The 138,381-nt window shown below is 33.8% G+C and overlaps 24 protein-coding genes across 33 annotated transcripts in view; 15 read left to right on the top strand and 9 right to left on the bottom strand.

The window, feature by feature from the left end:
- The first annotated feature begins 5,214 nt into the window (after positions 1-5,214).
- On the top strand, positions 5,215-11,482 carry LOC7480184 (uncharacterized). 2 transcript variants are annotated; one of them, XM_024605804.2, is made up of 7 exons: positions 5,215-5,541; positions 5,638-5,726; positions 5,856-6,565; positions 9,703-9,835; positions 10,441-10,784; positions 10,855-10,983; positions 11,193-11,482. In XM_024605804.2, exons 1-6 carry the CDS (start codon positions 5,259-5,261, stop codon positions 10,976-10,978), a joined length of 1,683 nt encoding a protein of 560 aa, XP_024461572.2. In that variant the 5' UTR covers positions 5,215-5,258; the 3' UTR covers positions 10,979-10,983; positions 11,193-11,482. The 2 variants fall into 2 exon arrangements, with proteins under 2 accessions (XP_024461572.2, XP_052310580.1); XM_052454620.1 differs by having other exon boundaries at positions 10,447-10,784.
- Positions 11,483-13,132: 1,650 nt separating this feature from the next.
- Positions 13,133-19,846, top strand: LOC7480183 (uncharacterized). Of its 8 annotated transcripts, none has more exons than XM_024605802.2 (8): positions 13,133-14,329; positions 14,505-15,191; positions 15,881-16,126; positions 16,213-16,875; positions 17,563-17,808; positions 17,894-18,556; positions 18,720-18,789; positions 19,200-19,342. In XM_024605802.2, exons 1-7 carry the CDS (start codon positions 13,808-13,810, stop codon positions 18,783-18,785), a joined length of 3,093 nt encoding a protein of 1,030 aa, XP_024461570.2. In that variant the 5' UTR covers positions 13,133-13,807; the 3' UTR covers positions 18,786-18,789; positions 19,200-19,342. The 8 variants fall into 8 exon arrangements, with proteins under 8 accessions (XP_024461570.2, XP_052310577.1, XP_052310575.1 ...); XM_052454617.1 differs by lacking the exon at positions 19,200-19,342 and adding an exon at positions 18,924-19,189; XM_052454615.1 differs by lacking the exon at positions 18,720-18,789 and having other exon boundaries at positions 13,134-14,329; positions 17,563-17,769; positions 19,200-19,846.
- A 2,846-nt stretch (positions 19,847-22,692) lies between these two features.
- LOC7495543 (KH domain-containing protein HEN4) lies at positions 22,693-25,715 on the top strand. Its single transcript, XM_002310825.4, has 4 exons — positions 22,693-23,382; positions 23,577-24,260; positions 24,949-25,194; positions 25,271-25,715. The coding sequence occupies exons 1-4, from the start codon at positions 22,864-22,866 to the stop codon at positions 25,391-25,393; spliced, it is 1,572 nt and encodes a 523-aa protein (XP_002310861.2). The 5' UTR covers positions 22,693-22,863; the 3' UTR covers positions 25,394-25,715.
- A 3,199-nt stretch (positions 25,716-28,914) lies between these two features.
- LOC7495542 (protein WUSCHEL) lies at positions 28,915-30,247 on the bottom strand. The gene is made up of 3 exons (XM_006380740.3): positions 29,902-30,247; positions 29,676-29,779; positions 28,915-29,244 (listed from the first exon to the last, which is right to left on the bottom strand). The coding sequence occupies exons 1-3, from the start codon at positions 30,245-30,247 to the stop codon at positions 28,915-28,917; spliced, it is 780 nt and encodes a 259-aa protein (XP_006380802.1).
- Positions 30,248-37,017: 6,770 nt separating this feature from the next.
- On the bottom strand, positions 37,018-40,847 carry LOC7480182 (RNA demethylase ALKBH9B). Its single transcript, XM_002310269.4, has 6 exons — positions 40,584-40,847; positions 39,705-40,304; positions 38,698-38,783; positions 38,270-38,580; positions 38,025-38,096; positions 37,018-37,931 (listed from the first exon to the last, which is right to left on the bottom strand). The coding sequence occupies exons 1-6, from the start codon at positions 40,750-40,752 to the stop codon at positions 37,634-37,636; spliced, it is 1,536 nt and encodes a 511-aa protein (XP_002310305.3). The 5' UTR covers positions 40,753-40,847; the 3' UTR covers positions 37,018-37,633.
- Positions 40,848-46,657: 5,810 nt separating this feature from the next.
- LOC7480181 (AAA-ATPase At3g50940) lies at positions 46,658-48,834 on the top strand. The gene is made up of 3 exons (XM_002310824.4): positions 46,658-47,667; positions 47,882-48,232; positions 48,414-48,834. The coding sequence occupies exons 1-3, from the start codon at positions 46,747-46,749 to the stop codon at positions 48,486-48,488; spliced, it is 1,347 nt and encodes a 448-aa protein (XP_002310860.3). The 5' UTR covers positions 46,658-46,746; the 3' UTR covers positions 48,489-48,834.
- A 3,078-nt stretch (positions 48,835-51,912) lies between these two features.
- Positions 51,913-52,460, top strand: LOC7480180 (histone H4). The gene has a single exon (XM_002310823.4). It carries the CDS (start codon positions 52,007-52,009, stop codon positions 52,316-52,318), a length of 312 nt encoding a protein of 103 aa, XP_002310859.1. The 5' UTR covers positions 51,913-52,006; the 3' UTR covers positions 52,319-52,460.
- A 3,580-nt stretch (positions 52,461-56,040) lies between these two features.
- LOC7480179 (uncharacterized) lies at positions 56,041-58,804 on the top strand. Of its 2 annotated transcripts, XM_024605654.2 has the most exons (4): positions 56,041-56,204; positions 56,412-56,465; positions 56,773-57,630; positions 58,366-58,804. In XM_024605654.2, exons 3-4 carry the CDS (start codon positions 56,780-56,782, stop codon positions 58,538-58,540), a joined length of 1,026 nt encoding a protein of 341 aa, XP_024461422.1. In that variant the 5' UTR covers positions 56,041-56,204; positions 56,412-56,465; positions 56,773-56,779; the 3' UTR covers positions 58,541-58,804. The 2 variants fall into 2 exon arrangements, with proteins under 2 accessions (XP_024461422.1, XP_002310858.1); XM_002310822.4 differs by lacking the exon at positions 56,412-56,465 and having other exon boundaries at positions 56,042-56,204.
- A 2,143-nt stretch (positions 58,805-60,947) lies between these two features.
- On the top strand, positions 60,948-63,330 carry LOC7480178 (transcription initiation factor TFIID subunit 14b). The gene is made up of 6 exons (XM_052454323.1): positions 60,948-61,156; positions 61,587-61,675; positions 61,765-61,986; positions 62,076-62,263; positions 62,340-62,459; positions 62,943-63,330. Exons 1-6 carry the CDS (start codon positions 61,037-61,039, stop codon positions 63,044-63,046), a joined length of 843 nt encoding a protein of 280 aa, XP_052310283.1. The 5' UTR covers positions 60,948-61,036; the 3' UTR covers positions 63,047-63,330.
- A 3,192-nt stretch (positions 63,331-66,522) lies between these two features.
- On the top strand, positions 66,523-67,645 carry LOC7495541 (protein SMALL AUXIN UP-REGULATED RNA 12). The gene has a single exon (XM_024605659.2). It carries the CDS (start codon positions 67,061-67,063, stop codon positions 67,373-67,375), a length of 315 nt encoding a protein of 104 aa, XP_024461427.1. The 5' UTR covers positions 66,523-67,060; the 3' UTR covers positions 67,376-67,645.
- A 5,011-nt stretch (positions 67,646-72,656) lies between these two features.
- Positions 72,657-75,332, bottom strand: LOC7495540 (peptide methionine sulfoxide reductase A5). The gene is made up of 4 exons (XM_002310268.4): positions 74,934-75,332; positions 74,247-74,359; positions 74,013-74,157; positions 72,657-73,316 (listed from the first exon to the last, which is right to left on the bottom strand). Exons 1-4 carry the CDS (start codon positions 75,234-75,236, stop codon positions 73,119-73,121), a joined length of 759 nt encoding a protein of 252 aa, XP_002310304.2. The 5' UTR covers positions 75,237-75,332; the 3' UTR covers positions 72,657-73,118.
- A 1,609-nt stretch (positions 75,333-76,941) lies between these two features.
- LOC18109327 (60S ribosomal protein L8-1) lies at positions 76,942-79,834 on the bottom strand. The gene is made up of 3 exons (XM_006387542.3): positions 79,675-79,834; positions 78,060-78,527; positions 76,942-77,449 (listed from the first exon to the last, which is right to left on the bottom strand). The coding sequence occupies exons 2-3, from the start codon at positions 78,497-78,499 to the stop codon at positions 77,107-77,109; spliced, it is 783 nt and encodes a 260-aa protein (XP_006387604.1). The 5' UTR covers positions 78,500-78,527; positions 79,675-79,834; the 3' UTR covers positions 76,942-77,106.
- A 3,565-nt stretch (positions 79,835-83,399) lies between these two features.
- On the bottom strand, positions 83,400-85,362 carry LOC18109328 (60S ribosomal protein L8-1). The gene is made up of 2 exons (XM_052454324.1): positions 84,845-85,362; positions 83,400-83,905 (listed from the first exon to the last, which is right to left on the bottom strand). Exons 1-2 carry the CDS (start codon positions 85,282-85,284, stop codon positions 83,563-83,565), a joined length of 783 nt encoding a protein of 260 aa, XP_052310284.1. The 5' UTR covers positions 85,285-85,362; the 3' UTR covers positions 83,400-83,562.
- A 2,999-nt stretch (positions 85,363-88,361) lies between these two features.
- LOC7480177 (aminotransferase ALD1, chloroplastic) lies at positions 88,362-90,050 on the bottom strand. Its single transcript, XM_002310266.3, has one exon. It carries the CDS (start codon positions 90,009-90,011, stop codon positions 88,689-88,691), a length of 1,323 nt encoding a protein of 440 aa, XP_002310302.2. The 5' UTR covers positions 90,012-90,050; the 3' UTR covers positions 88,362-88,688.
- A 7,540-nt stretch (positions 90,051-97,590) lies between these two features.
- Positions 97,591-98,107, top strand: LOC7480176 (histone H4). The gene has a single exon (XM_002310819.4). The coding sequence runs from the start codon at positions 97,652-97,654 to the stop codon at positions 97,961-97,963; it is 312 nt and encodes a 103-aa protein (XP_002310855.1). The 5' UTR covers positions 97,591-97,651; the 3' UTR covers positions 97,964-98,107.
- A 687-nt stretch (positions 98,108-98,794) lies between these two features.
- LOC7480175 (peptidyl-prolyl cis-trans isomerase Pin1) lies at positions 98,795-102,443 on the top strand. The gene is made up of 2 exons (XM_002310818.4): positions 98,795-99,306; positions 102,028-102,443. The coding sequence occupies exons 1-2, from the start codon at positions 99,063-99,065 to the stop codon at positions 102,150-102,152; spliced, it is 369 nt and encodes a 122-aa protein (XP_002310854.3). The 5' UTR covers positions 98,795-99,062; the 3' UTR covers positions 102,153-102,443.
- Positions 102,444-103,317: 874 nt separating this feature from the next.
- Positions 103,318-103,879, top strand: LOC7495538 (histone H4). Its single transcript, XM_002310817.3, has one exon. It carries the CDS (start codon positions 103,425-103,427, stop codon positions 103,734-103,736), a length of 312 nt encoding a protein of 103 aa, XP_002310853.1. The 5' UTR covers positions 103,318-103,424; the 3' UTR covers positions 103,737-103,879.
- A 1,734-nt stretch (positions 103,880-105,613) lies between these two features.
- Positions 105,614-109,008, bottom strand: LOC7495537 (zinc finger CCCH domain-containing protein 6). The gene is made up of 4 exons (XM_002310265.3): positions 108,573-109,008; positions 107,481-107,690; positions 107,175-107,299; positions 105,614-107,095 (listed from the first exon to the last, which is right to left on the bottom strand). The coding sequence occupies exons 1-4, from the start codon at positions 108,630-108,632 to the stop codon at positions 105,817-105,819; spliced, it is 1,674 nt and encodes a 557-aa protein (XP_002310301.1). The 5' UTR covers positions 108,633-109,008; the 3' UTR covers positions 105,614-105,816.
- Positions 109,009-113,746: 4,738 nt separating this feature from the next.
- On the bottom strand, positions 113,747-115,335 carry LOC7480174 (UPF0481 protein At3g47200). Its single transcript, XM_002310263.4, has one exon. It carries the CDS (start codon positions 115,187-115,189, stop codon positions 113,828-113,830), a length of 1,362 nt encoding a protein of 453 aa, XP_002310299.3. The 5' UTR covers positions 115,190-115,335; the 3' UTR covers positions 113,747-113,827.
- Positions 115,336-116,079: 744 nt separating this feature from the next.
- LOC7495535 (GDP-mannose 4,6 dehydratase 1) lies at positions 116,080-117,487 on the top strand. Its single transcript, XM_002310816.4, has one exon. It carries the CDS (start codon positions 116,164-116,166, stop codon positions 117,268-117,270), a length of 1,107 nt encoding a protein of 368 aa, XP_002310852.1. The 5' UTR covers positions 116,080-116,163; the 3' UTR covers positions 117,271-117,487.
- A 1,563-nt stretch (positions 117,488-119,050) lies between these two features.
- LOC7480173 (uncharacterized) lies at positions 119,051-121,238 on the bottom strand. Its single transcript, XM_052454325.1, has 5 exons — positions 120,993-121,238; positions 120,832-120,915; positions 120,648-120,735; positions 119,968-120,056; positions 119,051-119,250 (listed from the first exon to the last, which is right to left on the bottom strand). Exons 1-5 carry the CDS (start codon positions 121,026-121,028, stop codon positions 119,062-119,064), a joined length of 486 nt encoding a protein of 161 aa, XP_052310285.1. The 5' UTR covers positions 121,029-121,238; the 3' UTR covers positions 119,051-119,061.
- Positions 121,239-125,700: 4,462 nt separating this feature from the next.
- Positions 125,701-129,938, top strand: LOC7480172 (uncharacterized). Its single transcript, XM_002310815.4, has 11 exons — positions 125,701-126,002; positions 126,164-127,119; positions 127,188-127,277; positions 127,358-127,822; positions 128,231-128,345; positions 128,423-128,575; positions 128,702-128,955; positions 129,082-129,196; positions 129,298-129,350; positions 129,435-129,512; positions 129,596-129,938. Exons 1-10 carry the CDS (start codon positions 125,807-125,809, stop codon positions 129,495-129,497), a joined length of 2,460 nt encoding a protein of 819 aa, XP_002310851.3. The 5' UTR covers positions 125,701-125,806; the 3' UTR covers positions 129,498-129,512; positions 129,596-129,938.
- Positions 129,939-134,278: 4,340 nt separating this feature from the next.
- On the top strand, positions 134,279-135,300 carry LOC7480170 (histone H1). Its single transcript, XM_002310813.4, has 2 exons — positions 134,279-134,452; positions 134,642-135,300. Exons 1-2 carry the CDS (start codon positions 134,279-134,281, stop codon positions 135,005-135,007), a joined length of 540 nt encoding a protein of 179 aa, XP_002310849.1. The 3' UTR covers positions 135,008-135,300.
- A 1,750-nt stretch (positions 135,301-137,050) lies between these two features.
- The window catches only part of LOC7495534 (histone H3.3), a 1,520-nt gene continuing 189 nt past the window's right edge, over positions 137,051-138,381 (top strand). Inside the window, exons 1-5 of the mRNA XM_002310812.4 lie at positions 137,051-137,196; positions 137,299-137,376; positions 137,865-137,941; positions 138,044-138,134; positions 138,222-138,381. The exon at positions 138,222-138,381 is cut by the window's right edge and continues 189 nt beyond it. Coding sequence (XP_002310848.1) covers positions 137,305-137,376; positions 137,865-137,941; positions 138,044-138,134; positions 138,222-138,381 — 400 coding nt within the window. The 5' untranslated portion in view covers positions 137,051-137,196; positions 137,299-137,304. The remainder of the gene's footprint in view (positions 137,197-137,298; positions 137,377-137,864; positions 137,942-138,043; positions 138,135-138,221) is intronic.

Raw genomic sequence — 138,381 nt, forward strand, 5'->3', positions numbered from 1 at the left:
AGTGAAAATAGAAAGGACAGCTTCAAAACAAGCTCAGAGACATAATGCTTAAAAGTCGTTATTAAATTGCATTTTGAGAGGTTCTGGTGGGCTTAAAGGCAGGCTAACAACATCATCATCCCCACCACATCTTCGTATTGTTGTCCCACTTCCTCTTCGAGAAGAAGTTTTGAGTTCGATTATTCAAAAGTGAGTCAATTCTAATTCATAAGCACGAGCATATTTAAAAAAATTAATGGATTGGTGGTCCAGTTAAAACTGGGTTAGGCTCGAATTAACAAGTCAGACGAGTTCTAAATAGACTCGTAGGACGAATTCTAGTTTTAAAACAATGCCTCGCAAGTCCTTCGAGTGTGATTTTAAAAAGGTAATTTGAATTTCAAGTCGTAAATATTAAACTTGGATTGTCTCCGAAGGTCGATTTGAGATCCGGTTAATTTGATGGTTGGACCGGTTCTAGTAAGGTAAAAGAATGGAGTGAGCAAAAACCCAGCAAACCAGATTGACCCGCCGGGTTGACCTGTGACCTGGGTGACCCGGCAAAATCCGGTTGAGACCCGTTATTTTTTTTTAAATGTGTTTTTTCTTCTATTTAGAGATATTTTTTTTATAATTTTTAGTTGGTTATTAACCATTTTCAAAGTTTACTATATAAATACTAGAAAAATACTTTATTTTTTCAATGTGAGATTTGTAATTCTTTAGTATATACACTTTATGTTTACAAGAAAAAAATTATGTTTTTTAATGTGAAATAAAAAATATTTTTGATTTAAATACTTCAACTTAAAAGGATAATATACAAATACAATATCTTTTTAATGTGGAATAAAAAACATTTTGAAATAATATTTTAAACTTCATTATTTATAACACGTATAACATGTATTCACATGGATTGTTTCTTAATTTTTTTATATGAAATACTAAAATTTCAATTTTTTTTTAATTTTTCTAAATTGATTTGGGTTGACCCGGGTCAACCCGTGTAACCTGAAACCCGACTCCTTAACCATGTCAACCCCGGGTCGGGTATAATAACTATACTTCAAGTAAAATGTGTATTTTAAATATATTTTATTTATTTATTAGTATTTGATTTACCTAAAACAATCAGTCAATGACGAATTTCTTTTGATTAAAAGAAAAATAAACTTATGGTTTTTAAGATAAAAAATATTTTACAACACTATCTCTGTCATAAAATCACATGACTTGTAACTAATTAATTCTTTTTATTTTTTCAAGAAAAACATTTTTCATGAAAAATCTTTCCCGGAAACAAATTCTTTTATAAGAAACAGACAGAAACCTATTATTTCCCTTGGTGGAAAAATATTCTAAGGAGGGTGGTGTTAAATAAACTTTATGAGTTGAAACCCCCACAAAGGCTGAACATTTTTCTTAGCATTATTGACTCTTGAAAAACTTGACAAATATATTATAAAAAAAATATATATATATATATATACGGTTAAAAAAATACTTTTAAAAAAAATACTTTTAAAATGTAAGGAAAAAAAAAAAAAAGTAAAATTAAAAAAAAGGATGGAAAGAGGAAAAAAAAAAAATACTTTTAAAATGTAAGGAAAAAAAAAAAAAAGTAATACTGAAAAAAGGAAAAAAGGATGGAAAGCGGTAAAGAAGAAGATGCTTGTCATATCGAGAAAGTCACTGTCGGAAGCGTGACAAAAGTACAAAAAAAAATGCTAAGTAGTGGGAGAGGTCATGACTAGTGGGTGAACTAATCCTTGTCAATGGACTTTTAATCTTGAAAATCTTGTTTAGATGACGTAATTTTCATAAACCCAAACCCACCTACCTCACCAATGTCACTTCAGTTAGACAAGTGCGTTTAACTGAATTCTCTGACGCGCATAAACTATAGGAGCGAAGAAGAAGGGAAGATTTCCCCCCCTGCACACAATACCAGAATCAAGGTTTCTCTCTCTTTTTTGGTGTGCGTTTGGTATTTTCTTACATAATATAATATCTTTTATATTGAAATTATTTTTTATATTACTATATTAAAACCATAAAAAATACTAAAAAGATATTAATTTAATTTCTTTTCAGATTAAATATCTTTTACTTAAAAATATACTATTTTTTTTTATTTTTTATATTACCATATTAAAACTATAAAAAATACTAAAAAGATATTAATTTAATTTATTTTCAAATTAAATATATATTTTTAAAAAATCCAAAAATAGTTATAAATACAAAATCAAACCTATGCTTTAGTATTTCATTGACTAGGTTTAAAATAAGTCAGGGCCCTTCTCGTAGACTTTTCAAAGATAGTCTAGAGAGTAGTGGAAAACCTTGTTTTTTTTTTTGTGTTTTAAAGATAATTTTAAAAAAAATTATTTTTTGCTTTAAATTAATATTTTTTTTAGTGTTTTTCGATCATTTTAATACAATGATATCAAAAATAATTTTTAAAAAATTAAAAAAATATATTTTAATATATTTTTAAATAAAAAATATTTTAAAAAACAATTGTAATTATTATCTCCAGTACACTCAAGAGGGATTCGGACATAACAAGATCGTGTAAGTATTTGTGCAACGATTTCGTTAACTGGAGTTGGTGTTCGAGGTGGGACACCAACCATATATATGCCCAAGAGAGTTGATGGTTTTCAGGGGATCCCAGTGACTTTGTGGGTTAGTTATTCTGGATAGATAGATGGATGGTTGCAACTGATAAATTTCAGACCATTACTAGATTATTAGCACGTACTAAGTTGTGTACCATATCTAATTTTTTAGTATTAAAAAATATCCGAATGTTTCTCACATGTTTTATAATAAAAAAAATTAATTATGAAGTCAAAAGGTAAATATTGCATGCCATATTCTCTAAATATTTATATTGTGATATATAGGATGCTATTTTTATCTCAAATGTTGAGATGATGAGATATTTGCTTGGCCTGTATTAATTTATCAAATTCTCAATTTACATTATGAGACCGTTATAATTTTATAAAGAATAAATTTAAATAAACTATAAAGATTAATTTCTAATCAACACAATATTGACGAAGAAAATTAAAAAATAAATATTTAATGTGGTTATAATAATTTAATATTACGAAACAAGATTCTCAAATCAATTTAATATTAAAAAAAAGTACATAAAAAATATTAAAAATTTTGAATTGTTGAAAGGGAGAAATTTAAAAAAAATAACAAATACTATTATAGTACATAGTTTTATGTGAATGTGGTTATAATAATTTAGCCGCACCCAGTAATTTCTTGTTAATATTATCTATTACTGACTTAGCACTACAAAACAAAGCAGTTGACCATGCACGCAATCACAGGTTTCATTCATGGTTGTTAAACCTGTTACGGCATGGTAGATTGACTACACATCTAGTTGACTCACCTTCTAATCCAGGCTAGGCCTTAAAAAATATTAATTTTAAATTAATCTAGTTCATCTAACTAGTTAATTCATATTAAAATTTATTGATATTTTTTAAAATTTTAAAACAATGTTGTTTTGACATTAAAAAAAAATTAACCTGTCTAAAATTATGATTCAAATTTTATATAGATAAACCCTAAGCGGAGTTTAATATGTACTATTTCATTAAGGTAAAAGTAAAAAAAAAAAAAAAAAAAAGAGTTGAGACATTTACATATATACTAATACTCTAAAACGCCGTAGCTTTCGTCTCATGTTTTTTTTTTTAATATATATACTTGCCTGTCAAATTTGGGACTTCTTTTTCTGATTTATTGTTCCTGCTTTTGAATTTGTATCCAAGCCCCTTTTTGCTGATTGTTTTCTTGATTTGGGTTTTTGGTTGCCCCTTCAAGCCCTGCGGTCTCTCACTATGTTTTCTGTTTTCCCGCGCTCTCCTGGCTCCAAAAATGGAGGACAGAATGCCCTAACTAAACAGACAAGACAGGCTTTGTTTAGATTCTTGGGGATGTCTGTACGACTTGTCATCTGCCCTGGACGACTCTTCTCGATGGGCATTATAAACTATTATAACCTTTTTTTTTTTTTTTCTTTTAACTTCTCGAGTTTAAATATTTAGACTAACTTTTAATGAAATTTATTAAACAGTGAAGGAAGATGCGTCCATACATTTTCTGCATCTCAAAGTTGATTTTACAGGGAAAGTTAAAATTAATATAATAATATATATTATTAAAAAGCTTATTTATTTAAATTAAAAATATTAAATAATAGAAAATTTTAAAATGTTTTGCAGGGATCCTGCTTGCCACCCCTGGCTCCGTCCCTGTTTATAAACAAAAGGAAAAACCCTTATTTTTTTAGGAAAAACAATTACAGTCGCAAATGTTACTTACAGATTAAAAAATATTTTAAAAAACAACCGCAATCATACTTTTAAACACGTTCATGTGAACTGATGCTTCTTGTTTGGAATCTTCACAGGTAAATAGAGGAAAAACAAAACAAATGAAATATTGTACAAGCTCAAAATCTTCCGCAATTTAAAAAAAAAATATTTTGCTACAACATTTGTGAGCATTACGTCCTATGACATGCATGGTCCTAAGCTTCACAATTTGAATCTTCACATCCAAAAATTTGATCAGAGATTGCTGTCATGGAAAGATCTTCAAAGGTATTTATTGTTGTTTGATAATATGATGCAAGATAGTGTTTTTTAATTAAAAATATAATAATACAATAAAATCATTGAAAAAACATAAAAAAATTAATTTTATAATTTAAAAAATACTTCAAAAAAAAAAACTTAAAATGGAGAATGACACAAGATACAAAGGCGTAATAGGTGAGAAACTTGGGTTTGAAGTTTAAGGATTTACGTGGGCTTTGTTTAATTAATTTCATCTTTGGCCCACTTATTTTAACACGTGTCCATTTTTCTTATAGTTTTGAGCCACGAGTTGGTCCATGGTGGAAAAGGCCGCCAGTCACGCAGCTCCTTAAAAGCCCATGCTTCTAAGAGTACTTTATGTATTGTTGTGGCCGTATATACTTTATGTTATGAACACGTGTTATTATATGGCAGAAATAACAAAAAAAATATAACACAAATTAAAAGTACAAGGCTCAAACTAGTAAAGTAAAAAAAAAGGGGATAAAATGGTACGAAATCAAGAATAGAGGGACCGATATGATCTTATGATCAACCTTCTCCCCTCGTCTCACCTTAAAATTCCAAAACCAACAGCTTCCTGTTCTCCTTTTTAATTCTCGAAGCTGGAAAAAAAAAAAAAAAAAACAGAGACAAAACATGTCAGTCCTGGGCGACGACGGTCTGGGTTATGATCTAGCCCGGAAGCTTGAAACCCTAGGTATGTGGCGCGCTTGGCTCGGCGACTCTCTCTACTCTAATTTCCTTCATTCCCTCTCTTCTCCTGCCTCATGGCAGTCCTTCATGCGAACCGACGACTCCAAATCAAAGTCCCATTTCCAGCTTCAGCTCCGAGCTCGCGCTCTCTTATTCGATAAAGCCAGCGTTTCTCTCTTTCTCAGATCCAACACTGTTGCTGCAGTTTCCAATCTCAATCCAAATTGTCAGTCCAGAATTTTAACTCCCTTTTCTTTTCTTTTAAAAATTTTCGGAGAGTGAGCCGCACTGGTTTGATTGATTTTTGTTTTGTTTTTCATAGATTTGCAATTGCACGGTGATGATGTGTACTTCACTCTAGAGGATGAAGATCAACGACGAGAAGGGGGTGGAGTCGGGGCAACCACTAAGGTTTGTTTTGTTTCGTAATTGAATAATGTCGTCAAATCGAGCTAGTAATAATTTGTTTTTACGAGGAGGAACTCAGGCTCACGCCTTTCGTTTCGTGTTAGTAATTTCGTGTTGTATATTTGCTGTCAGAGGTATAAGAACGAAGAATTGCCAGAAACATGGTATACTCAGTTTATGGAAAAGCGTAAACTTAAAAGGCCATATAGGCTATCATTCGGGGACAGAGAGTCGGACAAACGCTCACCAGAGCAAATGTCTACTTATTTTAGACTTGTTGCTAGGCACAAAAGAAGATGTCAGTATTTGGGCTCTGGAAATTCTAATCTAGAAAGCACTTCAAATATGCGTTCTGGTTCTGTTTTAGATGGGTCTCACTCGGTGGATGATGACTTTGTCTTTTTCCCCGAGACAATGTTTATGTTCAACTGTGTACCCGATAGTGCAATCCCACCAATAATTAGAGCTCGAGACATTCAGAAAATAGAGTTCCGTGGAGCTTTTGATTCATTGCCTCAGACCAGAAATCCTGTAATGATAGAGAGGCTTGGTATTAGTGTGGAACAAGGTGGGAGTTTAAATCGTGGGAAAAATGGGTCTGAAGGTCATAAAAAACTCAGTGAAGAGCAAGCTTTGCAGATGTCTCAAAAGGTAGTAGCCTGCTTGCTAACAAGAGTTGGTTTTGATGGCGCATCAGAAATTCCCATGGAAGTCTTCTCTCAATTGCTCAGGTGTCATATTTCTAAACTAGGCCGTATCTTGAGAGTACTTGCTGATAGCTACAGAAAGCAGTGTTCAGCAGTTGAGCTACTTAAGATGTTTCTCCAAACAGCAGGGTTTAGGTGAGTTTGAAAACCTTGAACCATTTTTCATGGTGTTTTTTTTTTCTTTTTTCTCTCTTCTTCTTTCATTTCATGCCATTTCTCTAAACTCCCAAGAGATATTTTGAACACAAAGCTAAATAATCAAGTATAGTTTCTAGGATGTTAATGTTATCAGATGCAACTTTGTTTAACTTGAGTCTTTCTGCAAAGGATTTAAAATGCTCATTTTACTGCATTCGTTCCCTTAGTTACTCATGCAATTGTGCATTTATTTTATCTAATACTCATGGTATATTGGTATAAACATTTATGAAGCAAGTTTGCTATTTTTAAGAAGGTGATGACACAAGAAGGCCACATCATGTACCTCCTTTAAAGTTCTAACTAGCAGCATGCTGCTGCTTTTTAAAGGCAAGTGTCATGCTGTAGCCCAGTTGGCATGCCATCTTGCTGTTTTTTTTTTTTTTTTTCCTTTGGAAGTCTTCCAAAATTACCAACTTCTTGAATGTGTCTTTTGTTTCCAGCTAACTGAAACAATTGTAAGCTACAACAAAAAGCAACTGCACAAACACATAACAAAGTTGTATCCTGGCTAGAAATTATAAAAACGAAATTAGTGGATTTCTCTCATCTATGCCCATGGCCGGTGCTTTGTGCCAAAGGTGTGCCTAGTTGACAGTGCCTTTCTTATGACTTGTCCGGTGTTTAAGCTCTATAGCCTTATGCCCGATTCTTTTTTTCTTAATCAAAATGCCTAATGCTTAAGGCAAGCTTTTAACAACATTTCCCACACTTTTTTTAATATTCAAGAAGTTACTTTTATGTAACATTAACTCCCATACTTTAAAGAAAACTTCATCTGTGAAAACTTAAAAATGTCATGATATAATGGATTTTTTGAGCTCTGATTATTCACAAATCCCCAATCACTTGTGTATAATAGCTATATGTATAATAGTAAATGGAGAGAAATAAAATTTGTGAAGCCCAAAGGTGTTTCTTGTGAAAATTTCAGTCATTTTAGTATGTTTCCATTTTTGTTTTTTGCCTTCGGAAATGCTTTTCTTCCTGCATTTGTTCCTTACTTTGAATGGTTACTTAGTGAGTATGCAACTGCTATCGACCTTCACAGGCTGGTCATATAGTAATTGCAGAGCAACAAATTGAAAGACCTATTGGGCCCATATCAAGTCGATGTGAGGGTCAAATGCTTAAATATTTTGATCATGCATTATGAAAAATGAATATATTTGATAGGGAACTTCAATGGCTTTGAAAGTTCAAATGACAGATAGAGTTGGTTTGATGACCAACAGCTAATGTTTTGGTCAGACGCTTGGCCTTTTACCATGATACATTTGTTGGCCAATATCCAACATGATCCACCTTTAGCTTGTGTTTGTAGACCAAATTCAAGTTGAAGCAAGCGTTATAGAATGCTCAAATCATGGTTGAACCGTGAATGCTGCACATGGGATTTGAAAGGTTGTTAACTTGCGCACTAAGGAAAATAAAATCAACAGATTGAAGGATGCTGCCCCTACCAGTGAAAGAGTTCTTCTATGAAGGTGATGAGGGAAACCAGCAAGGTCATTCAGAAGCATCCTCAACAAAAAGATGGAAGTTAAGAATTCCATGCAATGGTCAATAAAATGAAGAAGTTTCTTTAGACTAGGTGGAAGTTCGAGAGATACTCTGATGTGTAGTTCTTTATTATGGTTTAGGTTTGGGTTTTTCTGATTTTTCTTTTGTCGGGTGGGGGAGGGTGTTTGGATTATGTTGGGAATTCTTTTCAGAGGAGCCTTTAAGAGGGTGATAGTGGCAATTGAATTTTGATTCACTGTTGAGCCTATGGCATGGACAATCTTTGTCTTGATTTGATTGAAGTGGAGCTGATCCTCAAAATTTTGTTTTCATTAGAGGGTGGTTGGCTCACAAAATCAGAAGGGGCGAGTCTGGAATATTATAATCAGGTTATTATTATGCATGACTCATTTCAGGAATGCTGGTTTTCAAAATTAACTTTCCTTTACCCACAGCTTAATGGGGAGATCTTATTTTTTGAGCTATTGGGAGTTGAAATTTAACATTATGACAGATATTTTCTCTCTATTTAAACTATGAAGGCAAGGGGCCTTCATTGTAATAGTTATATATCTTAAATACCTACAGGGCTTCCAAGAGAGAACAAGTTTGAGTATGATATTCTTCTATGTCAGCCAGACACAAAAGTCTGACATATTTTGGGTTCTCTTAGGTTTCTCATTTCCCGTAGTTATCCCGAGGAAAGCAGCATTCCATGAACCAAATGCACCTTCATTTCATTTTGTTTTGTTGTTTTAGGGAAGAGGGTGGTGGTGGAAGGGGATAAATGAAGCTTTTCTACATGTCTGATTTGATCTGAAAGCTTTGGAAAATAGACATCATGCTTGACTTCCATGCTATTAATTATCAAATGTATGCAATGGAAATCTCTAACCTATCTTGGATCTTTGGAAGCTTCTTTTCTAGTTCCAGTATTTTTATAAAGCTTAGCAATCACATTGCTTACCTTTGCATATCCTTCAAAATTCCTCCTCAATGTTTTATATCAAGGTCTTCTACATAGTGTAGCTTTTTATTAGTTTTGTTGCGTCTTTTACTCAGCCAGAAAACCCAAAACCCTGTTCATCTAATCATCTCTATAAAGTCTTGAATTACTGCTATTAGTCTTGGTGATTTTATATGGATGAGGTATCATTATCATTTAACCCCCTGAATCAATGAGTCTTTCCTCACATTCTTTTAATGTTAGACTGTTCAGCTATTGTCTGGCATATACTGCAATGTGTGGTGTGTTAGTGTTTTGATATTTTTCATTATCGTGGCATAGTAGTGTTTGTATTAACCCTAGGATTTAGGCTTGTTTGCATTTAATTGCATGAAGACTCAGTGGTGATTAATTGTTCTGTTGCCTTATCTAGTAACCCCACCTTGCATTTTCATGGTACTATTGATTTTCTATCAGCCCATTATATGTAATAACTACCCCCTTTCCAACCCAATGATTCTGTCTGTTTTAAGTACTTCTGATTTTCCTTCTTTATAAACTTGGTTTTTTGTACTATTCATTTTCTATTATATCCATTGTCTAACATTTTCCCTTTTGCTGCAAGTAATTTGGTCCACTTGATGAAGATTGTTAAGGAAGGTGCTAGAAATACTGCAGAACCAACCCACCAACAAGCACACGGAATCCAGTCACAATTTCATTCTCAGCACCAGAATCTTCTTCGACTACCTCAGCAAGTATGCAATATACATCAATATCTTTGTATTGTGATGCATTTTCCCAGTTCTGACCTTTCTGCTAATTTATTCCTTTTGGTCTCGGGGTTCTTGGGTTGGAGAAACTGATTCAAATTGTAGCTGGAACTTTTCCTTCTGGCATAAATTTGATCACGTGAAGCTTAGCACATTAAAGGAAACGGCTCTTTTCAATTTCTTTTGGTTTGAAAAAATATCCTTACACCAAGGTTGTCCTCAAAAGAGAAGGGTCCTTGTGAGCTTTCATGCAGACATGTTCGGTTATTTCCTAGTACTTCATGATTGAACTCCAGTTTTTGACTAGCTGGGCTTCCAATTTTTCATATAAGCTCCCGTGGTTCTTAAAGTTCCAACACTTGAATAGCATTCACCTCCTAGCCTCAACTGTATTTTGAGATGGTTATTGGAGAAAGTTGCCATGTAACCCTGCCCATGGGGAATGTGTGGAGAGTATTAGGATGGATACCCTTTACTATCTACAGTACCTGTGGGCTCTAAAAGCTTTTTTGTGTTGACCGTCACATTTCATCATATTTCTGTAACAATGTTATGATAAGTTGATAACTGGGTTTTGATCTATGATGAAGCTACAGATCCCAAGACAAATGCATCCACAGATGCAGCCAATGGTTCATTCCCAAAATTTAACATTTCAGCAGCAGCAGCAGCATTTTGAGAGATTGCGTAGGCGCCACACATCCACTCCTCGCCCTGGTATGGACGTGGACAAGGACAAGCCTTTGGTACAAGTAAAGGTTGAAAACCCACCGGAATTGCCGTTGGATAATAATGCCGTCAATGCTTTCCATTCCAGACAGCCACAGATGCAGATGCGGCATCAACAAATTGCTGCAATGTCAAATCTCCACGCTCAGCCTAACAATCAGCTCAGGCAGTTGGCATCCCTCCAAGTTCCCCAAATGCAAACATCGTAAGGAGAACAAATTTTGCCAGACTTGTTATGCTTGCTGGACTTCTAAGACACTATGATTTGCATGCAGGAACATGGGTATGGTGAGGGCTCCACCGGTGAAGGTTGAAGGTTTTCAGGAATTGATGGGTGGGGATGCGGCATTAAAACATGACACCGAGGAAAATAAGCTAACCTCTCCATCAAGTAAATAACTTATGTAAGTAGTCTACAATATATCCGTGTAGTTCAATTTGTAGGAAATATCAATACATATTCTAATTGAAGCTCTTCGCCAACATTGGGAGAGACATTCATGCCTATACCACTCTTGTACAAGAATGAGTTGGATTCAATTGTCCAATGGACAATGACGCACTGTCCAAGTTACACACGCGATTCATTAATTAAATAAAAAACGTTGTGCAGGTCACATGATAATCTTTGGCTTCTGTGGACTCCCCATATTCCCCTGGCAAGGCAAGGCTACCCTGGCAAAGCAAGACGATTTCTCCAAGCAAATTCTGGAAGAAAGGAAGTGCACGGAAGACAAGTGAAGGAAGATGGTGTCCCCATGTTGACATTAGGATAAATATTTGACAAGTGTCTTCGGAGGTTGTTTCTCATTATTAATCCAAGTGCTAGGTATTTATTTGTCTACCACTGAATATGTAACAAGCATTTGTAATAAAAACGGATAAACCAAACTCTTCATAGTAGTTCTTACCCTTTCTATTATAAAAATAGGATAACATGGACAAAAAAAATAGTGTTTTTATATTTTTTTTCTGCATCATAAAAATGGTCCAACCAAACATTTAAAATAGTTATTTTTTCATGAAATTTGATTTTTAAGAGAATTTGTTTTCCCTAACGAGGCTTGGGTAGAATTTTTTTTCTCTCTCAAGTAGCATATTTTTTGTCAAATCCGAAACTTCTTGATCGGTCTGGCTTGAAACATGAAGGTAGAGCAAAATTGAACCAACTGGTCCAGATATCCATGTTAATAATAAAAAAAAATTGAACAAACTGTCTGCTTGTTTGATTTTTGATTTATTTGGTTTAAAAACCAAATAAATTGAAAAACCAATTTATTTTTTTTCTTTCAACTTTTATTTTTACAAAATAAAAAAACAAAAAAAATTAAATTATAAAATCTCATAAAAATGTTAAAAATTAAATATATAAAACCAAACTGAAATATTTTTACAAGATTCAATTCAGATTAGAATTACGCAAAATTTCTTAAAAAAATTTAGGATTAAGAGAGGCTGAACGAGAGGCTTAACATAAAATTTTTAAAAATTTTCATATGCTTGGAGAAGACCACTTGAGTTGAGTTTTAGAGGGTATTTAATATTGCGATAGTTTTTATGATTTAGAAAAAAATTAATTAAGAAAAATTATTTTTATTTGTAGTTGGTTGGATTAAATTATGTATCTGGTTAAGATTGTAGTTGAAATTGTTATTGAATAAAAAACAATTTTAAATTTTTTTGATTAAAATTGTGGTTGAAAGTGATGTTGTTAGTAAAATATTTTAAAAAACTTGTACTAATTTATTAGTTTGCAATTATATTAATATATATTAGATTATTAATACATCATAACTACAACATTACAATCATATTTTTATTATTTTATTAAACTAGTTGTAATCTTATCACAAACATAATCAATTCAAAAAGTCTCTAGCATTCATGGCTTTGCGAACATGAAATGACATCGGTTATGTAGTATCTTTAATACCATTACAATTTAAGCTTGTATTTTGTAATGATATACAAGCATATTTTACAAAGTTTTCCACCTATTTTTCCACACTCTAAATATACATTCTATCATACAAGCATGATTGAATGCTTCATCTTGATTTTTTGATTGTTCTTACCGATGAAATTCTAGCAAGTTATATCCATTATCTTTATATATGTAACTAAATATTTATATTTATTTGGATATCCATTATTTTTTCTATATTACCGGTTTATATTCTTCGAGTAATCTTTAATATACGAGAGATTGATTATCTAGAACTTAGACAATCTATGCATTTATATCATTTCATCCATTTATATATTTTTTTTGAACTCAAAATAATCAAAACTACATTTTAAACCTCTATCCATTTAATTTATGAAATCAAAATCAGTAAAGTTACCAATCTCCTAAGTAATGCAACCGAGGAAGAAAAGGATTATAACCATGAGTGTTTATAAGAATTATCAATAGCAGATCAACGATTCCTGCAGCAATAAATAGGGATACAGTTTCAAAAGTGAACAAGATCTGATTATATGCTATATATTTTTAAGAATAAGCACGGTTGAAATTAAAGAAATATTAAAAAAAGGAAATTACCTAGATTTTTTTGCTGAAAACACTCGGCCGTACACGAAAAAAGGAATTACAAGACTTAAAAAAAACATATTTGGCGGTGATTTCTGTAAATCTTGGTTGTTGATGGTGGTTTGTGTAATTCCGGTGATGGTTTGTGGGTTTCGCAATGTTTGTGGCTTTAAAAAACGAAATAAATAGAGGTCGTTCAAAAAGAGAAGGAGATCAATGAAGAGGTTAAGAAAAGTGGACGATGAGAATAACTGTTTTAATGGATTCCCACGAGAGCAGGGAAGAGAGGATAGAGAGATATTGTGATCAACAAAAAGAAGAGAAAAAAAAAAAACGTCTTCTATCTTCAAGTACTTTTTACACAGGAATTTTAAAAGCAGATCTAGAAGCATGCTTTTTGATTAAAAACTCGTGGCTGGCTTCAATTACTTTTTGCACAAGAATTTTAAAAGTAGGTGAAGCATGCTTTTGATTAACTTGTGGTTGGACCGCGTTGTGACATGAATCCCACTTTCTTAAACCTGTGTTTTGATATTTTACCAAATTATTGTGGTGATACTGCACCACACTTTCTACTACAAAAACAATCACCCTCGTAGTCACGCCACTTTTGCCACGGAAGGAGGTTCTAATAATTAGTTCCGTGCAACTAATACTCTGAAAAAGATTCCGCTCCTTTTCCTCTTCTCCACTCAATGCAGCAGCAGCAGCAGAAGCATTACCGTCACAAGGGTCCTCCACGACAGCCGTTGATCGAGCTCCAACCGGGTCAGGTTGCATTCCGAGTAGTCTGTCATGTTTCGAAAATCGGTGGTCTCATCAGCCACTCCAGCTCCGTAATATCCCCAATCTGGCTTGAAGCCGGTTGCCTTGTTCACTGCGAGGAGGCGGTGAAGGGATCGGAGCACCGGGTGATAGTGGTGGTGGGGTCCGCGTCCCCAGAGAAGAAAATCGCGGTGGGTGAAGGTGAGACGGTGGAAGTGTCTGGAGCGCAGGAGGCGGTGGTTAGGGTTTTAGAGAGGATGTGGAGGGTGGATGGGAAGAAGGATGGTGGTGAGTACGAGGGTTATTGTGGACTTTTGGCCAATACGTCGCAGATTGGTGCCGTTGTGGGTAGAGAAGGCAGGAATATCAAGAGAATGAAGAGAACTAGTGGGGCCCATATCTGGATTCTCCCGGCTCCACTATGCGGTTTGAAGGAAGATCAATTAATTCAGGTTTAATTCTTCCTTTTCTTTTCCTACAGATTTGTCCTATAATAATTCATGATAAATTTTGTGTTTTTGTAGGAGAGAAATATAATTTTTTACATCATAGTTTAAGAAAAATAAAATCTTTTATATTATCTGAAATGAAATTTGAAAAAATTGGTGTATGAAAAAAAAAAAAAAGATTACAGGCAGTAGCACTGTGGCTGTAAAGAAAGCAGTGATTGCTGTAACTAGCTGCCTTCAAGATTATCCTCCTCCATGCGAGAAGGATGAAGTGGGTTTAGGACTTGGAGCTGTTAGGAGAAGGAGAAGTGGTTCCTCTGGTGATCCAAATGCTGAATTCTCTCCTCATTCGTGTTCCCTGCTACCCACATATTCTGAAAATATTGAAACTGATGGAGACCATAAGAAACCTAATGAACAATCACAAGTTCAATTTAGGATGATCTGCTCCCATGGTGCAGCTGGGATCATCATAGGCAAGGGAGGGTCTGTAGTCAGAGCTCTGCAAAATCAAACTGGTGCTTCTATCATCTTTGCTCCTCCTATAACCAACTCCGATGACCGTCTAGTTACTGTTTCTGCATTGGAGAACCTTGAATCATCCCACTCTCCCGCACAGAATGCACTTCTTCTTGTCTTTGATAGATCTATTGAGCATGACATTGAAAGAGCTCGTTCCTTGGGCTTGATTGAGGAAATTACCGTGACAGCGACCCTCCTGCTGCCATCAAATAGGGTCTCTTGTTTGATTGGAAGAGGAGGTAGGGTAGACTCAGAAATGATAGAAACAACTGGTGCTGATATACAGATAATGCAAGCGGACCAATTCTTTGATTTCGCTTCAAAGAATGATGCAGTAGTGCAGGTGCAATTCTTATCGTCTTACTTTTTTTTTATTTGTTGTCAAGTTATTGTGACATTAAAAGGATTTTAGTATACAACATAAACTGGGTTGAAGTATGTCATTGAGTCTAATAATCATTATTTAATGTGATTTTTGGTGCTGCCGTGATTTGTGCTTGTAATCAGTTATCTGCTCCTCTCCCTCCAAGAACAATCAACACTTCTTCATCACCTGTCGTTGTCATCATCTAGTTTGGTTAGCAAATTTCACCTCTTCTTGTAACATTTTCAAAGCTCTACCAGTTCTCTGCGCATCAGTTGTATTTATATGTTTTTTTTTTCATTTATCTTATTATATAAAATTTTGATGTCTTTGCTGTTTGTTGTGAAGATGTGCAATATTTTAAATGTACCAAGAGTTCTGTCACTTATCGTTTGCCTTTTGTTCTTTGATATTGCCTGATGCTTTCTAAGTAGAGGATTTTTCTTGATCATCCAGGATGAAAACTGGTATTGAACTATAGATAGATACTGGAATGTTTATACCTTGTAATGGAGTGTGATCAGCCAACATGGTAAAGTATTTGGAGCTTCTATTGAAGATTTATGTCTTTTTTTTTTTTTTGAATTCCCAGTCCTGTATCTACCTGGTTAAAATCTTTGGTACCACCTACCTAGCGATTTATTCCCAAACTGTTATATGTTTTGCAGATTACAGGTGAGGAGAAAAATGTACAGAATGCTCTGTTTCAAGTTACCTGTAAACTGAGGGGGAATCTTTTGCCTACCGAGATGCTCAATGGATTGAGGGCAGGGAGCCCCTATAGAAGAGCGGGGGAGATCACTATGTTGCATCAATCAGCTGGCGAATCTCTCGATTCCAATCAGGAAACAAGCTTTGGAAAAAGAGTGGATCAAGTACGTGATACTCCTTCCTCATTCCTGCAGTTGCCACAGGTGAAGATTTTCTCTTCACTTGTTTGCAGTTTTAAATTATCTGAATTGAAATTTGAAAAAATTGGTGTTTGAAAAAAAAAAAAAAGATTACAGGGAGTAGCTCTGTGGCCATAAAGAAAGCAGTGATTGATGTAACTAGCTGCCTTCAAGATTGTCCTCCATACGAGAAGGATGAGGTGGATTTAAGCCTTGGAGCTGGTAGGAGAAGAAGAAGTGGTTCCTCTGGTGAACCAATGTGTTCCCTGCTACCCACATATTCTGAAAATATTGCAACTGATGGAGACCATAAGAAACCTAATGAACAATCACAAGTTCAATTTAGGATGATCTGCTCCCATGGTGCAGCTGGGAGCATCATAGGCACGGGAGGATCCATAGTCAGAGCTCTGCAAAATCAAACTGGTGCTTCTATCAGCTTTGCTCCTCCTATAACCAACTCCGATGACCGTCTAGTTACTGTTTCTGCATTGGAGAACCTTGAATCATCGCACTCTCCTGCACAGAATGCACTTCTTCTTGTCTTTGCTAGATCTATTGAGCATGACATTGAAAGAGCTCGTTCCTTGGGCTTGATTGAGGAAATTACCGTGACAGCAACCCTCCTGCTGCCATCAAATAAGGTCTCTTGTTTGATTGGAAGAGGAGGTAGGGTAGATTCAGAAATGATAGAAACAACTGGTGCTGACATACAGATATTGCAAGGGGACCAAATCTTTGATTTCGCTTCAAAGAATGATGTAGTAGTGCAGGTGCGATTCTGATTGTCTTAATTTTTTTTTTTCTGTTTTCAAGTTATTGTGAAATAAAGAGGATTTTAGTATACGACATAAACTGGGTTGAAGTATGTCATTGAGTCTAATATTTGTTGCTTAATATGATTTTTGGTGCTGCTGTGATTTGTGCTTATAAACAGTTATGTGCTCCTCTCCCTCCAAGAACAATCAACACTTCTTCATTACCTGTCATTGTCATCATCTAGTTTGGTTAGCAAATTTCACCTCTTCTTGTAACATTTTCAAAGCACTACCAGTTCTCTGCGCATCAGTTGTATTTGTATTTTTTTTCCATTTAACATATTATATAAAATTTTGATGTTTTTGCTGTTTGTTGTGTAGACATGCAATATTTTAAATGTACCAAGAGTTCTGTCACTTATCAGTTGCCTTTTGTTCTTTGATATTGCCTGATGCTTTCTAAGTAGAGGATTTTTCTTGATCATCCAGGATAAAAACTGGTATAGAACTATAGATAGATACTGGAATGTTTATACCTTGTAATGGAGTGTGATCAGCCAACATGGTAAAGCATTTGGAGCTTCTATTGAAGATTTATGTCTTGTTCTTTTTTTTTGAGTTCCCAGTCCCGTACCTACCTGGTTAAAATCTTTGGTGCCACCTACCTAGCGATTTATTCCCAAACTTTAATATGTTTTGCAGATTACAGGTGAGGAGAAAAATGTACAGAATGCTCTGTTTCAAGTTACCTGTAAACTGAGGGGGAATCTTTTGCCTACCGAGATGCTCAATGGATTGAGGGCAGGGAGCCCCTATAGAAGAGCGGGGGAGATCACTATGTTGCATCAATCAGCTGGCGAATCTCTCGATTCCAATCAGGAAACAAGCTTTGAAAAAAGATTGGATCAAGTACGCGATACTCCTTCCTCATTGCTGCAGTTGCCACAGGTGAAGATTTTATCTTCACTTGTTTGCAGTTTTAAATTATCTGAATTGAAATTTGAAAAAATTGGTGTTTGAAAAAAAAAAAAAGATTACAGGGAGTAGCTCTGTGGCCATAAAGAAAGCAGTGATTGATGTAACTAGCTGCCTTCAAGATTGTCCTCCATACGAGAAGGATGAGGTGGATTTAAGCCTTGGAGCTGGTAGGAGAAGAAGAAGTGGTTCCTCTGGTGAACCAATGTGTTCCCTGCTACCCACATATTCTGAAAATATTGCAACTGATGGAGACCATAAGAAACCTAATGAACAATCACAAGTTCAATTTAGGATGATCTGCTCCCATGGTGCAGCTGGAAGAATCATAGGCACAGGAGGGTCTGTAGTCAGAGCTCTGCAAAATCAAACTGGTGCTTCTATCATCTTTGCTCGTCCTATAACCAACTCTGATGACCGTCTAGTTACTGTTTCTGCATTGGAGAACCTTGAATCATCGCACTCTCCTGCACAGAATGCACTTCTTCTTGTCTTTGCTAGATCTATTGAGCATGACATTGAAAGAGCTCGTTCCTTGGGCTTGATTGAGGAAATTACCGTGACAGCAACCCTTCTGCTGCCATCAAATAAGGTCTATTGTTTGATTGGAAGAGGAGGTAGGGTAGATTCAGAAATGATAGAAACAACTGGTGCTGATATACAGATAATGCAAGGGGATCAATTCTTTGATTTGGCTTCTAAGAATGATGCAGTAGTGCAGGTGCAATTCTTATCGTCTTACTTTTTTTTATTAGTTTTCAAGTTATTGCGACATTAAAAGGATTTTAGCATACAACATAAACTGGGTTGAAGTATGTCATTGAGTCTAATAATCATTGCTTAATGTGATTTTTGGTGCTGCCGCTATTTGTGCTTGTAATCAGTTATCTGCTCCTCTCCCTCCAAGAACAATCAACACTTCTTCATCACCTGTCGTTGTCATCATCTAGTTTGGTTAGCAAATTTCACCTCTTCTTGTAACATTTTCAGAGCTCTACCAGTTCTCTGCGCATCAGTTGTATTTGGATTTTTTTTTTCCATTTATCTTATTATATAAAATTTTGATGTCTTTGCTGTTTGTTGTGTAGATATGCAATATTTTAAATGTACCAAGAGTTCTGTCACTTATCGGTTGCCTTTTGTTCTTTAAAATTGCCTGATGCTTTCAAAGTCGAGAATTTTTCTTGATTATCCAGGATAAAAACTGGTATAGAACTATAGATACATACTGGTAAAGCATTTGGAGCTTCTATAGAAGATTTATGTCTTTTTGTTTTTGAATTCCCATTCCCCTACCTTCTTTTTAAAAACCTTTGGTGCCACCTGCCTAGCGATTTATTCCCTAACTGTTACATGTTTTGCAGATTACTGGTGAGCACAAAAATGTACAGAATGCTCTGTTTCAAGTTACCTGTAAACTGAGGGAGAATCTTTTGCCCACCAAGATGCTCAATGGATTGAGGGCGGGGAGCCCCTATAGAAGAGCGGGGGAGAGCACTATGTTGCATCAATCAGCTGGATCAGTCAGCCGGCGAATGTCTCGATTCCAATCAGGAAACAGGTTTGGAAGAAAGAGTGGATCAAGTACGTGATCCTCCTTTACCAAACTTGCAGCAAGGGGAAGATTTTCTCTTCCCTTGTTTGCAGTTTTATATGTAGTTCAGCCCAAAAGGTTTGTTGTCATGTGGTCGTGGAAATTGCATAGTGGGCGGACAACATACAGCACAGACAATGAAAGCAGCTCAACCTCCTCTGGCAAGGTTTCAGAACTTGAAAGGGTACCGAGGGAGGTGCTTAATCAGGCACGAGGGAGTTCTGGTGGGGGAGTGTTGGATGGAGACCACTTGTCCTGAATCTCCTGATTATGTTCCAGAAGAAATTTTAACACACTAGGAAATGACATTTTAGCTGTTTAACATAGATATGGTTTGTGTCACACTCCTGCGTGCTTGTCAATTTGAAATAGTACGCTGTAATATTTACCTGTTAATATGGAAGCATTCTTCTTATAGTCAGGGTGCTTTAGGTTGTGAAGATGATGATTTGGATAAAAAATTAAGTAAGAAAATATGACTTAGGATATTTGACTCATCGGTGAGATGGAGAAGGAATCGATCTGTTGTGTGCTCAAGTGAGAGACAAATGAAACCTTTTCCATATTTTGCCATATTTGCTTATCTGTGGAAATAAACTAGGGCAAAGGCCAAGAGCATGAACTCCATCAAAATTATTTAAATGAAATAAAATTATTGCTTTAATTTCTAATGTCAATGAAAGACATGGTTCAAGGCAGGGAGATTTTGGGATGTCTTGACTGGTAAAATTCTTCCTTATTTTGGGGAGAGAGATTCTTCAGATATAAAACCCTTAACATAAATAATTATTTATGTAGAAAAACCTTTACTGGACTTTTTGCAAGGTTATCATTTCACTTTAATTCCATCAGTTCTTCTTTCAAAATAGATTATGATTTTCTTGAAAATTTACATGTCAACTTTAGAATCTATGAGATTAGTTGAGATAAGCGCAAGTTAGCCCGGACATCCATATTAATAATAATAATAAAAAACAGATTATGTTGAAACATATTTCATTTCACTTAGAATCTTGACTTGTTTCGGTAATTCTGTTTAAATTTCACCTGAAATGTTATGGTTTTATTTTAGTTGTTCGGTTCTAGCCAAATAGTGTATTTTTTTTGTTTTATTTTTTTAAAAAGGAAATCTATGTTTTTTCCTCTCTCTATTTTCTTCATTAAATTTTGGACAACTGGAGATGATGACGGGAATAGTTATTGATAAGGTCAGGGTGAGTTGTATTTTTTTGCTTTATCAAAAAGGGTTGATTTCAGGGGAGCTAGTGTTCGGAAAGCTTTGTGATGTTTTTATTTCTCATATCTTATTGAACTCGCTTTTTCCATATATATATATATATATATATATATAGCAATACAATTACTGATACGAAACAATAAAAAGACTAGGAAATACTGGAATATTAATAGGAAGAAAATGCCACGTGTAAGCTTATGTAACTGCCTCGACTAACAAAGAAGACAAAGTCACACGATGTCCTTCTTGCTCCTGCCCTTGCAAATGATCTTCGCATGTGCATGTATATATGTCCTGTCTGCAAAATGGCCATATCAATTCACTGCATTTATTACTTACTCAAGCAATCATGCATTTATTTCATCAAATTATCACGGGGTATAATATTGGTATAAACCTTCCCGGAGCAAGTTTCTTGTTTTCGTTTGTTTGTGTGGTTGTTTCTACGTTTGAAGCAACCACAACAAAATAAATATTTAATTATATTAGAAATGCAATTTATTTTTAGTGGGGCCTAGTACAAATCACGTTTAAAACACAGGTTCTGTCGAAGCAGCTCCAAACTGCTTTTCTTCTTCACTGTTCAGTGTTTTAGTGAATTGTAATGTTCACTTAAAACAATGAACACTGTAAGTGAAATTTAATTCACTCATACTGTTCGCGTAAACTGTTTTTTTTTATAAAAAAACTAGTTTAGAGTGAATTAAATTAACTCGCACTGTCATGTGAACAAATTTTTTTTCTCGAAAAACTAGTGTAGAGTGAATTAAATTCACTCGCACTGTAATATCAATTTTATTCCTGATAATATTTTATCTAGTTTTATTGCAAGCTAAAAAAATTATGAAAATTGTAGTTCTTGTCGGATGAATTTTGTACGTAATGGAATTGTAGATGGTTTAATGAAATAATAAAAAATCTTTTATATAAAGTATTATTTATTTCATGATGTAATAGTAGTAATTAAATCTATAATATTTAAATTTAAAACCATTAATATATATATATATATTTTACTTATTTTATAACCTCAATTTAAAAAATATTATTAACTTAACACATTAAACTACTTTTTGTTCAACCTCAATTTTAACCACAGTTTTAACCAAATGTATATAAATATTAAATCAACCTCAACTAAAAGTATTTTTTTTAAAATAATTTTTTTCAAATCACAACCACAAAAGCTACCACAATACCAAACACATGTATCAAGCATGAATGCCACATCATGTACCTCATGTAAGGTTCTCACCAGCAGCATGCTGCTGATTTCCTTTCTTCTTCTTTTTATTATTTTTTTATTTTTGTATTTGAGGGTTTGATTGCAGTAATTTTTTAAAATATTTTTTTACTTGGAAATGCATCAAAAAAATATTTTTTTATTTTAAAAAAATTATTTTTAACATCAGCACATTAAAATAATCTAAAAGCACTAAATAATATTAATTTAAAACAAAGAAAAAAATAAAAAAAATTGAATTTTTTAAAAATAATTTTTAAAACGCAAAAATAAAAAAAATAAAAAAAATATTAAGATTTTTTAAAATATATCAAAAATAATTTTTTAAAAATAAAAAATATTATTTTAATATATTTTTAAATAAAAAAATATTTTAAAACACCACATTTCATGGTATTTCCGTAACAATGCTAAGATAAGTTGATAACTGGGTTTCAATCTATGATGAAGCTACAGATCCCAAGACAAGTGCATCCACAGATCCAGCCAATGGTTCATTCCCAAAATTTCAAATTTCAGCAGCATTTTAATTTATTATATATTGTTACATTAATAAAATATATTTAACCCTGCCATCTTGCTTTACAGGACTTAAAACTGATAATATAATTACCGTTAAAAAAAATGATCTCTTGAATATGAGTTGGATAATATATATATATATATATATATATATATATATAGGACCAATGACCCGATAATAAACCTGATTACCCGGGTCGTCTCCTAGGCCCGGTTCACTCACTCGTCGCGTTGGGGTGCCCATAAATCTTTTATTCACTCCAACACACACTCACACTCACACGCTCACCCTCATTCCATTTTTTTTCCCCACTCTCTCTTTTCCACTCTCTTCTTTCGTTTTAGTGTCTTCATCCTCTTTTCTAGTGGAAGGAAAGGTAAAAACAGTTGGTACACTCTAAAAAAATTCCCTCCTTTCCATTTCTCCACTCAATGCAGCACCACCAGAAGCATCACCGTCACAAGCGCCCCCCACGACAGCCATTGATCGAGCTCCAACCGGGTCAGGTTGCATTCCGAGTAGTCTGCCATGCTTCGAAAATCGGTGCTCTCATTGGCCACTCCGGATCCGTAATATCCCAAATCCGGCTTGAAACCGGTTGCCTTGTTCACTGCGAGGAGGCCGTGAAGGGTTCGGAGCACCGGGCGATCGTGGTGGCGGGGTCCGCATCCCCAGAGAGGAAAATCGCGGTGGGTGAAGATGAGACGGTGGAAGTGTCTGCAGCGCAGGAAGCGGTGGTTAGGGTTTTGGAGAGGATGTGGGAGGTGGATGCGGTGAAAGATGGCGGTGATTGCGAGGGGTATTGTGGACTTTTGGCCAATACGTCGCAGATTGGTGCCGTTGTGGGTAGAGAAGGCAGGAATATCAAGAGAATGAAGAGAGCTAGTGGGGCCCATATCTGGATTCTCCCGGCCCCACTTTGCGCGTTAAAGGAAGATCAATTAATTCAGGTTTTTTTCTTCCTTTTTTTGGCTACATATTTCTCGTATAATAATTCATGATAGATTTTATGTTTTTGTAGGAGAAAGTAATACAAATTTTGATATAGTTAATAATTTCTTAAATCATAGTTTAAGAAAAATAAAATCTTTTATATCATCTGAAATGAAATTTGAAAAAATTGGTGTATGAAAAAAAAAAAAAGATTACAGGGAGTAGCACTGTGGCTGTAAAGAAAGCTGTGATTGCTATAACTAGCTGCCTTCAAGATTGTCCTCCATATGAGAAGGATGAAGTGGATTTAAGCCTTGAAGCTGTTAGGAGAAGAAGAAGTGGTTCCTCTGGTGATCCACATGCGGAATTCTTCCCTCATTTGTGTTCCCTGCTACCCACATATTCTGAAAATATTGCAACTGATAAAGACCATAAGAAACCTAACGAACAATTACAAGTTCAATTTAGGATGATCTGCCCCCATGGTGCAGCTGGGAGCATCATAGGCAAGGGAGGGTCTGTAGTCAGAGCTCTGCAAAATCAAACTGGTGCTTCTATCATCCTTGCTCCTCCTATAACCAACTCCGACGGTCGTCTAGTTACTGTTTCTGCATTGGAGAATCTTGAATCATCCCACTCTCCTGCACAGAATGCACTTCTTCTTGTCTTTGCTAGATCTATTGAGCATGACATTGAAAGAGCTCGTTCCTTGGGCTTGATTGAGGAAATTACCGTGACGGCAACCCTCCTGCTGCCATCAAATAGGGTCTCTTGTTTGATTGAAAGGGGAGGTAGGATAGATTCAGAAATGATAGAAACAACCGGTGCTGATATACAGATATTGCAAGGAGACCAATTCTTCTATTGCGCGTCAAATAATGATGTAGTATTGCAGGTGCAATTCTGATCGTCTTAATTTTTGTTATCTGTTTTCAAGTTATTGTGAAACAAAGAGGATTATAGTAGACAACATAAACTGGGTTGAAATATGTCATTTAGTCTAATATTTGTTGGTTAATGTGATTTTTGGTGCTGCTGTGATTTGTGCTTATAAACAGTTATGTGCTCCTCTCCCTCCAAGAACAATCAACACTTCATCATCACCTGTCGTTGTCATCATCTAGTTTGGTTAGCAAATTTCACCTCTTCTTGTAACATTTTCAAAGCTCTACCAGTTCTCTGCGCATCAGTTGTATTTGTATGTTTTTTTTTTTTTTCATTTATCTTATTATATAAAATTTTGGTGTCTTTGCTGTTTGTTGTGTAGATATGCAATATTTTAAATTTACCAAGAGTTCTGTCACTTATCGGTTGCCCTTTGTTCTTTGATATTGCCTGATGCTTTCAAAGTTAAGGATTTTTCTTGATCATCCAGGATGATAACTGGTATAGAACTATAGATAGATACTGGAATGTTTATACATTGTAATGGAGTGTGATCAGCCAACATGGTGAAGCATTTGGTGCTTCTATAGAAGATTTATGTCTTCTTTTTTTTAATTCCCATTCCTCTACCTACTTGGCAAAAACCTTTGGTGCCATCTGCCTAGCGATTTATTTCCAAACTGTTATATTTTTTGCAGATTACAGGTGAGTCCAAAAATGTACAGAATGCTCTGTTTCAAGTTACCAGTAAACTGAGGGATAATCTTTTGCCTACCGAGATGCTCAATGGATTGAGGACTGGGAGCCCCTATAGAAGAGCGGGGGAGATCTCTAGACTGCATCAATCAGCTGACGAGTCTCTCGATTCCAATCTAGAAACAAGTTTGAAAAATAGTGTGGATCAAGTTCGTGATCCTCCTTCCTCTTCGCTGCAGTCGCCGCAGGTGAAGATTTTCTCTTCCCTTGTTTGCGGTTTTATATTAAGTTCATCCGAAAAGCTTTTTTGTCATGTGGTCACAGAAATTGCATAGAGAGCGGACAACATACAGCACAGACAATGGTAGCAGCTCAACCACCTCTGGCAAGGTTTCAGAACTAGGAAGGGCCCTGCATTTTCTTTTACCGAGGGAGGGAGGTGCTTAATCAGGCAGGAGGGAGTTCTGGTGGGGGAGTTATGGACGGAGACTACTTGCCCCGAATGTCCTGATTATGTTCCAATTTGAAATACCACGCAGTAAGAGTTCTGGTGAGATTGAGAGGGAGTTTGGGGTGTGCTCAAGTGAGAGACAATGAAACCTTTGGCATGTATTGCATGCATAGATTTCCATTACTTCTGTGCTTTTCTGTGGGAAAAAACTAGGCCAAAAGCTAAGACCATGAGCATCCAAGGATTACTCATTATAGAAAGCGAACTTCGATGAACTCCATCAAAATCATTTAGCTAAAAATCAAATGATTGCTTTAATTTCTAATATCAGGGAAAGACATAGTTTAAGGCAGGGAAATTTTGGGAAGTGCCCATGCCTTGACTGGTAAAATTCTTCCTTGTTTCGGGGAGAGATTATTGACATATAAAACCCTTGAATAATTATTTATATAGAAAAACCTCTCAGTGGATTTTCGAGTTCAAAAGGGTGTGAAGGGTCATCCTCGTTTCATTATCCAAAGGTTATAATGCTAGGATAATATTTGTGAGGAAGACTTGTTGGATAATACGCAAATAATTATCAGAAATGAAAAAAGATTATAATTAAAATGTGTTTTGTTTATAGTCGTATTGATTAAAAAAATAATAATCATCACAAACTCCATCATAAAAAATAAAAAATGTAAACCAAAACCATGTTATAGCTGCATATCAATACATGTTAATGATGGAATTTAAGATTTTTATCGTTAAATTTACCAAGTATTTAGCAAAACAAACCCACGATTAATTAGTCATGATCAGCCAGTCCTACCATATAATTTATACCACCAATGCAGAAAAGAAGTAAATATGCCATGAATTTTTTCTTCTAAAGATGGTGATTATATTTATAGGCAATAAATATAAAGCATAGACAAAATTATCTTTTATTTAATAATTAAATAAGTTTTATAAAAAAAAAATTTATTTTAATATATTTCCAATTAAAATATACTCTTTTTTCTTTCAAATTATTAGGCACCCATGAATCTCGTGAAGAGTTAACATTACACAAGAAGGAAAAGGAAACCTAATTTCTAAACACTCACAAAAAATTTCCTCGTACGCATAATTAGACAGAATCAATGAATACTCGATTGAGCAATGACTCACAATTTGGCTGAGTTATTACAAGATGAAACACTTGACAGATTTATCATTAAGCACTTAATTCACCAACGATTGAAGCAAGAATTTGTGGTCTCTGTAATGGAATCTCTTTTTTCCAGGCTCCAGTGATTTTAGCGATTCTCTCTGCGAGGATCCAGCAACCAGAGAGTTGAAGATTCTACTCGATGATTATTGTAATAACTAAGGATTTGAAATGGATTTAGCAACTGATGATTTTAAGGTTAGTGGTGCTCTAAGGACATTGGAATGGAGGAAAAAGACACAGACCATTATTCTCTTCCAGACCAGTCCAGTCCAGTCATGTGTAAACATTAGGCACGCTGATTGTCGGAGATGCTTGGTGGATAGATCTGCTGGGAGATTCATACAACACGTACTTGAAGGAGTCTTTTTTATTGGTGGGTGTCGTGTGGACCTGATATGGAAAATAAGGTGATTCTCTCCTTCGAGGTCTTATGGATATAATTTTTTTTTAATTTCTTACCTTTTACAAATTATTATTATTATTTAGATTTTTCTATTTTCCTTTTTTTATTGTTTATGCTTTGTGGGTTTGTAGGCCTTTTTTTTTTAAATAAAGTTAAATTGTTGTTGTTTTAGGATATTTTTGTTTAAAATAATGATTAAAAAAACATATAAAAACATATAATTATATAAATTATGATGTTTTGAAATCTCTAATGCTTAGGAGTCATGTCCGAGCACTTAGTCGTGTAAGAAACATATGATTCATCATGTGCAAACCGATACATGTATTTTTTTAAAAGTTCTTTTTATAGAAGATGTATCGTTATAACATATGAATTAAATTTTTTTTATTCTTACACCTCTTACATGGACATTCAATATCGCCTCCACCAATATTTCTCGGATTAGATAGTGTATAATTAATAAAACCCTCAATCTCATTACAATAATCCATTATATGCAACCCTTCGAGTGAATCTTGATACATACATGAATAATCATCCATTACTTATATCAAACTTATATAAAATATTGATGACAACATGTATTAATTAATTATATAAACTAAATAAATTAGCTAACATTGGTTTAGCTCAAAATTATTTAATCTATTTTAATAGTATTCTTAAATCATTATCAACTATCTATATAAATTCAAAATCCTATACATTTACCGAAATTTTCAACTCAACAATAAAATTGACAAAATATAAAACGGACTCATTAAATAAGTTATTAGTTATTTCATTACAAAACACCAAAATCATAAAATCAAAATCAATTTCATCAAATTACAAACAAATATAATTTTTCAAAATCTCAAACAAACCCTAATATTTACAAATCATACATTCATACAATAAATTTCCATGACAAAAAGCTATAAAACAAGTAAACACACAAACAAACTACATATATACTGCAAAAATATACAATAAAAATTAACAATTTAAAATTAAGTTCAAACAAAAAATAGGTAGTTTTGCTTACTTGATGTGGAAAATCCTAATAGAAAATTGAATCAGAACATGAATGTTGACAAATTGAGTGTTTGGGTGGCTGAATTTATGGTCGAGAATTGATTTTGTGATAAAATTAATTTGGGGGGGGGGGGGGGGGCCTTGCCAAGCAATAACTTAGATATTATTGATGGATTTACGGATAATTTTTATTCACGAGTTCATTTTATCGGTATTCTTATTTATATAAATGACACAACAAGGAACTAATTTGGCTTCTTCTTTTTTTAACTCCTTCTTTTCTTATTATGATTTTTTCAGTATATACTAAGAGAATATTTTCATCGATGTTTACCAATGGACACAATAAATGACTAATCTGTCAGTAAAGTTTACCGCAATCTATCGACAAAATTTTTTTGTTGGTATTTCTGTTTATATTTGTTAATTTTATAGTAGTGCAAATTTCCATAACAAAAATATTATTGGACAAATCAATGAAGTAACATAATCACCTACTAATTAAGCATGGCTCACTCAGGATAAAGGTTGGGTTAAGAGTTAAACAAGTTAATTCATTTTTAAAAAAATAATTATGAAAACCACATGTTAAAAAAAAGTCAAATTGGTCAATTTAAATTTTTAATTTAGTTATACCAAATCAAATTTCTCTATTTTTTGGTGAACCTAAACCGACCAAGACTTTAGGTTATCCTGGCGAGATGGTCCGAGTTTAATAAAAGTGTACTTAAATCCTTTGTGTGTGGCAGGTGTTAAGAAGCAAGAAGACACCTTAAGAAGCACATAAAATAGCACTACTTAATTAGTAGGGGTACTCGTACCTTAGAGGAATATCACAAGAATACTAGAATTACTCAAGGTAGCAAACTAATTAAGAGGGATAATATTCACAAACATTAATAATCTTGTGGTTGGCCATTGTAGGAGTAGAGACTAAGGTCCAGGGAAGTACGGGAAGAAGTGTCATTGCCATAATCACCATAGCCACAGCCGCTACTGTAATAAAAGTCTGGGTTGATATTGTTGATGTTGAAAGAGCTACTGATGTCCTCACCAAGCATTGGAAATAGAGGAAGAGTCTCAATCTTTGCAGCTGCTTCTTGTTCTTGACCAAATACAGCATAGGATGAACTGTGAGAGTTAATGTCAACCCCTGATCCATAGTTAATATTGCTCATGGATCCACTACCAGCACCATTGCTACCACCAGCTGGTGCTGAACAGTCCTGATGAAGCAAACAAAAGAGTTTTTTTAGACCTTTTCTGCCCCGTATCCTGTTTACAGGAAAGGAAAATGGCAGGCTTAATTCAAAGAAAAAGAAGCTGTTTTGTTCAAATTTATTATTCCAAGGAAACCAGAAAAGTTTATGCCTTAACTATAGATATTGTCAAGAAACTTTTTAAGGCTGTAAATCTCCATTCTACCTCTGCCTTTGTGATGGGAGTATTAAGGCAAGATCTGAGTGGATGTTGGTAAAAAGGTAAATGAAAATTCACACAGCATTAGTATTCCACATGGGTGTAACTTTTATGTTGATTTCTTTCTACTTTAATGCCTAACAGCAAAAGCATATTAGATTACACCAACTTCAGCATCATCAAGAAGATCTTATCAAAGGCATAAGTCACTAACATTTTCTGGGTCATCATTTCTTACCCAAGAATTCTTCTCCTGCATGGTTACCGATCCATATCCATGGCTATCTGTCTGCCCAACAGTAACCACACCGGTATTTGCAGATGAAGAAGCCGAAGAAAACCCTGCAAAATTGTCAACACAAGACACATAAAATAAACAAAAACTCAAGTCTAGCTAGCCATGATAGCACTGGAAAAGAAGGAAGCAAGTTAGAGAGGGAAATAACAACCAGGATTATTATTACTGTTGGAGTACTTGTAAGAGTAATAATCTTCAGGTTTCCAGGCAGTTCTTTGTTGCATGGGGACTTCATTGGTGAGTCTTTTCTTTTGCCTCTCACGAGCTTTATGGTTCTGAAACCAATAAAATACATTCTTGCCTTCAATCTTGCCGTACTTTCTAAGCCTAGCAGAGATCTGCTGAATCTCAGCTCCATTTGGGGACCTAACACCTTTGATGTAGTACAGTTCCTTCAATATTCTTATCTGGTCAGTAGTGGGATTCCACCTTGTACTGGTTTGCCTGCAAAGAAAGTTCCCTTTGGCGCCACCGTTATTATCCTCATTTGGTTGTTGTTGGTGAGGTTCCATGATGGATTGAGAAGCCAGAACAAAACAAAGGGAAGAGAACAAAATATCTTGAAGAGAGGATTAATTAGTTGTGAGAAATGTAAGAGGTGGGGTAGCTAGGTGTATGGGAGAGATCAGGCTTGTGCATGAAATAGCTAGTTAGAGTCTAGGGGTTATATATATGGCCTTATGGTCTATAAAAAAGGACCAGTCTAAGAGAGGTCTATATAAGAGGCACATGAGATGGAAGGGGAGGATATATATCAGAGAAATATCTGATAGAGAAGGACTGAAGTTGACAGTGAAGCTAGTCTTCATAAGAAGAGAAGGGACAAATGAGAGCTTAGAAAGGGAGGGTATCAGTGGAATAACTTGGATCAAAAGGCTATGATATAATTAAAACTAGTCATTCAGTTTCCTTGAGAGAGACTCTAAAATGTAGAAAATTGAGGCACATATGGAGCTAGCTAGTGATATATTGGAAAGAAAGAAATTAGAAAGTAAGGAAGGAGTGAATGATATATATGCTTCTGAATGAATGAATGTCACAAAACGATGTAGTGTGTTCATGTCTAGCTAGTGACACTATCATGGGCAAAACCAATTTAAATCCTCCTGGGGGTAGAAGCAAAGCAAAAGGAAATAAAAAAATGCATGGCCATACACACACACACACACACACACACATGTAAAAGAAGATCAGAGGTAGTGTTCATCATGTCTTGGCCTAGCTACGAGGATCTATCTTTATATATATATGCCACCCATCCTTGCATTAATTAGTGCTTCTACATGTTTTTGCTTTATTACCTATATATTTATATCTTAAGATTACAATATCCTCTGCAAGAATCCCAGGAATTTAAGTAAGCATCTTAACTGGTTAATTTACGCCATGGGGATCGACTAGCAAGGGGACCGCTGTGTTATATACTAATATTGTTCAAGTAAAAGCAAGCTCTGATTTAGCAAAGTACAGCCTGATCATAGTGATAGTGAATGTCTAGACATGCAATTAATAAAGAGAAGCAGCTTGGAAACTGCAAATACTGAACCTGACTTCTTCAATTCACTGTCCTCGATCGGCAAGATGTTCTAATTAAGGCAATAGTTGGAACATAACCATGACCTTTGTTCGTATAATTTCTTTTTTAGTTGGAAACATGAGGAGTACTAGCTAGAATTTATCAAAAATAAATAAATAAATAAATAAAAACCATGTTGCAGATCATATATCCCCGGCCGATCCTTTCATCTCTTGCTCCCTGATCATATTTTCTTCAAACCCGGCCTCTTCCTAAGTATTTTTGTTAAGCATTATACGGAGGAGGATTTATCAAAAATAAATAAATAAAGTTACTTCTTAATGTTACCATTGTTCTTTTTTAGAAAGGAAGAATTTATCAGATTAAAAGTGTTAAATTGTTAAGTAGTCTAATATATAATTGAGAAAGGTTCAATTCTTTAATGCATGTATCAATGGTTTTTTTTTTTTTTTACATACACAAGTAAAAAATATCTAGATTTATACAATATATATATATATAATTAATTTTATTTTCATAAAGTACCAAAATAAAACCTTAGAAATATATATTTTCTTTGCCTCAAATTAATTTATATATATTTTAAATCGTATTGATTCTGGCATAGAACCACGTTACCAATTTGTTTAGTGAAGCAGCTGGTTAATTTGTTCCCATCCCATTAAGAACTAGCAAATTGAGCCACTTTCATTTATAACAGCTAAACAATTTTCTGAATCATTGTCAACGTCTTTACTCTTGCGTGGCCTAGAAATTGAACGTGGACTAGCTAGCTAGGTCAAGCAAAATAACATCAAATTAATATATAGTAACATGAAGAGTTAAGAAGACAAAGGTAATTAAGCAGTAATGTCGGCAATTGGGTTCAAAAACAATCTCACTATATATCACCATATCTTCATTCCTTCACACCACGAATCACCACGCCTCCCAGAAATAAATGTAGCCAGATCATTAATGCTTTGGTTTCTGCATGTCTCAGGGGTGTTTTTAAGTTAAGGATTGTTTTTTTTTTTTACTTGTAAATATATTAAAATAATATTTGCATGGAAAAAGGATCATCATCAAGATCTAGCTATATCATTCTTTCTTGTGTTTCCTTTTCCAAAAATAACTGAAACCCAGCATCGATATTCATAGTGCATGAGGCAGTGTGTGTCGACATCTCTTTTACTCCTGTGAGAAAGAGGCACATTTTCACCAGGGAAATTATGTTCCAGCCCACGCATACATTACGAAAGGGCGTATTGAAATGATTATTATTCTGCCCGCAGCAAGTACCAAGCAGTCCTGTCGCCTGAGCACATATGTTTGTTTTTACTTCCCAATATCAGATTCATACTGGATCCTCCTTGGGAAAAAGAAAATCACTGCTCATGTTAGTTTTGCATATGCAAGTTCTTTGTGCCCATGGATCGACTTAGAGGCATGGACTCCTTCTGTCTTCAGTGCATGATTTACTACCAGGTTATCAGAACTATCGAGAAATATATGTGCTACAAGAGATTCTAAATCTAACTTCTTCTTTTTTTCTTCCTACCCTTTACCTTTCTCTGAAATCCTCATTGTCTCATATGATACAATCCTGAAAAAGGCATGAGAAGCAGTAAAAGGAAATTAGTGGAAAACTATCGTTTCTTGTTCCTGCCCAGAATTCCGAAATTTGGATAAAGTCTCATCATTACACAGCACATCAAGAACTATTTCAATCACTTCTCCTGTATCTTTAAGTTTTTAGGTATAATTAATATTGTGCAGTAGTATTTAATCTCTTTAAATCATGTTAAATTATAATTATTAAACCCATTCAACTTAATGTAAAACCTGGGTTAAGGGTTGAGCATGGGTTAATAAAAGAAATTAAAAGGATAAAATATGTCATTTAAGAAAAAAATTGAGTTAATACATGTATTTTACCATGTTACAAGTTTACTCGTAAAATTTGCATGTCAACTTTAAATTTTGTTTTTCTTTCCAAACTTGATTAATTGTTTTTTAAATTATTTTTTAATTTATTTAGAAATATATTAAATTAAACATTTTTGCACAGTAAAAACAAGCAAAAACAAAGGTGTCTTATACTCATCGGACATGGAGGTGGATCGTCCAGCTGTGTCATCTGGGTTTAATAATAAAGCCTTGAATTTGTTTGAGTTTGACACTTCATCATAAGATGAAACTATTTGTTTGATTTTGACACTTCATCATGAGATTTTGCTCTCCTTATCATGCATTTATTTTGGATTCTGCAATCTCTGAAATGGGATGTGGGCATTGGTGTTTGTTTCTTGGAGCCAAATAATAGCCAGTGTCGTTCTCTCTTCTTGATGATCAACTTTTTTAGGCTTTGATTTGGCAGGGAAGGCTAAAAAACATCTCTCTCTCTCTCTCTCTCTCTCGTCTAACATCCTGAACTGCTGATGAACTGCTGACCTCATAAGGAATGCATTAGTGATATTGCCCAGCCGCAGGGGTACCCTTCCTTTTCTTCGGGGTAATCATCTCTTTGGCTCTTATTTTCTCCTCCCATATCTCTAAAAGATAACATCACAATATCAGTTCATATCTCTTAACCTCTCTTTCTAGCTGCTAGCAGTCTCTCGCTTCTCTTTCTTTTGCTTTCTGTCTTGTTAATTTCTAAGAAAGGGATTGGCTACCTGCACATATATAGAACAAACCCTAGCCACAACTTTTATTAATTCTTTCACGTTTTTTAAGTTGTATATATTCATTAATTAAAAGATAAATGCTAAGAACAAAAGCAAAAGCATTTCACATTCAAACAAAAACCTTGGATGCGAAAACTTCAGTGAATAATATTGTTTATGCTTGCGCTGTGTAGTTTTGCAGCATCGTAGGATGGTTTATAAACATATAAGTGGACAGCATTAGGAAGTTTTCATGGTTCCAAAGAGATTGGATCTTTTGTAGGACCACAAAGTACTGGTCTTGTTGTTAGGAGCTTGAAGCAGGGCCGGATATTTGAATATATTATTTTGGAACCACTTTCAAGTTTTTGGCCAACTAGCTAGTTTTAACCATGTTATAATTAAACCTGCTTGACTTTACATGCTAATTCTGGTGGGGTGGGTTAACTCCTAATCCTATCATCTTGATTAAAACTCTATTAATAACTCGAATTAACCCGATTAATTACTCAACTCATGACTTGTGTCTAGAATTAGACTAGGTCTAATAACTTTAGTTTCAATGACCGGATGGATTTCACACTTATGAGCCACAAATAATGAAGTGCTCATTTGACAAAGAACATTAAATTTATTATTTTTAGATATTTTAATAGTTTTGATAAATTAATATAAAAAATTTAAAAAAAATCATAAAACAATATTATTTTAATATATTTTTAATTAAAACAAGACTTTAAAAAAATATTTTACATCACAATATCAAACACATACAAATTCAAGAAGTTCCATTGTGATAATCTTGGAATTAATGAAAAAAAAATACAGTTCAATTTGACACTCATAGTTTGAGCTATCTCCCACTTTAACCTAATTTTTTCAAATTTTCCAAAATGGTCACCCCGTTAACTTTGTTTTTATAAGTTGTCTATATATATATCATAGCAACTGCTTTAATACATCCTTTAATTAACATCATCTATTTGGTGTTGAAAAACATCCTTTATTATTGTGAATTATAATAACAAATTAATGTTTTTTCCTTTTTATTGAAAAAACCAATGAACTGGTCTTGAAAAGTAATTAAAGAATCTTTTTCACAATATTCATTTGTCATTTTAGAATTATTTAAGGTAGCTCAATCTTTTTTGTAATTTCTTACAAAGTTAAATTACTTGGAATAATCATGTAGTCTACGAGCGATTCAGTAATTTAATTAAAAAAAATTATTAACGAGTTTATACAAGTGAGTCACCCCATCATTTTTGGAAAGCATATATAATTGCTCACGAAGACTAAAAAATAAGCTTTCTTGGTGTTTTCTAGTTTATCACGGTAGTTATTACATTTATGGATAACACCGGTTCCTAGATTACTTCTGGTTTGGGGTAGTTGCCTTCTCTCTCTCTCTTCGTTTTCATGCTTACCTTATAACATTTCACATTAACCTTTCGGTTTGTTTATCTTTAGGATTTGGTGTCTGTTATTTTAATTGATTTGGTTTTTATTCTTTTTATTTTTAATTATTTTATTGAAGATAGATTTTAAAATTGATTTTTTTACAGTTCCATACTCCTTTATTATATTTACATATCAGATTTTATCCTCATTCTTTTTATTGTTATTTTTTTGCGTTGACAAGTTTTTTAAATTAATATTTTTTTTTATTTCATCATTTAATATTAAATTGAGCTTCTTAATTGACCTCGAGACTGGATTCAAGAGATTGTGAATTTAAGAGCTTAACCTATGTTTAAGAGACACCCAAGTTTTTTTTTTATTTATTTATAACTCATGTTTTTCAGTTTCAACTTTTAGCATTTAATTTGATTGGATATTGAGATCCGTAATTTATTTATTTATTTTTCCTTGGATAGAATTTTTCACTTATTTTAATAATCACCTAGGTTATCGTGGTTTTTTATATTTGTTGTTCTTTGTTAGATTTATCTTCCTTTTAAATAATGTTTTCTAATTAAACTAAATTAATTGCTTAATATTTGTTTGAAAAAATATTGTCTAGTATGTCACCATCTCCATTTTTTTAAAAATTGTTTTTAAAGGTTAGATAAAAAAAATTAGCCCACGACATAGCGTGAAACAAAAATCCATTTGTTTTATCTCTTTTTTTTCTTAAACTCATGTTTTTTTCAACTTCATTATTCAACATTTAATTTATTTAGAGATTGAGCTCTGTAATTTTTTTGGTTTTCTATAGGATTTTTTAGCTAATTTAAAAAATAACATGAGTTATCTCAGGCCTTTTTATTTTTTGTTCTTTTCTAATTTCTTTAATCATATTATTAAATTAACCTGACTTAATGAATTTAGTCAAGTCAATGACTCGAGTCTCATATTTTTTCTTTTTTCTTTAAAAACATTGTCATCACCTGAGCTTCTTTTTTTTTGCGTTAAAACCAATTTGGTTCGGGACGCAGCATAGCACAGGCTGTCAATCTAGGTTTGCTCAAGTCATTTTTGGGTCCTTTTCTTTTTAGTTATTTTTTTTCATTTTAATCCTTCAATATTTGATTAATTAAAATCGAGTTTTTTAATTTATTTTGATTTGAATTCAATGAAATTATCATGAGCTCATGTCTCGGATCACAGATTAAACATGCATGGTTGGCCTGATTAATTTATTTTGTTTTGTCGTCGTCTCACTGCTTTAAAAATAAATTTGTCGTTTAGTTTGTCACCACCTCTATATGTTAAAAGTGTTTTGTACATTATACATCAAATTCTTGACTTCCTAACATCACGGGTAAAACACTAGTTTGGAGCTGGTTTTTGTAGGTTTTCATGGATATTGTAACATATCTGTGGGGGCTGTGGGAGCAGGAAAGTGAAAGAAAAGGATGGAGGATAATAATGGCATTTAATAAGATTTCATTATCAATACAATTAACATTAGGAGTTATAACGTCATAATAATTTCTTGGACGCTCCAAGGTTGAGATTAAGACAGTTGAAATAGAATGAGAAAATAATATAACTAGTCTTCGGCAATTATTATTAAATCCGGTCCAGTCCAACACGGCAGGTTAACCAACCTAGCATGTAACCGGACCAGGTATAAAAAACATTCAACTCAGAATTCACCAAAGCTAATATTAATAAACTCGCAAATCAATAATTTGTTGACAGCAATCAGGTCAAGGAAAAACAATTATAATACAATTCTCAAGACTTCCAGTGTAGAATATGAAAACAATATAATGCCATCTCGCGCTATGATGTGGTGGAGTACTTCTGTCACCAATCAGCTTAACGGCACCTCAACAAAGCAGCAATCCGTCACAATTCACAAACAAGCAGCATCAAGCTAGTTGATCCAATTAATCAAATACCGGGCCATGCTTCGAGATACGGATAATCCGATCAGGGATTTAACCAAAACCAGATCTTCAAAGGATTCCAGCTACACAGTTGCTATAGTAATGTCTAAAACCTTTGGATTCACTAATAGACAACAGACTCAATATTGCTCTCTATTCCACACACCCATGTAAATATTTGCTTTGATCAGAATCAAATGAAGAATGCATTAGGTATTGCTACGTATACATTAATATATTCAGCAGAACTCTCTGACACTGAAATAAACCTCAACCTCCATATCCGCTTTCCACAGAATACTCAAACATGCCAGCAATTAAATCTCGGATGTCCAAATCTGAAAGGTACAATTCAGGCAACAGAAGGGTTGGACCTCATCCATCAGCTCTACCTATATTTTCCTTGATCCTCCGCTGATATGCAGCCGGTCGTCGACTCTGACTTGTGTAATCAGGTTCTGATTGGGAACCATTCTCTGCAAATCTCCTTCCTTCCATCTTACCCTCTTTATCAAATGGCCGCCTTTTCATGTAAGGCTCGGATTTAGGAGAATTTAACCTCCTTGTTTTATCCAGTTCGTGTGGCAACGGCTGAATTCCCTGCAAACCAGGATCTGGAATAAAACCTATAGGTCGTTTTGCTTCATCCATTTTTCTAAATGTGATTGATATCCTATAACAAATACAAGGTGGGAAAGGAGTCAAATTAAATAAACACCATACAATAAGAACAGCTCAAGAAGATTCAAAAAGATTCAATCACTACCTCCTTTTATGAACTGAAGGCACACAATGCTTAGCAACGTCTGCTGCATTTCCATTTAAGACAAGAGCAGATCTGAAAACAAAAATGACTAAGATTTTGGTTCCATGACAACAAAGGTGGAGTATAAACAAATATCAGGACAATAATTACAAGATCATGCACAATATATTAGACGGGAAAAGAAGAAAGAAAAAAAATGATATAAAAGCAAGGAATTGATGTCAAGGATTGCTCGTTAGACATACCCCACAGGAAGAGGGATTGCGATTGGACCATCAAAGTCACCCACACCCACAATCTTTAAGTGTGATCCAAATAGCATATTGCACTCGCTAAGAAAAGAGACAGTACAGAAAGGTCGAACAAAATCATGGTTATCAATGTGAGGAGGTATACAGTCCCCTTCTTCATAAATGTTAACAATACAACTGTCCGGCACACAAGTCGGCGGGATAACATGCCATCTGACCAGCCTTCTGATTATCACTTTAAAAAGGACAGGTATAGGATCTACCATTTCATCCTGGACAATGCCTGGCGGATTTCCATTTTTATCCTGCCACCATAGTGTTAATATTTCAAGTTTTAACGTTTGTGCAGTTTTGAAATTCAAATTTTTGAACTGCCATAATTCAGAACGTTGATGATATGTAGCAAAGGGATCAGAACTTACTGTTACGTGATTGTAACAACAACCAAACTGGAGAGTCACACGCCCTTTGCCCCTCATCCACTTTTGTGGAGCTGAATACGTTTGTTCTGCAAGAAAATTTCAGAAATTCCCTCCCAATTATGAACAATGATATATCAAATAATTGAACATTTTCCAGGAAATGTTTTACCCAGTTCAACTCACAAATGATGCAAAGAGAAAATCTTGGACATAAATCCATACCTCTACTGATGAAAGCACATCTGACAGATCAATATACTGCATGTGAAAAACAGCTAAGGCACTATTCAAAGCTAATGAGTCTACTATGGATGTGCTCAGATCCATAGAATTAGAAGAGGAATATAAAATTCCAAAAAATTACCAATCAACACTCAAGGTGAGTTTTGACATCAGTCTGCAAATCACCATGAGTACTGAGTTGAAAGTGCAAAACCATGTCAACAACAATGTTCGACCAATTTATATCATGCACGGGAAGATAATATAGAATGGTCAAATAGATAATACCGAATAAGTTGACATCTACTTTCATAACTTCAATGTTTTATTCTTCAAGGAACAGGACAGTCAATTGTTATAGGGACCAACAAGTGTCAAATAAATGACGAAAGCTTAGATTTATTGGCATATGAAGCTACGAAGCACAAAAAGAAGATGCTTTAAACAGTCAAAATCTCTCAGTCAATTGTCACCATGGAAAATGTAGGATTTAATGATTGGTGCTAGTGTGCTATATAGTGTTCTTTGACAGTGATGAAAAACATGAACACCAATAGTTTCAACTGTGCTTTTACTAACACAAATTGACATGCATGGAATAAATATGAGTGTGCATACATCCTAGGAACCGCAGCTATTTAGGAACATAAAACCAGTGGCCAGAGCAATTAAGCAAAAAATGTAACATAGCACATAGAAAAGAATTTCCGATTGGCTTAAGTGGAAAACTTATCAACAGATCAAATAGAATAGCCTGGGAAAGATAAAAGCTTTATGAAACCAACCTTTCAATTCTCCCTTTTTCCCTTTCTCTTTAAGAGCATACACATGATCAACAATCCTCTTCTGCTCCGCGGTACTGAAAATGTCCATGTGAAGTTCGAGACCCTGGAGAATATTAGTAAGCTTCCCATTAACCTTCTCATAACACATAAACTCCTTCTTCCTCTTCACATTCATAAACCGATTGTATTCGCTTTGCTCATACGCTAACGTAGTAGGCTTCCCAACAACCTTTGTTATCCTCAAATCACCCGCTGAATCATTCACATTAACTTCCCGTTTATTCAACTCCTGCTGTTCTAGTTCCTTCTCTTCTTTTGCAAGTTCATCATCCTGTGCCATATCCGCCCAAGACATCCCCAAGTGCCTCTCACTATGAAATCCACTAGTGGAAGCCTCCGACATGGGTGGTGTTTCAGACCACCCAGGTGTTCCATCTTTCCAACTAACTATCGAATTCGTGTCATCTTCCTCTTTCAAACTTCCCACGGAATTATTTTCACAATTACCATCAGAACAACAATTCCCGTTGGACAATTCCACTTTATCATTCAATTTCGGAGAATCCCCACTCTTATCTTCGCCTTTGAGCTCTACAATAACTACCAAACATTCCACAACCAAAGACTCCAAATCAGTTAAAAATTCAAACAACAACAAACCTTAACTTGAACAAAAAAAAAATTAATAGCAATACTTACAGTTAACAGTAAACAAAAGAAACCCCTAGTTTTCAAAATATCAACACTGTAAATTAAAAAAAAAAAATTTCTATAATTCAACTAATCAGTTAACAGTATATTTATTATTTTAAAAAAACTGGTGTTAAGATAATAAACAAAAACAAAAAGGTTAATTCGGGAAGAAAAAGTTGTTATAACCTGATAGAGAGCGAATGCGATCGGAGAGAGTTTTGGTGCAGTCACGGCAGAGATCCCGAGAGAGGAAAGGGAGCCAGGTGGAAAGAAATTCCGAAGCGATTTTAAGTTCAGACGGTTGATATTGAACAAGGAAGGGGTCATCGTTATCGGGATTATTGAGTTCGGTCATGCCTGACTGAGTTGATGACTCGGAGAGTAAAAAATATGGAGAGGGAGAGAGGCAGACAGAGAGAGAGAGAGAGAGAGAGAGAGAGAGAGATGACTTGAAACACAAGGATTGTGGGGGAGGTGGTAGTAAAAGGTTGGTCGGTCGGGTGAGTGCTGGGTAGGAATGTTAAATTGGGAGTTTATAAGGGGTAGTTTTGGGATGAGATATATAGTTTCGATTCGTTTCTCCTTTTAATTTAAGAATATCCATATGCTCATATATCCAAAAAAAAAAAAATTATATAAAACCTTCAACGAGGTAGCTTAATGATAAAAATTTGAAATTAAATTGTTTATTCTTCTTGTAATCTCATGTTAAATAGAAACTTATCTGATTATTAATTTTAAAATTTAATGTTGTTAAATATTGATAATTACTAGAAACTTATCTGATTATTAATTTTAGAATTTATGAGAATTAGTCGAGGTGTGCGTAAATTAAATTGAACATTCTACATTTAAGAAAAAAAAAAAGTAAAAAGTACAGTAACACATTATGAAGCAGCCATTGGATGGATGCTCTTTACGTAGATCGGATGGATTATATTTGTCACTTTTTTTTTCTTAGTTCCATTAAGCTTGTTTTTAGTTTTATCCGATCAGAAAACTGGGTTTTAAATATTTTTTAAAAAAAGTTCTCGAATCACTGTATTTTCATTAAAAAAAAAAACCCGGGTTTTTCCACTATCTCTACATTAATTTGTCTGCTTGCAAACACAGATAGGATCAATGGTTTCCCCCATCTAATCTGCCTGTTTTAAAAGGATAATATGTGGTCACTATTTTTTTGACTATGCTTTTCCACTAGTATTTTTAATTGACTGAGATAATTAAAAAAAAAATCAATCTTACTTTTAATTTTTTATCTTAACTAGTCAAAAGGGCCATTTCGGGCGTCAGGGTACTTTCATGAAATGGCATCAAATGATAGGGTCTTCCCACAAAAAGAGACTCGGATGCCTTGCACCAAGCACGCACCAACAGTAGATAAAAGGGATAAACTTTGAAGAACTTTACTAGCTAGCTGTAAAGGCACAAGCATCTGCTCGAAAGAAGTGGGAAGATAAGAGCCTTTCAGAAAAGATTACTGAACTTTACTTTGGAGAGAAGGTTATGCTGCTTTGGCTCAACAAGTTTGCTTATGCTTCCATTTTCATTATGATTGGAGGTTGGATACTTTTCCGGTTTGTAGGGCCTTCTCCTAATCTTTACCTGTAGGAAACCACTCCTCTGTTCCTTCATGTCAAAGGGTTCATAGCCAAGATAGCATTTCATGAATGAAAAGAGACTGCTTTTTTTGCTCGGGTTTATAGAGAATTTGCTGCTATGAATCGAATATGCAATCAGTTATCACATTATCAAAGCATAAATCTACCACGTCCAGTTTCAACGAGGTTGCTTATGCTTCGTCTCGAAGCTTTAAGCAATGTCTCCGTCATCTTGAATGCGTCAAGGTGACACTCTGTTGCTGAGTTATATCCCTTCCCTCGATGAATCCCAAATGAGCAAGCAGAAGGCAGGAGCAATCGCTAACAAGTTACTTCAAAATAATTGCAGTGGACAAGGAAAGAATCCATAAGAACCAATGCTCAAACCAACAAATGAAACTTTATTACTCCAGTTGAGAAAAGAAAACAAGCTTTGAATATGGAATGGAACTCTCTCTCTCCCTCTCTCTCTCTCTCAACACGCACGCATGTACTCACTGCTATCACATATGAAAACAAGCAAGCTTTGAATATATTCTTTGTCCTTCAAATATCACCACCGCTAATTTCTAGTGCCTAATGTACGCCTATACGACTTGCATTTTTCTATAACCAGATGTTGCACAAAACTGAAACAGAACCTCAAACGAAGGGCATTGCAAGCTACAAAACTCTAGATCCTCTAGAAATTCACAGCTATAAGACATTGAATGGCTGAGGAACCATGCCTCTTGGCGTCTTACACCTGCAAAAAGCTTTCCGTATTCAGCCAAACATAACGATAGAGATATTAGGAATGATAAATTAAAACCAAAGTTTTAAGGTTTTGTTCAGAAACAGGATTGTTTCATGAAACTATGAAAGAAAACCCTTCACAACTGCTCTTTGTTATTGCAAAGAAGAGTCTGCTTAGAATTGCAAACAGTGACGAAACCAGAAAAAAGAAAGAGGACAACAAACATGCATTACACACAGAACTATGAATTCAGCAAGTTCTGCCCAAAAGACTAACACTGTAGAGCTGAGAAAATACTTTAGTTGCTCACCTGTTGCACCATGCTCGAGATGCGTAGTTATGATTGTTGCAATTTGTGCACATCCAATCTCCATTTCGCCATGGCTTGGCTCTGCTATGCAAAGCAGAAAGTATTACAATGTAATTGAGAAATTCGTTGATCAATCTCATGGTACAATATGGTGTATGCTATATGTGCATGTACAGATACTTGGAGTTATTATATTTATCCACACTCTGTTAGGTTAGAGAGAGCACTAGATTTAGTCTTCATGCTCAACTTCCAATATTCCAAGTGATTCATCATTTTGCAGCACATTTCCTTCAAGCTCTTACTCAACAGAGTAATTTATTAGTTTTCTATTTAATTTCATTTATACAGATCCAGGGTGCATCTTACAGAATCAAGACCGTGAAGGTGATATATAGATCGGTTCTAGATTCAGTATTTCATGTAAGGTGTGGTCACACACTCAGGAATAAACTTACACTTCAGCGCTTAGAATCAAAAGAGTTCTATCATTGCGCCAAAGGATGGCCCTTTCCCAGTTTATATATTTTCTCATTATTCTGTGTAGTCAGCTAACTGGGTATGTGTAGAAGGATCAGCCCGATCAACATTTACCCTTTTCCGAGGAGTGCAGGCATTGTTAATTGATGTGGAATTTGCACTGGTGCTTGCCAATTTGGAGCTAATTCTGTACTAAAACTGGGATAGGGAGCATAAACTCCCAAACATGTCTGCTTTACTTCCAATCATAATAGACAAACAACAAGCAGCACAGAGTTTCCTGTTGCTATTTGCTACAAAATAATAATAATAATAATAATAATAATTGAAGCTCTGCGGGAAGAGTAATTATGGAAGCCACGATTGCATAGCCAGTCACCATTCTGCCATCCTTTTGGAATTGAAGCAAGAGGAGGTTGATTTGGAGGATTTGCATATGAAAGTCCAGAAATCTGGTTTCCACGTAAAGGCCAAGTAGAATTCTGCTGAACTCCATGATTGATTATCAACAACCCCAGCAGACCAGCTTGAATTCAAGCGTAGCGGTTGCTGAAGAGCACCATTGCCTGCTAATCCAATATTCAACCTTTGGTCAATGTATAAAAAATATGTAGTAAATAAGCAAGAAAAAGAATTTTAATCTCTATTTTTTTAAACTCGTGATTCAAGTTATTAAATTGAGAGCACTATATATAAAAAAATATGAAGCCCAATCTATAAAAAAAAATTAAATATTGAAGGATGACATATAAAAAAAATTAATTACACAAAATGATCCAAACCAAAAAATAATAATTAAAGAATGAGGATAAAAATCAAAATAAAAAGTAAATATGAGGGCAACTTCAAATTTTCAATTGGAGAGTGAAATTAAAAAGAAAAATAACTCTAATAAAAAGACAAAAAATATCAAAAGAATGAAGACTTTATTGGAAAAAATAAAACACAATGAATTTAGATTAAATGGTGAAATTGAAAACAAATGAAATCTTTACAAAAAAACCAGAAAAAAAAATCAAAAGAATTAGAATTGAGTCAGCAAAAATAATACATGACAAATTAGGATTGAAAGATGAAATTAAAAACAAAGAAAACTTTCATAACAAGGGCAAGAACAAAAAAAATAAAAATAAAAAGAACAAGGACTGAAGTTGAATCACCAATAACAAAGAGGACGAAACTATATTTATGGAAGAGAAGAGAGAGAGAGAAAAAGGCTTATTGGCAACAAACTGTCTACCACTACCGACATACGCTGCATCAATATGAAAAAGATATGGAGGTAATTCCAACAACACAACGAAAAGATATTTTTTACCACAGGAGACGCCGCACTTGCAGATTGGAGTTCGCGGACGCCTCCCCCGCACCTACAACTTTTTCTATCGAAATAACATTTGATCTATGTAAAAAGATCAAATTTCCCTCAAAGAAAAGAGTAATAACAACAATAAAAAAAACTTGTAGTGAAAAGACCAAAAAGCCCCTGAACGAATATTTCAAGGGTAAAATTGTTATTTTACCATGTTTTAAAATGAAAAAAAAATCATTTTATGTCAATTTAAAATTTTTTGAATTTGAGGATAATTAAATAGTTTTACTATGCATTAAAAATTATAAAAGGTACATTTACCCATGGTTAAACTTTTTAGTCATGTAAAAAAATTAAAATACCCCTAACATTAATGCTATTGGTTTTTTTAAAGGATAAAATAATAATTATATTATTTAAATAAATGGTAAAATATGTATATATGCATCATAAATCTGCCTTCCCTTTTTTTTTTTCCGGTTTACTTGGTTGGAACTGGTACATGCATAATTTTGGTTTCCTCGAGGAGAAATGAGATTTGTGATACAAGATGGAATTTTTTTTTTTAAAAAAAGGAATTTTTGGATCAACTTTTGTATACCGACAACAAATTATTTCTTAGTCAAATCGTAAACGTGTCGTACACATACAAACTTATAGATTTATAATATTTTTCACGGCCTCCCTACCTCTGGAAATTAGCAAACGTGAGGAGAAGCGTACTTTTATTTGAGCACAGTAAAAAAATAATAATATAAATTCAAAGTGTTTTTCTTATCAAGATAGTCTTCATGATTGTAATAATGGCAACAGAGTCAGGAATTTCAGCTTTTCAATTAATTTTTTATACTAAAATACATGATAATAATATTTTTTTATTTTTTAAAAATTATTTTTAATATCAATATATCAAAAAATTTAAAACATCCAAATCATATTAAATTTTAACAAAAAAAATTTAAAATTTTTTAAAAATAATATTTGCATCACGTTTCCAATCAGTTTCTAAGTGGCACATGAATAAGCGAAGATAAAAACACTTCGCATATAGAAATATATAATTTGAAATTTCATAGTTAATAAATAATCTCTTAATTATTTTTGAAAAACTCATTTAATTTTTGGGATTTTATGAAGCTTTGGAAGTGTAGTATTATAATATCTTGTGGGTAACTTAGTGATTTATTAATCTAAAATTTAGCTCGGACTAATTATTATTTTTTCCCACTAAAATGTTGTTGAAAAAAACTAAAATGATATTTTTAATTTTTTTAAATCATAATTGATTTATAAATCAGTCCATACCTGAACATTGAACTTCGAGTGTTATCTTATTACTAGGAGAGTCGGCGCCCCGTCAAATGCTTCCACACAATTTCGAGCACTTTGCCTCTACACTGACTCTGTTAGACTAATTCTTACAAGCAACCTCTTCTACAAGCTATAGTTAGTAAGTGTTTAATTACTAGTTATTATTTTGGATAAGCCTCCCCTAGATCGATTAATTTATGCACTCCTTTCCAGATTTTCAGTTTAATAAGGAAAGGAATGTAGGAATTAATCAATTTTCTAGCAAGTTGAAGCATCTTTTCGAAACGTAATTTGTACTATCAGAATATCAGTTGCTACTTGATCTACCTTGCAATTCCAAGTAACCTTCTTTGCACTAGCAGCAACCGTATTATCCTTAAACACAGCGCAGAATTTCCCATGATTACACTGGAAGTTCATGGAAAACTGGTTTCTTTTTCTAGACTTAGTCTTTGCATTTACATCCACGTCTTTAGCACTTTCTTTCCTGTTATAAATAGGAATGCACCATCGAAGATCTTAACAACAGATACCAAAAAACAGAGAAGAAGAAGAAGGGCTGGCAAGCAGTAAAAAGAAGAAGATCAAGAAAAGAGCAAATGGGGTCAAGTCTATCCCTGATAGCTTCTGTTGCAATTCTACGTAGCTCCATCAATGATTTCGTTCCGCAAGAAATACGCAGTTGTTTGCAGGAATTAGCAAGTCGTTTTTCCTCAGAACTCACCATGGTTATTAGCGACTCGCATGAAGGATCAAAAAACCATCTCTTTCATGCCTTGATGATATATCTTGGCAGCAATGCTTTCTCTACATCATCTGTGCCACAACGAATCACGGTTGGCAAGAACGAAAACATCAAGGCACTGGCGTATGGCCTCGACAGGAATTGCAAGATTGTCGACACCTTCCATGGTGTGGACATGAAGTGGTCTTACTGCAGTGAATTCAATCCAGCACTCCAGTATGAGTTGAAATGGTATGAACTCCGTTTTCATAAGCGACACGCGAGTATGGTCAGGAACAAGTATCTGCCTTACATTATTGAAATGGCTAAGAAAATTAAGGATCAAAACAGGGTAGTTAAGTTCTACACTACTCGCGGGGGACGCGATGGATGGAGCTGTAAGGGGATCAACTTGGATCACCCTATGACTTTCAATACGCTAGCAATGGATGGAAACCTCAAACAGAAAATTATAGAGGATCTTGATAGATTCATCAAAGGAAAGAACTATTACAGGAAGATTGGTAAGGTATGGAAACGGGGCTATTTATTGTATGGCCCTCCAGGAACTGGGAAATCAAGCTTGATAGCAGCCATGGCCAACCATCTTAATTTTGACATCTACAGCTTGAACTTGTCCGCTGTCAGTTCTGATTCTTCCCTGGAGTTTTTGTTGCTTCACATGTCCAATCGTTCAATTCTCGTGGTTGAAGATATCGACTGCTCGATTGAGCTACAGAATCGTCAAGCCGGGGAGCATCCATCGGATCATGATAAAACTCCTAGAAAGCCTCAGGTAGGATTCTTTTATATTTCCTTTTCCGATTCCACATAACAAGTATTTTCTCAACTACTCAAGTCCAAGATATTGTTATTTATTTAGTCAAATCACATATCAAATCTCTGGAGATCAGTACTGTTAGACTTGTATATATTTAATTTCGCCTGGTTAAGGTTAGATACCCGACGACATGGTACTTCAGAACTGAAGCTATGTTTGATCTTGTCAGGAAAAGGTTGTGACACTCTCTGGACTTCTCAACGCCATTGATGGCCTATTGTCCTGCTGTGGAGATGAAAGGGTTATAGTTTTCACTACTAACTACAAAGATCGAATCGATCCTGCCTTACTAAGAGCAGGCCGAATGGACATGCACATTAATCTTTCATATTGCACATTCTCCACCTTCAAGCAGCTTGCAGCCAATTACTTGGACATATGGAACCACGATCTTTTTCCTCGCATTGAAAAGCTTATTTCAGAAGTTCAAGTTAGCCCAGCTGAAGTTGCTGGTGAACTAATGAAGATTAGAAATCCTAAAACCAGTCTCGAGGGCCTCAGCAGGTTTTTGGAAAGCAAAGTAAGTCCCTGACCTCATCAGTTTATGTTTATTACCGACAAACAAGTTGCATGATGTAGCAATATAATTAAATTTCTGACAAAATCTAGCAGAATCCTTTAAAGGGTACAGAGATTTTGCGCCTCTTATGCAACTTGGATCATTCACCATTATTTTTTGCTTCCTGTATTGTATTTATCAGAGAGAAGCAGCAAAATCCTCAGCTCCTCCTACTTCGGTACCTGAAGGTGTTGAGGATGAACCAGGTGGTGTGTAACCAGCCGTGGTCACCATCAATCACGGCCATGAAGGTGGAGCCCAGCTACGAAGCATACGGCGACGTTGGGGAAAGAATAAACTGGCTAAAAGATTGCAAGATATGTGATCAATAAAATTGGTTAATGAGTATAACCCAGGAGATATGTTCTGTTGTGTTTAAGGAATAAATTTCAGCAAGTCAAATATTTAGGACAATTTGGTTCACTTGAAGGTCATGTGAACATTTTCAATAATCTAGAATTCTTTCTGGTAGGAGTTCCGGACTCCCTCGAATCTGTCTCAGAATCGTTCTTATTGTAATTTTCCAATTTATAATTATAATTATTGAGTAATTTATTCTTCCATTTTTACTTGAGACAGAATACCGACTCCCTGTATGCCAATAGATTTTCTCATGCTTGTGCAGTGCATTTATTTGTTTTTCCAAGTATCATGGAATGTTAACCATATAGCTTAACTAGTTAAATTCTAGATTTATTCCTTAATAATCACTGGTTCAAGTTTTATAAACTCCAGGGCTACTGAAAACTTACATAGTCATTAACATCATGGCCCGTGGAATTAGTTAAGGTATACATAAGCTGACCCAGACACCCACGTTAATAAAAAAAAAATATCATGGAATGTGTTATTTTCATAGTATCGGCTATTAATTTTAATTTGGCATTCCAAAATTTTCAATTGAGTAGTTCTACCAGAGTGCATAAACATGAATGTTCTGGTGAAGCTTTCTTTTTTTAAGGATGATTGACCAAACCTTTGTAAAACTGTGGTCGGAGCTAAACTCGGTTTCAACTACACTGCGTCACGCCACCAAATAGATTTTAATAGCTTACTATAAAGTAATTTTATATGCAGAATATAAACCTAAATTGTATTGTTTATAGCTTTATTTTTGCCATTCAACTTATTTTTAAAAATATTTTTCAAACTGTGTTTAATTTGAAAGAACATCAAATTAATTTTTTAATATAATTTTTGATAATCTTGAAGTCATGATGTTAAAAATAATATATATATATATATATGAAAAAAAAATTAATATATTTTTAATTAAAAAATATTATTGCAAAAATATTTTACAACTTCATCACTAAACATATAGTTATGCAATCGTTGATTGAAAGGTTGCTATTTCATACACATGAGTACATGATTAAGCAACTTAGATGGCATTTATGTAAGTGATCCCGTGAAGGTTGTAATCTCTTCCATGTCTCCAATAAATCATAGTTTTTTAGTTTGGATCGTCGTCAACTCAGGATCTGAGTTAAAAAAAATAAAAATAAGTAAAAGTTTGAGTTGGCTCGACAAATTCTAGTTATAACTTGTTAATTATTTTTTTAATAAAAACAACATAGTTTTGCTTTATAAAAAAATCGAAGTTGATCTGAAATGATTTAATAATTTAGTCAAATATCATTACCTCAACCTTCAATCGATCTAAAAACTATATAGTAAATTGTACCAATTACTCAAATCTTGGAAATTAAACAAGTTTCAAGAATACTCAATATTATCAATTCTAGACAGATATTGGCTAAAATTAACGTTCGGGCTTTAATTTTTTGAGTATATTTCTTTTATAAATAACCAATCACAACACTATAAATATTAAAAATAGAATCATCTAGGTGATGGCTTAGTGGTAAAAGCTTAGGACTAAGAAGTTTGCTTCCTCTATGGTCTCAGGTTCGAGCCCTATGGTTGCTCATATGATGGCTACTGGAGACTTATATGGTCGTTAACTTCAGGGCCCGTGGGATTAGTCGAGATGCGCGCAAGCTGGCCCGGACACCCACGTTAAACTAAAAAAAAAATAACAAACGTTAATTTGTCTGGCAGCATATAAAAAGAAGGAAATTAATTTATAATAAATTGAATTAAATTAAATATTTTTATGTATAGTTATGGTAGGAATGTAGTTTTTATTAACCCGGATATAAATAAATTTTGATATCCATCACCCTAAAAATTTATCATTTCGAGTTTCACCTAAACCCGATCCATACAATAATTATTTATAAAATATCAAATTTGTTAATATCCATTTGAACGGATATCCATCAAGTTGGAGTAAAACTATTATCCTTTCATGCAGCCTCATGTAAATTTAAGAGTTTATTACAACTATCCATCTAGTAGGTGTCTTAATGATAAGAGTTTAGGATCAAGAGATTTACTTTTCCTGTGATCTCAGGTTCGAGTCATGTGGTTACTAATATGATGGTCACTGGAGGCTTATATGGTCATTAACTTTAGAGCATGTGGGATTAGTTGAGGTACACGCAAACTGATCAAGACACCCACGTTAATAAAAAAAAAAGTTCATTACCACTAATTTTTTAGGATAACTTAATTCGTCATGTCTTGAATTTATTTTTTAATGGTCACGAGTTCGAGTCTTTGTAATGCCACTAAAAATTTATATAGTTGTTAACTTCAAAGCTTATAAGATAGCTTTTTAAAATAACTTAATTTTTTTTTTTTAGTGAAGTAAGACTCAACTTTCAACGACTTATAGTTTTTTCAATTAAAATTATGTAATGGAGGATGATAGCTCGATGCATGTTGAACTTCTCTTTTAAAAAAAAAAAAACCTATTTAAAATGCTATTTAGCTAGAATCACTAATTTTTTTGTGTGTAAAATACATTTTTTTAAAAGCACAATACGCTAGCATATAGTAAAATAAAAGGCATCACGAGGCTGAAAAAATGAAAATTAAAATGTAGTTTTTATTTTTATTCCTTTTCCTTTCATTGCATGATTTTAAAACCAGAATTGGTAAAACAAGTTAACCCAAAAACTAAACTGATATGGATTAAAAGAAACAGAGAAAAAGATTGATATAATTTAACTCGGTCAAAAATTTAAATTCACTCACAACTTATTTAAATTTTTATTAAAAACATGTTATTTTTTTTATAAAATAATAGTATTTTAATTTTTGTTTAAATTATATTTTAGATATCTAAATTAACTATCTTAATTCACAACTCAAACCTTATCTTAAACGATCCTCGGTGAGTTTTAAAATTGTTCTTCGTTAAAGAATAGAAACAGCATAATTACTTATTACACTAGTAGATGCTTGAATAAATAATCTAAGGAGGCAAAACTCCACGCTGGCAATCCTATATCCTGTTTATCTCCGTATCCGTCAGATCGATTTAACAAACGGTTATTACAAAAGCACCCGCTTGACGCGGATTAAACCATGGATAGAACATAATCCTACGGATATTACAGCTAGAAGGAAGCCATGCTGGCAATCTCAGGCATCCTTTAAACCTCGTTAAAACATCCGTCAGATGATAACCAACCAACGGTGGATATTAAACCACCAAAAACACAAATCTGCTCTACCGCCAAAACAACCGCCTTTTCTGAAGAGCTCTGCCTCGTATAAATACCCGGCCAAACCTCTCTATGCAAATTAGCATTCAAGCACATAAAAAAAGAGAAGAAGCTCTCCCCTGTTTGATTTTCCGAGAAAACAGGAAAGTTTGCGAAGATGTCGGGAAGAGGAAAGGGCGGAAAGGGGCTGGGAAAGGGAGGTGCAAAGAGGCACAGGAAGGTGTTGAGAGATAACATCCAAGGAATCACAAAGCCAGCAATTAGAAGGCTAGCAAGAAGAGGAGGTGTGAAGAGAATTAGTGGGCTGATTTACGAGGAAACTAGAGGGGTTTTGAAGATCTTCCTTGAGAATGTGATTCGTGATGCTGTTACTTATACAGAGCATGCTAGGAGAAAGACTGTCACTGCCATGGATGTTGTCTATGCTCTTAAGAGGCAAGGTCGTACTTTGTATGGGTTTGGGGGTTAGGATTTATCGGGTCTTCTATTTTGCTTGTATTATTTTCCTTCCTTAGGAATTTAGATCTTCTATGGGCTGGAATTGAAAAACTGGATCTGTAATTGAAACAATTTGTTAATCATGATTCAGCTGTTGCCATTTTAGGCCAAAATTGCTTGCTTCGTTTTAATTCTTTTTGGACTTGATGCTACAAAATGCTCCGAGGGTTTATGAGAAAGAATCAACAATTTCTCGGTCTGACATAAAAGAGTAATTGGTGTGATGTAGTCAAGCTGTTTGATGTTTGGTCCGTGAAGGGTTTTGATTGAAGAAACTGTACTGTCTGTTTATTTTTTCCGTTACCTTGGTGAAGGACCACTGTAATTATCTCATGTTATATTAGAGCAAAAGGGCACTAGTCTTGTCAATTAAGCCTTGTCTCTTATTTTTGCACCAATTTTTCATGAAGATTTGCAGAAGTGATGTGTAATTTTTTTTGCCAGTAGCTTGTTTTGTGGAAGGTCTAGAATCTGTGAAATGGAATGGCATGTAAGGAAAAATATAGCGATGGTGAAATGGAAAATATAGGTAATTGCTTTGATATTAATTAAGAAACAAGCTTGAGGGTAATGGCTCCAACGTGTATAATTAAGAGAAAATCACCACCATTAGTTTTGAAATCCATTGTTTGGATGCCTTCATCAGCTAGTTATTTTTTTTTAAAAAAAAAAACAAATGATTCATAACACATGAAAATTAAAATCCACCAATTGCTGGTTTAATTTCATAAACAGAACAACGGTCTCTTTATCAATATAATTATCCCAAATTTTTGTAGTTTTAATTTTTATAAATATTTCTAGTCAATTTTCACAAAAAATAATTTTCTCTTACTCGTTTGATTTAAATAGGAGATAATAGAATAATAAGAAAATCTATTTGCCTTCTAAACCAAGATATCAACACCTGTGGATTTTATTTTTTTTTTTGTCTGGAAAGTAAATTTATTTTATTTTTATATTTGATAGTATTATGAAAAATAAATTAAAAAATATTTTCTAATATTTTATTATTTCATGAAAAAATAAATTGAAAAGTAATTTTTTTAATTTTTTTCTAAATTTATAAAAAAAAATAGGAACTAATAGATAAAAATGTTGAAGAAAAATAAAATTAAAAAATATATAATTTTATAAATTATTTTAAATAAAATAAGTAACAATAAAATAATAAAACCAAATTTTATATTTAAAAAAATTGAAAGATAATGAAATTGAATAAAAAAATAAATAATAAAAAAATATGAATCAAATATGAAAAATAAAAACTTTAATCAATAAAAAGAATGATAAGATCAAAAGAAAAGGGATTAAAATTGATATAAAATTAAAATAAAAATAAATTCTAAAAACATAATTAAAAAAGATATATAACACAATATATAATAATCAAAAAATTAATGATTAAATTTGATATAATTAACGAATAATAATATATATATATATATATTTTTTTTTTACAAGTTCTGAAAGTTGTATTATATTTAAAATAGATAAACAAACTAAATTTTTTAAAACTAAAAAGTAATTTTTATTAACCAGATTTTTTAAAATAGTAAATAAATATAAAAAAAATTAAAAAATAGTTCCTACTACTTTCCACGAAATAAATATAGTCTTGATCCGGAATCGATATCCGATAAGATCTCACCCGAGACCGATTCCAAAGCCGAGATCCGGAATGGAATGATTGATTTGACTTCGCAACCCCTACCACCTTCTAATTCTGTCTATACTCCGGTGCTGGTGGCTGACAAAAAGAAAGAGATAACACAATTAGTCAATTCTACACCCACTAATAACTATGAGAGAGAAATTACACAACTTTTTTCAACAAAATACTTTGAATATTTTTTTTAAGATGTAATATCCTATAAGCTTTAATTTAAGATGTATATTACATATTTTTTTTATTTAACATTGAACAAGAAAAATAATTATAACATCAGAACAGTTCAGTTTAAGGTCTCTTAAATTATTTTAATCTATAAGTTGAGTTCCGTTTCATTTACATTTTTATTATTTTTTCAAATAAGGCCTAAATAAAAATATAATTTATGTGGTATTTTTTTTAAATGTGGAGTATAATCAAGAATTTAAAATAAATATGTAGCAAATATATAGAATATCATATATATATACATTGTTTTTATGATTTTTCTTACATTATAATACTAGCATTCTTTTTTAATTAATTCTTGCAATGTGAATGCAGCCGGCTAGGTCTCTAGTAATTATAATTTCTTCAATTATGAAGAGTGCTATGTGGATTTTCCAATGTAATTTTTTTGAAATAGCTTATACATTTATCCAAAATTATTGTTCAAAGTTGCGTATAAGGATCTTTATAAAAGTAATTTAAAATGTATAAAGGTTTATATAATATTTAAAGTATTGTTCTAAAATATTAATCGACCTCTATAGCATGAATCACGATGAACAATATAAAAATAAAACGATAATAATTTATAATAACTATGTAAGCATGTCTAGATCCCTTATGTCATCCGTTTGTATAAAAAAAATGAAACAAGAGAAAAAATTTAAATCAAAAAAATTAGATCATATATAATTTTCTATGATATATATATATATATATCTTTTGTTTTTGTTTAAACCAATTAAAAGCTCTTATTATAAGCTTTAATGTAAGAGATACATTTAATATTTTTTCATTAAAAAAGAGAAATTAAAAAAAAAAGTAGGGAAATTGTCTCAATGCTTGACCCATCATCTTCGAAGTTGTTTAAAAGTTTAGTAATAGTATAATAGTTGAATTATGTGTAGTTTATATCTTTATTTATTTTTTCAATCAAGCCTTTTAGCAACAAAATCATGAACTTGACTAGTACAACTTTGTAATATTACTTTAAAATTGAATGTTGATTAATAATGTGGAATATACAAATCCTAAATTGATTTTTTTTCGTCTTATTATAATATATTTTTAATTGATTTTAATAAGTATAATGTAAAACGCGTTTTAAGCTAAAAAGAAATAATTTAGATTTTTAATACTTTAATATACAAATCTTATATTTGAGTCGATAACCTTCTTTCACTGAGAAAGAATTATCGTTATTGTTCAAATACTATCCAAATAGTAATAATAAAAATAATTATATAGTTACCATAATATTTCAACAAAGTTGATTATATAAAATAAAATAATTGGATTATTAAAATCAGATTATGTTGAAAACAAGTAAGATTGAATATAAAATTAAGTGTGTATTTGTTATTATGATGTATAATAATTTTTATTTAAAAAGTTTGTAAGGTTATTTGTAAGATTTTTAATATAATTACATCTAAATCATAAAAAATATAAAAATAATATTAATTTAATATATTTTTATATAAAATTCATAAAAAAAAAAAAACAGAAATCACCGAGCTTTTAATCATCCACTAATAGCAAAAGATAGATTTATGAGGTAGAAGACGACAGAGAAAAGAAAAGTTGAAATGAAAGAAAGAAGGAAAGAAAATAAAAGCACGTCAAAAGACAGCATCGTTTTATTGATTCGGTGAGGACAAAGCAAGGCAGATAAAGTGACTGCATGGAACGCCGTTGGAAAGCAATTTTTAAATTATTTTTTTTATATTTTTAAATAGTTTTGATATTAATTAAAAATTTTAAAAAATTAAAAAATATATTTTAATATATTTATAAATAAAAATTACTTTGAAAAAACCATTATTACACAGACATGAAACAACTTACTTTCCATTTTGCCTTTCTTTCTTGACCTCCTCTTCTTCTTTTATACCTTAAACAAAAACCAAAACTCACTCCTTTATCAATCTAGCTGTACGCAGTCAATCTCTCCACGAAGCAGCACCCCGGAAAAGAGGTCTCATCTTTCTCTTAATTCTTTACTCTTATTTTTCACTCTCTGTCTTTTGTTTCTTCCACATTTTGTATTGTACCCTTTAAAAATCTCTGCTTTGTCTTTTAAAATTGTCTCTTATTTGTCTCATTTGATGCAAGAATACCCTTTTGTGATTTTGTCGTGATTTGAGGTTTGATCTGTGAATTTTTTTGTGGGTTTTTGTATCAGGGTCAGTGAGTGGTAACCCGTGTTCAATTGGGGTTTTGTTAATTAAGGTTCAAGGTACTGTTTTTTTTTTGGAGAATTAGGAGTGATTTTAATGTATGGTGATTTTTTAACAAGAAAAAGGCATGATCTTGCTGCTTAATATCCTTGTTATGAGCTTGAATTTGCATTGTTGTTCACAACGCTTGGTGCTTGATAATTATCTTCAACGTGGTTGGTAGTTGGTACTAGAGTTTGTGGTTTATCATGTGTTGTTATGCACTAAAGCTGACGGGTTTGGTTTGTCGATTGGCATGAGGTTTATACAATCTAAAATTTGAATTTCTGTTTTTCTGGTTTTTTGTTTTTTTTTTTTGCAACTCAGGGAAGGTATGGCAGGAGAGGATGTCGACTTGTCAAGTTTGACGTTGCAAGTTGGAGAAACTCAGGAAACGTGGAAGCAGGAGATGGAAAGGCGACAGTCTCAAGTGGATGTGTTACAAGTGAAGCTTATGGAGGTGAAGGCTTGTGTACAAGGGTCGGAGGAACATGCAAAGGAGATGGAGGTTCTTTGGCGAAGAGTGAAAACAACCTCGACATTGTTGACTTATTTAAAAGCAAAAGCACGAGTCTTTGCTGTTCCTGAGTTAGCTCACACATCATGTGGAATAAAGGAATTAGAAGGAGTGGGGCTTGTTGACAGGAATGGAACTCCATTGTCCAGTTGGTCCCGGGATGTTGATCTTTCTTCATTTGGCCCGGATGAAGAATCATGTATTAGACTTAGAAAGCAACAAGGAAGCTATGATGAACAAGACGAAGCTTATATTGGTGAATTACTCAAGTCTGTGCAGATGGTATCCGATGTGATGGAAGGTCTTGTTAAAAGAGTTATAATGGCAGAATCTGAAACTGCACTGGAGAAAGATAAGGTAACTTTAGGTCAGGAAGAAATTAGAAGGAAAGCAATCCAAATTGACAACATGTCTTTGAAATTAGAGGAGATGGAGCGGTTTGCTCTGGGTACAAATGGTATTTTGAATGATATGCGGAAGAGGGTTGAGGATTTGGTTGAAGAAACATCTAGGCAGAGGCAATGTGCTGCAGAAAATGAGCAAGAGCTTTGCCGAGTGAAAAGGGACTTCGAGTCTCTAAAATCCTATGTTAGCAGTCTCATTAGTGTCAGAGAGACACTTCTTTCATCAGAGAGGCAATTTCAAACTATTGAGAGGCTTTTTGAACGGTCAGTGTACTTAGATATTCCTGAAATAAGATGATAAGCTTCACTACACATTTTCTTTATCAACAAGTGTAGTTCTAGATTTTATGATAACTATAGTGTGAGATTTGAACCTATATTTTACTAATAGTATTAGGTATGGTGACATGGCCAACCTATACTGATATTTACCTGAACGGTTTGCTGATCACGCACATTCATTAATCACTTGTGATCAAATTTCAAAACCTTTTCTGATTATGGTTTTGTAAATTCTTTCTTGGATAACACAAATTGTTGGCTATTGGTGATGATTCTGGTTGTTTAGAATTATAATGATGTCTATGTCAGCTCTTGCTTCATTGATGATGTTATTAGGTTACTGATTTTACAATGTACTTTTCTGGGATATTCAAGTACATTCTGGATTATGATTAGTAGTCAACCTAGTGCTTAATCTATATGGATTTTTTATCACATTTCAAATAGCCAATGACTTGTATGTTTGGTGGTACTATCTGTGTTATCACTTTGCTTCACAGTCCAAGGGTTTCCAGTCTGTAAAAGTCCTCTACTTGAATTGTATGCTTACACTCTCGTATTTGTTGTCTGCACTTGATTCATAGGAAGTTAGCAGGCTAGTTCTCTCCCTCCCTCCCTGCCTCTCTCAACATTAGTTTATCCCTTCTCTTGGTCTCCTTTATAGCTTTTCTGCTGGATTACCATATTTGTCTAGCATCTCATTTTGTTGTGAAGCAGGCTAGTTGCGAAGACAACACAATTGGAGGGTGAGAAAATGCAGAAAGAGACTGAAGTTCAGAAACTTATGGAAGAGAATGTGAGGTTGAGTGCCCTTCTTGATAAGAAAGAGGCTCAACTTCTGGCCATGAATGAACAATGCAAGTTAATGGCCCTGAATGCTTCAAATATTTGATTTGGTGGTGCTATCCTGCTACACCAGATGGCCGGGGGTGAATGGTTGCTTCATTCAAGCTCAATGGTCTCGGAGATTGAAGGGTTCTGTATTACGGAGCATCTCAGATTCCTTTTCCAAAATGTAACATTCTTAAGAGCTCAGTGAACTCTTTTTCTAGTACCATTCTTGTGCTTTGTAAAATCGAAGTGATAAAAATATTGATCATAGTTGTGATTTGTCCTGCTAATCAAAATGTTGACAAGCTTTTCATCTTTTCAGTAACCATCTGGGATTTCGATTTTATTTTACGCCATTCCTACAATCATTTATTGTTTGATTTCTAGTTACAACTAAAATTTTTGTTCCTCAGGTTGTTACACTCTCAATAGAGTTGATACCTCACCAAAGTTTGTCAAGTGATAATGGTTTCAGGTTTCTATCCTATCCTGTTTCCTTTCATTTTCAGATAGCAGGAAGATGCGATGATGTTGCTTTCTACCCAGTTAATTTCTCATGGCTCTTGGTGGTGGTGGTGCCCGTTGCGATGCATGTTTTTGAGTTAATAATAGGAGATTATCATAAGTCAATGGTGTGATCTAGATTACTGCGTGTTTTGATCTCTGATGACTCGGAGAGTGCTGGCTGATCATTAGCCTATACTGCTAGCCATGATAATTATATTATCATAATCATTTCTAACCCTGTTATGATATCTGGAGTCCGTTTGTTTATTTGATTTGACGGCCAAGAAGCTGAGAGGACTAGTCAATCGGTGGAAGGGGCCGTCCTACGTTCGACAATCTTCAAATTATGGAATCGGACCTTCGCTATTAAAATAGGAATCCACAGTTTGCTCTAATCAAAATGTCGATTCTTGGCGTAAGAATCCTTCTGGGATTTAAAAAATATGGAAGTCAAGTTCAAAACGCGTATCTCACGACTCGAGACAGCCTCCTTTGTTCCCAGGTTGACTCGTGCCTGGCTTGAGCACAATAAATAAGGGAGTTAATATAGTGAAAAACTTGGGTGGATTTACTACCCGGTCAAAAAAATTGTTTGGCTTTTAAAAATAAAAATAATAAAAATGAAATCATTTTGAACTAAAAAAAAATGTTTAGTTATCATATTGTTAGCTTTAAATTCTATAGTAATATATAGAAAATAAAATGATTTTCTTTTAAATTAGCACTTTTTTTTATATTAGTGGAACAACACAATCTAAAAAAATTAATGAAATAATATAGTTTGTATATATCAAGATTAAAAAACACAACACTTCAAATAGGCTACACATAAGAAGGGAGAGGAAATAAATAAAAGCTTATTGCTATTCGGAATATGAATTGCACACGAGGAGAGAGAAAAAATAAATAAAAAAAATACTTGAAAAACATCAAATCTTGAATTATAATATCATTATCGGTATCATAAAAAATATCTTGATGAGATAAATCAAGTAATATTATAGAAAGTCAACGATGACTCGAGTAGGCAACACTTACCTTGAAAGTCACGTGAGTTACTTGTCATCTTTAGACGACAAGTGAAGTATATTCGGGTCATCATTGGTGATTATTTTTTATATTACTAGATTTATGTTATAAATATTTTTTTAAAGATCTTAATCAAAGTTTTTGATATGCTTTCATTGTCTTTTTTTTATTTCTCTCTTCTCTCTTTTCATGTGCAGTCATTTGATATTTTTTTAAATATCACAATTCTCAGTAAAGACAAGATATGAGTGTTGCGTTTTTCAATTACGACTTGTATATACTTATTATACTGTATTATTATTTTTTATTTTTTTAGAGTGTTACTTTGCCGGTATTTTTTTAAAAAGACTTGCTAATAAGTAAAAATAGCCAAACAAAATACCATGTTTGAAAAATTATGATAAATCGCCATTGGATGCGGTGTTCTTTTTTCTATGATTATTGGTGGGACCATTGATTATTTTTGGTTTACAGGTAATGGCCATTATTTTCTTAGTGCTAGCCCCATTAGCTTTCTTAGTGATCCCAACGCTAGCGAACGACATGTCAGCATACGTCTGAGGGAAGGGAAAAAAAAGAGTGGAAAAACTATATTTTAGACCCTTCCTTGTAACAAACAATATTTTACTTTAGTGTCTATAGTTTAAAAATTCAACTCTACAGTTTTCAAAAAAATCTGATAAGGCTCCAATTGTTAATTGATCAAAAAATTAATAGGAAATGCCCATTTTTAAGTCTTTATTTTTTTAAAAAAAAATTAAATATTTTTGTAGAATATTGATAAAATGAAAAAAAAAGGGTCTCGTTAAATTCTATTGGCTAGAATCCATATGAAAATTAAATATAGGGCCTCAAGTGTAGAGTTCTTCAATATCCAAGGACTAAAAGATAGTTACTAAAACAATCCACTTCCTTTTCTTTTCGAGAAAAACAAAAACTTCATCCAAAACCCAAAAATATGGTAGTGCGTAATCCTTAAAGCCTAACTCCTGCAAATTTCCATTTACAAAGTGGTAATAAAATGCCCCACACGACAACTCCATTACCCTCGAAAACAGGCATTCAACTAGAAGATGTTGAGTCTGCTGCAAAACCTCAACGCATCAAACCCACTGATTACACCGACAACAACATAAACCAGGTAATAATAACTCACCCATAACATAACAGCTTCTCACTTTCCATTTTTGAAATCCCATTTTTTCAAGGTCATTCCAGGTTTTATAGCTGATCATACCCATAAAAAAAATCCCTTTTCTTTTTATGAAATCCCATGTAAAGAAATGTACTACTTTTATAGTTAATCATATTTGCAAGTGTCGAATCAAAGCAGTGTGCGCGCACAGTTACAGTCAGTAAGATTAACTTTTGATCACGGGCATCGTGATTTGTCAAAAATTGCTGCATTTGTGTAATAGATGTGTGGAGAGTTTAATTTGTTGTTGATGGACCATGCATTGTTGTGAGGATTATAATATCTCTTTATTTATTTATTTTGAATTAATAAGCGTGTTAATTATTATTTTATTTTTAGTTAAACTAGGTGTATTAATTTTGATGTTGTGATTTAGGATGAAAACAAGAGGCTTAAAGATGTTGAAATCAGTGTTCCGGTGGTATATGGAACTATGGCATTTTACCTTGGTAAAAAGGCCAATGAGTAAGTTGCATTCTTATGTTTGCTTAAATGGTTTTTGGATATTTCTTTTGTTTTTATTTTTTTCTTTCTTTATTTTTTTTATGAATTAGGTTACAGTCTCATAAATGGACAGTGTATGTACGCGGAGCGACGAATGAGGATCTTGGTGTAGTGATAAAGCAAGTCGTGTTTCAATTGCATCCTAGTTTTGATAACCCTATAAGAGTTGTTGAATCTCCACCATTTGAGTTATCTGAATGTGGTTGGGGTGAATTTGAAATTTGTATCTCCATACTTTTTCATGACGATGTCTGTGATAAGCATGTGGACTTGTGAGTAGTTTAAGTTTTTAATTTGGTGTTTTTACTTGACCAGGGAGGGAGATTATCTCGCTAATGGTGGGTTAATTTTTATTAATTAGGTTCCACTTATTGAAGTTGTATCCTGATGCTGAAAGTGGTCCACAGTCAACCAAGAAACCTGTTGTTGTGGAAACTTATAATGAGATTGTCTTTCCTGACCCCTCAGAGAACTTTTTGGCTCGCGTGCTGAATCATCCTGCTGTATATGTGCCACGACTTCCTGCTGGATTTAACTTCCCTGCTCCTGGTAAAATTTCATGCTTTGTAAATTTTCTCAGCAGTGATTTCTACATGGTTACATTTTAACATTTGGACTGCTGCAGTTCCAAGCCCAAATATGAATGTGAAAGGGAAAGATGATACCAAAAACCATCCATTGAATCACTGGTTCATAAATTTTTCAGAGGCAGATGAGCTTTTGAAACTTGCATCTGCTCGTCAGCAGATTAGTCTTAGCTAATTAACTTTATCAAATGATTCATAATTGCTTACAGTCATTGTGTGTGGTTTTACCTGTAGTTATGAATGTGCATGCTGTATAATTGAATAATCTGAGATGTTTACTTAAGAATGTTAGCTCTGTATGTACATTTAGGTTGAGGGGGGGGTTAGCCATGACTACCCGTCTCTTTGCTACTTTCTGTTATATGCTCTTTCTTGGTTGGACTTTAAAGGCTATTGGAAAATGCTAGACCCCTCTCCATTCCAAAATGTGTCCTTGAGAAAAAAGGCAATATTGGATCTATATCATTTTCCAAATTTTGTTTATGTATTATTGGTTTACTTTATAAGCTTTTCCTAATTGCATATGCTATTTAGTTGTTGGTGCTTTATCTTGTATGCTTGTTTCTATTGTTTCATAGACAGACTGCTTCAGTGTTTAGAACTTGCTAGGATACCTTTTCTGATGGTATATGAAATATGATAGGTGCAAGATCATATTCTTAAGCTGAGAAGACAATTGAGCATGTTAGATGGACCACCTCAACCATCAAAACTAGCCTACGGTATGATATCTGAATGTACATGATTGCGACACACTAACTTTGGCGTTTCATCATCGAACTTGGATGGTTGAAGACAAATCGCTAGTGGTAATTAGATGTAAAAAACGTGGACTAACCCACATCTAGGGACTCTCTAGTTTTAGTTTTCTAGTTTTCTTTACTAATTTTGGTAAAGACCAAAGTATTATGGGTGAATGTTATTAACAATGCATGCCTTAGTATCTTGATGACCAGAAAAGAGAAATTACTTTGTAATTCTGTTCTGATCTCATGATTTGCAATAGCAAATGGTTAGAAAGTTGCTTGATGTATGCATGTCTTAGAAAAGGATGGTTAAGTAGAAGGTATGTCATACTAGGCTGATTTTACGAGTTGGCAAGGCAAATTCTCAAGCCTTCATAGTTCATAGTGCTCTAGTGTGCTGATGCCTTCACAACAGTTTAATGCTAGATACCTATTATTTAGCTTCTCAAGCCTTCTCGGCTTTCATCTTCTCACAATGGTACTAAGATGGCCACAGTGGTTTACTAATATGGCCTTTTCCATGACAATAGAAGCATTCTCAATTACTGTAATCCATTATAGGTCTAGAATTTGATAAAACAGACTACATAATAATTATAATCAATGTCCTTCAATTGTTCAAGCTAGTCTCTTTGAGTTGTTAGAACATCCTTCAAGGTGCTTTGCCAAAGAACAAAATTGTTTTTCCCATCAAACAATTCTGTCTCAAATTTCTTCGCCAGTTTGTGCCCTCGCCATCTTCAATTGTTTTGCACAAGACTTCCATCAACCTCCTCTGTTACCAATTGTTGTGCAAAACCCAAGCAAACCAAATAATTAAATAAAATAAAAGGGACACAAAATATAATGTGGTTCGGCAAAGCCTGCTCTACAAAACTCCACTATCAAATATGGGGTTTTCAAGAACAAATTAAACACACAACCACCTCACTAGCCAAAACCCAGTTACATCCTAGAAATCGTTCACAACAAAAAAAATACCACATCGCTAATTCTTTTTGGTTGCCACCACAAACCATCAATATGGGAGGCACACAAGCTAGTAACTGCACATTCTATTTATACTAGCAACAAAGTCCTTCATTAGAAAAATAAGTTTTTTTTTTATTTCAAGGAAAAATGCTTCAAGTCCAACTCCAAGGAGGAAAGTCTCTTTTCCTAAACAAAATATATCAACACATTCCATTCTTGTTTAGGACACTACATCATGCAATTACCAATCCAACCTAAACCAACTCATCAAGTTAAGCCCCAACTCAACAAGGCTAACTTGTCAAATGGTTCAATAGGAATTTGTTCTCGGATGATTTTCAGTGGAAAGTTGCAGATGGCTGAAGTTGTCGTAGGCAATTGGGATGGTGTTGCATCACCTTAGTCCTTACTCCTTACTGATTTGTCTGTATTAAGTGTTCTGAAGGCAGGAGTAGCACACTAACATTCGAGGTCAGAAATAAATAAATTCAAAAGACAAGAGTAACATGACCTTCACAAGGTAATCATTGGACAAGGTTGCCATTCACATAAAGAAAAATGTCCTCTTTTGATCACAATGATGGTGTCTGCCTTTGAGTAACTAGGAGGGGCCATTCTCTGATTTGTATTTTTCGTATGCCAACTTATTTTCAGTCACAAAAGGTTGACAGTTTACTCTGTCTAATCCAACATTCTAATATCTTTCATTTTCCTTTTGTATAAAGAAGTTTTGGCAACAGTAGCATCCCTGGTTGATTTCAGAAGATTAATAAGTAGTGCCTCTTAAATTAGTTTTTCGGCATGTGATGTTGGTGATGCACTTAGCACAAGTTTCTGTTTTGGGTATTGCTTGCCGTTGTTGTAATGTAGAAGAAAACAAGAGAGATGCAGTGAAAGCAGATAGAGGTAGGCTTCGCCCTTATGATGATCCTCAGAACGAACATGGGAGAGTAACTGGTGTTCAGTATGTTTAGCATTGTGGCTAAAACGTTATTTGTTTAAATGTTACTTGTTTAAAATTTATTTTTTTTGTTTAAAATTATTTTTGGATTGTTTTGATGTGCTATGTCAAAAACTAACTTTTTTTAATAAAAAAAACTCATTATTTTAATGTTTTATAAATAAAAAACACTTTAAAATACAATTTTAAATAAACACGAAATCTATACCACACTCTTGAATAGACACGTAATCCCAACAAAGTAGTGGTGCTCAAAGTTTGGGAGGAATATAATGCCTGCTTGCACCATTTCATATATGTGGCTGTGTGCTTCTTATTGGGGTTATGAGTTTGGCAGGACACACATGGGCAGTCCTAAAATTGTGAGAAATTTGTGGTACCTGGCAAGAGAAAGAGCCCATCATGCTAAACATGTCTAAAATTTGGCAGATTTTGAAAAGCTGAGAATGACTTTAAATTCTCTTGGAAGGCTCGTCCATGCCATGGAAAGGCACTTCCAGAAAAGAAATAATTTTGCCTTAGCAAAAGGATATGATTAGCTTGCGGGCACTGATGAGACTCTTTTCTCACTGGACTGAGCATGCATTCTGAGGTAATTTGGATGGAAATTTGTGGTTCAAGTAATTATCCGAACCATCCACCAAAAAAGCTTACCTCTTGTTCCTCGTATTGGTTCAGTCACTTTCTCAAATGCTTTTGAGGAAATTAGTAAGGTTTCGAACTTAAAATATCCTTTTCAATATAAATAGAAAAACTCTTCGAAATGGTTTTGGAACTTTGTATATGCATGCATGCAAAAATCTATAGTGGATGACTAGATGTTCGAAACATCATGTTCCATAAATTATAGTTATAAGACCTACACCTGGGAGGTTACCTACCGATCCAGGATTTATCTCGAGTTAGGTTTTGGATTTATCTTGAATTTAGATTTTAAAAAGAAATTGTTTATTTTTATTAAAATAATTTTTTTAAGGTTTTTTTTTAAATATGGTTAACTTAATCTTTAGATAAGATCGACACTTGTTGTTTAAAACATGAGGTTATTCTTGAAGAGGGTGTTTGAGAGTATGGTAACAATTGCTTTTTAAAATATATTTTTTTTAGAAATACATTAAAATAATATTTTTTTTATTTTTAAAAAATTATTTTTTATATCAAAACAATATGAAAAAACAAAAAATAAATTAATTTGAAATAAATAAAAAAATAAAAATAAAATAATTTTTTTCAAAAATGTTTTTAAAACGAAGAAAACAAAAGGGTAGAAGCAAACATATATATATATATAGGCATTGTCTTTACTTTTAACAGAAGGTCATAAAAAAGCCATTGTGGTTTTACTGTTGAACTTGTAGCAACATTTGGGCACCAGGTAAAAGAACATTAATAAACTGGGAAAATTCCATCCCTTTAATTCAATGTGTGGGGCTTTACTTGATCTGCTTGAAGGGATCATGATCCCTTTCAGGAGGGCTCACTGGGTCAGTCGGCGTAATTCAAGCCCAACCAAGTTAAATACTTGACAGTTGACACCATGAAATTCGAAATGGTGGACAAGAATGCATGCCATGCCTTGTAGGATTGCTCAAAAGACATGGTAGATTCGCAGGCTTTAAAGGTTAACTCTTCTGTACATGGCTCAACAAAGAAAATTATCCCCAGGAGGCTAGCATATGTCAAAAAGAAAGAAAGAAAAGGTTTTGCAATCTTCGAATAGCGTCCAAGGAGAGAAGACTTGAAAACCTTGGAGGGGAAGATGGTCCCTTTGATGTCCTTAGAAGAGGCTACAAGGTAGGGTAAACCACAATGGTTTGGATACTGCATGGCCTTTTTATACAGTATTCTGAAACACCTTCGGTCTGTTCTTCGTCCCCACATCACATGACATTGTTACTAAAAAAACAGGAAACAGCCATCTCTGCTTGTAATCTCTCCATAAATACCTCTCCTTCCCTTCAGTCCTTCCCCACCACCCTCCACACTTCTCTTCTCTTTAGCCCCTTCGTCCATCCTCACCGCCTGAATTTCTTCTCATCACCCAAAAAGTTGTAAAGCACAAGCTATCTGAAGTCACCAAATGGCTATAAGAAAATCAAACAAGTCTCCTCAAACATCAGCTCTCAAACAAATTGTCAAAAGATGCTCAAGTTTTGGAAAGAAAAATGGCTATGACCAAGATGGCCTGCCTGATGATGTACCGAAAGGCCATTTTGCAGTTTATGTAGGAGAGAACAGAAGCAGATACATTATCCCAATATCATGGTTGGATCGTCCTGAGTTTCAAAGCTTACTCCAAAGAGCTGAAGAGGAGTTTGGCTTTAAACACGGCATGGGCCTCACTATTCCTTGTGAAGAAGTAGTCTTTCGGTCTCTAACAGAGATGATAAGATAAAAGGAATCAAAATATTTGTGATTATCACAAGGCCTGTTGGGAACATACTCCAGTTAAACATGTTGCCTTTTGGCTTCTGTCAGAGTTATAGTTAACCTCCAGCTGCTATAACCCTGACGAAGAGACATTATTTGACATAGTTAGGTGTCCATATTTGTTTTCATATTGTATGGAGTTTTTCCTTTCAGAACAGTTTGTGTTATGTTATAACTCTGTACTATAATGAATGCCTTCTTGGTGGGGGGGCTAACCCTAGCTACCTTTCACATCTATCTCTCTCCCGTTCTGTTGATTTATCTTCTGCTAGCTCCAAGTTAATTTCAGCTTGATGAATTTTGTTGCTTGATCACATGGAACAATCAAGCTTGCAATTAGAGCAGCTGATCGTGGTATGCCTCAAATCTGCCATAAAAGCATAGTCATTGAGCAAAGGCACGGGATGAGGTTTGAGCTTACTATAGCATGACATGAAAAAACATTTTCTAGAAATTATTATTGTAAAATCTTCTTTGTGTTAGCATCAATCATTGAAGCACTGAAGTTGACTATATATTATAGGGTGGCAAAGTACTGTACAATATTCACTAGCGATAGCCAATAAGAGATGAAAAAACAAAAAGATTGATAGTTTCCTTTGTCACGAGGGCATCGAGCGTGCATAGTGCCTAAGTCTGATCATAAGTATGGTGCCAATGGTGGTGTTGATTGAAAAGCAGCCAGAAAGGCTGCCCTGTGTAGACAATTGGTTGGTTTTCTCCTCTCATCCCACATGGCACTTCTTTATTTGGTGCAGCAGACCTCATTGTTGTAATTGCAACTTCATGTAATAAATCAAGATAATGTGATTAATTTTGTCTATATATATATATCAATGGCCGTCTCTCTTTGATGAATGTGGAGCGAGGTTCTGTTCATTTGGAAATGAGGGCAATCTTTGGGGAGAGATTCAGTATTATTAAATCCGGTCCGCTGGATCCAAAAACTGATTTGGGTTAATTTTAAAAAATATAGATGAAAGTTAAACAAGTATTCTAATAATCTAATAGGTCAATTATCGATTCAGTTAACAAGATCAAAATCTTGTATGATTTTATTTTAAAAAATTTGAATTTTTATCGTTTTAACTCTTTAAAAATAAAAAATAATATTATTTTAATCAATTTAAATCAACTCAAATCATCTCATTTAATTTATAATTTAAATCTTGACCTGAATCAACTTGGGTCTAATATCTTAATTCCGAGCATGGAATTTCTTTTGTTGTTTACATGCATGTGTTTTATCAACCTATGACAAGTAGTTATCAAAATTTTAGGGAAGAAAAAAGTGTACGAGTCAGTGAAAATTAATTTATCACCAGTGACTGCGTATATGATGCAATACTGTACATTATTTCTGCAAGCATATATTATTTACCATCTAATAATAATAATATAAAAAAAAACCCTATTAAAAGATATGGTTTTGCATGTCATAAACACTTGAATTTCCGTAATTCCACACAACTATATCTCCAAAATCAAATAGATTACAAAATGAAAAATAAAATAAAAGAAAGAAGTTGCTCGTTCGAGGTCAAAAAAACAGGAAAGCAAGCTAATAATTGAGGACACCAGCCGATGGATTGTTGTCGTTTTGATGACTTATAGGGGCTTGTTGTTCATATTTGACTTGAATTAGTTTCAATTTAATCAAAATAAAAACATTTTGGAATGAATTGGTTGTGATGTCTATCTTAATGCATAAAATTGATGCACATGCATGTGGGACTCAAGTGTCCTCCTCCTCCTCCTCCTCCTCCTCCTCCAGCTGCTGCTGCTTGTTCCAAGCCATTCCTAATTTCTTGTCTTCTTAAATCACCAGTATTTGATTGCCTAACCCACCTAGAAACTAAAACTTTATCTTGTTTTTGATTGATGGGCACGATCTGAATCAGAGAATCTAGACATTTCTGCTCAAAGTAATTGTTCGTAATAGATGGTCCAAACAATTTCTGTGGTCTAAATAGCTTGGCATGTAAATCACTCGAAAACAACAGCAAAAAATGATTGATATGTTTAAGAATAATTTTGGCTGTCTATGATCAACAGGACTAGGAGAAAAGGATTAATAACAAACTAGGGTACATTTGTTTTGCATAAAATAATTTATGGAAATATTTTACAGAAAAACTGGTTAATAAAAAATATTTTATAGTTAACTTTTAAAATTAATTTATTTATTAAAAAATATTTTAAACTCATAAAATTTTATAAAATATTTTATGAATAGTAATCCACTTACAATATTATCCAACTATTTCATCCCTCATCTTCTCTTTCAAGCACTACCATCTCTTCCTCTAATACCACCATTTTCTTCTTCATCATCACATTCTTTTTCACCACCATTACGACCACCCCATCATCATCATCATCTATCATCTCATTTACCACTAAAAATTATTTTATGTAAAACTAATGGAACATAAAATTATAGATGGCATGAAGTGGCTAATGCAAGTGAAAACGAAGTAAGTAACACTAGAAAAAGCCATAATATTTCACATTATCCTCTTTTGAAGGATGTGATTGGATTGATATAGATAAGAGATAAATTAAAACTATTCATGATAAGTCTCAAAATATTCAAGTAGCTTAGAAACAATGCTTATATATTTGGTAATCGGTTGATCTCTTAGTTTAAGTAATTTAATTTATTCTCCTTAACCAAGGTGTATTGTAGCTTGATATGAAAAGTTTGGGTGATTGGTAGTTAGTAGCTAGTAGCTAGTGGCTAGTGGTGTCTGGTAAGTCAAGGTAACTGGTAGCTATTACCTGTAAAATATCTTTTTTTTTAGATTTGTGAACTCTCAAATGCTTAAGTATTTTTTTAGAAAGAGAAAATGCAATGATATTTTATAGAGATGGACTCTGAAAATATGTATACCAAAAATTTTGACAATGAAGAGATTGTGAACATAGAGTTTGAAGGATTCATTATGTATTTACAACTCATGAATCTTTTTATGGAGAAGAGGGGCTAGAGTGTAATTTCACTCTTATGATATTTTGAATTGTATTCTACCTAAAATAATACATATTGAATTAGTATAAAATATTGGGGTACGAGTGTAGAATCCTAGAAAAATTCTCAAATGAGAATTGGGTTCTGACAAGTTGCATGAGCCCATTAGAGAAGAAAAATAGGTTCATATATGTTATGGAGAGCAAGCCCATATAATCGGGCTCTTCCTCTAAAGTGAGACCATGGAATAGGGCTCCTCACCACAGACACAGACAGAGCCAATTACTCATGTTTAAAAATTTGATGTGTTTTGGAATAAGATTTTTTGGTGATTGAATTGTGGATTGATCAAATATCAATTTAAATAACTCTTTTTTTCAAAGTAAAGGAAACATCTCTTGATAAATGCTTTTAGAATCATTAGTTTTATTTTATATTGCACAAACAAAGATCAAAAGTATATTTGATTGAATCTCATTTATTAATGTTCATTTACATTCTGAGCAAATGACAAGTCGTATTCAATTGTCATGTTGTTATTAATAGCATCAATTCAAAAGTTTCTAGCATTTTCAATTAAAATTAATAATGTCATTTAATTTCGTCTTTGGATATCTTTCAATTACAAGAAGGAATTTTTTTTGACTGAAGTGACAATATCCTCCACTCTATTACCTATCATAAAATAGCTTGTAGAAACCCTTTAGGTATTGGCTAACTCTTTGTATTCTCAAGTTTGAGGGTGTTATTAAACTTTGATTAATTTAATAGGTCGATTTAAAATTGAATTTATTTAAAAATTAATTTAAATTGAGTTTTAAAAAATTAGATTAATTTATCTAATTCATGGCATGAATCTTGAATTAAATTATAAATTAAGCCGGGTTTAATAATTTTAATTTAAATATTGCATGTTGTGTTGAGAGATTTTTATGTACGAGGTAATGAGAGTAGATTTCTTATCTAAGTATAACTTCATTTTGATTTACAAAAACTAGTTGAAGATAACCTAACATATAACCAAAGAAACAGCTTAAGGAGATTTGTGGCTTAGGTCTTGCTTGCTCGAGTAAGACAAGTATACCTTCAAAAAGCAAAATATTAACAAATAAAATCCCAACATGATTGAGAACAGAACAGCTGTTATCTACAGCAGATTCATTCTTAGATGTTGTAGTTATCTTTCAAGGTTGCTCTCTGCCATTAATTGGTTTGACTTGAGTTCATGTAGAGAATCACCATGTTGGAAAGTGGGCAGGCTGACTATAGTTGTAGGACAAGCATGTTTGGTTTATGTACTTAAAGAGTACTGTTCTCGACAATCCTTAGGGCTTCCCACACCACGCAAGTATTCCAACCTAACTCAGCATCCCAACAAATTTCCAAGAAAACTATCATGAGTGTCTCCGAGAACTCGATCTATGATATGGTCTTAGCTTGGTTCTAGTTCTTCGCTTGTTTGGTAACATTTATGCAATGCTGGGTTCACATTTTGTTCATATTTTTTAAGCGTTTTTTGTCTCGCATTTTATTTCTTGCTGGGTTCCTTCCTTAGCCTCCATGTGAGGTGTATTGTAGCTGTACTCTTGACTTCGAGTCGGTTCTTTTATGGCATTTTTGAGCTTAACCTCCTAGACCAACCGACCATCAATAAATTTATTAGATACATTTCTGACTTCCATTATCTGAAAGAATGAATTGTGCTTCTTGTTGTTCCGGGAAGAAAAATGCTGGCTGTTTCGTTGTGATTTCTTGCATCAGTGCAGTAAAGGACACGATGAGATTGGACTTCTGCCTGTCCAGAGAACCTAAATAGGATAGACTGAGACCAGGAAATAGCAACTGATTGAGTGGGTGGCAGCAGATTTAATGGTTCGTAATGAATAGTAACTGAAATTATCCAAGGGACTCGTTTAGCGGGTCAAATCTGGCTCACAAGAGAAAAGAGGAGCTTAGAGCTTTTGGCAGTGGGATTTCCTCCCACACCAGGCACCAGCAGTTTAGTTGCTTTACAGTATGCAACATCAAAGTTGAGCAAAACAAAACTACTGAAAAAAAAGTAATGGAGAAACGAGTGTTCTTTAACGACTAGCTAGATGGGAGTCGGTTTCTTTATTACGGGGATAGGGGTTCAGAGACCAGAGGCCAAAGTTCACGGGGCTAGTACGATATGAATCTGCATGCTAAAAACATTTCCTCCCAAAGAGAAATATGAGTTCTACAACATTCAGCTCATTCTACTATCAGAAAGAATCTAATATGATGGCTCTCTCTATGAAATAAACAAACATGAACGCATCCATTGCTGGAAAAGAGGTAAACAGATCACAGCAAGATCTAAGACTCTGATGACATGATTTGACCAAATGCATATAGCAGTATTTCATATTCTGGCCAAATTCTCGACCTTTTTTTTTTTGTTTTGTTTCTCAACTATCCAAATGTGAAGAATAAATGTGAAACAGTATGACTTCAATCATAGGCAGCATATAAGATAATACCTATTGAACAACAGAATATGCCTAGAGCTATTTGGGAATGGAACATTGATATTGTTTTAGTGAATCAAGAACAGGCCATATGTAGAATTACCCTGTCTATTTGCCTGTGCCATCCACAGCTCTGGATTCTCTATGCCCTGGCATGAACCAACCCCGCAAAAAGAATGCAATAGTGCATTGAGTGCAGGAGCTTGCCAGCTGAAGCATACTAACTTGAAATCTACTCCAAAAGCCAGCTATACATCTCTCAGAACAGGCCAACCTTTTCTAAGAATGTCATTGATCTTTGCATTGATCTGCTTTTGAATGCGTGGAGGGCAGAGCTCTGCTGCATAGCCATTTAATTTTGCTGCCAAACTTGAATTCTCAAGGTCCGCTTCAGGCAAGTTTCCCATCAGCTGACGAATAAATGGATTCTGCTTGAGCTCAAATTTCTGCACATATCCAAACCTTTAAAGTTAATGGATCAACACACTAACTTGGATGGAATGTTTTTCAAAACAACATAAGAATTACAAAACAGAAGTTACAACTAAGAATCAAATATGAGTGTCTTTTCTTTCTGAATATATACTCTTGAATCTTGATTTTACACTGTCAGTTGAGGCTATAGAACATTTTCTCAGTATAGACCAGAAATAGGAGTTTTCTCAAGCTTGTGTCATATCTTCTGCCCCTGAAAACAGACATACTGAAGCCTTCTACTTCTGCATCTAAAGTCCCCAAAAGCATTACAAGTTCTTATGTAAGAGTTATAGGTACCCTGTTGAACTGCATGCTTAAGCACACCATACAAAGGTTATACACTAACCATTAGCAAATGCAAATTTTAGACTGTTGATTAATTGCATCCTTCTATTATGCAGCAGGCAGATATCCCTGCAGTGAGCAACAAATTCATGGCTACAATTGTGGCTCTAGCGCGACAACAACCATGACACAAACCAACACTATATTGTTTATTATGTGCTGCCACTGTCCAAAAATCTTATAGTAAGCTTCAAACTTTCTGCCACAAATCTTTCCAGCATTTTCTAGAACTTCAACTACTACTGTGTATATCTAAACTAACAAATGCTTCAAAACTGTCAGGGAAACCCACACATTTCACCATTAAAATAATACAAAACCTGATGTTCTGGCTCTGCAGGATAAAATGTTCCAAGCTGTTGAATTTGAGTAACCACAACACTGCTCCTCAACTTCAACTGCTCTCTTTCTTTGCTAACACCAGCCAATCTACGCTCTTCAGTTCCATTAGTGAAAATAACAGACCTGCACATTTATATTCACAACAATTAACCAGTAAAACAGTACTAATCACATTAAACAAGAAAATGCTAGTGATAGTCATGACCTTTTACCTATATTGATTACCCACATCAGGACCTTGCCCAAACACTTGCCTTGAATCATGACTAGCCCAAAATACCTCCAAGAGTTGACTGTAACTAATCACCTTCGGGTCATACTCTACCTATATAACACATTAACAAAAACCCACATCAAACAAATCGAGAAAACACAAAATTTCTTACGCAGACTTGTTCCATGCAAACCAAACTAATCACATTCGGACCTATTATGCTATCCAATCATAACAATGCGGTCCACAACACCAAACACCAACCAACTAAATGCTTTATTTTACACAGAATGACTCTATATAACAATTTTTCACTTCACATAAAATTAATCAAATTATAACAAAAAAACGTAGTTCCAAATGGCCCAATAAAGAGATTCGCGAAAAAAACATAGTCAAATTGCATTGTTCTACACAGACCGAGTCTAAAATCTATATAAGCATTTATCAAAAAATTGTACTACACAGAATTAAATCAAGTTCTAACAAAAACCCACGATTCTATTTGCCCAAATGATTACATTTCAACAAGAAATTCTCTCATTATCAATATATATATCAACACATAACAAAACTGCATTAGCCTACACGGGCTGAGTTAATAAAGCATTGTTTTCAAAAGAAATTGACTGACAAAAAAATAAATACAATCAAAAGCAGATTTCCAACGTTTTTTTAAAGAGACCTGTACGGACTCTGCATGATCACCTAAGCTTCTGTAAACGGGGTTCAATTTGGATCCGCCACAATAACCAACAGTGGTCCGTACAACACCATTCAAGCAACCAAACACGGCTTCAGATCTCCAAAAACAACCGAGGGCGAAAACTGCTGTTTTTAATGGGTAATCGGGTGGCGGGTTTCTAATGGCGGTGGAAACATGATCCGGTATTCGAATGGACAGCGATTTATAGGGTAGTGAAATTGTTAGTAATAGAAGGGTTAGGAGATGGAGAAGGGTGGCACTATTGCTCTCTGCGCAAGCCATTTTTGGCGGTTTGTCTCAGGTGGAATTGGAAAGATGGTGTTTTTCGGGTCGGTCAAGACGGGTTATACCTCCGAGTTCTTGAACTTCTGGTTTTGGATGCGTGCACCCTTGTTTTTTGTTAGCTGACCATGTGGGCTCGATTTAATGTTTGGGCTTATTATGGAGCCCATTACATAGTTAAAAAAACTAAGAAGTCTGGGGATTGACAATGCATAATGTATCCTCTCATACGCGTGTAGATGTAGTGTTTATATTGTTTTTTTTTTTATTTTATTCTTATTAGACCAAATTATAAGTTAATTTGTTAGAGAAGGGTGAGATTGAAAAACGAGAGATCAAAATAAAAAAAATAAAAAAAAACACGTGGAGAATGAATATTTTTGTAAAGCTTGGGCAAAATATTTATTGTAATCATAAATATTTTGACTGCAAAAATTAACACACTTAAAGAGAATAACATTAATCTTACACTGTAATCATATTTATTTATAATGAAGTAGAAAGTCAAGTTTATGTCAATAATTATCATTATTTCTATCTTATTTTTTTTTAGTAATTATATAAAACAATCATAAACAAATCTTGACATGGTGTCTTGTGTTCAGATAAAAATTTATAACTTGATAGCACATGTTATCAATTTGAGAAAAACAAATTAAAAATTACCAAGTTAATAAAAGGTTAGGTTGTTGTTCTAAGCTTGTTTGAGAACGTGGATACAGTTGTTTTTTATTCGGAAATGTATTAAAATAATATTTTTTTTATTTTTTTTTAATTATTTTTTATAGCGACACATCAAAATGATTTGAAAATATCAAAAAAAAATATTAATTTAAAGCAAATAAAAAAAATTTAAATTTTTTCAAAAATATTTTTGTAAAGCAAAAACAATCAAATAATGTGAAAAATTATAAAAAGAAGCACATTAAAGAGCGGGAATAATGATAAAAGTGGAGGTAGCATCATTCTATAGTTTAATCAGCACAAAGATTTCGAAAGGATTCCTTTACTGCTAAGAGGGGGAAAATAGCTTAGGCATGACTTTTTTTCCTATGTTGCAGGAGCAACAAGAAGCTACGATCCCATCCACAAACATATTTGGAGATTAATTACACGGTGACCCAGTTCTTACCGATTCAAGATTTTAGAAGGATTGTTGCCTGTTAAACGTCTAGGCGTTCCTTCGGTTACGGCCAAACTTTCTGCAGGATTTCAAGCCTTCAAGCAGAATATTGATGCTAGAATTCATCAACATGCCCATGTTTGCACAAGTCACTTAACAAAATCGTGCAAGTAAACAAATTTGGAAGAAAGGCATGAGAAAGCATATGCTCGAAAGGACCTTAAAACCAAAAAAGGAAGAAGAGGCCTTCTCTTTTTCTTGCCTTCGTTCAAAGAACTTCTCTACATCAGGTATGGCTGTGTTAGGGGTTGAAGACCATCATTACAGTGCTACAGTTACCATGCCACCTCCACCACCACCAACAGATTTCGTTACTATACAGTTTTCCCTCGCAAAGGAAACAATGTCACAGGACAATTGCCACCATCGAACATTTACCCCATCGAGATTGAACATGCACAGACCTCAAGAAAATATTGTAAACAACCTGGTTGAGTTGCAGAGTGAAACTCTAGCCATATATATGAGATAATACAGATTTGGAATGCATTCACGCAAGGCAGAGATAATTGAAAATCCAACTAGAGCACGAATTCAAAATATCTATTATCTTAAAACAGTCAAAAACAAAAGACGTCGGATACTTGAATATCCAAACAAAACTTTCATTAGAAACATCCCAGTAAGTGCTGAAATAATCTAACAGGCAGTGACAATAACCAAAAACAATGACGCCAATGAAAATCATTAAACCTTGTCAGCCTTGGCGGCAGAGGCAGCAGCCTGTCCTCTAAGACGACCAGTTCTCCTAGCAGCAATGAGACCAACCTTTTGACCAGGAGGAGCATCACGCCTGACTGTGCTAGCATGACCTATATGTTGATGGTTACCACCACCATGAGGATGCTCAACAGGATTCATAGCCACACCACGCACCTTAGGCCAGCAGTTCCTCTTCACTCTGAACTTGTGGTAAGCATTACCAGCCTTCAGCATGGGCTTCTCGGTCCTTCCTCCACCGGCAACCTGTCCAATCATTCCACGGCAGCCACTTGGAACGATCTTCTTGGAGCCAGATGGGAGCTTGATCCTGCAAGGAATAATCCCAACATATAATTAGCAAAACTATTTACATACAGAGATGCAAATATGCAAAACAATTCGACTACTGGCATGGTGGCATATATCTGTCACCGATCTTGTCAAATTAACAAGATAATCAAAATCATAAAAATCTACCAGCATGAAAACAAAAACATGTGCTTTGCAAGATTATAATCAAAATCATTAAAATCTACCAGCATGAATTATTTAACTCAGACCACTGCAGAGAAATGAAACATAGGCTATCAAGAAGCAATAAAGCTGAGCCAATTAATCAAAACACAACCATTCCACTCGAACCATACTTCTCAACCCAAGTTATAACTTTTACACAAACTGCTTCTCAATTCATTACAACAAAAATAACAAAAGCCCACTTCAGATCCAAAACATATTTATTATAAAACACTCCCAAGTACCCTTACACAAACAGCTTCTCAATTCATTACAACAAAAAAAACAAAAACCCACTTCAGATCCAAAGCATATTTATTATAAAACATTGTCAAACATCAAACCCAGCAATAAAATCACAATATGAAACAAACCCACGAAATAATTTAAAAAAACAACTAAAGTAAATGGTTGGGTAATACCTGGTGGTATCATTATCAGGATTGTGACTGATAACAATAGCATAATCCCCAGAAGCTCTAGCAAAAACACCACGGTCTCCAACATGATGTTCCACGTTACAAACAACAGCCCCTTCAGGAACAGATCTCAGAGGCAAGACATTCCCAACCATCAAGTTAGCCTTCTTTCCACAGTATACAAACTGTCCAGTATACATACCCTCAGCAGCGACAAAAAGCTCCTTCTGCTTCTTATACCTAAAGGGATGTCTGAAGGTAACTCGGGCTAATGGGGCACCACGACCCGGGTCATGAATGATTTCGGTGACAACACCTTTCAAGTAACCATTTCTTTCACCAAAGTCCAGAGACCTGAACCTTGCCGGACCCTTGCGATGGTGTGTGTGGGATTTGAAAACAGAGCCAGCTCCCTTACGCTGGGCACGAATTACACGACCCATTTGTGCTGGTTGTGTGTGAAGCGAGTAACTGAAAATAAGTGGCAAAGAGTGAATATGAGAAGAATATATAGGATTATTTAATGATCAATAAGTAAAGTAGTCTTTCACTACAAGTCATAAAATGATTTATATATTTATAATATAAGCTTGATACCTCTTCATACCCCATCATTGGAGACTAGTTTAGTTAAAAATAATTCATATTGCCAAATTAAATTCTTTAAGCTTAAGAAATAAATTCATTCTGGTTTTACAATGGAGATTAATTTTAATTAAGATAAAAGATTTAATTTTACAGAATTGAATTTCATCAAATGAGCATGCCAAATTAACGATACAAATTTAATTCCAAATGTGACAAACCCCCTTAATACCTACCTTAGCAATCATGTTTACAATAAAACTTCAGATTTTTACAAGAAAAGAAACCATGTAAACCCACAGATTATGTTTTTTCCTTGACATGCAACAGCCAACAGAAGCAGGAAAAAATTGTCAAAAAAGATGAAACAGAGTAGAGGATCAAGATTCCTGCTTGTTTAATTTAAAATCATATTAAATTTGTAAAATTCTTCACAAATTAGCTGGTTTACAAAGAATGAATCACATAAACATATTGATCAACAAAAAAAATAAGAATAAAGAAGACCATAAATTATCCCAAGTCAAGAATCCCCGCCAACAGTGGATATCAATTATAGTTACTAGGAGCGCCAACCCAACAGAACCATAAAAGTACCATAAAAATGACTAGGACTCCTTCTGGTCCCCATTCAAGTCTCAGTTTTTCTATCTTTTTTGCTCTTCTCTCTCTTCGACATACTGTATTATGTCGACCCAACCAGTTTTAACCATTCTTCGCAGAATCTTTTACCCAATCAGTTCATCCATTTTTTTCAAACAAAACATTAGCTTCGCCAAGAGATGTAAAAAAAGCTAAATTGGGATATTTCAAAATTTCAGCGTAGTTGTTTTATATCTGAAATTTGAATGGATGCAAACATATGCAAATGGAGTTTTGAGTTCAAACTACATTACAGTAGTTTTTACGTAGACAGTAATGGGGATCTAAAATCCTAAAATATCTGGTCTTGGGTTAGCTAGGCATGGTGAAGAGATCTATGGCACTAGAATAAGCACTGTGGGGTTAATTGACAGACAGCGCAGATGCTTACCTGAATGGTGGAGGCAAGAGCAAGTCGCCGAAGGGGAAAGAGCGGGATGGCAGCGACAAGAGCTAAGAAACCCTAAACTCTTAGTGTGTGTCTATATATAGAGAGAGAGAGAGCTGGGTATAAATATAATATTTGCAATGAATATTAATAAAAAGTGATAAAAGAATAAAAGATAAATACAGGAGGATTTAGATGCGTTTAGAAGTGTGTTATTAATTATTTTTTAAAATATTTTTTATTTAAAAATATATTAAAATAATATTTTTTATTTTTTAAATTAGCACATTAAAATAATATAAAATACCATTTAGAACCTAATTCAAAATTACAGCTTTTAAAACTTGAAAAAACTGATTTACATATATTTTAAAAATGTTTAACATGTTTTTTATAATAAAATTATTTTCTTAATCTATATTGTGGATCAATTTATGTATCAAATAAAATTAATATTTTAAAAATTATTTTAAAGACGCACTTTTTATATTGCTCATAAGCATTTAGAAAAATAGATTTATTTTTTAAAACTTGAAAAAATTGATTTACATATATTTTAAAAATGATTTACATATATTTTAAAAATGTTTTTTTAGATGAGATTTTTTCATCCTTTTATTTATTTTATATTATCAAGGCCTAGTCATTTCAAGTATAATTCTCTTTTTAAATGAAATGTTTATATCAATGGGATATTAAATATTTTAAATAAAGTTCTTGAGTTTATATCTTATCATTTCAAAGGGGTTGACAACAATGGGTAGTGTTGGGAGACTAGAATCTTTTATAGATGTAAATGGTAGTGCTATCTGTTCTCCAATTGATCCATGATAGCAAGAGATTTGTTTGCAGCATCTGTGATTCATAACCGTTCTTCAATCAAGTGTGTTTTTTTAAAAAAAAAAATATTTTGACATGTTAATATTAAAAATAAATTATAAAAAATATTATTTTAATATATTATAAATAAAAAAATATTTTAAAAATAATAGTTAACACAATTCTAAATATTATCTGATTTATGGTAGCAAAAAATGTCTGTGCATGTAACTTGAAATAAAAATCTTATTTTAGAAAACCTTGGTTTAAAAGTTTAGAGGTTTTTTTTTTTTTTTCATCACCAAAGCTATGAAGATTTTTTTTCCCGTCTTTTTTTTTCCTGTTAATTATATTATATTTTAAAAAACATAAAAAAAAAACATTGTGCATATATTGTGAAGTGAATATAAACTCATTGCACTATAAACCACACTATAAACATAGAGAATATGCATTGTGGACGTTATCTTTTTTGTGTTAAAAGTTATTTGGTCCATCTTTCCGCTAGACCCACCGATTTTGGGTTTGGCTGGACCGTCAGATATTTTTAATTTTATTTTTGTTTTTTTAGATTTTTTTAATGTTTTCTTATTGAATTTTTTTTCATATGGTAAAGAAAAAAATAAATTGATGAGATATTTTTTTATATTGTAAAAAAATTAAGTAATGATAATTATTTTTTATCTGAGGTTGGGTTAAATTGCTTTATTTTTAGTGTTGGGTATTGCTGCTCCAATGCCTCAATAGCATAGAACTTGTTGCCCAACAAAACCCAATGTCTAGCTGCCAGGAAGACCCAGTAGTGTTGTGTCTTGTTGCCTAGTAGGATCCGGTAAAGTTGGATTAACAGCACCTAATAGCATAGAATTATGCTGCCACAATCTAAAACACTATCTGATTAATGATATAGAGGAATTTGTTTGTGTACATGATTTGAAATAAAAATTTTATTTTAGAAAACCTTAGGTTTAAAAGTTTAGAGGTTTCTTCTTCTTCTTTTTCGTCACCAAAGCTATGAATTTTTATTGGTATTTTTTTTTTAATAACATGTGTTAAATAAGAATTCACGCACTAAATATATAATAATGAGAACATGCAAAATTCGAAGTGAAAAATGCATGCATACTTGGATACACGTCAACATGCCACGTGTCGATTTAGTGGCCACGTTAGCATATTTGAAAGAATTTAATAAAAGTACTCGAATATGAAAAAATCTAAAAGTTCAATCACGCAGCAAGAACATAAAAGTAGGATACTTAAATAGAAAAAATAACATACTAAATATTTAATAATTTAAAATAAATTGATATAAATTTGTTTAGTAAATATACTGAATAAATTTCAAAATAATGTTTTATAAAATACTTTTTAGAACGCAATAAAACCACAATTAAGGATTTGAGTTTGTAAATATTGTTAATTGTTTTTATCAATAATTTAGAAATACCCAATCTCACATCTAAAAAACAATAACGCTAATTTTATATTATAAATAACAAAATAAAAGGTCACAAGCAATTTTTTAACTAATTATATAAAGCAAAACAAAAATTTTGGCATTATATCTTATATTTAGATAAGAATTTGTAACCTGATGGCACAAACATTTTAAAAATACCAAGACTATTGTTTAATTAGTCTTTTACTCTAAAGAAATATAAACACTAATTATGAAAAAAAAATATAAACAAACACATTAAAAACAGTTAAATTGATCCTTAAAAAATATATAGAATGAGAATAGCAAAATATATAGTGGAAGCAACATCATTTTAGGAGTGTTGAGAATGTGATAAATGTTATGTTTTTTAAAGTGATTTTTTTTAGAAATATATTGAAATAATATATTTTATTATTTAAAATTTATTTTTTAACATCAAAAGGATTAAAAAAATACAAAAACAAACTAATTTTAAGTAAAAAAAATAAAAAATAGCAAAATAGTGATTCAACCGTTACACTGTTACATCATATGGTCCCTATATCTTCAGCCAGCACAAAGATTTCAAACGGATTTCCTTACAGGGAACTGTTTTTAAAATGTGTTTAATATCGTTATAAAAATTATTTTTAAAAATATATTTTTTATAAATTTTATTTTTAACAACATTATCAAAACAATTCTAAAAACATAAAAAAAATAAAAATTTTCAAAAATACAATTAAACCGCAAAAACAAACTCTCCCTTACTCTTTCAATGTGTTTAAGATTGTGATAAAAATTATTTTTCAAAATATTTTTTATATAAAAATACATCAAAATAATATTTTTTATTTTAAAAAATTTATTTTAACACTAAACAATCTAAAAATACAGGAAAAGAAATCAAAATAGATACAAGTTAATTTTTTTTTATTAAAGTTATAGTTGGACTGTGAAAACAACCTTTCTTAAATCCAAGCTTGGCTATGTTGGCTCTTATTCTACATCTCTGTTTATTCAACAACACTTTTAAAACTTTTATTTTTAAGATTCATTTTATTTTTTTGAATTGTTTTAACATATCAATGTTAAAAATACCTTTTTTAATAAAAAGAATTTTTTTTAATATTTTTTTAAAATATATTTATAAGTAAATAAAACAATTTAAAAAACAACATTCCAAATTCCCAAATAGACCCAACATCAGGTATGGCTGTGCTGAGGGTTGATAAGAGCAAGTGATTATTGTTTTTTTCTCAGATTCATTTATGCTGGGGGAACTAAAAGAGATAGAAAACCACCATCGCGGGGTTGGGGTTATAGTTACCGTGCGGCAACCACCACCCACGGATATCACCGTACAGTGTTCCCTAGATGACCAGACCTCAAGAAAAAATTCTAATCAGACTGGTTGAGTTGCAGAGTGAAACTCTAGCAATAATTACATACGATAAGATGCAAGGCAGAGAATTTAAAATCCAACTTGAGCATAAATTCAAAATATCTATATCTAAAAAAGTGGGAAACAAATGCCGTCTGAAACTTGAATATCCAAACAAAACTTTCTTTAGAAACATCCCAGGAAGTGCTGAAATAATCTAACAGGCAGTGACAATAACCAAAAACAATGACGCAAATGAAAATCATTAAACCTTGTCAGCCTTGGCGGCAGAGGCAGCAGCCTGTCCTCTAAGACGACCAGTTCTCCTAGCAGCAATGAGACCAACCTTTTGACCAGGAGGAGCATCACGCCTGACTGTGCTAGCATGACCGATATGTTGATGGTTACCACCACCATGAGGATGCTCAACAGGATTCATAGCCACACCACGCACCTTAGGCCAGCAGTTCCTCTTCACTCTGAACTTGTGGTAAGCATTACCAGCCTTCAGCATGGGCTTCTCGGTCCTTCCTCCACCGGCAACCTGTCCAATCATTCCACGGCAGCCACTTGGAACGATCTTCTTGGAGCCAGATGGGAGCTTGATCCTGCAAGGAATAATCCCAACATATAATTAGCAAAACCATCTTACATACAGAGATGCAAATATGCTAAAATATTCAACTACTGGCATGGTGGAATACATCTTTGTCACCAATCTTGTCAAATTAACAAGATAATCAAAATCATACAAATCTACAAGCTCGAAAACAAAAACATGTCCTTTGCAAACAAAGGATAGTCATCATGGCAGAATTATTTAACTCAGACCACTGCAGCGAAATGAAACATAGGCTACCAAGGAGTTCAAAACAGTGAAAAAACTTGACATAAAAGACATTACATGTGCATCATTCCATCGATAAAACAATTAAAAACCAGCAATCAGAATACATTATTTTCAAATCAATTAGATGCTGGATCTAAAAAACAAGTCATAAAATTGCAAGTGTTCATCTTTGTAAGTCTGCAAGTAAAATCATTAAGCTAAATTTAGAGGAAAAAGGTTCACCAGCGTCATGCAAAACCCATTACACTACACATAACCACATATTCAAATCCTTATACACTCTAATCACTACACAGCAATCCACGGACCAATAACAATACAAACATAACCTTTCAAGATGTAGAATACACTAGCAGTATAGCAAAAACAAAAAAAACAATGATACAGTTTCATTTCGAAACCAGACAGAAACTGCATGTTCATAGGAAAAAAAATCAATTCTATTGTCAACAAAATACCTGAGCTAATTAATCAAAACACTAAACCATTCCCACTTTAACCATCTTTCTCAACCCAAGTTATAACCTTTACACAAACAGCTTCTCAGTTCATTACAACAAAAAACACAAAAACCCAATTCAGATCCAAAACATATTTATTATCAAACATCGTCAAACTCAAACCCGGCAATAAAATCAGAAAATGAAACGAACCCACGAAATAATTTAAAAAAACAACTAAAGAGGTTGGGTAATACCTGGTGGTATCATTATCAGGATTGTGACTGATAACAATAGCATAATCCCCGGAAGCTCTAGCAAAAACACCACGGTCTCCAACATGATGTTCCACGTTACAAACAACAGCTCCTTCAGGAACAGATCTCAAAGGCAAGACATTCCCAACCATCAAGTTAGCCTTCTTTCCACAATACACAAACTGTCCAGTATACATACCCTCAGCAGCAACAAAAAGCTCCTTCTGCTTCTTATACCTAAAGGGGTGTCTGAAAGTAACCCGGGCTAATGGAGCACCTCGACCCGGGTCATGAATGATTTCGGTGACAACACCTTTCAAGTAACCATTTCTTTCACCAAAGTCCAGAGACCTGAACCTTGCCGGACCCTTTCGGTGGTGGGTGTGGGATTTGAAAACGGAGCCAGCTCCCTTACGCTGGGCACGAATTACACGACCCATTCGTGGTGGTTGTGTGTGAAGTGAGCGGCTGCCGAAGTGTTAGAGTTAGAGACTCAAGAAATAAGGAATAGGGTTTACCAGAGTATATATAGGAGGATGAGTTAAAGCTTAAAGGGTGGTTGTGTTAGGGTTTAGAAATTGTAGCCATGAATTTGGGTTTGTGGGTATGGAAGAAACGCCCATTTGAGTGGATTGGCCCATGATGAAAATAATTTCTTTTTTATTCATGTATTGAATGGAGTGATAAAATTAATTTCATTAATTTTTAACTAAAGAAAAATTATTTAGTATAACTATACACTCCTTTCCCACGTAATTTTTTTTTTAATAATGGGATCCATATTTAGGAGGGAGGGAAGAGCATGATATATCTAATAATTTCTCTATAAATATAAATAGAAAGGGATAGAGATAAATATAGAATTTGAAAATCTTGAAAAATGTATCATTGGATTTACATGTATTTTAAAACTATTTTATATATTTTACGAAATTTTTACCTATACTTTTCAATGCTCAATGATATTTATAGAAATATATTCATCTCGATGCTAGTAGGGGTGATCATTTTCAGTTCGATTTAATTTTTTTTTTAAATAACCAAATCGAATTTTTTAAAAAACAAAAACCAAAACCGGTTTAAACCGACCGGTTTTGGTTTTTTTAGAACAAAACCAGTTCAAACCGGTTTGACTCGGTTTTTCTGGTTTGGATCGGCTTGGCTCAGTTTTTTCGGTTTGGCTCGGGTTTTTTTCAATTTGGCTCGGTTTTTTTCAGTTTGGGTTCGGTTCGGTTTTTTTTGTTTCAGATTTATAAAACCGAAACCGAACCGGTCAGTTTTTTCAAAATTCTAATCAGTTTAATTGAGTTTTTTTAACAGTTCAATTTTTTCAGTTATTTTTTTTCCAGTTTTCTCGGTTTAATCGATTTTTCAGTTTTTTTACTCATCCCTAAATGCTAGTGTCAAGAAGATAAAGGAGGATCATGTCTTCTGGTGGAGCTATTTTTTTTAAATTACTTTTATTTTTTATTATATATAATTTTTTAAAAAAACTTATCAATTGAGTGCTTTTAATTTTGAAAGCTAACAAATATCTACCTTGCATTCTTGGATAGCTTATATTTCACAGAGAATATTAGAGATTTGATGTGCTATTTTTTTTTATATGTGAGTGTCTCTACAACGTGAAATTTAAAATTTTTATAATCAAATGCATCTATTATATTTCCTCATCAAATATATATTTTTTCATTAAATTGGCATGTGAGATCTAATATATACGATAAGTGTGCATGATTATTTTTTATTTTATTTATAATCGAGTTTTTGTATTTTTATTTTTTAATTTGAGAGTACGTGATTTTATTTTTTATTTGAGGATTTGTATTGTTAAAAATTTACCAATTGAATATTTATAATTATAAAAGTTAACATGTATATACTTTACTGTCTCTACATCCTCTGTAGGTTATACTTGATAAATTTTTTAAAAAATAAAACTATCATTAAATGTCCAGTTGACATTATTGTGGGAGCATAATTGAATTGGTGAGAAAATCAGAGTAAAAAAAGAGGAAAAACAATATGGTCATGATGAAGCTTGGTATGGAATTTTTTTAAAAATAAACTGACTCAGCCTTGGTTGTTTTTGTATTTTAAAAGTATTTTTTAAAAAATTAAAATTTCTTTTTTGTTTCAAATTAATATTTTTTTGTATTTTTAGATCATTTTGATGTGCTGATATTAAAAATAATTTTTAAAAAATAAAAAATTATTATTTTAATATATTTACAAGTGAAAAATACAATCACCTCCCAGAGACACGTGAATGATCTATATCCATGCGTGTAGAGGTGTAAAAACAAGAGAAAAAACATAGCTTTGTTGTGTAATAAATTCTTATTCTATAAAAATAATTAATTATGTTATTTTTTAAAAGTTTAGAGCCGGAGATTTGATTGGATTGCGAGAAAACGAGGAAATTAATTTAATTTGAGCCTTTTTCTTGGACAAGTTGCTTTTATTTTACTTAATTTTAATCTAAATAAATTATTATTTTGCCTTTTTATTTTGACCTGGTTGGATAAGGATAGGAAGTCTACACCTGTTACCTTTTAAAATTAGAAGCATTCAATTGATAAAGTTTTGAAAGTTCAAGCACTCGAGCAGGAAAAAAAAAAAGTATGCACATTCAAATAGAAGAAAATAAAAATACACGTGTTAGAAATAATCTGCAAGTTCATGCACATTGGACACACGTGTTAGAAATAATCTGCAAGCTCACACGCACTGACGATAGCAAAAATAGAAGTAAGAACATGTGAATATAAAAATAAAAAATAAAAAACTCCATACACTAAATATGAAATAATTAATCTTTATTTGAAAAGTCAAATTAAATCAATTACTTTATTATCGATCTTTTTATTAAGTGTTCAATTGACATTATTCTGTGGGCCACTGTAAACTAGGTAGGAAAATTAAAATTAATAATAAAAAAAGAAAAGAAAGGAAAAACCATGTGCTTTGAAATTGTATTTATAAGCAATTAAATCCAAATTGTTATTAATCCAATTTTTTTTTCTCTGGCCCGGTTGCCTTAAAGACAAAAATCAAGTTGTTGTTGGATTACTGTGTTGGTATAAAAACAAAGAAAATAAAAAAAAAATATTTAGTTAAAAAAATAAATAGAAATTATATTTACGGAGTTGACAGAACATATAATCAATGGTCTAAGGCCTTTACTTGATAAAAAAAAAAACCCATAAATAAATAAAAATTATTTTAAAAAATAAAAATTATCCTTACTTAACAAAAGATCTCATATGTAAAGATTGCTCACCACTTCATTTGTTAAATATACATAAAAAAATATTTCTTAAATATTTTAAAAAATCTATTTATAATTTTACCAAGATTCCTATGCATTTTTGTTCGAGATATTAACCAAACGTTAGGCCGAGAATTTTCACAATTCACTAAAATAAAATTAAAAAAGAAGAAGAAGAAGAAGAAGGAAGAAGAACAAGAAGACAGGAGTAGAGCCTCCTAACGAGAGGAAACTGATAGCGGAGTTTTCATTTCATCAAGAACAAGGCAGTTGTACTGCAAAGATACAAAATCACTGCAAATCCTCGAAAACAAAAGATGATTATTCAAGAACGCAACTACATTTGTATCTCTATCCACCTGCGAAGCCATGAAATGAGCTGCCTTATTCCCAGTTCTACAAACAAGGTGAAAAACAAGAACATTAATCAGCTGCCTGCATGATATAAAAGACTATAGATTCTCTATATCCCATGCAAATGGAGGATTTCCGAGCCAATAATATGGTAAACTGAAAAAAAAGTGCTTTGATATTTATAAATAGACGAGGCAGAAACCATCGAGTTTTTCCTTTCTACAAATAAAGGTTTTCCAGCCTCCTCGCGGCTTCCAGGATACTCTCTCTGTGTCCAAAAGCACAAACTCTCATGAACTCTTCACCTGCTGGACCAAAACCAGAACCTGGAACAGTTATTATATGAGTCCTCTCCAGAATCTCGGTAAATACATCCCAAGATTTTGAACCAGGAAAATGTACCCAGAGGTAAGGAGCATTTTTACCACCATATACTTTTAGACCAAGAGAAGCAAAAGTGTTGAGCAGTATTTTTGCGTTCTCCTTGTAGTAGTCAGTAATGGAACACACAGCTGCGAAACCCTCTGGGGAAAGACATGCCAGTCCACCAACCTGAGCTATGCTTGATGCTCCATTGAAGCAGGTGCATACAATGCGATTGAAGTCATTTATTACGGGAAAACCATTTGAGAAGGACAGTTCTTCAGGAACAACTGTCCAGCCAAGACGAATGCCTGTGAACCCTGCGAATTTAGAGAAAGATGAAACTTCAATCGCAACCTCTCTTGCCCCAGGAATTTCAAAGATCGACCGAGGAGAATCATCAGTGATATAGGCTGCGTAGGCAGAGTCAAAAATTATGATCGATCCATTCTCCTTAGCAAACTTCACAAGTTGCTCCAACTGCTGTCGCGTTGCTGCATGTCCGGTGGGATTATTCGGAGAGCAAAAGAAAATTATATCAGTTCGTGAAGTTTTAGCCAAGTCAGGAAAAAAGTTAGTCTGGGGCACACATTTCATGTACTCAATGTTCCCATACATCCGAGATTTATCTTCAAAATCACCAGCTTGACCAATTATGACACTTGAATCTACATAGGCTGGAAAGGATGGATCCTGCACGGCTATTGACACATTGGAACCGAGGAGCAGCTGAAGGCGAGTAATATCACACTGTGCGCCATCTGACACGAAAACTTCTGTTTCCTTTATCCGAACATCTTTGTAAAATGTTTCTGCAATAGCTTTCCTCAAGGCTTTGTTGCCCTGTTCAGCTCCATACCCTCTATAACCTTCTGCCGTTGAAAGTGAAAGTGCATAATTTGCCATGCTTGAAGCTATGATATCCGGTAGGGGCTCTGTGGTATCCCCAATTCCAAGGCTTATCAATTTTGCATCGGGATACTTCTCAATGTGTTGAACCTCACGCTTTGAGATCTCAGGAAACAGATAGCCACTACGTAACTTCTCCATGTTGACATTGCGGGGTACCTTTGTATTGCCAGCAATTCCCTCCTTTTGGGTTTTCAAACTGGCCTGGATAATCCTAGGCCGCATGAAATCTCTACATAACATAGAATTTCCAGTTGAAGAATTGTACATTTTGGATTTGGATTTTTTCCTCAGTACCAACTCTTTCAAAGTTTTCTCTCAGATGCGAAACAAGCAGTAGCATGAATACCACCCCTGCACATCGAGAAATATATAGACGCAAGCTGCTGTCATTCAGCACTCAAAAAAATGCGTCATAATCATGTCACCCTAGACCTCAATTATTTTCAAGGTGGCCAATACAGAAATTTCCACAACAGTTAGCTGGCAAGTGTGTTTTTTTTTTTTTTTTGTGGTTTTAAAAAAATAAATTTTAAAAAAATTCTGTTACATGTGGTAGTTAGATTTAAATATATATTTGATAAAAATTGTGGTTGAAGTTTATGTGTAGTAAAAAACATGTATAAAATATTTCGTGTAATATTTTTCAAAATGCTTTTTACTTGGAAATGCATCAAAATAATATTTTTTTTATTTTTAAAAAATTATTTTTGATATCAGCGCATCAAAATGATTTGAAAACACAAAAAATATATCAATTTGAAGCAAAGAAAAACATAAAAAAAAATTTAATTTTTTCAAAAGCACTTTTAAAACTCAAAAACAAACAGGGTTTTACGAAACTCAGTTAAAAAAACATGTAAAAACTGCTGCACAAAAACTCGTTTCAAACTTAATTTTTTAGTGGCCCCCGCAATATAAAACACAATTTGATTTGTTATCAAATACCTTGCCGTGTTTGTTTCACCGCAAACGCAAAAGCCGATGAAAAACAAACACAACCTTAATCCTTCGAAGCAAAAACATATGAAATCGTTCTGTTAATTCTTTTAAGGAATAATATAAGTCATAACTTAAGAATTTATCTAACAGCTCAACCTTACGGATTGAAATGATCCTTCAATATAATATCATAACCTTGTGACCAAGCGGTTATATCATGTCTATTATATTTGATAAGATTTAATATAGGATAATTTGAATATATATGCAAGTTTCAAACTCAAATATTTTCATTTAACTTTTAAATTAAGTTGTTTATTTGAGATGCTATCTAAGTCTATCTTAAATATTTAAGTTGAAATGATTCTATAACAAACAAATGATGAACTAATCCATGCATTTAATCCATAATTAATCTTATGACTCGTCTAGGTTCCACTTATCCACCCAATTTCCTCCCCGTTTCCTTTTCGCACCTTTCCTTTGTGTCATCATCTTGACTTGTGTAATGCACGGACAATTAACCAAGTTTCAGTGGTATTTCCATCGATCATATAGTCTCTTCAATAAGGACAAGAACAGTACCAGTTCAAACAAGTGTTTTTAATGATCGATATTCAAGTTTTCTACTTTGTGAATCAGGGTGCCCCTTGTGCTTTGCTTCTCAATCAGACTCGGATCCTTTAGACTTGTAACAGAAGATTCAGCCCTTGATCTTCACAATCGTTCGTGGACACAACTTATTACCATTAATTAGGCCAGTGGTATTGAGGTGTCAAAGAGCCACTCAACCTAAAAGGTTAAGCTGGCAAGAGACCTCTAGCAATACTGATGACCGAGTTCAAAATTTCACGTGCATGAAACCAACGAAAGAAGCAGTACGACCACACTCATCCCATAACCTCTTTGACAAGTGAAGAGAGTATTAATTTCCTCTCTCAGGCATTTCGTCAAACAAATTGAAAGTCACGAAGCAACGCAATCGAAACAGGCAAGTGAAATTACTTTTTCCAAAACAATATCTACCCCAAATTAAATTCCAAAATCTTCAGAAGTACTTTCGCAGAATTTATGAGAGAAATTAACATTCATAAATTGAAAACACATATTGACAAATCAATGTTCAAGTACCTTCCAAGCAATTAATCATAATATGCTTAAAATTGACTAAAAGCTTGTCAAAATGTTTTCAAATAGAGCTAAAACTTAGAAAGCACACTCACCCAAAAGAAAATGACAGGAAAGTTGAGCACCCAGAAGCTGCAAAACAAACTTCAGTGAAAATGACTTCTGCTGATATGAAAAATTGAAGAAACTGAGTAACCATTACATGTTCATGTTTATTGGGCAATAAACTAAGTAAACACCTAACACTAACAGATAAAGAACAAAACTTCAACGTCAACAAACAAAATTAGTACTTCAATTTTACAAAATCTAAAGTCTTTCAGTGAGAAGACCTGGAGCTTAAAATATAAATATTATTAGAACATGACAAAATCTATTATATAAAACGTGGAAAAATGTAAAGTCGATGCAGACCCATTACCAGAAGTTCCATGCAGCGACGTGTTTCAGACTCCACTAGCTACTTTACGTGTTTTATAAAAGAAATATATGTTTTTTTAATGTTATTTTATAGTTAAAAAAATATAACAAATCAAAAAGTTTATGGATACATAAATTAAATAAACTAAGAGTTATGTGCGTTAATAAATAAATAAAAAATCATTAATGACATCTAAAAACAAAACTTGAAAAATCAAGAAACAAATGTAAAACAAAATATTTTATCTTGAAAAATAGAGTATTAAATTGATTGAATAAAATAAAAGAAAAAAAATAAATAACATATAAGGCTACACATATTAAAAATATTATCTGAAAATAAATATTTTTTTATTTTAAAAAATATAGTTTATCTATATAAAAGATAAAAACAAAACTATAGATGAACTAGAAAAACTTCTCCGAAAATTAAATAATAACAAAAAAATCAATATTATTTAAAAGAGGCTCTCTGAACAAAATAAAAAAAGATGAGGTTTCGTCAACTTTTTTGGTTTTTAGTTTTTTAACCGGTCACATTACTTTATCTCTTTTCAATTGCATTCTTTAAAGTTATATCTTTATGGTAACCATGCCAGACCCAAGGCGCCTGAGTCCGGCAACCATGCTAACAACAGATGACGCATCGCCTGTTTTGTCCAGATTCAGCCACTGTGGTGGCCGGAAATCGGGGTTTGTGCTCTTTTGACTCAAAAACCTGTTTTGCAACCCGTTTTTTTATCCAAAACATCCTAGAAACCATGACAAACCCATTCATGACCTTAAAAAACCGCCCAAAAACCAAACTCAATCCCAAACAAAAAATCAACTCGAGCTCAGATTTGTTTTTTCATGAACTTTTAAGATACAAAAGCACCTAATATGAACTCCCCGCATCAAATGGAATAATTTGACACAAAAACTTTCATTTTGGTGGTCTAAATCGGTGCCAACAACAAATTTCTTTTTCTACCGCTAGAATCTGGCGACCCCTCTCTCTCCTCTCTCATCTAGAGACCAAAAAATAACAAAAAGAAACCTCTATCAAAATGTAATTGGAACAATTTCAAGGGACCGTTATTATATAATTTGCGTTATTGTTTAAGTTGGAGGATCAAAGTGAACGTTTTTAAAACTTATTGTACGTCATTTATGTTTGTCGCGTTTTTCATTTCAGTTTTTTTTCTTTCAATCTCTTTTTTTTATATAAAAATTTAAAATCATTGCTACTTAAATAGACTTGATTGTCTAACACAAGTTTGATGAACAAACTTAAAAAACAAAATTTTGTACTGATAAATGTACAGTAAAAATTCGACTCGTAGTAGTATATAAGTAAATCTTTTGTAAAGGTTGAAAATTCTAAAACTGAAGAGATATCCATGTCTCGAATCTTGAGCGGGGAGCAGAAACCAGGGAAGTCAAGACACAGAACTTTGAATATGTTCTTGTCGGGCAGGAGCAATTACCAATGTTATCGTCAAACTTGGAACTGAGAGCAGAAATCCAAAACAAAAACGTCATGGAGACGAAGGAAGCTAACCACCCGTGTTTACCATTTCCATGCTCGGGTTTTTTTTTCCCTCATGGCAGCTTGCTAGCTTGAGCTTGCAGATACTTCAGGGATAGCAAATTAACCGAACAAAGCTTTGAACTCAAAAATTTGTTAGCTTGGCTGGAGTTTTAACTTGTTGAAATTGAAACATTATAAAATTCAAGACTTCAAGTGGCATCCAAGCCGTGCAGTTATAAACATTTTTTAGCCAAAGTTTATCTCAGCACTTAGCGATTTGTTTGAAAATATAATAATAATTATGGTTTAAAATGTTTTTTATTTAGAAATATATTAAAATAATATTTTTTTAATTTTAAAAAATTATTTTTAACAAAAATACATCAAAACTATTTAAAAATATAAAATAAATTAATTTTTTTAAAAAATTAAAATTTTAAAATATATAGTTTCTACCCCAACTTAGTTCAAACACGTGATTTAAGTGACATGATGTGATGCTTGATATGCTGACTTCCATGTTAGTATATTTAAACCACATGGTAGCTAATGTACTGTGTTGCTACGATAATATTCCATGGGCATATATATATAAATTCGCGAATTTAATTATTATCGAAATAAAATATATTGTAAAAGTACTTTTATCTAAATGTTTTTATATTCACTGAACTAGTTTACAGGCAAACTGTTAAAAAAGAGAGAGAGAGATTTAGTCCATCGACCTGGTTTTTTTACCATCCAAATTTATCCAGCCTGATCAGATAATTTGGGCTGCCTAACTTATTTTGGTTTTTTACCAACTAAATTGAGAAATACTTGTTTGGTATTAATCTATTATTGTGATATAATTCCTGGCGTATTTAAATTATTTAAGCCGGAAGCACAACAAACGGGTCTTGAACTTCGGATGCCCAGAACCAGGTTCTAATATATATATATATATATACAAGAAATTAAAAGAAAGAAAGAAATATAATATGGGTATCCGAATTTTTGTTCTGTTGCTCAAAATTATCTTAAAATTTCCCTCCTCTACAAGAAATTAAAAGAAAGAATGCTGAGCTCTAAATAGATGATGAGATGATTTGCCAAAGAAGAATGATCAAGGGAATAGAGTATATATCATGAGGTGGAAAAACATCATCTTGGCAGGTATATCTAAAGGTAACGTTTATATATGCATTCTGAAGGATTTTATATTAACGTGCTTGAAGAGAATTGCAGAGATATTTAAAACCTAATCCAGGATCGATCGAGGCCATATGTCTTAGGATTGATCAAGGTTTACCATAATATATATATAATGATTTTTTTTCAAAAACAAAAAAATTCAATAAGTTGATGACTCGATTTTAACCCGATGATGCCGAGACAACTAGATAACCTGGTTAATTTAATTTTTTTTTCAAGTTTTTTTAAATTTAAGTCGATCCAGTTTCTTGACGGGTTAGGTTTTAAATCTTGAATCAACTCGTGTAGGTTAGTATGGTTTTTAAAATAATGGTTAATGGATAGTGCAAAGCTTAATTAGAAAATTATATTCATACAAAATAATAATCATCAAGACATCGTTAGTTACTTAAAAAAAAAAAACATCAATACTAACCAATTCCAAGTAAGAGAGAAGTTAATGGATAATCCCATGGACATTGATAATTATATATAAAACTAAATCACGCGGGGAAAGTTTTGTTCATCAAGATTCATGGCACTGTGGATTGGAGCAATGTAATGACAGAGTTATCCCTGCCATGGAGAGTTACAAAGATTGTAGGGGAAGGGTGGGGTTATCTTTTCATTGGGATGCATTTGATATTAAAGGGATGGTTTAGAAGAAAACAGTCATTGCAAATTTTGGTGGGGCATGGTTAGGTTGCAGGCCTTAGGCTGCAAACACTTAACACTGGGGCTGCTATGCCCTGGATGCTAGGACTAGATCCGCGCGCTTGGCAGGAGACCCTGGTGAGCGAGTCTACAACACCATATGCCTGGGTTTGCGGACCAAGACGCCTAGGGTCTGCAGACCCGCTCCCCTAGGTCCAGACCCATTGGTAACGTATCTGCGTCCGGACCCACGATTAATGGATCTCGAGTTGGGACCCAAGGCTAATGGGTCCAGCGTCGGGACCCAATTTTCTTAGGTCCCGCGTCTAAACCCAATTCTCTTCTATGATATCCCACATCGAAAGCGAGCGTCCAGAGCGAAAGCTTTATGAGTAGAGCCGGTTGTTGACATGTTGTATGCATTGTGGGGCGTTAGGCTCAGAAGTGGGCTCGCATCACCAGGAACAAAACCGTGAGGGCGGTAAGGCCTAAAGTGGACAATATACGGCATGTTAGGCCGGGCTATTACATTTTCGGTCCATCGTTAAAAGCCAATTCTCTTGGGTCCTTCGTCGTGACCCAATTCTCTTAGGTCCGGGTCCTTCGTCGTGACCCAATTCTTTTAGGTCCCGCATCAGAATCTAAGACGAATGAGTCCTGCGTTAAATCCCAATTCTCTTGGATCCTGCGTCAGAACCCCATTCTATTGGGTCCTGCCTTAGGACCCAATTTTCTTGGGTCTTGTGTCAGGACCCAAAGCTAATGGGTCTCGTGGAGGACCCAAGGTTACAGGATCCTAGGTTTCTAAACATTATTATTTGTATTATAAATATTATTATTTTTATTATAATTAAAAGTATTAATGTAAAAAATATTTTTATTTGTGTTATAAATATTTTTATTTCCATTATAATTAAAAGTATTAATATTAAAAATAGTATTATTTGTGTTACAAATATTATTATTTTTATTATAATTAATATTTGTATTATTAAAAATATTATTTTTATTATTAAAAATATTATTATTTTTACTATAGTTAATATTATTAATAAATTTGAAAAAACATTATTATCAATATTGAAAAAAAATCATAGATTTGATTTGAAGGGTAAAATTAAAAATTATTTTTATTATTGTTATTGTTATTATTATCATTAATAAATCTGAAAAAAATACTATTATTACTATTGAAGAAAAAACATAATTTTTTTAAAATATTAAAAAATACAAGAATTTTGACAGACAAGTAAAATATTATTATTTATATCATAAATATTATTGTTAGGTTTAGCGTTGTAACCTTACTTAGTGTTCTTCAATCTTAGATTTTTTTGAAATTTTTTATAAAAATAAAAAGTTAACTCGCAGCAGCATAGCGCGACAATCTAACTAGTAAATACAAATTAATGGTGCAAACCTACAAGAAGGAGTGTCAATCATTTATTGAAAAATAACTATTTTCTAATTAAAGTGGATAATTGTGAAAATCATTAATTGGTCTCCCATCCATCCATTAAAAATTATATTTCAAATGACTCGTTTTCCAGATCATACGCGGTTTTCACATTAAATTGTTCATAGTATCTAGCAGAATGGCCCAATCAAGAAATAAAATCTTTTTAATGGTGTAATTGATATAAAAAGTACTTTTAAGTAGACAACTAAAATTATTCCAATAATTGGGGGATGAATTTAAAGTTTTCCCATAATCTCAGTGCGTGACCTAAAAACCCTCTCATGGGCTCACTCCACGGTCCAATTACAAAACCCATAACATTTTCATGGTCTCGAGATTTAAGCGCCCTTCTTAATTTTTTGACTTGCCAAACGCGGCAAAGGCTAAAAAAAATCCACTTTCACTCCCCAAGAAAACCACGATCCCGCTCTCATCGTCTCCACCAATAACATTCAAGCATTTAAATCCAACAGCCCAAAACCTAAACCCCACGCCTCACACGGATCGTTACTTGATCCAACGGCCACCCTTCCACCTATCTCTCAATAAAACAGGCCACAGATCATTGCTTCCCAGATAAAAAAAATCAAGAAATCTAGAGTGAAAAAAGAAGAGGAAAAAATGTCAGGGAGAGGAAAAGGAGGAAAGGGACTGGGAAAAGGAGGAGCCAAGAGGCATCGTAAGGTTCTTCGAGATAACATTCAGGGCATCACCAAGCCTGCGATTCGTCGACTGGCTAGGCGTGGCGGAGTCAAGCGTATCAGTGGGCTTATCTATGAAGAAACCAGAGGTGTCCTCAAGATCTTCTTGGAGAATGTGATTCGTGATGCAGTCACCTACACAGAGCATGCTCGCCGCAAGACAGTGACTGCAATGGATGTTGTATATGCTTTGAAGAGACAGGGCCGTACTTTATATGGTTTTGGTGGTTGATTCAGTGATTCATGTACTGGGCTGATTGAGTTTTAGGTCTTTTAGAACTGGGTTGTGGATAGCTGTATCTCTTGCTACCCAAGTGTCATGTATCTATGTGTTTCTGTTTTAATGCTTGAATGAATGGCTCTTAATTTGTGTTTCTGTTTCCTTTCTGCTTCTTATGATTCGCTTCAATTCTGTGAGCCCTCAATGTCTCGAAACAAGGTCGCGAGCCGATCTGTTTGGCTTCATGATACATATAGGGAAGGAGATCCTGCCAAGGGAGATTAAGCATATATTGGCCGAATAAATCAGTGTGATTGAGCCAAAAACTTGGCGGAGCTCAAAAGGACAGAGGCAAGTCTGTCCAGTGTTTGCTTAGACCCTGTTTGAATTTGATATTTTTTTGCCCTTTAATTTTTTTTTTTGTGATTTTGGATGTTAATATTAAAAATAAATAAATAAATCTTAAAAAATAAAAAAATATTATTTAAATACATTTAAAAAATAAAAAACAATTTCTATTACACTTGCAAACACCATTTAATTTTTCTTATCGGAGCCGATACCGCATATTTTTCCAATCATGGTCAAGAGAATTCTGTCGACGACAATCAAATACAATCCACGGTCCGACCTAGTCCCAACTCGACATCCAAGAAATAGTATCATCGTAGGCCCAGCCCATGTACCACTAGACGGCCCATTTCCTCATTCACTACACTAATTTTACATTAAAGGAAACTTTTTATTTTTATAATATATTAAGCTAGCTTATCAATTTATTAATTAACAGTATTTTAATAAAGTTAACCTAATTAACGTGTCTCAAAAGACATCCCTTACATCAGGCAAAAGCTAGAAGATAACCTATGACATCAAAGCCACAAGGCACTATAAACCCAAGACGGATATAAAGAGAAAAAACCCTACAAAGAAGAAAAAGCACTGCTCTCACACACACAAAATCAAACTCAAAAGAGCAGCAAAAATAGATTCAGATCGAAAGAGAAAGAAAGATTCGATCTCACAAGAAGATCGAAACCGAGCACAACCATCCAAGCCAAAGCACAAAGAAACCCACAGAGAGAGCGAAAAGCACAAAAAGAGACCTAAAATGGCATCATCTGCATCAGGGACTCAAGTTCGAGCATCACACATCCTAATAAAACACGAGGGTTCAAGAAGGAAGGCATCATGGAAAGACCCAGAAGGTCGTGTGATCAAAAACACGACAAGGGATAGTGCTATTTCTGAACTCAAAGCAATTAGAGAGGATATTGTTTCTGGCAAAGCTAAGTTTGAGGATGTCGCTTCTAGAATCTCTGATTGTAGCTCTGCTAAACGTGGCGGCGATCTCGGTTAGTTCTTTTTCATGGTTTTTTTCTTGTTTTTTTTTGCAAGATATTTTTTTGGGCTGCTTTACTTTTAGTTATTGAGTGAATTGTAATTTGGAGATTTTAGCTCTTAGAGGTGTTGTGGTTAGATTAGGAAGACTAAGGTGAGGTTTAGTCATTGTGATTTGTTGCTGAAACCTGTGTGATGCTTGCAATTAGTGTTGGAACTGAGTGGGGATGTTTCTTTGGCTTTAAGTTTGGAATATCTGTGTGTTGTTTGATGGGATATAAGATTTTTTGTTTCTATTGGGTATGTATGAAATGGGTAGTGGTTATTTTCTTGGTTAGTGCTAGTTGGTGAATTTGATTTTACTCGAAGATTAAGTACGGTGAGGTTATAGGAATTTAGTGTTCCGAGGTGAAAATTATTTGGTGGTGACATTAGTTACCGGGACCATTTTTTGTATTCTGCAGTGAAATTAGTTACTCGGGCCAATTTTGTGCTATGCTGTTATTAAAGTGCTCAACTCCTTGCTTTTGACGGTAGAAATGTTTGATATAGAAAATCAAGTCTCTACACCACTGATGTAATAGGTGGTTATTAATTTATTATGGATATGTTAAATGGCTGATAGTTGAATTTTGTGCTTGTATGTACCTTTGGTAAAGGCTGGATTAAGCAAGATGATCCAACACTTGTTCACTTGTGGAGCTACTATGATTCTTTTTGAGAAATTTGTTAATCGTTTTGCTTTATGACACACTCTTTATTAAAATGAACATAATTTGAAACAAATTGAGTCGATATTCATGCACTTTTGTTCAAAGCATCCATGGGATTGCTTTTGCATCAACATAGTTGAGATAGCTAATGATGAAGTGATCAATTTAATAGATGATAATGAGGGAAGTACTTGATGAAATGTCTGGAAAGAGTACAATGCTTTCATTGTTGACCTTTATACCTCCAAGCTCATGCTTTGTGATTACTTTAAGGTGTCATCAAACCTAGATGCGTTCTGCAGAATAGCATGCGCTTTGTATTTTGATTCTTTCTTTGTGTGATAATGGCTTATGTTGCTTAACATACTGGATAAATTCATGAACTGGTCTCAGGTATCTGAACCTGGAGTTCACCTCTTTGGTGTTTTAATTCAATTACGTTATTGTTTTTATATGATGGTTTTGGAAAAATCAGGGAAAGGATTAAGAGAGAACCTTAAAGCAAAGAATATGTACTAGGTTCTTAATATATTTCTTTCAGGACATTTGATCTACTTTCTACTAAACTAGAACTCCGCTCAATCCCTAAAGAAATCTAAGCCTTAATACCAAATTAGTTCTGCATTTGTTGTGAGATGAGTGACATTAAGCTTGTGCATATGTCACAGAACATGGTAAAATAAAATTTGTTTACACTGACACTTTATAGGAGGCTGCATAAACAATTTCAAAGAAATTGAGCCAAGAAGGCTGTTCTTCTGTTTGACTTACAACATCTATGGAATTGCTGTTGCATTAACACATTTGAGATAACTAGATATGAACTTTTAAATTCAATAAATGAGAACAAGAATTGCTTGGTAATAGAAGTCTTCAAATACTATGATGCGTTTACAATGAGAGCATACCTCTAAGCTTGTTGTTTGTAGTTGCCTTTAAATTTTATTAAATGATGTATTTTTTGGGAACACATGCTCACCTCTTGATATGTCATGTAGCTCACAGTTTTAGATTGATAGATTCCTGGTTTAGCCATGATTAGTTAGGTGTGACCATGTTTTTGTGAGCCACATTTTCTCTCTTTCCTGCCTTCTAGGAGCAGAACCAGAAGTTCATCTCTGTTGTGGTTAATTATGTGTTACCTTGCTCTTAGTACACCGTTGCTGTTGTCAGTATTAATTTGATTAGGTTAGGTTAATAAAATTTGTGTATTTGATAAACTATCTAGTGTACAAGGGTAAATGCCTCCTTTTGCCACTATACTCTTGTTTTTTGTAAGATTTTTGCCTGTGCACAAGTTTATTTGTATGGATTCCATCCTTTTAACTTGTGATTCTGTTAAGGACTGTCTTTTTGTCTAACTCTGTTAGTTTGAGTGCCACATGTTGGTCAATCATTCACTGAACTACGAGAAAATGATGACGTGTGGAATTTTAAAAAACAGGCAAAAAAAAAAAAGCAAAAAGAAAGAAAAGAACAAAAAGAAACATGTTTTCTTAAATTATTAGAACCTAATCCATAAAAAAACAATTCAGTTTCTTCTTTTTAGACCAAAGAACGACCTTTAATTAAGACAGACGAGGAATTCTACTAGATAATCAACCTATTTCTCCTCAATCATCTATTTTCTACCAAGCTCAAAGCTTTAACTCCACCCCGCCCAATTAAGCTTTTGTTCAGGTTTATGGTGGCTAGGTAACCACCAGTGTCCAAATGGATACTAGGTCATCATATCAAATTTGTTGAAACCAGCTTGATGCATTTGCGACCTTAGCAACATGTGCGTGCGTGCATGTCTGATGAGAACAAAGCTAAGAGAGTTTTATACTTTGTTGGGAAGCCGCATAATCTTCAAGATGTGATCTTTGCTATATTATTGCCTCCTGGCCTTTGTAAACATAATTGCTGATATTTTAGTTTCAACTTAGATTCTGCCTGTTTTGGTTATATATAGTTTTATCTGTATCATCTCATCATCAAATGTATTGGTCTAAATAAAACTCCATGTTGATATTTCTACAGGGCCCTTTGGTCGAGGCCAGATGCAGAAGCCTTTTGAAGAGACTACCTTCTCTCTTAAGGTTGGTGAGATAAGTGACATAGTGGATACTGACAGTGGAGTTCACATCATCTTGAGGACTGGCTAATCATGCAGGGAGATCATGGCGTGTATTGAACAAATATTCGATGTACTTTGCGAACATATTCAAGCATTTACAGGATTGGTTTTGCTTTCATTTAATTCCACAATGATCACATAGTGGTCCTACCTGTTTGGTCATTCTTATTGTTTTGAATTGGTTCTTGACTCGTTAAGGCATCATCCCCTGACTCAGTTCAGGCTCGTGTGCTTGGGATTGTATTCCTTCTGAATGACTTCTGGGTGTGCTTTGGGTGAAATTTAACAGACTCTCTAATAATAGCTTCATTGGAATGAATGGATCCCACAAATAATTTTATATTTAACTAGCTGTTAGTTCATGCCCTAAGTAGAGGTTATCAACAAGAAAGACATGGATAAATAGCAGTAAAAGATTGCAGTGGTTACAATAAGTTCTGGTGTTGTTTCTGTCGAAGGACCGCTTGGCCTTCCAATGCTAAATTATCATTTCAACGAGTCATATTCTATTGGTTATACTATGCATGTTAATGATCCTCTCTTGGCCCTCTAGTGCTAAATTATCGTGTTGAGCTTTTTCTTATGTTTATAATGATGTGCTTTTTTTTTTAAATTTTTGCAACGAAACTAAAAAGTTGATAGTGTGCTAATAAGTAATAATAATTTTTTATTGATTCAAATGAAATGTTGAGACAGAAAGCTAAATAAAGATGTATATTAAGGCATTTGATATGGGAAGCTTTTTAATTTTTTAATTTAATTATATAATAATAAAATTGTTTTTTTTATTAAAAAATAAATAATTTAAACTCGTTGAAAAAAATTATAGTATGATTATACTACCACCATACCATGCACTCTTTAAAAAAGCTACAAATAGACAACTAGGAGGCAAAACTCCACGCTGGCAATCCTATATCCTGTTTATCTCCATATCCGTTAGATCGATTCTAACAAACGGTTATTACAAAAGCACCCGCTTGACGCGGATTGAACCATGGATAGAACATAATCCTACGGATATTACATAAAGAAGGCAGCCATGCTGGCAATCTCAGGCATCCTTTAAACCTCGTTAAAACATCCGTCAGATGATAACCAACCAACGGTGGATATTAAACCACCAAAAACTCATATCCGCCAAAACAACTGCCTTTTTCTGAAGAGCTCTGCCTCGTATAAATACCAGGCCAGACCTCTCTATGCAAATCACCTTTCAAGCCCATAAAAAAAGAGAAAAAACTCTCCCCTCTTTGATTTTCCGAGAAAATACTCAAGTTTTGCAGGAAAGTTTGCGAGGATGTCGGGAAGAGGAAAGGGCGGAAAGGGGCTGGGAAAGGGAGGTGCAAAGAGGCACAGGAAGGTGTTGAGAGATAACATCCAAGGAATCACAAAGCCAGCAATTAGAAGGCTAGCAAGAAGAGGAGGCGTGAAGAGAATTAGTGGGCTGATCTACGAGGAAACTAGAGGGGTTTTGAAGATCTTCCTTGAGAACGTGATTCGTGATGCTGTTACTTATACAGAGCATGCTAGGAGAAAGACTGTCACTGCCATGGATGTTGTCTATGCTCTTAAGAGGCAAGGTCGTACTTTGTATGGGTTTGGGGGTTAGGATTTGTCGGGTCTTCTATTTTGGTTGTATTGATTTCATTTGCGTAGGAATTTAGATCTTCTATGGGCTGGAATTGAAAAATAGGATCTGTAATTGAAACAATTTCTCAATCCTGATTCAGCTGTTGCCATTTTAGGCCAAAATTATTTGCTTCATTTTAATTCTTTTTGGACTTGATGCTACAAAAAGCTCCGATAAGTGGTTTCTTTTGAGATTTGAGAAATTGGGCTACAAGGGTTTATGAGAAAGAATCAACAATTCTTTGGCCTGACATAAAAGAGTCATTGGTGTAGTGTAGTCAAGCTGCTCGATCTTTGGTCTGTGAATGGTTTTGATTGAAGAAGGTGCGGTGTGTTTGGGCATGGAGGTATAGGCCCGCACGCCTTTCGTATTTTTGTTTTGGTCTTTTTTGAGAAAAAATAATAGAAATGGGGAAAAGGCAGAGAAGAGACCAGATGCTGACAAATTTCATGTCGATTGTATTTTTATTCATCTGATATCTCATTTTTTTTAGTTGTTTTGGAAAGGGAGAGTAGCCTGATAGATCAAAATCTTTCAGTTTGGAGAAGATTTAGGGGTGTGTTCAGTAACACAACATTTTTCATTTTCAGTTTTTTTTCTAAAAAGAATCAGAAAACAAGTTTATTTTTAATTTTTTAAATATTTTTCCAACCTAAGAAACTGGAAAAGATGTTCATATCACACTGTTTTTTATTTGGAAATAGAAATCATGGTGGTTTTTTTTTATATATAATTTTCCCCCAATCTAATTTGATTTATGGGTTTTTATTGTTTGGTGATTTTGCTAATTAGGTTTTAATTTGTTTAGTTTTGATTTTGAGTTTGAGTTTGATAGCTTGTGATTTTTGTCTTATCTAGGGATTAAAATAAAAGGACTTGCTTTGAGAAAGTGCTCACAAATTTAAAAAATAAATTTAAGAAAAAAATTGCTAGTTGTGGTTTAAAAAATACATGTCTGATTAAAATTGTTATGATATGAATTTTTACATGTAAAATAAATAAAAATTATGTTTTTATAAAAGAAAAGGAAATTATTTCAACTTTTTACAAAACAAAAGTTCGAAATACAATTACACACGGTATAAAAAATATAAACTATTTAAATAATTAAATAATTTTTTTTATATGGTTGAATAAAAAATAGAAACTACTACAATATCAAATTGTATCTTTAGTATATTAGAGCCCTATTTGTTTCATGAAAAATAATTTTCTAAACTTTCATATATTTATTTATTATTATGAAAGTTGATCAATGAGAGAAAAATTTGATTTGATTTTTAAAAAAATATTTTTTAGAAGTTCTAAAAAATTAAACAATATCTTATTATTTATTGATTATATTAAATTTAATACTTAATTTTTTAATTGTTATATATTTTATTTTGATTTTTTTTAATTTTATTTTTTAAAATTTAATTTAACTCCATTATTATATTAATTTTGATATTCATTTTTTATATATATATTTTTTCTATTTTTTTAATTTAATTTTTTATCTGTTGATAAAATCCTAGCACATATTTATCAAGACTTCGTTATATAATGACACATACTTACCACCAAATACAACGAGAAACGTGGATTGGACGAATATTTTACATGCCATCAACTTTGAGAACTGAAAGAAAAGAGGATAGAAAAAAAATTAAGTAGGTCTTATAAATATAACCTTCAAACTCGGGTGTTTTTTTTTTAATTAAAAAAAATGTTCTTTTAAGAATTTTTTATTTTAACCCACAACCAATGTTATTTCAACATTTAAAAAAAAAAAAAAAAAAACTTAAGTAAAAACGCTAAATCTAGGCTTTGAGCCATGTACATGTCATAGATGCAGTGGTTGATGTGAAAATTAATTGCAAAACCCATCTGATTTGATAAATAAAGGAAAATCCATTTGGCGATGCCAGGCCATTAGCTCATTTTCTTTTCTTGACAAAACCAATACCTCTTACACCCACCCTGTACAACATCAACAGCAAAATCGTGATCAGAATTGATTTACAGGTTTAAGTTCTCGTGTTCATAGCTCTGGTCCAAGTTAATGCAAAGGGCCAGGTCAAGTCCTCCCGGCAGTGATTTCCCCACTAAATTTCATTCTCTTTGCGACTTGGAGCTTCGAATCACCACTACCAGTCTGAAACTGGAATGACATATCATGCTGGAAATGGCAATCAGAGCCATTCCGGCATCCCTTGGGAGTTCTAAAATACATACAAGGCTTCTGAAACTTGGGCTTCAATTCTCTGTTTTTCGAGTTTTGTATCGATTCTGGGTTTTGAGTATGATTATAATAATGACTTCCATTATGGAATAGATTTCGATCCTTCATTTCTTTCTTTGCCGTTCCATGTTCCTTTATGAGGTTCTTAATGTAGTTCACATCCTTCACAAGGTTAGTTTTCTTTCCTGCTTGAGGAACACTGATGGGCTGTTTAGGCTTCTTAACCAGAGTGGATTTCACCAAATCAAACATTGGGTTGGGATGGATGTCTTTGAAATAAGATATTTGGGGTGTTTTTGATTCTGTAGGCACAAGGCTTGGTGTAGTTTGCATTGAATTAGACGCGGAAAACAAGTGCCCAACTGGTGGCCTAGGTGCTGAGACTTTGCCAGGTTCTTGAATGGGCACAGGAACTCCTAATCCAGTTGCTGGAACAGCATCCTGATGCATAGAGGTTCTAGTTACTGTCGTTTGTACCTGACTAAGTTGATGGTGCAAGCTTCCATCATAAGGCATTGATGGAAAATGCACTGCGGGTTTTGGACAGGGTATGGGAATCTGGCCCGTTGGCTTTGACCAGGGCAACTCCTCACTAGGTAGGTGCTGCAAGTTTCCATTAGCAGGGGATGGTGCTGAAACCATGGCAGGTTTTGCATACAATGGGGACCTGGAACTGGAAACTGGCCTAGATGTAACAGGAGGTGTTTGATTGCCACTGATAAGTTTGTCAACCATTTTGGGGTCTCTAAAGATTTTAACAAGTAAATCAGTGTCAATCAAGCCTCCCTGCTCCTTGCTTTTCATGATAGCAGTAACAGCAGCAGAAGCTGCTGTGATTGGATGAGTACCTGGATCAGGTAATCTTCCAAGTTCTGGTTTTTGACTTGCAGGTGGATTTAGAGCAGGGGTGTTGCACTTTGAAGAGTTCAGGATTCCAGATGACAATAAAACTGGAGGCAATGCTGGTGACAGGGAAGTTGTCGGGTTTTTTAGTGGTTCTGTCAAAGCAGGTGGCATTTCTGCAGCTTCTTCTTCTTCAACAGGAATGAGAGGGATAATTGGAGTGAGGCTATCATCATAATTTTCCTCTTCCACGTCTAAAGAAACAGCAGGGCTACACAGAAAAGAATGTGAGGCCTAGTCAGACGAAGATGCTTTACAGAATCTTGGTTTGCAAAAATAAGAAATTTTACCTGGGAGGAACAGAAGAAGGGCGTGGATAAACTGCTTCAAGAACTCTCATTTCCCTCAGTTTTTGAGCCTCTGACTCCTGGCTTTCTTCTCCATCCGTGACATGCCAGTTGTAATTCACAACAAACTGTTTTCAGACGAGAAAAGCCAGCAGTTGGGGTTTTAATAATTCAATCACTTGACACCACATTCTACATCCTAAAGGTCTAATGACATTAAGTTATCACATCACGATGTCACCACATGGTGCATAAGAAACAGCATATTTATGCAAGTAGAAGGGAAAATAACTGAGAAAATCTGCTTACATTTGGTGGGCACTTCCATTGAACCCTAGGAATGCAGGATAATTCCTTTATACATGGATTCAAAAAGTGAGTGCCTTCAAATCCAGGGGGAAGGTCATTCGAATCCTTACTGCTTGAAATCGGCAAAAGCCGCGATGCATTTTTCTGAAGAAGATCTCGGACTTGTCCACCAACTTCTGAAGGACAATCCTCGGATAGAAACAGCCTCACCTATTAAACATCAGAAACAAGTCCATAACAAGAAATAAATACCCAGTAACATTTAGAAACCCTTACATTAACATAAAAGGGAATCATCTAGGGGCACTCAAAAAACTGAGAGCAAGATAAACTGCTTAAAAATTAGTTAGAAGACTGCAGACAGCTATCAACTCAATCAGCACAAGTAAAAACTAGGGCACCAGTAAATTCTCAAACGACTATGATATGACCTAGAAAAGAACACTGTCATGGTGAAAATCTAATTGTCAACAAAAGCATTATGGCAGTGTGAACAAGCAACGTTCATACAAATCCGAACTAAATGAACCACCTAATAAAATCGCATTAGCAACATTAATTTGATTCACAAGATCCTGAATACACACTACAAACCTGGACGCTTTTTCACCCCAATCAACTCCTGCTATTTTGACAAATGAGCACACTCAATTATGAAAACATAAATGACTCGATGCACTAGACAATCAATTCCCGATTATATTGTTTGCAGTTCTTCTCTCATACTATAATTGAAAAATCATAGATCAGAAATCAAATCTCCAGCAACTAATCCACTTATCTATTAAGAGCATTTTAAAAAGGTTCCACGCCTCCAACTATTTCCAATGGTCCTATGAAGCATCTCAATAGTGCTTGCTAATGATCTACAAGGAAATTCAATTCAGATTCAAATGGTGCAAATGAGTGAGCAATTTGTAGATCAAAGAAAGGACTTTGGTTAAGGACTTCAGACAGAATGCCCAACTACATCAATAACAGATATCACTATTATACACATCCAGATAATAATCGCTTGCTGTATCAGATTTAAATTTGGACTACTTGAGAAATGAAAGAAGAAAAGGATTAATAAAATAATTACAGGTATACCTGACAAAGATAAAGACCTGGTGCCCACGAAACCCTGTTTGATTTCCTCGATCGCTTCATATCACTAAATCTAAAATCCTTCTCTCTTCAAATCAAATCAAATTTTATCAACTATTTTTCGATTTCAGTAATAGTAACTGAAACAGTTTAATCAGATTTTTTTTTTCAGATTTCAAAAACAAATAGTCCAACACGTCTTTATTTTTTTGAACAAATTCTCTGATGATTTTCGCGAAAGAAGAAGATATATATATACAAGACAGACGCGTCTGTAGAAGGAAGCGGGAGAGGAGGAGAGCAGATGGATATAAGGAGGAATCAACCCGCCAGAGAGGACGGTGCTTATCGGTCCGGGCTTGGGGCTTGGCCTGGACTAGCTTACTTTTTTTTAACCTAATTAGATGGTAGATCAAGGCAAGTCTAGGATAGCGCAGCAGCCAAGTTAACATAAATCAACTCTATTTTATTTTATTTAAAAAAATTAAAAATAATATTATTTAAAAAAATTAATAGGTTTTAATTGGTTTTTCTCGAACAGAACAAATTTTAAGACCATGTTACACTAGCCCCTTTTTTTTTTTATTATTATTAAAACCCTATTTATAACTATTTTCTTTTTGAAAGATTAGACATCGCATATAAAGTTGGCAAGTGGTGATGAGTTGGTGGCTAATAACTGGTCCACCTGTCTGCTCTTATCTTTTCTTTTGTTTGATTTTGACTTTCCGAATTTATTAATAATCGCCACGTATCTTTATTCTAGGCTTACCCCACACGTCGGAATTTTATTCTTGCCTTGTTAATACTCAATTATGTGAAAGCTAATTACTCTTGTTAAACTAAGTATTATGATAATAATCGTACGTGAACCCAAACTTGAAGTTATGCTCTTGAGTTTACAGTCATTAAAGTATATTTTGGAGAGTTAATTATACTTTAATCTTTGTTGTTTATCAAAATTAATCAATTGTTTCCACTGTAGCCTTGATTTAGTATTATTCTTCTTAAAGAACAGTATTTTCTTTCATGAATGAATTTTTCAACCAAAAAAAAATCTTTTCTAATTTTAGAAAATAAAAAAATTCAATAAGGTGATAAATATAATTAGATTTAAAATATTAAAATTAAATATATGATTTTTTAAAATCATGAGAACTAATCAATAAATCTTTCAAATTACAAAAATAATCTCAAATTCAATCCAATTTTTTTTTATTATTATTAACATGGGTGTCCGGGCTAACTTGCGCGTATCTCGACTAATCTAATGAGTCCTGAAGTTAACGACCATGTAAGTCTCCAGTGACCCCGAGGTTTGTGGGACTCGAACCGATGATTTTTAGAAAACAAATTTAGAACCCGACTAGTTGAGTTGCACCCCTTAAGACTAATTCAATCAAATTCTTATGATTTGAATTTTTTTCAATTATTTTTCTTAATATTTTCTCCTTGTATAACTCAAAATCAAAATCAATTCAACATGGAAAAGGGTCAAGAGAATCACAATTACATTTTGATAATAATTTTTATTTATTTTCTTTCCAATAAAGCTCCTTGACCAGCCGGGTACGTGAGCATTGGGGGAGAATTTTCCTTAAACAAGGTCGTAATTGGAGGCCTCATTGTGATTTCCAACTTGGACGGTTCATTTCCGAGAGCTTTCTTAGACTGAAAATTTAACTTCAGGCCCTGCTGTGGCTGAGTTCTTGATCGGATTTGATGCTAATTTCTTCTAAGATTGAGATAGCAACACTGAATTATGTGTTTTCCTCGCATATAGAAAAGCTTATGGATATTTGAAGACCATGATTTATCATTAATTATGTATTGGGCCAGCTAATGAGCCTGACACTGTAAACAGACTCAATCATCATGAGCCTAACCCTAATCAACAGAGCCTATCACTATATTAGGTAAACTTTTTTCTTTTTTTTTTAAATGTGTCCAGTGCTTTGAATATTCAGAATATTACATTAAACATATGGTACAGATTGGAGAAATCGATATGTGAAAGAATCGAGGATCAAATGATTTTAGTTACCACGTACATCCATGCTAATTAAATAATAAATAAAAAAGAATTTGAAAGTTCTACATCCAAAGTTAAAGAATCAAGTCGATAATTTACGATCTGTCTTCCTCCACCTTGACAACCCCTCCTCCACCTTGTACGGTCCTTATTTTGAAACGCTCAAGCTTACGTGACAATTTTTTTATTGTCGATCCTTCAACACTGCGCCGTGAGCTTGAATCCACCTTCAAGTCTCTTGACACGTCTCTATGAACATCAAACTTCTCTAAATTCACCTTGTTTTTGATTCTCTGAGGAAGTTTTTCATACAGTTCCAAGATGGCTCCCCAGAGTTCCTCCCGTGTTTCTTTTTCTCCACCGGCCTCCATTGTGGTTGCAGGTGCATGTTGGTCTGCTGATCTCTCTTCAGGACCACAAGTTTGTCGTCCCATATTGTCTGAAATCACAGTACTGAATGAGGTTTGATCAGGCTGTGATGAGTAGTGCTCCTGGTAGTAGCTGCTAAAGGGTCTTGCTGGCTGAGGAAAGTCAATCGTCTTGTATGGTGTGATTGGAAGGTATTGGGATGGCCCTGCTAGCATATATATATACTGCATGGTAAGGGCTTCTGATCATTCCAAGTAGGACCTGGTCGGCATTTCATAAGTCAAACGTTTTTAACTCTGAAATAGAGTGAAATGATCAAACAAGAAGAAATGGTCATCCTATTTTTAATTCTGATTGGTATAGCAAGTACCATGAATCTGCGTCGACACCTTCTATGCAAAAACACACGACAAACAGAGACGAATTTCAAAGGAATTTTACTAAATTGTGTTCTAGTTAGGTTTACTAATATATATATAATTCTTAAAATTCGAAATTTCTTCTACACCAATACTACCCTATTTTTATATTTTTTCATGTGGATCGGTTATAAAGACTCAAATTTGTTTTTCATTTCCTATCTTTCTTCTTCTTCTTCTTCTTTTGTAAGAGTTCTCTCTTGTTTTTAATTATCATTTATATCCCTTTTATCATTTTTTTTCATATTGTTTTAAGATTCCTTTCTATGCTGAGGAATTCTTCGTGTTTATTTCTTACAAATATTTTTATTTTTATTTTTAAAAAAAGAATATTATATTTCTATTTATCATTTTTTATATAAAAGAATTGTATTTCTATTTTTTATTTACTTGATGTCAGCTAATCAATGCTATTAAACTAACTCGACAGATTAACTTGGTAACTCGACAATATGAAATCTGGTCCAAAACTATTCAAATAAAAATTAATTTGACCAAATCCAGTAATTTAATAGGTCAATCCATAATTAGTCGAACTAATTAAGATTTGACTTTTAATTTTTTGAAAACAATACTTGAAACAATGAATTTTAGAGTGACTCATAACTTAGACCGAGTCAACTGAACCTATTTTAATAACTCATGGTAAGGTGAATATTTCGTACAAAAATGAGGGATTGAAGTGGTGATTTTGCCTAAGTTTATTCATGACATTTCTTCAGAAAATCTTCTTGACTTTTCTCCTGCAGCCAAGTGGCACCGGCTTGCAAAGGAAATTCGTTGGGTGACAGCAGAACCTTGAAGAGTCTATGAACTTAATTCAAGACCTCGTGCCTATCACGTAACATATGATCGATCAGTACTTTTTTTTTTTTTTAAGTTTTATATGTGTGTCTGAAACAGCTTATGCATACCTCAACTAATTTTACAGACTTTAAAGTAATAACAAGACTTAAATTTAAAAAAAATAAAAAATAAAAAAAATTTTAATCCCAGAATTTTTAATATTGGATCAGTACTCTTTCTTATTTATTCATATCGATGGACCTAAATGATAGCATTTTATCCCATGTGATTGCTGCCACGTACAGTCGAAACCATTTATTAACAAAAATAAGTTGTTTGTGCTGATATGAAAAGTAAGATGTCTCTGATTGATTTTTTAAATCCGGCTTCAATGATTACGACACAGGTTTTGAAGATGCTGATATTACAGTTGTGGTGGTTTTTTTTTTAAAATAAAATATTTTTAAATTATATTTTTAAAAGTTAAAAAATATTTTTTATTTAAAAAAAATATAAGTTACTTGTCATCCAAACATACACTTAACTGGAACAATTTTAATTTTATTTATTTTAATATCACAACAACATTGTTTTTGTTACATAAACAATCAATGAGCTGCAAATGAGTTTTTAAATTTTTTTAAATCTAGATCCAAAATACATGTGGCAAGATTTTAATACTATGATTAACAAAAATAAGTTTGTGCTGATAAAGTAGATGTCTCTGATTGATTAAATCCGGCTTCAATGATTACGACACAGGTTTTGAAGATGCTGATATTACAGTTGTGGTGGTTTTTTTTTAAAAAAAAATATTTTAAATTATATTTTTAAAAGTTAAAAAATTTTTTTTATTAAAAAATAAGTTACTTGTCATCCAAACATACACTTAACTGGAACAATTTTAATTTTATTTATTTTAATATATCACAACAACATTGTTTTTGTTACATAAACAATCAATGAGCTGCAAATGAGTTTTTAAATTTTTTTAAATCTAGATCCAAAATACATGTGGCAAGATTTTAATACTATGATAAAGTAAAAAGCCATTAAAAATAATGTGAAAAAAATAATAGTGCACTTTAACCATGTGGGTTAAGTATTATTTGATTTGATTTTATGTTAAATTATTAAACTCAATTTAATTCTTGACTCGGTTTAAGATTTTGTATATAAATTAATTGAGTTATTCAAATAATATCACTTTACTTTTAAAAAAATAATTGAAACAATATTATTATTTTAAAAAATAATTTTTAAATATTTTATCCCAAGTTAACCTTTAAAACCTGACCCAAATATCTCTTTGAACCAAGACTAATAAATATAATATTATATTTTTAAAAAATATAGCTTAATTAGTTTTAAAATTTATAATACGTTTAAAATCACTAAAAATTTATATTATCATCAATTTTAAGTTTTATGGAATTAGATGAGATAAACAAAGGACACGGTAAAAAGAAAAGTGATTTTATGAATTATGCTGAAACATCACCTTGAACGTCGTGGTGGAGCCCTTGTGATCATTCCCCTGTCAGTGAAATAATTGGAATAAGAAAAAAGAAAGCAAAAAACTTTACAATGCATCAATTATAATAATGTATCTTCTTTAAGCTACCAGAGGATTTATGTTATACATAGAGGGTTTATGTTTTGTAAGTGCCATAAATAGTGTAGAAGGTTTGAGCCACTGTAAGGAGCAGGATAATCAAGGCAGCCATTGCTGATATAAAAGACCAAGGATTGCTAAAATAAGTAAACTTGAAGCTTGCCCATTGCAAATGCCATCTATCCTTGTAGTATTGGTGAACATCACTGAACATCTCGGACAAATAACACCTTTCGATATCAAATGCTACTTCCTTGCCCAAATCATTGACGAATCTTGCAACTTCTGAATCAGTGCCAAAGTAATTCTCAATAATATTGCAGTCACACAGATACTCTACGTCTTTAATGGTGTTGATCAGGCAGTCTAGAAGAGTTGCATAGGTCGTGAAATGATTGGAAGAACCACTGTGACACTGCTCGAATGCTACACAGTTAAGCAAAAAAGAACTTATGGTATCATCAATGGTTATGGTAGGCATTTCTATCACCCCGTTCTTGAATTTCACCACCAAGAAACTATCCGCAGGATCCCCTTGACCGAGCTTAATTCCAGCACGGCGAAGTTTGGATACAGATTGGATCATGGGAGTCGATGTGTCCACGCAGCGTGGCTGGGCTTGCTCAGAATCTATGAAACTTGAACGAACTAAATCAAGTAGATGTTTGGCTTTGCCATTATTATGCCTAGCAATAATATAATCCGGTCTTTGCAGTGCATTATTGAAGAAATCCAAAGCAAGCTTGCTCAAAGAAGGGCCAGATTCTTCTCCAGGCGTTCTTGTTATCTCAAATAAACACTCAAGAACAAAGAAAGGAATTTGGTTCTCAAGTCTAAGTAAGTCCCTGTAAAAAAATGGTATGATCCACGCCATGGTAACAATGGGATCATCGGCCTCAAATCCAACTATTTCTCCAACTTTACAAAACAATTCTATAATAAAAACGCCATCAAGAACCATCATTTCAACAAATTCACAAGTGTCAAGATGGATAATTTGCGAGTAACACTCTCTTGCCTTCATTTCTAGCGGCTGTATCGCCCTCAACAAGACTTCTAAGTCCAAACCGTTGTTCTGTGTCCTGGAGAGCATAGACCCTAAATACCCCCACTTGTGCTCTTCAATCATCCTAAGATGCGCCTCACCATGATGATAAGGCCCTATTGAGACTATATGAGGTTGGTAGGACTTACCGTTGATATCAATGAATCTTTGGGGGACTTTAAAGATGCAACATGAACTGTTAGCGGCTGCTTTTGTCAGTAACCGTGGTGGATCGGAGATTTTTTGGCGCATCAAGTTCAGGCGATACTTGTTCACCCCCCAGATTTTTGTGGCATGATTGGCTTCTTCATCTTCTACCGAGTTGCTTCCCAGTTGATCACTAGTCCCGATCATGATTTCCTTGGGTCAATAGTCTAGAAAGTTACAAGACATGTGCAACTGATTTCCTTTCTTGACCTTGAGAAGATGGTGGCAAGGCAATCACCGGCGATTGTGTTGGGACAGGCTAGCAACAGCCAGATATTGACAAATATCAATACGGATTGGGAAAACCTCAAAAACGTACCTCAGCTATTGGGTTAGTATCAATTTTGCCCCTATATAATTTATATTTAGAAAATATTGTGCTTGACAACTTTATATTTTGTATTTAATTTATGAATCTCTGTATAATTATTTATTAGGATTCTAAACTTCAATTTTAAACTTTTGTGTGATAACCTCTTTAATAAAATTCCATGTTATTTATTTTTTTGCCTTTTTATATAGTTTTTATATGTGTCATTTCATAACCGATAAAATAACTCCTTGGAATTAAATGTGTTGAAAATAAATAGTTTTAAATGTATAATCTTGCCCCCTTTTTATTATTATTATTTTTGTTATTAAAATATTTTCATACTAATTTACACATTAAGTATACCTAAATAAATATACTTATTATTTTAAAAATTATAACAATTAACATAATACATCACAATTACTCACGGAAGCATTAATTATTTAGCAAATATATTAGGTTGTCAATGAAATATTATATTGGAAAAATACTCAGTCTTCATATAATTATATATTTTATTTTAAAAAAATAACATTTCTTCACATCGTGCAAACCAGAACACAACACCGCATCTCACCAATAATCCCACCGCTTCCATCATCAAGCCCAAAATCGTCAATTCAGCTCAAAATATCGACACCTCACCATCCACTTCATTGTTACTCATTTTCCACCTTCCTTATATTGACCATCCTACCCTTCTCCAGCATCCTCTACCTCCCGCTATATTAAACCCCTCCATCAGCAGGCCAAATCTACAGGCTCGCATTATATCAAAAACCCATCAACTCCATCTGACCGTCCATCAATGGCATCCGAATCAAACCAACCCGGATCCGACTCCACTATTCCTGTCAACGGCGAAATCACACCCAAAATCGCCCTGATCACCGGTATAACCGGCCAAGATGGTTCTTATCTTACCGAATTCCTCCTGAACAAAGGCTATGAAGTTCATGGCTTGATCCGTCGGTCATCCAATTTCAATACGCAGCGGATTAACCATATTTATATAGATCCACACAATGCTCATAAGGCCCGAATGAAACTCCACTATGCAGATCTAAGCGACGCGTCGTCTCTCCGTCGTTGGCTCGACACCATCAACCCCGACGAAGTCTATAACCTGGCGGCCCAATCACACGTGGCTGTCTCTTTCGAAATCCCTGATTACACGGCGGATGTCGTCGCCACCGGAGCCCTCCGCCTTCTTGAGGCGGTGAGATCTCATATTGCCGCGACAGGGCGGAGCCATATCAAGTATTACCAAGCGGGATCTTCGGAGATGTTTGGATCTACGCCGCCTCCGCAATCAGAGACCACCCCGTTTCATCCAAGATCCCCATACGCGGCGTCAAAATGCGCGGCGCATTGGTATACTGTCAATTACAGGGAAGCTTATGGGTTGTATGCTTGCAATGGGATTCTTTTCAACCATGAATCTCCACGTAGGGGAGAGAATTTTGTGACCCGAAAGATTACGAGAGCTGTTGGGAGAATTAAGGTGGGGTTGCAGAATAAGCTGTTTTTAGGGAATTTGCAGGCGTCGAGGGATTGGGGTTTCGCAGGGGATTACGTGGAAGCAATGTGGATGATGTTGCAGCAGGAAAAGCCTGATGATTACGTGGTTGCGACGGAGGAGTCGCATACGGTGGAGGAGTTTTTGGATGTGGCATTTGGATATGTTGGATTGAATTGGAAGGATCATGTTGTGATTGATAAGAGGTATTTTAGGCCTGCTGAAGTGGATAATTTGAAAGGGGATTCGAGTAAGACGAGGAAAGTGCTTGGTTGGAAGCCTAAAGTTGGGTTTGAGCAATTGGTGAAGATGATGGTTGATGAAGATATTGATTTAGCCAAGAGGGAGAAGGTTCTTGTTGATGCTGGCTATATGGATGCCCAGCAGCAACCTTGAACTGATACATCCGGTGCTCTCCTCTGGTTCAGAAATTAAGTTATGGAGTGAATGTCCCCGCTTTGAATTGTTAGTCATAATTTTTTTTTCATGCATTTCAAGTTTATAGGAGGATTTTTAATTTATGCGTTCCTTATTTTTCCTTCTTCATAATTCGTCAATTGAATGTGAGATCAAATCATATCAGAATTGAAATTGGATCTTGAATTTTGTGCAATTAACTACAAAAAGCAGAAGTCGTATTATTGCTTGCAATTACACACTTACTGCCTGAATGGTAGTGCGACCAACCGAGTGACTGGACATGCTACCAAACAATGAACATAAACTAGAGATGCAAAGTGTTTGGTTGAATAGAAATAAACAATTTGTTAATAAGCATGAAAAGATATATATCCTTTGTCTTTACTGTCTTCATTTCTTCTGCTTGAGAGATAACCAAGGTTTCAAGACTTCCATTCTGGTGCTTTCTGAACTGATTAGCACTTGATGCATGTTGGGTCTAGCCATGAGGACGTGTTTGTGGTTCAAGTTCAACATGAACACTCAATGCTGATATCATTGCTCTTGTAAAGTAAAATCTTGCCTTTTTCAGGAAAATTATGTGTTATGACGAGCAGGCTGTTTGATAATCTGTCAATTTTACCTCTATAAAATGGAAATGAAAGAGAATTGGTGGTGGGGTTGGGGAATTGTTTTTAAACCCAACTCGGGTTCATCAAGGGTAAATCTCGGGTTTCGAATCGAATTAGATGGGTTAACTGATCCAGCTTTTTTATTGACATAATTTTGAAAATATTAATTTAAAAATCAACAAGTTTTTCTGTATCACAAGTTAATCGGGTTAGGGTTAGGGTTAGGGTTAGGGTTAGGGTTAGGTAGCTGGAACTAGACACCAAGATATAGGTTTTAAAATAGTGGATTGGGGTGGCTAGTGTGCTGTCCTTTCCTTACTTATGCTCGTGATTGTGGCTTGCATTTTGAGACCTGCATTGTTCCAGTACAAGTTCATTCTGTAACTGTTTGTGTCGGCAGGCAGCAGCTTGCAGTCTTGCACGTTGCAAACGTTTGTTTCGAAATGGAAGTGTGTATTTAAAATAAAAAGAATTATATTTTTAGATTATTTTGATATTTTAATATCAAAAATTATTTTAATATATTTTTAAATAAAAAACAATTTAAATTACTACCGTTATTACAATACAAATTCAAATAATCTTTGAATAATTGAAAAGGATGGAACATTTCCATGCTGTCGTTTAACCATTCGGATCAACTTGGAACACGCTGGCTCCTCTGCCCATTGCATCAGCATTAAATTAAGAGCTGTCTTGTTGCCTGTCCTCTATTTTAAAAAAAATAAGACACTAGTTCCATAATTTTATGTTTTTTTTAATGTTTTTCATAATTTTAATATACTAATATAAAAAAATCTAAAAATATATTTTATATATTTTCAAATAAAAAAATTCATTTTAAAACACACCCATCACCACAATTAAAAACATGTACATCGGACCTGGTTTAAAAGGAAAACATCACAGGCATCAGATCTGAACTCATGTCGGTGCGGTACAATCTTTACGTTTTACAACAATAATAAAACAAACTGTCTACTTCAGCAGGTCAATACTTTCAGTAACTCGACGAGGAATCTATCTTGATAGGATGGCATAAAAAAGAATCACAACTTGTTGCCTGTCCTTTTCTACTACGTTGCCTGTTAGCAATGGGGGCAAATTTCGATCTCAAGGGAGATTATAGGTTAAACAATACACTACTGAGAGACAATCAATTCTCTGATAATTTATGTATCTGGTTCCATAATCTGTCAGTAATCCATTTCCATTCGGTATGTTGTGAAGTACCTTCTGATAGATGCTGTGAAGAAGTCTTCATTGCTGACACAGAGTAGTTAAGCCTTTGAAGAAGTTTAATTGCCAAAGCATCTGCCACTTCTATCTTATTTTCTATCTCCTCCTCCAATAGTTTTCACAAATTCAAAGTTCGTAAAAGAGATAGAAGTTTTCCAGGTGAAAGCATACCCCTAAAAGGATTTGAAACATCAACGTACTATGGCTGTTGTTGCACTCTAGTTCAGACAATCTGGTTAAGAATCAGTGGTTCCACATATTCATGAGCAAAAAAAGATTAACAGTTCAAATGGTTCATCAGTTATGTCTTTTTTGACATAGAACCATGTTGTTTAAAGTCTTTGAACCTGATCTATTAAAGAATCGGGTCATCCAGAATTGAGTGTATATGAAGTAAAACCAAATCATCTGGTTTCTTTTAACAGCAGATTGGACATTTCATGTTTCTATCATATATAGTTGGCTACTTTCCACTGATGCCTCACCAAAACCTAAACATAAGCATTGAAGAGCCGCAACCACAACGTAAAAAATTCATTTACACGTGGTCCTAGCCTATAAACAAGTTTTTTACAGATCCTATATGAAATTTATCATCATCCATGGACCATGTCCATGAGGGAAGTGTACATCCTAGTAATAAAATTCAACCTGGATCTTAACTTATGTCAAAAACTGCATCAGAGAAAAAACTGAAAATCAACATAGAATCCACTGAGAACCTGCGACCACAAGATCATATGATCCATCCCACGCCTTTACAATTTAACTTCATTTTATAAACTGGTCTTCTACTCATAGTAGTTCTTGATGACAGACAAACCTGTTTCATGCTTATCTGCTGAACCTTCCCGTCTTGCCAATCACGATATATTGAGATGAGCTCCAATAACACATTTGGATTTACAGTTGCTGCATTGACCATTATAAACAACACCCATGCAAATACCAAATGAAAAGATTAGCGCTTCTCAAATAAATTTAAAAGGGATGGGAAAGACACAACAAATAACATCCATTATAAACAACACCCATGCAAATACCAAATGAAAAGATTAGCCTTTCTCAAACAAATTTAAAAGGGATGGGAAAGACACAACAAATAACATTGCAAAATTACATCTCTGAACAATATACATCACATTAAAAACCACATCAAACAGCTACCATTCAGCCTCGCATCGCGTTAATTTCATTCTAAACAAAACGTTTAGGAGAGAAAAAAAGCACCAAACCTGCGATTCTTTTCTTTTCTCTATCTGGACCATGGATAATGAAACGAACCCTCGAATGTTTGAAGTTAAGAACATTCACACACATTCGAAAGCTAGTTACTTTTCTGTTTCATCAGTAGATATCTTTGTTCAAATCATTCTTCACTCACTGAGTAAAGAGAGCGGATTAATTTACGTTTATATAACATTCTAACTTCTATTCAAAGCTTCAATGCAGAAAGTCTACTGCAAGAAGGAAATAGAGAGATAAAGCAAGTCCGAGACTCACCAAGAGCTGAAGAAGACGATGCCTTCCTCACCAAAATGTCATTCAAGCTACCCTCTTCCTTCGGAGTTGAAGTTAATATTGGCCTTGTCTGAAGTAAAAATAATAATAATAATAATTTTTTTGAACAAAAAGATAGTGTATGTCTCCAAATTGGGATTATTTAAACAAATAATAAAAAGCTTACAATTTTGAGGGATTTGAGCTTCTCCAAAATGGGATCCAAAGCTTCTGATCTCTCAGTGACAGTAGTGATTTCGTCTGTCATTTTCTTTACACCATACAACAAGCAAATTATTCAACAGTGACAAATTTATTGTAAACGATTACTGAAATTAGAAGAATTACCTGTGAACTTGAAAGACTAGATTCTGAGGCACCCATGTTACTTTACTTCTTCAATTCTTTTCTTCAGAAGAACGTTTGCGCGTGTATTTCAATCGCCACCGAGCACTAATGGTTCGACACCGCCGGGGAATCGCAGAAGGGGCCGGTACTCGTCAGTCTGGGACTACTGGTTGTCGTTGTGGGTTAAAATGACGGATTTTAGTTTAGTAGCATTTCGATCTCTCAGGTACGATAAGTTTTTCATATTAAGGTTGTTTAGATATTAAAATATCATAAAGGGTTAATTTAGAGTTTATTTGTTACTGTAGTAGTAATTGTTTTTTTAATTATTTTTTATTTTAAACTATATTAAAATAATATATTTTTTATTTTTTAAAAATTATTTGTGATATTAATATATTAAAATAATTAAAAAATATTAAAAAATATATTAATTAGAAGTGAAGAAAAAAATAAAAAAAATAAAATTTTTTTATAAAACGCTTCTAAATATAATGCCAAAGACATCTTTAATGATTAAGGTATGTGTTTTTATCAATTATTATAATTTTAATCTCAAGTGAAATTATGAAAAATAAAATTAGTATAAAATTTTTAAGTCCTACCTGGATTTAATAAATAAATGGATTTACAGTGCACGAAAATTAATTTATATATACCCCCAACACCTAAATAAAAATAATATCAAGCATCAATATTACTTTCATACTTGGAATCATTACCTAGCTTGACTAACGGTTTTGTTTTTTTAATTTAGCCTCAGTTTTTTCCACTTCCTCCTTATTTGTTTTTTAATTTCATTCTTATATTTATTTTAATAATTATACATGTTATCTTTAGACAAATTAAGTTAAGTGAATTATATTAATATTAAGACAATTTTTATATTATTTAATTTTAAACTTAGCTAAGTAAGGAGTCGGAGCAGAGGGATTTTTTTTATCAATTTCATTTTTATTTTCTTAATTTTACTTGGAAATGTTTTTTACTAGTCGGTTAGATTATTTTTAAATCGGTCAAGTCGACTGAGTCATGTTACGACAACTTTCATAAGATTTAATTTTAAACTTGTCCTAAACAATAAGTTGAGTCAAGATTTTTTTATATCAATTTCATTATTTTTTTCTCAATTTTATCCTTACATGTTTTTTACCGATCATTCAGTATGTTTTTAAACTAATCAAGTCGATTAAGTCACGTTGATGTAACTCCAACACTGTTTAATTTAAAACCTAATCTAAACAAGGAGTCGGATTATAAAATTTTAAAGTTGACTCGTTAGACCAAGTTTAATAAAAATACCATATATCTTTTTACAACTTGAATATTTTTTTGTTGTATTTAAAAAGATTTTAATCTAATCCATAGCAAATCACGAGCTAAGCTAGTATATATACATATGGGAATGGGTATGTAACTATGTAAGTATACGCATGTGCATGGAAATTTTTTTCATTTCACTCTATAACATTAAATTTTGAATGACAAACACAATTATTAACTAGACGATAATTAGCTTTCTAACCCGCACTATGTTGTAGTTCAATTTTTTTTCTAATCGTAAAAAATATAAAGATGCTAGGAAAGCTAAAATCCGACACATATTAGACAATATACTTTTAAAATATCGAGATAATGGCATATTAGATAACATATTTTTTTTATAAATAAAACGATGATATACTGGACCGATTTACAACTCGATTTACGAGGCTATGATAATTTCATAGAATATAAATTGAACCAAATTAGGAAACTGAATCTTAATCAATCAAATATTGAAGGACAAAAACTAAAAAAATATTCAATTTGAAGAAAAAAAAAGATCCAAAAAAACAACTCGAGTAAACTTAAGGAAAACGGTCAAATTCACAACCTAAGTCATGAAAACAAAATCTCTCTATTGAGAACAAATAAAAAAAATACAAAGACCAATTACTAACCAGCCCATTATTCAAATACAAAAATTAAAAAAAATCAATTTTTAAAAACACAACAAAAAAAATTCAAGCTAACCTAAGTTAATTCGCTAAATCCACAACTTGGATCATTAAATTATGATAACTTCATTCAAAACAACTAGGATTTTTTAAAAAAACAGTTAAGAAAAAATTTCTTTTATCCCGCCATAATATTTTAAAAAATTATTAATGTATATTTAAAAAAAAATTATTTGGCTTTGATTTCATTAAAATGAAGTTAAAAAAAAAATGAAGGAAAACCCTTAAAAAAGTAACCAAGAGTGCAGGCCTAGTGAACCATTTCTTGGGCCTAATGCAAGGACATACACTTTTGGGCTTGAAGGGCATACACTTCTGAGCTTGCAAGGGTACATCCACACACCTCCTATTTAAATCTTCTCATCCGCCCAACTAATATTTTTTTATATATACAAACGACATAAATGACTCATTGTCTATGAGTGTGTTTGGTATTGCGGTAACTATTGTGGTTGTGGTTTGAAAAAAGTTGTTTTATAAAAAGTACTTTTAGTTGTGGTTCGTTAGAAAAAATAGGTGTTTGGTTAAAACTGTGGTTGAAATTGAGGTTGAAGAAAAAGTAGTTTAATGTGTTTGGTTAAGAATGTTTTTGAAATTGAGGTTATAAAATAATTTAAAAAATATATATATTAATATTGATGGTTTTTAATTTAAATATTGTGGATTTAACTATTGCGGTAACATCATGAAATAAATCATACTTTATATAAAATTTTTTTATTATTCTATTAAACTATCTACAATTCCATTACGTACAAAATTCATCCGACAAGAACTACAGTTTTCATAATTTTTTAGCGTGTAATAAAATTAGATAAAATATTATCATGTATAAAATTCACTCCAAACTAGTTTTTTTAAAAAAAAAATGTTAAAAAAATTAACAAAAACAAAACTTAACACACTAAATAATAATAATAAAAAAAGAAGTGTCCACGCAGTGCAAGTGAACAGTGCAAGAGAATTGCATTGTTCACTATTTTTAAGTGAACAGTGCAATCTCTTGCACTGTTCACATGAACAGTGCATCACTTGCACTGTTCATGTTAATTTCACTGTTCATTGAACAATGCAATTAACGTGAACAGTGAAAAAAAGTAAGAAATGATTGCTTTTCCTTTCCTGCGTTGCTAACGCAGAAATTCAATGGGGGCTAGTGAACAGTAAATCAATTTTTTCCTTAACCAAACAGCTGCGAACTGCGTTTTAAATAAAACGCAGCCGCAGCCGCAGAGCCAAACGGGTTCTATATCTCCAGGGTCGCTGGAAAATCAAGGTTAGAGCTTTTCGACCTTGAAATTTTATTTTCATTATTTTTTTGACCTCAAAACACATACAAAACAACTTAGATACGCATATAAACCCCTCAGTACCTTGAAACAAAGCAAAATATTTGTTCGAAAACAAAAGTTTAAGTCAAAACCCAAAATATCCAAGGGATTTGATCAACGCTAAAAGATTCCAACATATGCTCTTAATTTGAGGGTAATTTTTTTTAAAAGAATTTTATCAAAATTTCAGCAGAGTTTCATTTGTATTTAAGACATCCCAAGTTATTGACTACTATCAATTTACTCACTTAACTCATCATCATAAGGTCCTATGATTCCGGACCTTATTTCACTCATCAATATTCAACACCTCATACAATCCATGCAACACACACACACGCATGCACATTTGGTATCAGAGCCGAGAACGGCTCGTCTTAAAGGTGGGGGGGATTGTGATGTCTTACATTGGATGCGAGCGTCTAGAGTCATGGCTTTATGAGTAGTGCTGGTCGTTGACCTGTTGTATGTATTTTGAGGCGTCAGACTCAAAAGTGGACTCACATTACTAGGAACAAAACCGTGAGAACGAAAAGCCTAAAGTGGATAATATATGACAGGTTGGGTCGAACTATTATATCATATTTATTTTTTCCAAGAAATTTCAAGGTGAAATAACACCTAAATTAAATTTCTTTCGTCGAATAGAACATGTGAACACCAATATCAACTTCTTTATGGTCATAATTAATAACAATATGAATTTTCTTTTTTTATTATCGGAACCCAGCCAACCTTTCTCTTTTTTTTTTCTTTTACTAGGGATTAAAAAATAAAAATAAAAATGAAGCTTTCACCAAAGTTAAATCTCAATAATTTCAGGGACTTAAAAAGACATCACTGAAAAAGTATAAGAATTAAAATGAATTTTTTTACCCACACTATAAAACTTCCATCCATTTCAACTGTAATTTTCACTTTAATTATCTGTCTTATAATATTGATGTATAATGCACAAATGTTAGCATTTAGCATATTGCAAGGATTAAAACAGCACAGACCCACCACAAATCCAGACCATTATTCTTCATTTTTATCTTTGTCATGACTAAAATAGTGTTTGATATTATAGTAATGGTTATTTTTTAAAATATTTTTATTTAAAAATATATTAAAATAATATATATTTTAATATTAACATATTAAAATAATTTAAAATAAAAAATTAATTAAAATAATATTTTTTTTAAAAAACCTTTCTGAACAATAAAAACAAAGACACAATAAACTTCAAAGTCAACCCGCTGTAGAAAAAAAAAATTACTATAACCTAACTTAATTTTAAATATACCGCTGCCAAATTGAACGTCATGGCCGGGCCGGGTTTTGTAAGTGATCTATCTACCTGTCTAATATAATTCCTCAAGCCCCTAGTTTTTATTCTTAAGAAAATTGTAAAATCAATCAAATGAAGAAAATTAACCAATCTTAATATTCATAAATTCCAAGCCGATATTCTCTCCCTCTCACAGGGGGTGTCAACATGAAAACTACAAAACCAGCCGCAATTAAAAAGACGCCGGTGGGAAGGAAACCTGCCGCTGTCAAAGCCGCTCCTGATTCTGCCACCGAGGAATCACCGGTTCCAAAAACCCCACCCAACGCCAAGCGGACACAAAATAGCGACATGACACCGTCGCCAATTGCCGGTTCTGCTTCAAAACTTGAACAATCATCAGGTAACAATAACTATTCCATTCTTTCATGCAAATAAATAATTAATTGTAGTGTTATTTTTATGCAACTAGCTTAATATTCTTAATTAGGTATTTTTGAAGTTTCTTGTCATGTGATGTGATTTTTAGGTTTTATTGAGGTTTGCTATTTTCTTTAATATTAGTTGATGGAACAAATATAGAAACGGATGTGAGTATGGTAACACTGGAAACTACAAAACCTCTTCCGATTAAAAAGAAGGTTGTGAGGAGAGTGGTGAAGGTAGTGAAGAAAACCCCTGCTAATGCAAAAGCTCTTTTGGAGCAAACCCCGACAACTGTGGTTGCTGCGAAGTCTAAGGTTGAAGAAAGGGAAAAGGAGGCGGAACTTGCTGCTGATAATGTTGGAGAATCTATAAAGAAGAAAGGAGTTGCAATGGGAGTGGAAGAATCTAAGGTTGAAAGTGTTGCTGTTTCTGTAAAGGAGGAGGAAAGTGTGGAAGAACCTGTGGTCGATTCTAGGAAGGAGGTTGAAGCGGTTAATGATAGGGTTGGGGAGTCTGTTAAAAGGGAACGAACTGTGGTGGATATTCCTGCTGATGAGGTTGTGGAAGTATCTAAGAATGAAGAACCTAACAGAGTGGGAAAGGGGGTTAATGAGGGTGAGAAGAAAGACGTGGACGATGAAGTGGAGGCCAGAAATGAGGCTGTCATGATGGAAGGAAGTATGGAGGAACACGTTCGAAGAGAAGAGACTCAACATGAGCAAGATGAGTATGGTGGTGATGACGGGTATGAGGAGTATGGAGATAGAGTGGACTTTGAAGATCCTGTTGAGGATGACTTTGAAGATCCAGATGAGCCTGTTGAAGAAGCTGCTGCAATGGAAGAGGAACGCAGGGAACTAACAGCTGTTGCAAAGGAGCGTAAGATTAAGAAAGAATATGAGATATTTGTTGGTGGATTGGATAGGGATGCTACAGAGGAGGATTTGAGAAAGGTTTTTGAGAAGATTGGTGAAGTAGTTGAAGTTCGATTGCACAAAAATCTTTCAACAAATAGGAATAAGGGATATGCATTTGTGAAATTTGCAAACAAGGGGCATGTTAAACGCGCTTTGTCTGAAATGAAAAACCCTGTGGTATGTATCACCCCATAGTTTTGGCTTATATTTTATGAGTATCATATTAACTCCTCAACTGTTCACAGATTCGTGGAAAGCGATGTGGGACAGCACCAAGCGAGGACAATGATACATTGTTCTTGGGCAATATATGCAACACATGGACAAAGGAAGCTGTGAGCATCTAATAATTAATTGTAATTCCCGCTTGTTTTTAGATTTTTTCAATGATTTATAATATAATGTGGGTTGGCAGATAAGACAAAAGTTGAAGGATTATGGCGTTGAAGGTGTTGAGAACATCACTGTTGTACCCGATGCTCAACATGAAGGGAGAAGTCGTGGTTTTGCATTTCTTGAGTTTGCTTGTCATACTGATGCAATGCTTGCTTACAAGCGGCTTCAGAAGCCTGATGTTGTATTTGGTCATCCAGAGAGAACTGCCAAAGTGGCATTTTCTGAACCTATACGTGAGCCTGACCCTGAAATTATGGCTCAGGTGAAGACTATATTTCTTGATGGCCTTCCTCCTCACTGGGATGAAGATCATGTTAGGGAGTGCGTGAAAGGTTATGGGGAGATTGTACGAATTGTCCTGGCACGGAATATGTCAACCGCCAAGAGAAAGGATTTTGGATTCGTCGACTTCTCTACGCATGAAGCTGCGGTTGCTTGTATTGAAGGAATAAATAATAGAGAATTTGGCAATGGTAACACAAAGGTAATAAATGTTCCTTTCATACTTCATCTGCTTCTATGTATGTTACTTTGCAGCTGTTTCTTTTCCTTTTTTTTTGTGTTTGTAGCAAAATTACTTTATCTAGAAAGCTATTTCTAGGTTTCATTAAATTATTTTGGCATTTTCCTACTTGAAACAAAAATAAGGATTGAGGTGTGGAGGAAATGTGTTTAAAGTAACCTACATCTTCTTCTTTTCAATTTGCTACTTTCATCAGTTTTAGTTTTATTTTCATATCCTTTCCTGGTAGACTTTGATCATTCCAGATTAATGCCTGTGAAATGCATGCATTTAGTTGCATGGTGTACAATAAAGTTTTACCCTTTTTGTATCTAATATGGTAAGAGATGATGTATGAACTGACATCATGATGTTGTCATGTGCTGGCAGATGAGAGTTAAAGCGAGGCTGTCAAATCCATTGCCAAAAACTCAGGCTGTGAAGGGTGGAATGTGTGGTGGCTTTCGAATTGGTCATTCTGGAAGTGGAAATTATTTAAGATTTGGTAACCTTTGATCCTGAGGATTTGAATATTTCTTAAAATGCATTTGTCTCCATTTGATTTAGGCAACTATGTTACAGGAAGGGGTTTTGGGCGGGGCGGGCATCATTCAAACTGGGCGAATTTTCAACGTGGTAGGGGTTTCTATCAACGAGAACATGGTCAAACTAGTAGAATGGGTCCCCGTGAGTATGACTATAATGATCGATATGACATGCTTCCTGGGAGGCAAGGTATTCAGTGGCCTCTTTCTTTTTGAGTGAGCGCACATACACACAAGCACACCTTCCTTTCCAATAGATGCAGATCTTTCACGCAGCCACAATTAAAAATCTAACTCACATTAATGTATTGAGTAGGAGGAAGAAGGGGTTCTTTCAGAGGAGGTTATCAAACAGCTAGTAGAGGTATGGCTGCTGGGCCATCAAGATCTAATATCAATCGAGCTTGGCACGAGACCCCTGAGCGAGGACATAGGGGCTATGTTTCTTCAAGGAGGCAACCATTTTCTCCTGAAGAATCCTTTGACAGACGTTTCAATGGAAGGCACTTTGATGACCCCTATTTTTATGATGATGGTTCACATGGGATGAAACGATCATTTTATATGACTGTAAGGATTTCTTTTTGTGGCCTAAAAGTTGGAATTTGGTTGTTTGTTCTTTTAATTTTTAAGCTTCTGTTGTTGTTTGTGCATCCTTTATATTCTTTAGAGTTTGAAGTTTTCCCATGCTTTTAGGACCAAGATCCTGATTACATGGAACCCAGTAGGCTTCGACCCCGGTTAGATTTCGCTGATCCCCGAGTAGATTATGCTGATCCGGCAGCTTCATTTCGTGGGACACATTATCGTGGTATGGATTATGCTGTCCCCAGATATTTTCATTTTGTGACATGGTTATTTTATTTGCTTTATTGTTTTTGATATTATCATCCTCATGGCTTTATGTTTCAGATACCTATGGAGCAGGCAGTGATCCCTACTTTCATGAATATCGTGGTTCTGATGTGAGCAATTAATCCGTAGCTTATCCTGAGTCAAATTTTAATTACTAACAGTTTCATTGTATTCCTTTTCTGTTTGTGTTGCAGTACGATCCATATCCACCTTATTATGGGAGGGACCACTCATATGGAGGTGGTTACCACTATTAGGCACAAGCAAATCTGGTAATTCCAATTGCCTTGTGATTTTAAATACTATATTGGATGTGATTCTTGAAGTTAAAGGTTTTAACTTCAATTGTGTCTAGGTGGGCTTGGAAAAGCAGGATGCTAATCATTGGTGATAGGCAAATGGCTTGCTGTTCTGAAACTAGTTGAAGCTGCCTTTCATTTATCTTTTTGATGTCTTGTATTTTTCCTCGTGATTCCCTTACTCCAATATTCTCTCCCTATGAAATTTTGGGTGCAGTGTCCAGAGAGTTTGTGTCTAGTTTAGGGTATGTCTTCAAAGGACATAGATTAAGCAAGTGAATTCTCTCTATATTTTGGAGATTGGAATAGGCATTTTCCCCTTTGATCTAGGTATGAACTACTTGAGGACTTACATCATGGATTGCATTATGGATTATTCTAAAGTAAAGTTTTTGGTTATGTGTTTATGTTCCTGAATCATGGATTGAATATTGATGTTGATGGAAGCCAAAACATAACAGATTGGTGACAATGGTTTAAGGAAGTGCAAAGATTCAAGTCAAAGTTTTTCTTATAGTCATGGAGGTGAAGTTAATACTGAGCATACTGGTTCTGGCTTTGTGGAGATTCCTTGAAAATTTTGCAAGAGAAACGGAAGGTTTAGACCTTCTATGCCCGAAGAATGGGAATTATAAATCCGAAACGCACCATCTTGTGCGAGTTTATTTTGAATTGGATGGATTTTCACTCTATTAAAATTAATGGTTACTTTAGTATGCATATGACTGGACCACCTGGATATGTTTTGGCTGGTCATTCAAAATTTATGCACCTATTGCTAAAGCACAACTGTTGGGAATTGCATTTTATTTGATGGTGCATTGCCCCCAGATGAAATTGAGATTTTGAACACCTTTCATTTATTTCTCATGAGGAGAACTAGCAATTGGCTTGGTCCATAACATATTTTGATTCTTCAGTAGCATTAGTTTTTATGTACTTTGAGAGTGATCTTTATGGCATCATTACATAACAGAATCATTTGGCTTGGGCTGAGATTGAAACTGACAGATTTTGTGGTGAGAGTGAGATGGATCTGTCTTTCTAGGTGAATTGATTCTTAGGTAAAAATTGTCTCTTATTCTGATTTTTACTTTGTACTAGCATTGGATTGATGGAGAAATGACATTGGTGTGCCTGCAAGGAAAATATATGTATGCCCTTTAAACTTCAGTAGTTGAATTGCTTTTCAAAGCTTTCAAGCATTTTTCGATGGTGGTAATGGCCTACAGTTCACTGTATCATAAGGATACATGGCATAGAATCCTAAAAATTGTGGTTATAAAGGTAAAAGGTTCTCATATAGTACTCAATCACATTTTAGCCTATGCTACAGTTGATTTATATCCCTGATAATCCGAATAGTTGTCGTTTGTTTATGCTCCTCCATGTACTTGGAAGGTGGTAGATGTCAATTGCAACATGGTGTCCTCGTATCTCCTGTTGGGGCATTGTGATAGTGATGAGGTTGATTGCACATGTTGAGAGTATACTACCTTTTAGCTACTTTTTCATCAAATTGCAGGACATAATATTTTGAATCATACAGATCGCCTAGATTTCAGTGGGGTTGTGGGGTTGATTTAGGTTTGTTATCAATTGATTTGCTGCAGAGAACCATGTTATAATTTGTGTTTACCTTGGAATTTCCTTTACTTGAAACAAAAATATTAAGTATTTCCTCAATGATATTTTCCTTTTTTGCCTCAAATTGTTCTTCTCGGGGGATCTGTAAATCATTCTTTTGTATGATAAATAAATACTTGATGGTCGCATGGTGGTTAGGATTTTGGATTTCTATGCAAGAAGATAAGGTGCTCCATGCTATAAAATGAATCCATTTTTAGAAACTCTACCTGCAGTAGACACAGTGGTTCTACCAAACAATGGCAGTAGCTTTTTATTTTAGTTGTGTAGGTATGTTAATGACTGGTTAAATTTTGCATATTTATTTCTTCTTCTCGGTGCATGGTGTTTTCTTGTTGGTCAACAATACTTCTAGTCGATACTAGTCGATACATTGCAAGCAATCATAATGAGGGGGACTTGTAGCTCATAAAGATGAATGCAGTTAGGGCCTAATTAATCTGTTGAACCATGAGTGACAAAATCAGGTTTCTATACATGAGATTTAAGGTGTTTGTCAAATGTAGTGATAAGCATCCACCATATTAGTGGTAGGAATCTCTTATCTAGTATGTGTATTTTTGAATAATTCGTTAGATCTGTAGTGTACCTTGGAGATTGTTTTGTCATTGTGATACGGCTTTTAAATCTGCATTGTACCTTGGAGATTGTTTTGACCTCATGACAGTTTATAATCTTTAATTGATTCTGGCATGCTGTTCTAGGAGCAGTAAATGTTTTCTTGTTAATAATAATCTACAAACGCTTTGTTTAGGGACCAGGGAGCATTTTAGAATACTGCTTAGGTGCTTTCCAAAGTGGTTTTTGGGTACTAGGGTGTCGGAGTTTTGTTGCTGAATTTATGTATCCTCACGGTTGTGTGCCTTTTTGTTTGTCCCAGCTCCTCCTTTCTCTTCCCTCGTATTTCCTGAGTTCTCTCCTTCCATTTCTAGATAATCAATTTTTTTTTTCTCATTTATGTATATTTGAGTTGAGGATCTTGGTTTTATCACTGCAGTGAACATTAATTTGAGCGAAACTACTGATACATCCTTAATATGTTTTTCTATTATCTGTTTCTCATAATGTATCTTCAAACTGGATGCTTTGTATCGCTTCCAGTCACTGTTGCATCATTGTGCTCCGAAAAGGTGAGAGACTGGGTTCCCCCCCCAGCTTCAAGAGCTGGCGTGTGCCCCAGGTAAATGGAGTTTTTGCAACGTTTCAAGTGTTGGCCATGTGCCCCAGGTCAGAGGATGTGTTTCCCTCATCTTAGCTGGGAAATTTGTGGGTTCTTTTTGGTTCCTGGGTTATTGTAATACACAGGGTTTTGTCATTCTGGTTTACATGTGAACGACCGAACAAGACTCTTGATCTGTTTGAATCACCGTGGATTGATGCTGTTTCGATCAACTATCTAAACAGTAACCATCTTAGTTTGGGTTATGAAATTTAGTGATTTGATGTGTGATCTGTTATTAATTGGTATAATCCTAACTTGTTTTGGTCATATGATGCAGAGCCTGTGTTCTTTCGAGCTATGGCCAGCGTTGTGGTCAAAAGTTTAGAGATACTAATTGTTTGTCTGCTCCTATCAATGACTTGAAAATCACCACATTACCACCCCGGCCTTTTTCTATCCGTTGTAACACTGAATTTAATTCAAGATAGCATAACAGTTATTGATTTGGATCTCTAATCCTCTCGCCTCTATTAGCCGAAATCCCCCATTTATAGGCGAGTCTCACTTGCATGCCAGACCTCAAAGCATGGAGAAGGATGGGGTTTCAGAATTGAAGCTCACCCCCTTGTCCTAGAAAGATGAGGTTTCTGATTAATCTGTAAAAATTCTTATATTATTAAATGATGGGTGGTGTTAATTTGACCTTTATATTGAACAAAATAGTTTTCCTTTTAATTTTCATCTTAGTTAAGGAATTCGAGGCTGGTCTTTATCCCTGTCGAAAAAAGGAAATTTAAATATGGTCACCCACCATCTCTACAAGAATATGTGCTTGTTGCTTGAAATGGCCAGCATGGGAAGGCGACGGCGCAGTGAGCGGAGTAATATTGTTTTGTTTTTATGGAAGTTTTGTAATCAGTTATCTTTAATTTCTGTAATTAAATCAGTGATCTTTTCTTTTTCTGATAATTAATTGGTCTTTTCCTTCTTTCTTTTTCTTTTTACTACGGTGATACAAGTTGAATTTATTTTTTGGTGAGAAGGACGGTGATGGAGGTTGGTTCTTGAATTCAAATGTTTCCTTAGGGTTTGCTAGAATATTAATGTTAGATACAATATTATTTTAATATTTATTTTTTTAAGATAATGTTGTATTTAATTTTTTTTAATTAAATTATATATTTTTTTGCTGTTTAGATTTTATTTTTGAATTTACTGAGTTGATTAGGCCTATCAAATCAATTTCTATACCGTTTTAATTTATTTTTTTATTATGAAAATCATTTTAGTAATAGCTTGATATTTTTTAAAAAAGTGATCAGGCCCGCAGTATAATATTAATAACCATCTACATGGTCTATTAAGCCTACATGGTCTACTTAATAGGATCTCATGTCTTAATTATGAACCAAAAGAAAGAAAGAAATATTGCTGTTTCTTCAAAAGCTTAAAATCAATCACCAAAATGCCAACCATTTTACTCGATCCAAACAGCACTGTGATCAGCACTTTCCAGGCTTCAATCTCATAAAATTTTCACAGAAAGAAACCTAAGGAGGCAGGAGAATTTTGATCCCAAATCTAACCGAAAAACACACCATTTTTTAATCATCCCTGTAAAGAAAACCAAAAACCAAGTGCCCTCATTGTTCCTATCCACAACAATCCAAATCCTCCTACCATTTTACTCCCTAATAAAAAGGAATATAAACAGCCATTAGATCCCTCTCCACGTGTACGTTCTAGATCTCTACTTATCCACGTCACCAATCTCCTAGACTCCAAATGGACTAATCAAAACCCAGTCTCTTTTCTTGTCCCCTTCCTATAAATGTCTTTCAAAGATGACAGAGGAAAATCATATCAGCAACTACTATATTTACCTCTCTTCAATCCTTTTGTTGTGTGTTTTCTACTCTGCCTGATCACCATGACAGCCACCGAAGAAGCTGAAACTGAGGCTCCAGTCGTGGAGCAACCAACTGCTACGGAGGAGCCTAAGGTGGAGGAGAATCCCGTTAAAGGAAAGAGGCCAAGGACTCCCAGGGAAAAGAAGCCTAGACAACCTAAACCAAAACCTGCCGCTCATCCTCCTTATTTTCAGGTATTTCAATGATTCTTCATGTTCCTGGTTTTTATTACAAGCATGCGCTAACCAAAAACCTGCTGCTCATCCTCCTTATTTTTAGGTATTTCTATGTTTCTTCGTGTTCCTGGTTTTTGTTTCTTACACTCATGCGCTGTTACTTGTATTTGTATTGATGTTTAATTTAAGCTGGGATTATTATTGCAGATGATTAAGGAGGCTATATTGGCTTTGAATGATGAGAGTGGGTCGAGTCCATATGCCATAGCAAAGTACATGGAAGAGAAGCACAAAGCAGTACTCCCAGCAAATTTTAAGAAAATTTTAGGTCTTCAACTGAAAAACTCTGCAACAGGAGGAAAGTTAATCAAGATCAGGGCATCTTACAAGCTTCCAGAGGCGAAAAAGACTAAAGAGGTTAAACCTACTACAAGAAAGACTAGGTCTGTGAATAAAGCCGAGGCTTCTGCAAAGAAAGTTGCTGGGGCTAAGAAGGCCAAGAAATCAGCAGCTGCTAAACCTAAACAGCCAAAGTCTATCAAGTCTCCTGCTGCCAAAAGGGCCAAGAAATAGAGACTTGGTCCTGGCAGTAGTTATTAAGGCCAAGAAATCAGCAGCTGCTAAACCTAAACAGCCAAAGTCTATCAAGTCTCCTGCTGCCAAAAGGGCCAAGAAATAGAGACTTAGTCCTGGCAGTAGTTAGTTTCTGATGTATGATGCTGGGTCGATGTGAATATGTGATGTACTATGCCGTCTAGTTTATGTCGGTGGAGTGTTTTCTGCCACTTTTTGGACATGAGTGTTCTTCTCTTTTGTATATAATCTTGTAAGTTCAGAGGTTAATGGAACTCAGCCGTGTTCTTTCATCTTTTCCGAATCATTTGTGACTGTGGTTCTGATTTTTCCCTAGCAATCTCGATTTCCTTTTGTTTTGCAAAATCTAATTGATGCACAGTTGGGCAGCCGAGAATTAGAGACGGTTCGGGATGTTGACGAGTGACTTGGATTTTGCGCTGGCGAGGTGTGCGGGACGCCATGGGAGGAGGCTCCTCCATGTTAGTGGCCTTTTCATCTCGGTGCTTGATTGTGCCTCGAATTCTTTATATAAACAAAATATTAAATACGAGTGGACGCCAGATAGATCTTTGATGCAGGAGATTTTTGACTCGGTAGTTCATGGCAAGGAGCATAAATTTGTGACTCATAGTTTGTATTTCTTGTTTTAAAAATATGTTTATGTATTTATTTTTTATGTCCGCAAACTCTAAACTAAGCAGACTAACCTTGATAGTCGGCTAAATTTGTTAGCTCTCTTTTGGGCACCCTTGTCTAGGTTCTATAAAAACGGAAATTGCAACTAGTGACCCTATAAAAAGGAAATTGCAACTAGTGACCCATGTAGCGAAGCCTGCGTTCACAGTGACGTTGGATTTTATTTTTATATTTATATTCTATTTATTATCAATAATAAACAAAAATTAGATACTTATAAATTATTTATTAGGATGTAGGTATCCGATGAATATGTATTATTCACTATTATTTATCAATGAAAAATAAAATAATATATATATATATATTAAATAATAAACATTATCATATATTATTTATATCAATTTTAAAGAATATATATATATTGTATTTAAAAAAATTAAATATTCTATAAATATATTTATATAATATAAATATATATTTTGAGTTAGATTCCTGCTAGTTTCGGTTGCTATCCCTATGATTCCAAATTTGGAGTATATTCTCCAACAGATTCCAAATTTGTTTAACGTTCAAGGACGCTTATAATTTGTTTGATGGATATATCTAAATCATCCATTCCAAATCTACCCTCGTCTATCTATAAGCTAAAGCAATGCCGTAGCCAAGGTTTACAAAAAGAAAATGTCACGTAATTTATTAAACCTATCAAAATCCACCTATGATTTGGTTTAGCTAGTCAGTAGACTTACTTATTCTATTTTAATTTTTTGTAAAAGGATTCAAAGACAAGTTACGAGAGGATAATCTTTTTGTGCATACATAAATTTTTAATCATCTATTTAAAATTTAATAAAAGAATTTAAAAAGCCAAATTTTGAATTTTTTTTTAAAAATAAAATTAACATATTTTAATCAAGTTTTTACTGGATCGACTAGATTACATGTTAATTTAAATTTTTAACCGGGCTCTCATTATTTATTGTGAAATCCAATCTGAATTTGATTCGAAACGACTTATCAAGTTGAGTTTAATAACCATGGTTAAAATCGGGAGATATTTTCAAGAGTATCATCCAAGGTTTGTAAGGATAGATAATAACATTCTTTTCTTTTTATTTTTGATATTATAGTATATAGTGTTTTTCACTTGAAAATATATTATTATTATTTTTAATTTTTCAACATCAACAAATTAAAATTATAAAAAAATACTAAAAAAATCAATTTAATATTATTTTTCAAGATAACATTCTTTTAAAATCCTTCCAAATATAGGTGAAAACAATACAAACAAGTAAACTTTTAAAACAGAGAAATGCTGGTGGCATGCAAAGAAAAAAGAAAAGGAGTCGAGACTTGTAATAAATCGTAAAGGTCATAAGAGTAATTCTCTTTGCCAATGATTTGTTCCTACGCCGTCGTTTAGAGACTTATTACTTCTCCCTATAAAAACTAAACCTCCCCAAATCTCCCTCACGCTCAAAAATTCGAAATAATAAAACTGAAAACCCCTCTCTGCTCCTCTTCCTCCTCCTCCATCCCGACAGGTAACCGCAAACCCTAACCCTAATTCCTTGAATTTTCTCTTCAATCCCAGTTTATAATAATCCGATTTAAGCCTAAATACTCTTCTTCGCTTCCAATTTCAGGTCTAAATGGCTCGTACTAAGCAAACCGCTCGCAAATCCACCGGTGGCAAAGCTCCTCGCAAACAACTCGCCACCAAGGCACGCCCTTCTCCTTCTCTCATATAGACAGATAAAGGGAAAGTATACAATGTGAATTTATAGGATATTTTATTAATATATGTTTGATTTCATGATATCTGAAACCTTGCTTGAATATACAAAGTCAATCGAGGTTTACAATATTCATTGTTGGGTGGTTACTTGTATTTCCGATTTATAAAAGTAGTGCAATGAGAATGAATTTTTCTCAATTAGTAGTGTGAATTTTTATGATTTATGGTTTTTGTTACCTCTCCAAAAGCTATGGTGGTAGACATTGATTGGACCCAATCGGTGACCTGCAGAATAAGTAGTGTGAATTTTTATGATTTATGGTTTTTGTTACCTCTCCAAAAGCTATGGTGGTAGACATTGATTGGACCCAATCGGTGACCTGCCTCCTGACATATCAATTGCTTAGAGAGGCTAGTTGTTTTTGTAATGTTGCTATGAATTTTAACTCTTTATCTTTTATTTTGAATTTGAAGGCTGCAAGAAAGTCTGCTCCCACCACTGGCGGTGTGAAGAAGCCTCATCGTTACCGTCCTGGAACTGTAGCTCTCCGGTAAGGGTTTCATTCCTTCTCTAAACATTATTTCCTAGTTACGATTTTATTGTGTTTGTTCATATGATGATTTATGCTTGTAAATCCATTTCTTTTCAACAGTGAGATCCGCAAGTACCAGAAAAGTACTGAACTCTTGATCAGGAAGTTACCTTTCCAACGTCTTGTCCGTGAAATTGCACAAGATTTCAAGGTAATGATTCCCTATGATGACTGCAGTTTCTCCCTATTCATGTTTAATTCTATAAAGATCATTCTGATTTTTCTTTCTTTGTTTTAGACGGATTTGAGGTTTCAAAGCCATGCTGTTCTCGCGCTTCAGGAGGCTGCAGAGGCCTATCTTGTTGGTTTGTTTGAGGATACTAATCTTTGTGCTATCCATGCCAAGAGGGTCACCATCATGCCTAAGGATATCCAACTTGCCAGGAGAATTCGTGGAG

The sequence above is a fragment of the Populus trichocarpa genome, chromosome 7 (assembly GCF_000002775.5).
Source record: "Populus trichocarpa isolate Nisqually-1 chromosome 7, P.trichocarpa_v4.1, whole genome shotgun sequence".
NCBI classification, from domain to species: domain Eukaryota; kingdom Viridiplantae; phylum Streptophyta; class Magnoliopsida; order Malpighiales; family Salicaceae; genus Populus; species Populus trichocarpa.

Coding starts and splice junctions, on each gene's coding strand:
- LOC7480184 (XM_024605804.2), top strand. CDS start 5,259: ATGTCAGTCCTGGGCGACGACGGTCTGGGTTATGATCTAGCCCGGAAG. Junction 5,542..5,637: donor TTCCAATCTCAATCCAAATT/GTCAGTCCAGAA, acceptor TGTTTTTCATAG/ATTTGCAATTGCACGGTGAT. Junction 5,727..5,855: donor GAGTCGGGGCAACCACTAAG/GTTTGTTTTGTT, acceptor ATTTGCTGTCAG/AGGTATAAGAACGAAGAATT.
- LOC7480183 (XM_052454613.1), top strand. CDS start 13,808: ATGCAGCAGCAGCAGCAGAAGCATTACCGTCACAAGGGTCCTCCACGA. Junction 17,809..17,893: donor CATTGCTGCAGTTGCCACAG/GTGAAGATTTTA, acceptor AAAAAAAAAAAG/ATTACAGGGAGTAGCTCTGT. Junction 18,557..19,199: donor AGAATGATGCAGTAGTGCAG/GTGCAATTCTTA, acceptor CATGTTTTGCAG/ATTACTGGTGAGCACAAAAA.
- LOC7495543 (XM_002310825.4), top strand. CDS start 22,864: ATGCAGCACCACCAGAAGCATCACCGTCACAAGCGCCCCCCACGACAG. Junction 24,261..24,948: donor ATAATGATGTAGTATTGCAG/GTGCAATTCTGA, acceptor TATTTTTTGCAG/ATTACAGGTGAGTCCAAAAA. Junction 25,195..25,270: donor CTTCGCTGCAGTCGCCGCAG/GTGAAGATTTTC, acceptor ATGTGGTCACAG/AAATTGCATAGAGAGCGGAC.
- LOC7495542 (XM_006380740.3), bottom strand. CDS start 30,247: ATGGAACCTCACCAACAACAACCAAATGAGGATAATAACGGTGGCGCC. Junction 29,780..29,901: donor CTCTTACAAGTACTCCAACA/GTAATAATAATC, acceptor ACAATTTTGCAG/GGTTTTCTTCGGCTTCTTCA. Junction 29,245..29,675: donor TGCAGGAGAAGAATTCTTGG/GTAAGAAATGAT, acceptor TTGCTTCATCAG/GACTGTTCAGCACCAGCTGG.
- LOC7480182 (XM_002310269.4), bottom strand. CDS start 40,752: ATGACCGAACTCAATAATCCCGATAACGATGACCCCTTCCTTGTTCAA. Junction 40,305..40,583: donor TCGCATTCGCTCTCTATCAG/GTTATAACAACT, acceptor AATGTTTGGTAG/TTATTGTAGAGCTCAAAGGC. Junction 38,097..38,269: donor GCAATCCCTCTTCCTGTGGG/GTATGTCTAACG, acceptor TTTTGTTTTCAG/ATCTGCTCTTGTCTTAAATG.
- LOC7480181 (XM_002310824.4), top strand. CDS start 46,747: ATGGGGTCAAGTCTATCCCTGATAGCTTCTGTTGCAATTCTACGTAGC. Junction 47,668..47,881: donor AAACTCCTAGAAAGCCTCAG/GTAGGATTCTTT, acceptor TGATCTTGTCAG/GAAAAGGTTGTGACACTCTC. Junction 48,233..48,413: donor GCAGGTTTTTGGAAAGCAAA/GTAAGTCCCTGA, acceptor TGTATTTATCAG/AGAGAAGCAGCAAAATCCTC.
- LOC7480180 (XM_002310823.4), top strand. CDS start 52,007: ATGTCGGGAAGAGGAAAGGGCGGAAAGGGGCTGGGAAAGGGAGGTGCA.
- LOC7480179 (XM_024605654.2), top strand. CDS start 56,780: ATGGCAGGAGAGGATGTCGACTTGTCAAGTTTGACGTTGCAAGTTGGA. Junction 57,631..58,365: donor ATTGAGAGGCTTTTTGAACG/GTCAGTGTACTT, acceptor GTTGTGAAGCAG/GCTAGTTGCGAAGACAACAC.
- LOC7480178 (XM_052454323.1), top strand. CDS start 61,037: ATGCCCCACACGACAACTCCATTACCCTCGAAAACAGGCATTCAACTA. Junction 61,676..61,764: donor CTTGGTAAAAAGGCCAATGA/GTAAGTTGCATT, acceptor TTTATGAATTAG/GTTACAGTCTCATAAATGGA. Junction 61,987..62,075: donor TGTGATAAGCATGTGGACTT/GTGAGTAGTTTA, acceptor TTTATTAATTAG/GTTCCACTTATTGAAGTTGT.
- LOC7495541 (XM_024605659.2), top strand. CDS start 67,061: ATGGCTATAAGAAAATCAAACAAGTCTCCTCAAACATCAGCTCTCAAA.
- LOC7495540 (XM_002310268.4), bottom strand. CDS start 75,236: ATGGCTTGCGCAGAGAGCAATAGTGCCACCCTTCTCCATCTCCTAACC. Junction 74,360..74,933: donor ATCATGCAGAGTCCGTACAG/GTCTCTTTAAAA, acceptor TGTGTTATATAG/GTAGAGTATGACCCGAAGGT. Junction 73,317..74,012: donor CTGCAGAGCCAGAACATCAG/GTTTTGTATTAT, acceptor GGATATGTGCAG/AAATTTGAGCTCAAGCAGAA.
- LOC18109327 (XM_006387542.3), bottom strand. CDS start 78,499: ATGGGTCGTGTAATTCGTGCCCAGCGTAAGGGAGCTGGCTCTGTTTTC. Junction 77,450..78,059: donor CCTGATAATGATACCACCAG/GTATTACCCAAC, acceptor TATTCCTTGCAG/GATCAAGCTCCCATCTGGCT.
- LOC18109328 (XM_052454324.1), bottom strand. CDS start 85,284: ATGGGTCGTGTAATTCGTGCCCAGCGTAAGGGAGCTGGCTCCGTTTTC. Junction 83,906..84,844: donor CCTGATAATGATACCACCAG/GTATTACCCAAC, acceptor TATTCCTTGCAG/GATCAAGCTCCCATCTGGCT.
- LOC7480177 (XM_002310266.3), bottom strand. CDS start 90,011: ATGTACAATTCTTCAACTGGAAATTCTATGTTATGTAGAGATTTCATG.
- LOC7480176 (XM_002310819.4), top strand. CDS start 97,652: ATGTCAGGGAGAGGAAAAGGAGGAAAGGGACTGGGAAAAGGAGGAGCC.
- LOC7480175 (XM_002310818.4), top strand. CDS start 99,063: ATGGCATCATCTGCATCAGGGACTCAAGTTCGAGCATCACACATCCTA. Junction 99,307..102,027: donor TAAACGTGGCGGCGATCTCG/GTTAGTTCTTTT, acceptor ATATTTCTACAG/GGCCCTTTGGTCGAGGCCAG.
- LOC7495538 (XM_002310817.3), top strand. CDS start 103,425: ATGTCGGGAAGAGGAAAGGGCGGAAAGGGGCTGGGAAAGGGAGGTGCA.
- LOC7495537 (XM_002310265.3), bottom strand. CDS start 108,632: ATGAAGCGATCGAGGAAATCAAACAGGGTTTCGTGGGCACCAGGTCTT. Junction 107,691..108,572: donor CAGGTCTTTATCTTTGTCAG/GTATACCTGTAA, acceptor GATGTTTAATAG/GTGAGGCTGTTTCTATCCGA. Junction 107,096..107,174: donor CCTTCTTCTGTTCCTCCCAG/GTAAAATTTCTT, acceptor TTTTCTGTGTAG/CCCTGCTGTTTCTTTAGACG.
- LOC7480174 (XM_002310263.4), bottom strand. CDS start 115,189: ATGATCGGGACTAGTGATCAACTGGGAAGCAACTCGGTAGAAGATGAA.
- LOC7495535 (XM_002310816.4), top strand. CDS start 116,164: ATGGCATCCGAATCAAACCAACCCGGATCCGACTCCACTATTCCTGTC.
- LOC7480173 (XM_052454325.1), bottom strand. CDS start 121,028: ATGGGTGCCTCAGAATCTAGTCTTTCAAGTTCACAG. Junction 120,057..120,647: donor ATCGTCTTCTTCAGCTCTTG/GTGAGTCTCGGA, acceptor TGGTCAATGCAG/CAACTGTAAATCCAAATGTG. Junction 119,251..119,967: donor AGCAGATAAGCATGAAACAG/GTTTGTCTGTCA, acceptor AAACTATTGGAG/GAGGAGATAGAAAATAAGAT.
- LOC7480172 (XM_002310815.4), top strand. CDS start 125,807: ATGAAAACTACAAAACCAGCCGCAATTAAAAAGACGCCGGTGGGAAGG. Junction 128,346..128,422: donor TGGAAATTATTTAAGATTTG/GTAACCTTTGAT, acceptor ACTATGTTACAG/GAAGGGGTTTTGGGCGGGGC. Junction 129,197..129,297: donor TCGTGGGACACATTATCGTG/GTATGGATTATG, acceptor TTTATGTTTCAG/ATACCTATGGAGCAGGCAGT.
- LOC7480170 (XM_002310813.4), top strand. CDS start 134,279: ATGACAGCCACCGAAGAAGCTGAAACTGAGGCTCCAGTCGTGGAGCAA. Junction 134,453..134,641: donor CTCATCCTCCTTATTTTCAG/GTATTTCAATGA, acceptor TTATTATTGCAG/ATGATTAAGGAGGCTATATT.